This window comes from Dermacentor variabilis, chromosome 1, assembly GCF_050947875.1.
Source record: "Dermacentor variabilis isolate Ectoservices chromosome 1, ASM5094787v1, whole genome shotgun sequence".
Classification (NCBI taxonomy): domain Eukaryota; kingdom Metazoa; phylum Arthropoda; class Arachnida; order Ixodida; family Ixodidae; genus Dermacentor; species Dermacentor variabilis.
Window position 1 is genome coordinate 121,915,685 of NC_134568.1, and position 144,179 is coordinate 122,059,863.

A 144,179-nucleotide genomic window follows, 5' to 3' on the forward strand; every position below is an offset into this window, starting at 1 on the left:
ATTCTATAGTAAATCTGGCTTTTAAATGTGAAAGAGTGTCGACAAGTATTTTTTAGGAAGCGCCACAACGGATTCTAGAGCAAATTTTGTCGTGACAAACAGGAAAGGGAGGTGTGAAGCAAAGCGTGTTAAATTAGCTGCAAGAAGGAATGGATGACGTATGCTTTTAAGGTAAAATAATCGCATGATCAAATATCGCACAAACAAACGCACAAGACTGAGGACTCCCTTCTCAAATGCAAGAAATAGGTTGTCCCTTCTCATGGCTTCCCATGATGAATTCCAAATAAAATATGCAAATATACTATGAAATGACTGAACAAGGATGCGAGAGCAGCGCAATACCTGCCGAACATAAAGAAGCTTAGAAGCAAGAATTACATTGCATGCCTTAGCTCATCCAAAAATGGAAAGGTCACGTTCCTGCCAGGTTGTTACCGTTCCATGAATAATGGTTATCGTGGAAGTCCAATGAAGTCCACTATTAAGGAAGTTATCGAGAGACACACCAAAATATTGCAGCGAAGTCTGATTCATGGAATACCCAGTGGCCCAAGTTGGAGTGAAGGAGGTTATATACGGACTGACATATAAAAAATGTGTGAAGTTCCCAAAGAATGCTAATTGCGTTAAAAAAACTGGGATAGAAAAATTTTGTGTCAGTACCCCTTCAGTACTACTCTGCTCTGTCGGTGCCACTCTGCTGGCCACACGGCCTCAACTCAAGGCTCTAGCATGGTGTTAAGCGGGCTATGTGTGTTTGAGTAGAGGTCGTAAACACGCTTAGGTTAACATTCCATTGCCAAAAATGAATATGCTAAGTCCACCAAGCTCTGTCCGTATTGGATGGATAGAGAGAAACTGGCTAGGCTACAGCCTTGCTTTTGTGCCGAGTATCGGTCCTGGAGGAAACGAGGTAGCTGTCGTAACTCCTTCCAGTCTGCATAACTTTTGCAATGTCGAGTCCATCGACTCGGCGGACGGCGGACTAACCAGAGGGATCTGCTGAGAACGGTTCCTGGCCGGCTGAACTACGATTGCGCTTCACAGAGCACGCAGCTGTCGTGGCTTCGGGGATCAGGTAACTGTACCATATACAAGAAGCTCTCGTCCAGCAAGTACGTCGAGCAGCCATGGCCAGTGGAGTCCTGGAATGAGGACACCACCCACTCGACCTCAAGAGCAACCACCTCGATGGTCCGAATAAATGTTTTCTCTCTCTGTACCATATAAGGTTAAAAAAAGAATCCAAGAAAACCCAAGCAATTCTTATTAGTTATGAATGTGAAAGCCGTAATGTCCATTTGAACGCCGCTGATTTACGGACTCCTCGCGGGCAAGCGAGCGTGTTGAGAGGCTTGCCGCGTTTTGATTTGGCCATACCGAGGAGCAGTTAGAACGCAGCTGGCGATAGCTTGGGCAGGCAGAGAACGCTCGGATAACACAGGCTTGCGAGAGCGAGGGTGACGTGGCGTCGCGGCGACGCCCTCTTCCCTCACGCAATACCGCGGCCAGCAGGTGTTCCCTTTCGCCCGCTCTGCTCCGTCGAGGCCCGAGCCAGCATGCGCGAACCAGCGTCACGAGCGCGTCAGGCGCGCTCGCGACTTGGCGTTCCAGCCAATGCGAAGTTCGGTGTCCTTTCGCTGCTATAGACGTCGCCGGCTTTTTCGTTCAGTGTCGTTCTCTCAGAAGACTGAGAGAACGACATTCGATCTATTGAAAGCTGTCCTGTAGAAGGTTCTCCATATTGCGATAATTCCGCTATAATTAAAACGGAGAAGCTTCGCAGGACAACAAATCATGCATATCCCACGCACTGTGGGAATCGGTATACTAGCGGAGCTTTGATGAGCTGGCAAGATAAAACGGCGCATCGCGATACGAAACACGTAGCGCATTTCGGCGATAAACGCGTCCCCTACCCTACACGTAACGGTCATCAGCCGCGGTTAAAAAAAATTAAATTATGGGGTTTTACGTGCCAAAACCACTCTCTGATTATGAGACTCCGGAAACTTCGACAACCTGGGGTTCTTTAACGTGCACATAAATCGAAGTACACGGGTGTTTTCGCCCCCATCGAAATGCGGCCGCCGTGGCCGGAATTCAATCCTGCGACCTCGTGCTCAGCAGCCCAACACCACAGCCACTGAGCAACCACGGCGGGTTTCCAGTTATGTGCTGTCTTGTTTATGAGCTCATTATTTCGCTTACTATTCTTGTATTTTTTTGTATTTCTTTCTTGTATTTCTGTATTTTTTTGCTTCCTTTGTATTTAGTATTGTTTAGTATTTGTACTGGAGTGGCTACATCTTCTTTTACATTGTTTATTGAAAGAACTGTATCGTTTGTCTTTTTTCTAATATGTACATTACCGACCCTGGTATTTTTGCACAATGCTTTAGTGCTTGTATAAGATATGTATACATCTTTTCCACTGTCCATTAATAACGCATGCCTATTATGTTTTGTTATACGCCCTATATACTCTTTTAATCCTTCTGTAACGCTCCCCTTAGCCCATGTCTCATACGAGGCCTGTAAGGACATTTTAAATTATATATATATATATATATATATATATATATACTTGCCGCGTCAAGCTGAACACACACACACAGTTAACATTCATGTCGCATTATTGCATTGCATAATTCGTACCGTGTATGCGATTCAAGGCTGTCAAATAAACTTCGATTTCAGTGAAGTAGGTCACAGTCACAGAATTTCTGCCACGATACTTTCACTTAAAATGCCACACGCTGAGGGTATGCTGCTGCAGTGAAATTCCCGCAGCAGAACTACTGCTTCCTGTCGCCTTTGTAATTAAGAAGTAACACGCAGTTAAGAGGAAGCTTTAGCTCAGAGCCAACTCCGATGCCGCCAGTTCAAGTATATGTAAAACGCAGGAATGCTTTCATGAGAGGACCCCTCAACCAATTTCAATAAAACTTGTTGTATTGAATAAAGTAACATTCTACTGTCCGTTGGAAGCAGAATATTGATTTAGGGCCTGGAATGTTCTTTTTTATTGCAAAAAAGAATAACTAGTTTAAAGGACGGTAGGAGCTCGAACTTTACGAATCCGTAACTCTGCAACCGCTAACAGGGCGTATTGTCAAGGCAACGACATGCCAAATCATTAACTCCGTATATTGCCAGGACCAATACCTTTAAATTTTCCTTGTTTTCTCGCTCAACAATCGAATGGAATAACTTGCCCATATCGCTTCTTATTAGCACTAAAAGCATGGAACGTGTCGACAGCTGAACATGCGACAGTTGAAAGGTGTTTTTTTTATCTTGTTTTGGTGCAGTGGTTCTGAAATTGTTATTTATATATTTTCCAACAATAATTCTATTGCATTTATTCCTTTTTATTTTTGTTTTGTTTTTCACGTGTTTATGCATTTTCTTCCACTTCTTTCTGTACGTCTGCCCCTCCTGCAAGGCCCCTTGTAAGGCCTGCAGTATATTCTAAATAAATAGAAATGAACATAAATAAAACAAATATCGCAGTTCTGTAAAGTGAATCCGATTGAGCATCGAAACCGGACAAATATGGTATGCTAATTTACAGCGTAGGTGAATTTGTTACAAAGTTTACAAGGGCTATGCAAAAGTCCCTACTCAAATACTACTGGTGTACTTCAGAGCAGTGTATAATACATATATTTTGTCGCTTTATATGTATTATTAGGTGCATTTCATAGAATTGTGATATCGCTTTCCATTGCTGAGTTAGAATTGTGAACTTGATTGTTCCGTTTTTGAAATTTCGTGATTTTCAACAAGTATTGCAAAACACACACACACACACACACACACACACACACACACACACACACACACACACACACACACACACACACACACACACACACACACACACACACACACACACACACACACACACACACACACTATATATATATATATATATCGGCAGCATGAACCAAAAATCCGCTTCCTACGTTCACTAGATTTTAGCTTTTTTCTTTTAAGTGCAACAATCCTAATCAAATTTGGTGCAACGGTTGCCGAAAAAAACTATTTCTCCACTCCCATACATTTAGGAGACACCGAGCTAAAGCCTCCTCCTAATCAACCTTTATTCCTATTTGCGTTGAAATTGGATGGCTGCCACTCGCACAGACACGGTTGGTTGTATACCATAGTTTATCGCCGGCGGCGTTATTTGTATCAACCACCGAGTTTTCTACTAAATTTACTGCGTACAACTTCTGGTGTAGCGATCGTTCATCTACCACGGGAATGACAGGTAGTGCATGAATTTATCTAATCTTCGTCCTTGGGGCTACACACGGTATTGTGGATTGATTAAGTTTTATCTATCTTTATTTTTCAAAATTCCACGCAGCGATGTTTTTCTAAACGCATATGAAGGCAGTAAGACTCCGTACGTACGTTATCATTGCATTCGCAACGCATTGGTTTGCACTGAAAATTATCAGTTTGCAAAGACAGATAACCATTTGTAGCCATAAGGACGAAGTGTAGGTAAACCCATTAGGGGTGTGCGGATAGTAAATTTTGAGACTGGATCGAACAGTACCAAAAGCGAATCGAATTGGATCGAGTATTTTTCGAATAATTATAGCATTCGGGTTTATACCATTATTATAAAATGATATTTACATCCTAGTTTATACGCAGCTGTAGTAAGTTTGTCTTTACGCTGCAGGTTGTGAAGCCCTGTATATTACAAGCACCAATGGAGCGTTATGAGCAAATAAGCAGTTTATTCGCATTCTCGGGAATTGTTGGTGAGGGTGCATGACGACTGCTTCGCCAGAAAAACTGGCTTCTTGAACGACGTTGAGAAGCCTGCTACGAAACTTCCCGCGTTTTATTTCTACTGTGATCACCAATGAAATGTATCACTCTTTTACTCCAATTCCATGCCTGATCGTGTAAAGTTTGAGATTTTAAATATTCAAAAACTATTCGAAAAATATTCGTTTTTACGAATAGTGAATATTCTATTCAACCTTCGAATCGAATAGGGCAATATTAGATTTTATATACGAGGGCGAATCAGAAAGTATTTGCACCTATCTTTAATAGCCAAAATAAGGTACATTCAGGTAATTACAAATATACATGCTATTTTACGTACCTTACACTATTTTTCCACACACTCGATCCCCACACCGGTTCAGACATCAGGCCCATCGCAGCACTAAATTTGAGACGTCCATGTGCCATGTTGTCGTCAGTCAGCGACTCATGCGGCCTCCCCGAACGCTCATTGTGATGCAAGTCTTCACGGCCTTTTGCGAACTCGCAACACCACCACCTAACACGTCTCAAAGCAAGACACCTTCCCCATATGTGGGCTGCATTTCCCTGTGAATTTCGACGGGCGTTGGTCCCTCGCTCCACAGAAAACGAATCACACTTCGTTGCTCGTACGTCGTGGACATGTGAAGCACAACCGCCATCTTCTAAGAAGAAGACGAAGAAGAAGATGATGATGATGATTTAATGGCATCCCTCTTGAAATGGGGCGGTGAAAAATAGTCTCCTAGCTTGCTTGATTCAATCAGGTATGCTATATATGTTTTTTACCTAGCATTTTTTTGTATACAGTTACTTAATCTTCTTTTTTCCTTCAAAATCTACCTCGTACCGCTAGCCATGACTTTAAGAGATTCAATCGGTTCCCTGCTTTTTTTCCACCAATACTCTAAACGTCTCTTGCTTTCTCGACTGCTGACCGCTTGACGCTTCCGTCCATTTTAAACCCAAGTGCTTCTGGAAGGTGTTCTCATTGGGTGAATCTATTCGCATTCTATTAGGATGTGCTGAGTGGTCATCGGATTTGTGCTGCAGCATACACATGCCTCATCTGTTTCCAAATGTTTGCTCCAGTATGTTTTTGTCCTTAGGTAACCTGATCGAGCCTCAAATGGCAAGGCATTGCCCTTTGTGTTATCGTACACATTTTCCCTTCTAATTTCTTTCTTCTCATTCTTATAAATCTCCATGGTTCTTTTTGTTTCCATTCTTTGCATCCAATAACTGCCTCTGTTCCTCTCACTTTCTTTCTGATGATTCCTGGTTGTCTATTTAGTTTCAATTACATTGTACTTGGTTGCCACCTTTTAAGGCGAAGGCCTTTCTAGCTCATGGTGAAGTTTGTGTCAGCAGACCTGACCACCGGAGTGTCCGCCGAAGCGTCATCACGTGATATGAAGGCAGATTAAAGACAGATTAAAGAATGAAAAATGATTGATAGTGACAGTGAGTGAATGATAATGTTATAATAGAAATTGGTAGAGGTTAATAACGACTAGTAATGACTAATAATGACTTGTAATGACTACTAATGACTCCGAAATGACCCATACATCTAACGACGGCTTGTAATGACCACAATTGGTTAGAAATGACTAGAAATGCTTTGTGAGCAGTAATTACTAATAATGACTGGAATGACTTGTATTAAATAGTAATGACTACGAAATGACCAATATGTCTAACGACGTGTAACGACTACAATTCATTAGAAATTACTAAAAAGGCTTACTAATGACCAGTAATGACTAATAATGACTGAAGTGACTTGTAATGACTACTAATGACTATGATATCACCAACATGTCTAACGACGGCTTGTGATGACCACAATTGATTACAAATGACTAAAAATGCTTAGTAGTGAGCAGTAATGACTAAATGAAAGAAAGATAAAAAGAAGAGGCAAAGAGAAGGAGGCGAGTGATAAGAGGAGGAAGAGTACGCTTTCGCCGTCCACCCTGTAATTTTCTTACGTCTTCCTTCGTTCGGCGTCCGTGCTTTTCAAGTACAGATCACTTTAGCTGCCCATTTATTTTCATCCATGTTCCTGTGTCTTCCTTCAAAACTAATTTTGCTCTGTGCTTCTGATTTCAAAAGAGTTCCAGCCCATACCACCCTGCACTGCCTCATTTGTGGGTTTACCATGGGCTCCCAAAGCAAACCGGCCTACCGACCATTAACTTCCAACCTCCACAAGATATCCGATATCCGAGGCAGAGAATGACATTTGCGAACGTTAGCGCTGGCACCACTACTCCTTTCCAGATTCCATACATCACCTCATATTGTTGTCCCATAGTGCTCTGTGTTTCATTATTACAGCATTCCGCTTCCCCTTTATTTTCAGATTCTCTCGGTGGGTGCTTGAGTAAGTCCTTCCTTCGTTAATGTATACGCTGAGGTATTTATATTGATTGACTATGGGTATAACTTGCTGTTGAGTTGACACCACGTAATTGCTCGTATCTTCATTAACGATCATAATTCCCGATTTCTCTGCGCCAAACTTGAAGCCTAGATTTGCGCCTGCATTGCAACAAATGTTCACAAGTGTCTGTAGATCTATCTTATTGACCGCTATTAGCACCATGTCGTCCGCATACATCGGTCCAGGGAGCTTCTGTTGCATCATTTGTCTATCACGCATGTAGTTTAAGTCAAACGCTAATTCGCTGTTTTCCAGTAGTCTTTCTATGCCCTTAACATAAAGTGTGAACAACGAGACGGAGGACATCCTTATTTCAGTCCTTAGTGAATTCCCAGCTTTTCATTACCTTTTCGACCTTCTGCATAAACTTGTACTTGGTTGTCTCTATATATTGCCCTGCAGTGGGCGTAACCAGGCTGATGATGATGATGATGATGATGATATATTTCGCTCAGCAGGTCCACGAAATCGTCCTCTTTTCCTTCGTGCTTAAGAATATCCCGTATAACTTCCCTATATACGTAGTCATAGGCTCTTTTAATATCTGGAGATGCTATCGACAAAGGTCTATCCTGAGCTACTGAAATCTCTATGCGCCGAGTTAATATAAACATATCCTCGAAGCGCGTCTGCCTGGCCTGAACACATTCTGCAGTTGCCCTAATACATAATTTTTCTCCGTCCACTTCGGCAGTTCCAATCTGATGGCTTGCATTGCCATTCTATATAGCACCGACCATACTGTAAGTGGCCTGTGCGAGCTCGTCCCATCTTTATTACTTTTGTCTTTGTTGACGAGATTCGCCTTGCTTTCACGCCATGCAACTGGAATTTTCTTCGTTTTAATCACTTGCTTTAGGGCACTAGTCAGCAGTGGCTTGCTCTTTCGACCGAGTTTTTTTTGTTAGCTGTGCTGCGATTTCATCGGTCCTGCTTTTTCCTTCAATTGACAGCAGCGCCGTGCCGCGGAACTACCGGCAGATGAGGCCGGGCCGGTCCAAGAAAGGTCCACCGCTGGGAATGGATATGTTAACGTCGCATTTACTGCCATAATCTGGCCAAAAAAAAAAAGGGGGGGGGGGCAAGACTGATTCGCCCTCGTGCGAAAGTTTCGAATATTCGCACACCAATAAAATACGTGTGCTACCCATCATTCGCATGCTGGCCACAGCACCATGCTTGCAGTTTCTGTGTAAGCACTAGCGCCACATTTGCTTCTGTTATTTTTGTTGGAAACTATGCTTATCAACCACTGAATTCCTCTGTTTTGTGCTCACAGTGTCATCGAAACAGAACCCGACGCTCTAGGACACAACACACGCAAACAAGAGGGAAAAAGATTGTTTGGAATACTTTATTCGAACACAGCAGTGCGTAGGTGTACAAATACGACTTCAACAAGCGCGGCTGTGTACAAGCACGTTATTAAAATATGTCACGAAAATAACTCAGTTGCCCCGTAAAATTGTCGTTCACACTTGATCCGGAGAGTATGCTACATATTTACACGGTTCAGGCAACTTGGCGGCCAGAACTGGAAATGTACACACAGTGATCGCACGTCCGTGTCTCGGCGCGTTGACCCTCCTACGCATGGCGCACGTCACGTCAACGAGGGCTTCTGCTTGTAGAAGGACGACGAGAACCAGCTGGAGTGGCTGAAGGAATTGCAGGACCACGAGAAGGACCGCGGGATGAAGAAGTCCGCCAGGGCGCTCTGCGTCAGAGATTGCAGTAATGTCGATGCGCTCAGTGTTTCGGGTATATAAACACTTGTCCAGAGAAAGACGCAAACAAAACGCGCCCATAACGCTCACGAGCATGGACAATCAAAGCTAATAAATTTCTATGTTTGACGCGTTTATTTCGAAGGAAAGTATAAGGAGCTTTGTCTGCGTCGCATGGGGCCACATACGTACGCTACGTGGCCAAAACGCGGGCGTTCCAATGTAGTCCCGGCACGTGCAATTAAAATGGCTGCAAGCATTACTCGGTGCAAGTTCTCTCGCATACTCGAAGGAGGGCGCACTGATAGGAGGCGATGAGTAGCAATGGACTCGGTTGATCCAGTAAAGCGATCGACAACGCTGTGACGCAGTTTTAGACCAGGCGGTGGGCATCGTTCCGAAACATCGCAATGAAAAGCATTGCGTTTAGATGGCGGATTAGTGGCAAACGCCCTTTCCGCTAACCTGCCAACTAAACACAATGCCGTGTGTGCCCGAAGCGAGCACGAGAGAATATACAGCTGCATTTAGGTGACGGACCCACGAACTCAAATGTTGCGAGCGTGGACCACGCCAAGCTGCTTTCCTGTACCCGCTGGAGGCGCGACTGCACTGCTTACGCAAAGCTGGCAGCGTTTTAGGTCGGTAATACCATCTTTTCAGAGACATGCCGGCGAGTTATGTAACATAGTTGCTGGAGCAGTGCCTGGTCGGAGGTTTCTCGGACTTGTAGGGAAGCCACGTTGGTGAAACGGCAATTACTGCCAGCCAGACACCAAGGGCGAAAGACTGACGTATGCACAAGACGCTTGTGCTGTATAGACACCTTGTGTTTCCAGAAGGGTCCGCTATAGCCCTCAAGGAAGCGCTTCAATTATTGATTTCCTAGGACTAGGCGGTCGGCTGCTGTCCCCCGTGCAGGTGCTACTAGAACGTCGTCCCATAACTCGCCGGCCTGTGAGAACACCTTTGACTGCATGGCGCCCTCCGCGAACGTGCACGCATTCTCTTCGTCTCTTTTCTCTGATCTTTCTATTCACATTTTTCTTTCCACCAGCGTAAGGTGGCCAACCGGACAATTTTCTGGTTAACACCCGTGCCTTCTCCCTTTCTTTTCTTCTCTGCATTCCTACGAGACTGTTTACTGAATGTGTAGTCTTGTACCTGTTGCTACAGTACATCACCACACAAGAATTCAGTGTTATGGGGCCCACGTGCTTTCTACAGGAGGCGACCCGTGTAAGTATTTAGCCACATGGAAGTTCACAGTGCGTCGAACACGGGCTCGCCGGAATACCACCCTCATGAGCAGGAGCCTCGAACAAGCGCTTCGCTTCCGAGTGCAGCAGTGTCTGTTACAGTGAAAGTGCCTGATTACTACTACACGCACGCTGAATAGAAGGACAGACAGAAAAGGCGTCAGGATGAGTCCATGTAGCACCGTGTCTCAGACTTTTCCGCGCGCTTTGCACTCAAGTCGACCGGAATACAACTATCCCAAGTTGCTGTGCTCGTAGATTACACCCTATGCAGGTCCGCGCGCAAGCTGACTCAAGCGATCGCGCAGACACGACTTGTACGTACCTTGGATGTGGGGCAGTTGATCCTGGAGTAGAATTCGACTGTGTAGAAGATGAGTATCAGGCCCCATCCGGCAATCAGCGTGATCCACAGGAACACGTTCCAGAAGCGCGCCGTCTTCTTTTTCGTCGCAAACATAAGCGCCACTGGAAAGGAAAGCATGGGCAAACGATGGTCGTCATGGCTGAGCATCGGCAGACAGCGCGTCCACGCCATTCAGGGGCGTAGCCAGAGGGGGGGGGGGGGAGAGGGGTCTTATGGGCATCCAGCCCCCTCTCCAAAATTTTTTCGCGCTGTCATGCACCACCAACAAAACAACCCCCGGCGCCGGAAATCCTTCTGGATTTTGTCTAGAATGCCTTTTTCACGCTCGAAAAGACGTTTCGGTGCGAACATCGCGAACTCGGGCTGGATTTAGTGGCAACGCCCATGCACCTGGAGTCACATAACGCGAGGAGCCCCATCCGAGCACAAAGTTTCAAGGGCGTTTCGATGACGAGCGGGCTCGCCGCGGCATCTCGAGGAGGCCGCGGAATCTACGGAGCGCATGGATTTCAATTCCGAAACTTTATGGGTATAAGGTTCCCATAAACTATTGATGTGAAAGGTGCATTGGCATTTCGAAAGTTGTGCTTTAGATTTTCAATTGCGGAACTTTGGCGTCAAATGTTTATAAAAGCATTAATCCCACAAAGGTGCCTTGAATTTTCTAAAGTCGTACATCGGACCATACAACGAGACAAGCCAGATCAACACACTATCAGACAGTTGACAAAGCACGCATCGAGGTACGATGAGACGAAGCGTTGTGGTGGTTCATTTGTGCAGTCATGTCAGAGAAAAGAATATCGACACTTTTTTCGAGTGCGCCAAAGCATCCATGTAAAGACGATAAAGCCAGGAAAGGTAATTACGTTCTTATTTATTTTTTCTACTTTGACTTTTATTCGCGAGGACACATTGAGCCTGTTCAATTTTTTGTTCTCGCTACCCGCGGGTGGCCAGAACCAGCCAGAGAGCGCGCGTTTTTCTAGTGTTGCCCCGACCACCACGCGGCGCACTTCAATGCGCGTTCGCTTTTTTTTTATTTTTTTGCCGTGTGGATTTTGGTCTGGCAGAGCTTTGGACGCTTTTTGGCTAGCAGACGAGAAAAAGAAAACGGCCGCTCGCCGCCATCACTGCGGGGACTCGGCGGATTGCAACGCGCTCGCTTGAGGGCATCACCTTCACTTCGATGTTATCGAATCCTTCCCGGAAAGGATTGTCTCGCCGGTGTAGGATACCGAGCGGTATACGTATGACTCTCTGTGGATGAAGCATCTCACGTTTTCTTTGATATTCCTTCGGTAGCCACATTAGGCGCCCAAAGTAAGCATTCGATTATGGCTAATCCTTGGTGTGTGTGTTTTTTTTTTCATCTCGGTGCCCCCGCCCCACACACACACATACAAAAGACATTGTTGCGGAGCAGCGAATTGTCGCATGGTGAAAGTTCGATTTTGTTACTTCTTTTGCGAAAAGTAATGGGCCACGGGACTCTTCAGCTGCCGGATACTCTTATTATATTATTGCGATAGCAATTATACGGACACTCCAGGCGCATTCTTGCCGTAGCAGTCGCCGTAATGTTCCGTATGAAGTCCAAGGGCGATAACATCGTCGCCGCGCGCCGCATGTTGTATGTGCGAGTGAAAGCGTGGGGGGGGGGGGGAGGAAATGGGCGAGCCGACGATGGTGGCCCAGTCTTGTGTGCGCAAGGGAGAACAGCGGGGAGGAAGCGCGGGGGATTGAAGGGAACAGTGGGGCGGGCCTTAGGATTCTGTGATCTGTGAATCTGATTGTGCAACATATTTATTAGCCTTGTTTGACGCATTATATACAATGACTTTTGCTTAGATATTATTCAAGACTTATACGTATATTTAAATATCTTGTTGCGAGCTTTTGTGTATATACATGCAGTGAACTTTGTTTCCAGTTACACTTTCTTGTCCTTTATGAAGCTGTATCTTCGCAGCTTGTATATTCCATTTTATCTTCGCATCTTTAATGTATATTTGGCAGAACTCCTGCTTTTTCTATGTGCTGCCTGTTGTGCCTATCATTTCGGTAAAATTACTCAATACACGACCGGTGACAGCTGCGCCTGCGCAATACACTGGAACGAAGGACAGCGTCATTGAGATTTTTCCCTGGCCGTTGCATATGTACAAAAATGTAAACAAGGTTCTTGAATGACAAAGTTTAGTTAAAATATTTGTCCTCAACTAGTTCATTTCGTGGCCTTTATGTTTTGCACATCAGCGGCGTGCACTGCTTTGCTGGTTTTGAACTGATATACTTCTGAAAGTTCATGTGATATTTTCTTCACTTATTAAATAGACAAAAACATGGAAGCATTGATACGAGTTATTTCTGGCACAAATTTTGGGACATACGAGTATACTCTTATGAAAAAAAAAACATTTTACTTGCCTCGAGAGTGCGTAGCGTTCAAGAATTCGTTTGCAGCATCTTTGACAATGCAGTTACTATTCATGTATTTGATCCCTCGACAAATTCTATAAGGATGAGGCCGAGCTGCAACGTGCTCTTTATGCTATTTGCCAAAGGGCATAAAGCATATACAAAAGCAGCCATTCACCGTACCTCGCATAGTTAATTATTGATATTAAAGCTGATAAACTGATGTCACAATACCTCCCCCACCGGCCATTTTTTTTTTCAGATAGCATTTTTGTCGGATTACGGGCGGCTGGGAACTGCACTGTGTCCACACAGTCGTGAAATCACGGGAAAGGTCACCGACGAGAAAGGTCCCGTGCTCTCCAGCGTGGTAGGCACACTTTCTCGCATGGCAAGCGCGGCGAGTATATTTACCTCCGATGGTGCCGTACACGACCAGGACGACGGGAAAGAAGAATCGGTAGCTGAGTGCCAGAATGTATTCGTGAACCAGGGCGGACAGGAAGAAAACAACCAGCATGGCCAGTTTCTTGTTATAGTTGAAGGCCTGCGAACAGAAGAGGGCGCCCGGCCGTGAACTTCGATGTTCTTAAGGAGTGCACTTTAACGCTTCGTTGAGCACACCGTGCACACGGGCGATCAATATTCAGCGCCGTGTGTTGTTAAAACGAAGCAGGTCACTGGCCAAGGTCAAAATAGAAATAAAATGACACTTCGGGACCCGTACGGATCCCTTGTTCACAATGGATTGTCGGCTATGCACAAACTTCTTAAATAGCGTTGAGCACGTGACGCAAAGTTCGGGAGTATACACGTGGTTTAGAGGGCCAGATGATCTACTGATTTTGCCATTTGTCGTTTGAATTATTAACGATTCGAAATTGAGCCTCGTTGTCAAGTTCTGTGGCCACGATACGCATGTTGTCCCAGTCTATCTCGTGACCCGCCTTCTCGGCATGCTCTGCGAGGGCATTTGTCATTGTGCGGCCTTTGGCGACATCATTCTTGTGCGTCTTGAGACACCTGCAGCAATGCCCGCTTTCGCCAATATACACAGATTCGTAATCGGAGCATGGCATATTGTATACCACGCCAGGAAAACGTGCCCGAGGGAGAAAATCCCTCACGTTCAGCAAGTCGCCTTTAAGCCTGTTTGCTGGCACATGCGCGATTTGTACAGACTGAAGCGCGCTGCTGTCCCGTATATTCAAGGTGTGAGCGAAGCCCTAGCTCGTGTTTTTAAGAAACGCGGTGTACAAATCACGCATGTGGCGACGTCATCTCAGGTGGTGAGATGACGTTGATAAGCCGCCAGACCTTTAGTCAAACTCCTGGTTGATCCTCGATAAAACGCGCACCGTCACAGAGCCTGAGACATGTGCAACATGACGCAAGATACGGCGCGATTTCAGCATATGACAAAATGGTTGTGCACTACAGGCAGTCCATCTCCGCGCCAATCACCGATTGCCCCGGTATGAATATCCTGTCGGTTAAGAAAATTCACAGCCAAATATTTGACCACAGTAAGGGTTCATTCTGGCCAGATGCGAATCAAGTTAACGCTTTCCGTGCCAAGGACGAGTCCCGACTCTACCGAGTGCCACAGACTATAGTGGTGGTCATTTAATCGTTTTGGTGTGAATTCTGCTCTATTAAATGGCACCAGCTTCCTAGAAACATTTTTTTTAAGGGCGCTGTTGACAGAAACAAGGCGGAGGTTGAGAACTCCACAAGCAGTTCGTCGCGGCTATTCTCTCAACCCCCTCCATTTATTTTCGTGCAAATGGGAAACGAATAAAAGTTTGATTTGTTTTGATTTGAAGTCTGGCTCCCCTGCGTTTTAACAACTGCGCAGAATGAGGCGGCTACGGCGACGACGGTGACCTTTTTTTTCCTATGCCGAAATCTTGGTGGTTTTGGACGTTTCTTCGTTTCAAGTAAACAATTAAATATGCAAAACTCTGGCGAGGAGTGTTCGGAGCTTCAACTTAGCACTGACGATTGCGAGGAAGATTTAAAGCCTCTGGCCACTTCTCCCGCGTGGACGCAACAAAAACGATTTGGCGCCGACGCCTCAGCGATGTCTTTGCCCAGAAGTCAAGCATGCGACGCGTTAGTGCTGGTACGGTGTGGCAAAGAAATATCGCACTTCCTATAGACTTTCTGTGACTTTGCCTATCTGCAACTTATAAACATGAAAAAAGAATAGTTCACAAAATAGTGACAGAAAATAACTGAGCTGCTGATATTGCAATAACGAAATCTGTTCACAATAAATCAGTAAAAAAAAGATAAAAGAAAACTTTGGTTGCTTTCTGAAAGAAAAAAAGTTGGCATGTCTATGGTTAAGTTATCGGGTATAACGCCCAGAAGCAACTGTGAGAGACGCTGCAGTAGGCAAAAGGTCGGGGGTTCAGGATTCGCGACATACCGAATCCTCGTCGATTTTACATTAACGCACATAAATTACGGGTGGGTTTTTGGTCTGTGTTCTCCAAAGACGGCACGGCGCCTTCGACGAAAATTTTGGCTCGCCACTTCCGGGCAATAGCCTAAATGAGAAGGGAGTGCGCATCAAGACTACTATGCTGTAGTCGAGCACGCGTAATTTCTAGTTTTACCGTTGCTGTCTACTGGTATCGGAGACGAGACTGGTCGCAAAATTTTTCCTCGTTCCCGCGCACCTCAACATGTATTCTTACCACTATAAGACCTTCCAGGATTCGTTTTTAACAGCGGAATGCCTGGATTTTTCCCGACGCGACACCGGGCATTTGCGTCTTCTTTTGTACTCCCGCTGTTAGGTGGAAATAGACCCCAACGAGAAGTAAACAAATGTAACGGGGACATGATTTGGCAGCGCTGGTGAAATCAAGTGAGCAGACAGACCGTCGAGACCAGACGTCGTGACACTGGCGGTGCTTTGAATCCTCAGTTTCGTAGGTTCTGCGGAATGCAATGCCCACTCGCTGTATTTACTTTTGAGCGTGGGTGCAAGGCTTGGAGAAGGGTTTCAACTACTCTTGCAGGATGTTGTGCTCATTTCATATAGTGGACGCACGTTCTTGTTTAGCGATCAAGTTGGCTCAGAAGACGTTCTCCACCGGGAGACGACAATGATGACAGGTGTGTCAGCGACGAACACGACGAGGACTACGCATGCAGATTTCAAGACACGACGTCTCCAATAATCGGCACGACTAGCGAGGACAAGCAAGACGACGACTGCAGTCGCTTCGAACACGTGCCGTCGTCAGCAGGAAAAAAATGGAGTGAACTAAGACATCCCACATTAAGCATTGCGAGGCGCCGCAGGGGCAAGAATCTACCTGCGAGTGAGAGAGTGAAGACTCCGATCGAGCATTGCATACATTGTGAATCGGCACGGCGGTCTACAGCGTGTCCCAGCTAACTTTAGCCAGAGTTTTAAAAAATAGGCGAATGCCACGTAGCTGGACAGAACCAAGGCAATGTTGTTTGCCGTCGCTTGGAGATACTCAAACTATTTTGTTTCCCATTCCGCCGAATTAGGTCATTAGTCTTAGTCAACTTCTCAAATTATAGAGCCACAGGAAGAAGCTCCCGATACAGGTTTTTGTTGCTCAATACATGTTACATAATAGTATTTTTCCGAGCGCGAAAGAAGCCCGTGAATGCACGCAAAGTGCCTCGAGCGGCCGATCGCGTGGCAATTTTGCTTGCATTTGCGGGCTGCTCTCACGCTTGGAACAACACATTTATGTAGCACGTATTGAGCATCAAAAAGCTGCATCAATAGTTTTCCATGTCGCTCTACAATTTTCTCATCGACACTTTTCATCTAATTATAATATTTGAGAAGTTAATTAATTAGAACGAATGATCTAATTAGGCGGAATGCAAAATTAATTTGAGTATGTCCAAGCGACGGCTAACAACATTACCTTGGTTCTGTCCAGATACGTGGCATTTGCATATATTTAATGTTTGACTCAATTTACGTGGGACACCCTGTATAAGAGAAAAACAGCACTGCTCCAAAGCAGAGCGGCAGACTCATCGTCCATGAAAACGTTCCTAATGGCGAAGAAGGACCTCATGAAGTCAGTTCTAACTTGGGCGTAAGGCAGAGGTGCCAATTGCCTAATTTGTAGACAGCAAGCGGTTTTTATGTGCTCCAAGTGGCAATGTCCATTTCTGCCTCAATAAACACAACTCCAATTTCTAGCAGCACTTGAGCCAGCAAGACCGAATTCATGAGTTTTCTTAACGAATGCCCAGTGTCGCGAATTAGATGCGTACCAATTTTGAGAAACACAACAGCGCAATGAAGTTTTACCCCACAGCTTTTGTTCGAGTACAAAATAAATCGGGTACCAAGGAATTAACTTGCACGGAATGCTCGGTACAAGCGTTTTTGCATTTCGCTCCTATCGGAATGCGCTGCCGTCGGGTATTCGAACCCGTGACCCGTGTGTTGTGCAGCAGTCAATTAACAGTGGCCCTTCGTTTCAACGTGCTTTCACGAGAGTCAATGCCATAAACCGTGCGATATGCCGAGCGAAGCGACCCACGAGCCGTTAATGCATTTCACATAAAACACAACTACAACGACGATGAGCAATAATGCATGCGCAGGTGCCAACCGCACTCGAGTAATAAGCAAAACGAATTATTTGGAAGACGCTTAAGCTTCGCCTTTAAGAGTGGAATGCGATAGCATTCAAAGATCCCTGACTGCTTCTCACACTTCCCGGCAACTGGAGCATATGTAATGTTTACCGGGAAACGCTGGCCGCTAACGATATGCACGAATGCGGGCTTTGTGGTAGAAACACGGCCTTTTGCGTGGGCCGCGATGGAAGGAAGGATGGATGGATGCTATGAGCGTCCCCTTTGGAACGGGGTGGTGGGTTGCGACACCAAGCTCTTCTTAATATATTGCCTAATGGCCTACATATGTTAAAGAAAAAAAGGAAAAAAAAACCCACGATGAATTCCTATAACCAAGCTTTCTGAACCCCTATCGCGAACTTTGCTTTTTCATGCCTCTGTTATTTGTCGTTTCCCTACTTCCACCAATCTTCCAATCGCCGCTTACTAATCTCTACTGCGGACATGTTTACTTTCCCCCTGCTCTCGCTGAATCCAAGGGTTTCAAGAGTGCCAGTGATTCCTAAATCGACTGCTGGGCAGATATCTTCACATTCTAATAAAACACGCTCCATCGTTTCCCTAGCTTTACCGTAGCAAGTACATGCTTCTTCCTTCTCATATCTCGCTTTATAGGTTAAGGCATCCCAGATCTCACTTCGAAAAGTAATGAGCTTCCCTTTGAGCTATCATAAATTGTTTCTTTCCCGATTTCGTTTTTTTTCCTCTCAAGTAGTCCTCTTAAGTAGTAGAGCGCCAGCTGGAGGTATACATTGCAAGGAACCGGGCGCGCCGCTCCATGGCCCCCGAGACACCCACGCGCCGGCGTGCGCAAATGGCGGACGCCGAGGTCGGTCCGTGAATTGTGGAAACGCTGCAAAAGGGGTTTCTTTTAGCTTTCGCGTAACAGAATTATGTTTTTTCGTATGGTCAAATTACAATCCGAGAGCTATCTCATGTCTGTAGGTTGTGTGTATGTCGTAGTTTACGATGTTTCCACGTATTTTAGCTTGAGAAATTCAGTTTCGTAAATTCCTTGCGTCACGTGGATAGCCTGGGTATGGGTGGTTCGTAAATATTTTTGCCGAAACGACGTCCGACGCCGGATTTTCTGCGACACGAGCTCCTTAACTCTTTCGCGTTAAAAAAAAGCTTGTTTCAGGCGCGGACGCAAGAGTTGCTCATTTCTGGTTTCTGTGTGTGAGTGCGTCTTATACACTCGCATTACCGCATGGTTTGCCGTAGCCGAAACTTTGTTGTACTTGTACTCGAAGATACGATTGCTGAATACACGGTCCTGCCGATAGCAGAACGGCCTTTGCCATCAGGGCCTATAAGACAAACAAAATGCTCGTTGCCAATCGGATAACACAGAAAAGACTAAAGTGGCCAGACACAAACCTTGTAGGCATCACGGTAGACGTAATTGAAGAGCCAGTCGTGGACGACCAAGTTCCAAGACCGGTAGTAGTCCGCATAAGTAGTGCTATTCCACCAGTCCTGCGAACGTGACGAAAGAAAATACATAAGGCTTGCGCAGAAATAGAAAGAAACAACAATCACGTGACGACTTAATGCCGAACAGGAGTGAAGTAACCTGCAAGTATCCCAGCTTCTAGGTCAATTGTGCCATACCTGCCAACCCTCCCGAATTTTACGAACCTGGGCCCTTTCTACAATTTCACGAATGCTGCATCAAGTTTTACGACAAATAATTTCTGTTCACGAAAACGCTTAATTGGCCTTCGCACATTCCAATGGAAGTCTTCCGATGCTGAAAGGAGGCCAGGAGGCACTTGCTTTGAGCAAGTTTATACAAACAAGTCACCTAAAGCAGGCGAAATCAGCTACAAATTGGCAAAGTCACTTATCTAAAAACAACGTTTCCCTTGTCCGTCTCTGCTGTTCCAAGTCTGCTGCTTCTTTTCTGCGTCTAAAGATAACTGATCGTTAATAGAGTGCGTATGTATACCTCAAAAGGCGCGTCTTCAGAGCAAGCTTTGTTGAGAAAGAACGAAAAAAAAAATTGTGCAACCTTGAAAGTGCAAAACTTCAATGGGACACATGAGTCGCTGACGTCAGCGCAATTCTACAACGATGCATGACTACTGTAAGCAGAATACTAGCCATTATCTTATTTAACCCGTTGAGGAAATTTGACCTCAACTCGTCATGAGTGATGGTCACTTTCTAGCTTATGACGTAGGTGGTAAACATTCTATAATTCGACTTTTCATTTCATTACATTTACCACAATTTTTGCAGACATATTCCTATGTTCTAAGCACGTTAACCATATCACACCAAAAAAACATCACGATAGTCGTAAACACCACGCGAAAGCAGATGCCTGGGAAATACTACGTGATAATGAACTGTCACTGCGCGCTGAGCTGTTGTCTATATAAGCCGATGGACGAGGCTAGTTCAAGTTTCCGCCCTCGACACCAGCGACGATGCCTCCCCTAGCGGGCAGATTCAAAGGTCGAGGGTCGCCTGCGGCCCCGTCCGAGAGCAACTGCGCGCCCGTTTGTGTTGGAACGCGTGTCACTGGTGTCAGACATAAGTTGATGCCTTGATGGACAGCGCAACAAAAATTTGGCAGCCACAACTCCACCTGAGCGCTACGTAATGCGAAGCGTTGTTGTTTGGTATAGTGGAAGGGCACTCACTAACCATGGGGATTTGTGGAAGCGATATGTACACCGAAGCTTGTGAAGGTGAAATGTTTATATGGCATCGCATGGTTAGAGGCGGTAATGTACAATTTTGCATTGTTAGAGCATGTACAGTTATGTACATCACATGACATAATTACTCCGTGTCGATCAGTTCACTGGTTCACAAAACTAATAGCACGCAACCGCTGCCAAGACAAAGATCATTCCCAATTCTGTTCAATATATGCTGTGCCTCTATATTAAGCGATGCTATAGCCGCTTTTGAACTACGCAACAACCTAAGGTCAGGAATACGATCTACTTAAAGTTAGCTTTTTTTTTAAAAAAACGCGAACAACGTTGAAATTGCACAACAGAAATCTCGGTGACGTAATTACATTGTTTACCCTGTAAGGCTCAACGTATCATGTATGCTACGCTGACCTTGATGCCAATTTGAGCGCATGAAACTACACTCCGGGGCCATAGTTGCGTTTTTGAAAGTTTCTGGAAACTGCACTCCACACAGTGTTTCCCAACTAGTCCATCAACTGCGGTTCGAAACACAACGCAAGCATCACGAGCAACGATGTAATACACGGCCGCAATGGAAACGAATCGCGGACAGTGCGCCGCTGAGACCGCTGAGGCGAATCAATTTCACAGGGCTTTTCAGGAGGCGATATTTTTCACGTCATGGCACTCTTAGCGCGGCGGAGTAGCACTTAGTGTTCCTGTATACTAGGGCAGGTCATGCAATGTGTACGGTAGATAACCGGTGGACCATTAGAGTTACAGAATGGGTACCAAGAGAAGGGAAGCGCCGTCGAGGACGGCAGAAAATTGGTGGGGTATTGATGATGATGATGATGATGAATCAAAAAAAAAAAAAACTCAAACTTCAAAAACTTCAAATTAAAAAAAATATAGACTAGTAGCGCTGTGCCAAGAGCGCCCCCGAGCTGGCCGAGTTTGTGTATATACGTATAAGGCACGCACCAGGTAGAAGAGTCGGTCTCCAAAGCGCATAGCCTCCGCGAATATGTTGAGCCAGCAGTGAAGGAAGCCGTAGAAAACGAGGAACATGCTGATGCTGCCCAGCAGCAGAATGGCGCAGCCAGTGAGCGTGAAGCCCAACAGCTGGAAGCCATCCTTGCCGGCGTCACAGAAGAGGTCCTTGATGAAGTGGTTCAGCACCACGGAGTACAGGGCCACGCACGCGAAGAACTGGCCCGTGTACCACAGCACGGCGCCCCAGCGAACCTTGGGCGTTCTGCAATTTTCGCGATGCACTCATGTCAGTGGGCATGCCTTTACTACGCACCGAGCGACGTCCTAAAACATTGCTGGCTCGACAACAGAGTATGAGCATAACGCGCGTATGTGCTACACGCTGTGGCCATGAGCAAAACGAGAACAAGGTGAAAGCAGGAGCCAACGTTTCGACAAGTCCTCTTGTCGAAACGTTGGCTCCTGCTTTCACCTTGTTCTCGTTTTGCTCATCGTCTTGAATTTCCATCTCCCGCATTCCCACTGTTTACGCTGTGGCCAGTATTGCAAAGAACCAATCGAGAATTGAACAGTAAAAAAGTCACGTCAGTGTTGTTCCGAAGCTAGGTTATTCACAGCAGGCAACGCCGCAGCTACTGGAGTAGTGGTAAATACGCGTGCTGATGTTCTTTGTATCTATAACATGACTATTGAAAGCTGGTGTTCGAGCGGCTCGCTTAACATGCGAGGAAATAAATGGACTGCGCGGAATTCAAGACAAGGACGTAGTAAGGGACACAGACAAGCGCTAAGTTTCAACTAATCTTATACTCAGTCGCTCGGCAATATATATCTTTAACCGCACATGCGCTTAACATGCTGTTCGTTGGACAAGGAATGTCGCTTGAGCCAACGTCCGACGAAGCCAAATCCCCTCGCCGAAACGTTGGCAGCTGTTGTTTCACCACTGTTGCTCTCTTCAAGCCTTCATGTTCTTGTCAACTCCTGTCTTATTCTTTTGGATTAACATGCTGTAGGATTGTAATCTATGCTGACCGTACGGAAATTGCGCTGACAAATACAAGGAGGAACGGCTACTTTGCTTCACGTATTTTGTGTCCCGTTGACGGGTCATTTTTAGCAAAACGAGCGCACTGAAGCAAAAGATGAGAGAAGTGACAATTGTCAGTATTGACATCCAACTAGAAGATACGAAAGAATTGCCTTCTTCGAGCTGGTTTCGCGAAAGGAGCGTTAATCAACAAGCCCAAATTCGTTTAGAGGTTTATCGACACCTGGCCTGAACGTTAGCGGCGCGCGTGCGAAGTATGTATGTGCAGTTCAAGCGTTGCCACGGAAAAAAAAGTATTTGCTTGCCTTGGGTAGGTATCCCTGTAGATCAGAGTGGGCGCGAAGAGGAAGTAGAGGACGCAGGATACTCCCGGTAGCGTCAGCTCCACGTGGTTGTTTTCACTCTTCGCTAGATGGTCAAGTGACACGCGAAAAAAAAAAAAAACTTCAGATCAAGGCACACGCATTGCTTACACAAAAGTACAATCTAGCTGTGGGAAATATGAGATTACATTAAGAAACCGGGTATCATAATAAGCGTGGAAATAGCATGCTGTCTCCCGCAAGCAAGCAATAAAGGATTCCCGCATGGTTACGGTACTCACGGGTCCCGATTGCTTGCCACTTTATAATTCAGGAGGCGTCATGCGAGACTTTCGGTGCTTAACTTCCATGCAAGTATGCTTTCAGACCATATTTCTCAAATATGCGAAAGTAGAAACCATTCGGTAACGAGGTTACCGCTCGGAACCCTGTTTTTTTAAGCGATGGTTTTAAGTGAAAATTTATTGGACAACAGTGCATAAAAATACATTTGTCAGGAGCACAGACAAAAAGCACAAAAATAGGCATTACGGGGATCTATACCCCCTAAAAGTCGACTTCGTCACACAAAATGCCCGAAATTCGTAGTTAATGCGTCGTGGAGTATATATGTTTTTTGTGTGTCGAGTAAAACGGAAAGGATTGTCACACAAACACACACACACGCACGCACGCACACGTGCTTTTTTGCAATTTTAGGATTTGCAAAGGATAGTTTTTATTGCGTACTAGTTGTGAAAGGGACTGGCAACTGGCCAGAATGTGTTGTGAGACGTTGATAGAAATGAAATTACCATGATTTACATTGATAGAATCCAGCACTATGTTCGCGATTTAAGTAGGTATTATAATTTTAAATTGGCAAAAAAGTCTAACAAAACCGGTAAGAGTGGCGAGACCTGGCGGTGAAATCTTGGTACTTCGGATGTATTCTAAGAGATTACTGTACGTAAGTCGACTGTTATTGAGTACAGCATAATTATTGCTTAATATTGCAGTTGGTATATCATTAGACACTCGTGCATTATTCTATGCTTCGGAAACCAAAACGCACGCGTGGCTACGGAAACAAACTGAACTCCGCATCACGTGTAAAGGCGTTTCGTTTTCGATCCGATTGGTTTCGTTTTTAGTGGTTAAATACCAAAGCAGTTGGACAGGAAACCACGAAAACACGTAGCTATTATCACAGAAATCATTTAACAATTAGAGAAACATGAATCGCAGGAACATCGACATCATAAACAAAATCACTCTTTGTTACATCTACGGCCACACTTGTATGCCTCCCATTAATGCAGGCGTATAATCGCTATCGCGCTCACTTATCACCGCTTTCAGCATGCTTACTGTGAACGACTACACCCTCACTGCAGAACGAAAAATTCTGATAAAGAGTGTTCCACGGCGTTTTCCGCGTTAGCACTTCATGATTAGACACTGACTGGTAAGCTTTCCATTGCACTAAAAAAGAAAAAAATGGGTACCATGAAAATTGGTTGTCAGTCCCTTTTAACTCTTAAGAGCGACGTCAAAGAATAGATAGGTATAACGCTAAGTGACAGGGAAGCAGCGATACTGAATAATTCGCACAGAGCAAATGCGTATAGCCGATGTTTTAGGCGAGGTTAAGAGCAAGAAGTGACGTTCGGCAGGCCACGTATATAAGTAGTTTGATCTGCGAGAGTTGGTTCACCGTGACAAGCTTATGCAGCGCAGTAGAAAAGAACGAAGTGGAACACACACACACACACACACACACACGGACGCTGTACTTACAGCTTGGTTCATCACGAAAGATGCCGCACATTTTATACATACGTGGTACAGCAACCGAAGCAAGGAGATAAAGGATAATGCACTGGGTGTGCGCAATGTTGATAGTCGGGTCATGTGTACATAAAATGTGCGGCACCTTTTCTAATGAACTCAGTGAAATGTATAACGTCCGTGTGTGTGTTTCTGTCTCCATCCTTGTCTATACTGTGCTGCATATGCTGTGTGAACGGGTGATATAATACGCAGAGCAGATAACTGGCGGTCTGTTACAGCAACGGAATGGGTACCGAGGGAAGCGAAATGCAGTCGAGGTCCACAGTGGATTAGGTGGTGTGATGAGATTAGGAACTCCTCAGGCATAGAACGGAGTCAGATAACGCAAGACATAGGTAATTTGAGATCATTGGCAGAGGCCTTAGTCCTGAAGCGGGCACAAACAGAATGACGACGGTGGCAGTTACGCGGTCAGTGGCACCGCCATGCCACACAGTGCGGCTCTGACATTCAATCTCTTCCGCATTATTACTAGGGTTTCGCCCTTTAATTTACTGCTCTTGCAAAACTCGCGAACCTGATTGGGAGAGTTTTATGAACGTATTGCCATGCAACCCTTCCTGTAAAAATTGTAAAACCCAACGCTCGAATATACAACTAGTTTAACCGTTGTTTCATGCCCATTGCTGTGGCCACTATAGAATAAGCAATGTTGCGGACTCTGTCACCTTCCGTGCGACATGTGTACTTCGTCCTAGATACGCAAAGCGTTACCAAACCCTATGCACTGGGAAGTTGGAACAAGAGACGATGACTACGACGATGACTCACCTTTCAGCTCTGCATGCTTGAGCACTCGGCCAACGATCTCCCTCGTGTACGCGTACGCTTTCATCAGTAATCTTACCTGAAAAAGATAGTTGAAAAAAAAAAGGTATGACGACTATGGCTTTCGTGGGAGCTCACATTTCGAAGGCTTGGGAAACGTTCTGGTTTTCAACTCTATGGGCACGGTTTTCATCGCAGCTTTGTTAAGGGGCGGGGAATTTTACTGCACCGGCTTTTTTACTGAGCCAACCAAAACCGGGTGGTGAAACGGTCATGGATGAAGATGAAGCAGGCACACCAGTTGTTACCTTGACACACACTCCGCCTTCTGCATTGTAAACTAACTAGATCGACGAGAAGCAGCACAGCCGGGGTGGCGAGAAATGACCACGCTGTGATGATACTGCGCTGCTTACGAAAAAGGGGGGTGCGAAAAGGGGGGAAGCTGGAGTTTCGAAAGTCGAAGTGCTCTATAAACGTAACCACATTCAGGACAGTGTGTCAGAGAATCGCTTTGTGCTTACACTCGAACGTCATCGCGGCGCAGCATCATGCCGAGTGCACATACAAAAACAAAGCCATGTTTCAACACAACTCTCGAAGGAGCCTGCGTCGTTTTCTTTTTTTTTTTGTCATGTTACGCCAGTCCTTGCGACGATCAAAGTCGTCAGACGGGCAATTGGCCAACAACTAAATCACGTACAGGAGGGTGCTTTAAGCAAAGGCGAACCAATTTTGCCTTGTGGGCATAGGGCAATTGTACTGGCCTGCACACGTGCGTCGACTAACGGAAAAACAGTCATTGTACCTGCAGCTCTATACTGATCAAAGAAAAAGAAAGGAATAAGAGCCGCTTTCAGTCACATTGGCGCCGTAGGCTACAACGATGTGTGCCGTGGATCGGCCGAGAAGACTGGTTTCTCCGAGGTGCATTACAACCAGCCATCAGAAAGAGTTGCCAAATGCGCGCCGTTCGATGGCCTCTACAAGGGCACTTTAGATCTCATTGAAGGCACGCGACAAAAACGTATACAGTCGTCTTGCCGATTTTCCAGGCGAAACGGAAAGTTGCTCTTATAGTGGTGGACGTTACATAATCGAGCTCGCTATAGGCGGGAGTGAATGACGGCGCTTGCTTGGTCCTTCTCAAAGCCAAATTGGCACGAAATACGCGTAACACGGAGCAATCGGCGCTTCTAAGGAAGATTTGGCATTTGTTTCTTGTCAGAGAGAGAGATAGAGGAAAGGGGAAAGGCAGGGAGGTTAACCAGAGGGGTATATCCGGTTTGCTACCTTACGCTGGGGAAAGAGAGGAGGGGGAGGTAAAGTGATAGCAAAGTAGAGATAAAGAAAGAAAGGAGCACAGACATACAATCACAGTTGGTCACTGTCACCGCACACTGTCACCGCACAGCACAGTAGCACTTGCAGCACTATGAACATCTGTTCATGCTACAGCCGCTTGTCCAATTCTGTAGCCCTAAATACTGCAACAATGCTCTCGTCGCCCTCTGCTGCGATGGCTTGTGATGGCGGCCCATTTTAAAAATTGGAGGACGCTTAAGCTTCGCCTTCAAGAGTGGAACGCGACAGCGTTCCCGTCGACCCGCCAAGGGGTGTAAGACAATGGGCTACGGCGCAGGACTACGCGCCCCGCATCGGACGCGGTGAGCGTCGAGCAACGCAGCGTTCGGCGCGACAACGAAATGTGCGCCTGAGCAAGCGACGCACGCCTGAGCCTTAGAAACAGCTCGTTTCTAAGGCAACACCGCGTTCACTAGAGGCGTTTTTGTACCGCATTGAAGCATCGAACTCGTGGCTCAGTGGTAACGTCTCCGTCTCACACTCCGGAGACCCTGGTTCGATTCCCACCCAGCCCATCTTGGAAGTTGCTTTTTATTTATGAAGTGCCTGCCGTGATTTATCGCTCACAGCCAACGCCGCGGACGCCGACACCGACGCCGACGACACCGGCTTTTCTGCGACACGAGCTCCTTAACGCTATCGCGTTAATATAACTTCCTCTGTTAGAGGTCTTCGGTCAAAGCGCCCTTTTTGCGAGCGATCGTCTCTGTAAATTATAGCGAGGACAGTCACAGAGAAAGTGCTGAAGAGTCTCCTCGTTACCACAGTTATCACACGAGGCGTCGACCCACCGTGGTTGCTCAGTGGCTATGGTGTTGGGCTGCTGAGCACGAGGTCGCGGAATCGAATCCCGGCCACGGCGGCCGCATTTCGATGGGGGCGAAATGCGAAAACACCCGTGTGCTTAGATTTAGGTGCACGTTAAAAAACCCCAGGTGGTCAAAATTTCCGGAGTCCTCCACTACGGCGTGCCTCATAATCAGAAAGTGGTTTTGGCACGTAAAACCCCAAATATTATTATTTATCACACGAGGCGTCGTCGATGTACGTTGTAGTGTAGTGCACCTTTTCCAAGATGAGCTCACTGCACGTCGCCATAGCAAGCACTCACTATTGAGAGCACGTGTTTGCAAACGATATGAGAGCAGCTATGTGTTCCGAGTGTTTCGAAACACCCCGAAGAAGGCGTGCCTCGAGGCAGTTATATTAACCACGGTTAAAATGCATAATAATGTCGCTCGAAAGTTCGCCGCCTGAACTCCTGCGAAAGACTGCGCGCTGCGGGCGGGAGCCGTGGATTTCAGAAGGAAGCACGTGAACGACCTACATGTGCGCGCCGCCGCTGTCCTCGCGCGCTAGCAGTCACGTCAGCGTTCGCTGCCGTCTCAATATATCGCCCGGTGATCAGCGAGCGGACGTCGTCAAACGCCGATTGTGCTCTCTCTCGGTCGAGGTTGGCCGGGGAATCCCAACTTGCTGCCCTCGCACTAATGCTAATGCAAAACAACGTCATCACTATTGGCCTCGAAAAAAACTTCCTGCTTCTTTTGCTTCACTCGTGAACAGCTCACCTCGAGTCATCCTATACGGATCGAGGATGCGGTTCGTCAGGTTTTCTGCGGAGCATTATTCGCGCTATCTGCGCCGAAGCCATAACTATTTCGACTCTCGACCATCCCGCATCGGGCGTTTCGCCTTTTACGTACACGCCTCATGCCCTCTGTGCCTGAGGTGCGCCGGCGTTGCTAGTCGGCCGCTGGTAGTTGTAGATTTAAACAGCGAGTCGCTTTATAAACGCACGCCATTTCTCAATACTGCGAAATGTGGCCGCATTTGCGTTACGGTTCAGTCTACAGCACTGGTGCTCGATTGGGCCGTAATGACAATCTAGTAGTGAACCGTAACCGCAACCGTATACTAACATTCTCGATAAGATTTTTTTAAAATAACGGAAGGCTGTACCCCATTCGAATTAATCATTTTACTGCCTGTTGTATACCTATGGTCCTCAATACTTCTCTCAGAGCCCAAACATTCATTCAATGAATGATTAACCAACCTCGTCGTTAACTAATTAACCAACATTGTAGTTACCTGCCTGATGGTAGCTTTCAATTGAGACTGAACTGAATACAGCAACTAAGTTTTGCGAAAATCCACAAGGTGCAAGACGTTTCACAAGGAAAATAGGGATTTCCGCAAAACTCATTTGCCACATTTTTACTGTAACTGCGCCTCGAGTTGTCGATATTCGTCCTCGCCTTGCGATCTGCTAAGCCTCCTGGCTTAGCTCAAATAGTAGAGCGACCACCCCATAAAAGCATTGGTCCCGGGTTCGATCCGCCGACCAGGACGAAGTTATTTTCAACAGCGAAGCTTTCTATACAAGAAACCCGCATGGGTTTCCTCTCTGGGCTCGTGCCACTCTCGGGCGGATGACAATTTTCGCCTATGACCTTGATAAGCTATTTCTGACGATCTGCCTTATTCACAGTTTGTGGGCCTATAACAAATACGCGAGTAGAATATCAACATTTGACTCGGCTATTTCTCAACGTGCCAAACAGCTTCCTAGTTAACCACTTTGTGAAGTGGTGACACGAGAAATCGGCTGCTTATGACTGCCTAAGCGCAACAGAAGAAGATGAAGGTATACCGACCAGGTATACAAACTCGATTTGTGTATACAAACATCTCGAAACCTAGTTGAGTGTGGCCTGTCTATATGCGCATCAACTTCCACGACGTATCTATACACGCCCTATACACGCACAGGCGTTTTCATATTTACCTCGAACGAGAACGCGACCAGCGTGCAGACAATCTCCTCGGCCGCCGGAGAAGTGGAACGTCTTAGTCGTTAAGCTGTACCGTGGGCTTCTTTTCCTCTCGTTCGATCCGTAACGATTATTGAGGGACAAAGCTAGCTGGCCATTTAGAGCAATCAAGTCGTTACAAAGTTTCCGCACACATAGACGACCCGCCAAAGGCGGTAAGGCGGTTAGCAAAGGGATGTACACAGCGGGACAGCACCGATGCGTACCTGTTCGAAGGCGAGGATGCAGGAGGACAGAGGCGGCAGCTCGTTGGCGAAGATGTAGTGCACAGGAAACACGGTGACACAGCCCAGGAACAGCGCGAACAGGCTGCCGAAAACGGCGTCCACGGGACCTGACAAAGAGCGTGCCAAAGCGCAAGATTTAAACGTGAACGTTAGTCACCATGAATAGCATGCCAGGCAATCAGCCAAGGTAACATCTCCAGCGTATTCAAATCGATCTAGGCGACGAATGAAGCAATTAAGATTAGAATTATCTATTTGATTTCCGCAGGCGAGGCGCGGAAATGTTTTATATATATATATATATATATATATATATATATATATATATATATATATATATATTATAGTGGATGTTGCTATAGTCAAGGGGTGACCTTAGGAGTACTTGGAAAGTGCATTATAAAATACACTTTCCAAGCACGCTCAACGTCACCCCTTGACTATAGCGACATCCGCGTCGGCAGTCTCGATTCCCTGTGAAGTGAATGCAAGGTGCTGCTTACGCCCTGTAAGCAGTAAGCAAGGGCTCTCAAGATTGGAGAATGGGTATTGCAACGAAAACCCTGCTCGCCTCTATTCGGTCGCAGTGCTGAACAATATACTGAAGGACGGAAGTTGGCGGGAGGTATACCGCCTCGGCCCCTGAGCTCACCGCTTTTGCCGAGCGCTCGACAGCTAGCCCAGAGCTGCAGCGATGGATGCAGGAGGAATAGAATAGCCAGGTTGATGGCAATAAGATGGCCGAAGACACCCACGATGCCGGTAGAGTTGACCACGATGGTCGACATGTCGTCGTGTAGCCTGCGCGAGATTGTGGGATTGGCGATCACAAGTTCAAGGTGAAGCAGACATTGACAAGTCTCGAGAATTTATTAACTTTGCAGCCCCACCGACTTGTCCCAGCGCGCGTAAGACGGCTTGCCTTTATTATGCTTAAAGATCATACGCTTAAGCAGACACAGCTACTTACGGAATTATATCCGACGTATTTTAGGCGCGCTACCGTTGCTGCCTTTTGGCTCTGTGCATTACTCGTATGCTCGCCATAATGGCTTTTAAGCTCACGGCAAACAGCCTCGATTACAGCGTGGGCACTACGGGACGTGAAAAAAGGATGCCGCGACGTCTTATACACGTTGGAAATACGTCCTATGTGGGGCTATGCAGTTGAGGTGAGTGCGCGCCAAGCCTGCGTGCATGTGGGTAGCGCGCCAAGGACATTCTCCCGTTAAGGAAAACAAAAACAGCAACAACTTTAAATTCTAGATCTACCGTACACCCGGCATCACCCGCTTCGACCTCGCAAATTCAAGGAAATGTGTAGGACTCTCAGAGATGACACTTGCTTCATATAGAAGTTGAACCTTCAGTCTTCAGCAGTCAATACGCATGACCTTTGAAGATAAGCCATTTTTCTCTGAGTGCGTTTTGGTTTTCCCGCCCTTTATCATTTCACGAAGCAGCAGTGTGTATCGTGTGAGAGGTTTTCGGCTGGAGGCGCTTATCTTTCAGTAGGCAACTTGAACCAACGAGCACAAGATATCTTATCCTGCCGCACTCACGGCGCTATGTATCAGATCAAGAAGGCCCTTAAGCTCGCGTATCACAGTGGTATAGTTTATCAGTTCACTCAGCCTAAGAGGGGAAAAAATGTTTGAGGTCTTTTCCGCATTTCTGCATACATTGCCGACTACAGCTTTAGGTCTGGTGCTACAGATCAGCAGTTGGGGTCTGTGTACAATCATCGCTTGCGTTACAGCATACGCTCGACTGTGTAACGCGACTTTTGAGTCCCTTCTGAGCGAGCTTGAATTCGCAGCTCAAGACTAGAAGCAGCGTATCGCCCAGCGAATAAGTCGGGCAAGGTCATGCGCAGCGATGCCCATCTAATCAGAGCAGAGTTCTGTAAATAAAACGGGCTAAATGAACAATACACTTTTTTTTTCATATATATAAGTGAACTCGCTGCTGCGACTCGAGGTAAGCCTGGGCGTGAGGGAACTGCTCGCGCTACAGAATACATTGACTTTAGCCTGTCTTCACAACAGTGTTTGGTGAACGAACTTGAGACATTTGTAACCATTTCCCAACGATATAGTGAAACAGTGCATTTTGTGATCACCAGGCACCTCTAGCGCGGCTGCTCGTGTTTGTATTTTAAAATTCTTCAACCAAATGTTTCGATTTCTTCCTTGTTTTGACCGAGCAGCCGAGATCAGACGCCAACCTTCCAGGAATATTTATACACAAAATTAGGCACGCAAGAGCATGACATAAGCGATTGCTTGTACTGAACTAGCGGGCGAGGCTGCGCTAGCCCACAAACTTAAAAAAAAAAAAAACACTTGCCTTTGAGGATCGTAAAAGTAGGATGTGATCAGTATGACGGTAACGAGGAACAGAAAAGCCACGAAGATGTTGAACACTGTCCGGATGTGTTCGTTGGCCATAATGTCCCTGGAGAAAGACGACAGGAACAGTTTTAGAACGACGTGCTGCCACGTTCAGCAAGGAGAAATACTTGAGGTTTGTGCAAGAGAATCTTGACAGCACGTAGACTGCAGTCCTACCGATCCTTTGCAAAACTTAAAAGGTACAGCTTCCTCACATCACGCAAACCATATCCCCACTGAGGTATTGGGGCCATCCTGGAGTAAAAAAAAAAATCGGTGCAGCGTGGCGTATTATAGCGCGTGGTTCTTTCCTTGGATGCGCCTACCACTTCATAATTCGTGAGCGCTGACTGGTATCCTGCGGTGACAACGAATGCACCTGCCTTGGCGGCTGGTGCCTACGCTGCATCGTTGAACAAAATTTGAGCCTACCTCAGCAGTGCGGGGAAGTTGACCTTGAGGTTTTACAAACGTCCGCAGGGTCCTCATTTTCAACAAGGGTTTATAAGAGAGTTTAGGGTATGTAGCAAAAGCGAACGACCTTGCAGTACTCAACGCAAAGAAACTTAGGAGAGGGAGAGATGTACTAACGGAGCTTCAAGTAGCGCGAAGCTACCAAACTGCTGACTGATTGCTTGATTGATTGATGGGTTTAACGTCCCCAAGAACACTGGGGCTATGAGAGACGCTCTTGTGGAAGAGGCCTCTGGATCGATTTCGTCCACCTGTGGTCCTTTAACTAGCGAAACTACCTGTTCGAGTATTAGTTCCTCATTATAAAGCGGGGCTGAACACTAGCGCCTCCGTAGAAAACATACAGAAGTAGCAAGCTGTGCTGTTATTTTTTTGCACGTTTAGGATCAGCTGTCAGTTATCAGTATTAATATAGAAGAGACCATGCACATCATTGAAACGAGCATCAGTGACGCGCTGCCGAAGACGATAGGCGACCATCGGCATTGAAGCTGTTGTACTTGGCGCTTGAAAAAAAAATGACAGAATTATATATAATTGTTCTGAAATCTAATTAGCGGTGTACTAATAGCGATTTTATATTTATATATAAATATATATATATATATATATATATATATATATATATATATATATATATATATAGAGAGAGAGAGAGAGAGAGAGAGAGAGAGCGAAACTCACACAATACGACTCTCCCGAATGGCGAAGAACTTCTCTGGAAGGTCCTGTCCAGGTGAGCTGGTGAGGAAACATGGTGAAATTTGTTAAATTTTTCGAAGCACTTGTTGTGATAAGTTTGTACAGATGCCACAGAGGGAGAAACCAGTGGATTGGGCGAGAAAATACATCTGCGACATAACGACTTGCTGAAAATGTTTCAGTTTAGTAGTTACGGGCAACCAACGGAAACACTGGTACGTCAACAGTGAGGCTAAACGTGTAAGGAACCCGCTAGCTAGTGCTAAACGCGATATGTTTGACCAAATCTAACTTGAAAAGGGCGGTGCTTTGGCCCGCTGTTCGAAGGGCATAAGGAGCTTCGTTCATATCTTGGAAGAGACGAATTTACTTCCGCACCCCCATCAGACCCTTCCAACAGCAGTAAATCAAACTAAATGGTATACATGTACCTATAGGTTACTCTTTCGAACTCGACACCTCAGTACATTGTACAATGTTTTGGCATTATGTTCAATACGGCAACTGTGGCCAGGAATTGGAGCGGCCAACTCGTACTCAGCGCTATTGCCGAGTACCATTGTCCCAGAAACGTAAGTGCTTCTTTCGCGTACACATTTCCTACAACGGTGTTTTCCCTGTTTTGTGTTCACTGGCGCATTCTGACCTCACACAACTACGTCTGCGATCCTGGGCACTATATCACTTGCCTTGCCAAAATTTAGTGCGTCGATCCAAGCTCTCCTCTTAGTTTCAGCATGTTCTAGTCAGGATGTTATTGTATTATTTTTGCACGAAAAAAAAAACAATAAAGCGAAGAAAAACAGTGAAAGAGCGGACATCATCAACGCCCAACGAATTGAGCACACTACCCAAATAGGAGAAGACAGCGCTCAATTTTTCCGCCAATTTTACAGCGAAGCTGTATATGGCTACCCTATTCGTGCGTCCGTCCGTCTGTCAGTCGCCTGTAGGCCGAAAACTCCTCCGGCGCGACACCATGCGCATGCGCTAAAAAGAAAGACAGAGAGGCGCGCGGTTAGCCAGTTGGATTAGCTACAGCAGTAGTGACGTCGTTGCTCTCCGTCGCAGCCGAGCGCGTGCACAGCAGTTTCTCTCCGGCTTCAAAATGGGTAGGCCACGCGTCATACGTACTCCTTAGGAGCAGGCAGCTTTCAATCAGCAACGCCGTGAGCCGAACCGGGAATGAGCTTGTCTATGCCGTGCAAATGCTGCAGCTCGGGCACAAGAACAGGCTCGTGCAGCCGAGCGCAAGCAGCAACTGCGTACCCAGGATCCAACAGCCTACCAAGCTGTCGTTTAATGAACCATAGGGATTAATGCAGCGATAAACATTGGGGCCGCACGTTTCAGCTTCGCTGGTTAACTATCTGTACGGAGTGCTTGGGCGGTGATTTTTTAACACTGTTTCAAGCACAAGGATTGAAGATGAACGAAGTAGCCCAGATCAATATGTTAGCGGGATAGTTTCGTGGTTAAGAGGACAATCGCACACCTCTTCTTGCGAAGCTGGGATTCGGTAGTGTGGCTGCCATTCACCCGGTTGTTGCGGTCACTCTCCTTGTGGGCCAGTGTGTCCAGCACTGCGCTCAGGTTGTCCAGCTCAACGTTGACACTCCGGCGCAGCCTCTGCGAAAGAAGCATCGCTTTTTAACAAGTCGTTTAGTGTGGCACAGACAAACCTACACGCCGCTACTTAAGTTCAATGCTATTCCTACTGGGTTGCAACTGCATTTCATATACCTTTCTGACGGTGCAGAATGAACTATCTTCCATAGCAGCGTGAACCGAAAGTAAGAGTAGATGTGTAACCATGATAGCACTATAGAGCAAGTACTGCACAGCTATATGCGCCGGCCCCAAATCACCTGCCCTGTGAAATGAATTCGTTCGGACCTTTCCCTTATGAGTTCTCTCTTGAATATAAACAACTGGTTGCGTACACACGAACGCATTACCGCAACACTACTGCACCTTCAATGAACATATCATGACTGCTGGACAACGCTGGTTAATGAATTATACAGGAAGTTACAACAAGGATCAGGAAAATGCACACACAGTATAAAGCTGTACCACACATTTCACCTTAGGCGAGACATTCCGATTTAAAATGTATCCCACTCTCCCGGCAGCTACGTGGTTTGTCCCGCTTCAGTGCGAGCCAGGCGCCAAACTGGAGTGGCTCGATACGTCGCTACTAAATGCTAGAGCGAAACAGGCGATGTCACTCTGCTAAATCGCCAACGCGAGGTGTAAGCAAGATATAACATGGCGGGCTTGCCGTAGACTTCGATATTACTGTCGAAAGGCGCCAGGACGGTTTACACTCGACGACGAAAGTTCAATGCCCGCTCAACTAGCCAGTTGGCGGTCATGCAGACTTCCAAGGCAGCTTTAACGTAGGATCTTTGTACTTTTTCTTTGGGTCTTTGGACCACTGTGCTTCCGAAGGAACGGTGATCTTCGAAGGCAGACTCCGAAGCTTGCCGCACTCTCGAGCTGGGGAAATTAACGTTATAATTCTTCGTGCATGTGCAACCATCGTGCTTTCGATATGCTATTTGAGCCACCAAGTTCACTTCTCCAAACATGAATGAGCTCCGGCAGTGTTGCGTAAAAGAGAAAAATAAACTAGGCACTTCAATTCAAATTAGGATTCAGTGGCCACGTGATATGCACGTCGATAACTGTCGGCCTCTTTTCACATTTCTTCCTATATCTTCTACCTTCCTACTTCATGGTCCGGAAGATCATGGTCACTACAACAGAATCATGTGTAAGAGCTTAGGCCGCGAGAAAAATAAATGTGAGTTAAGCAAGAATGATGGCTGCAAACCAAGCAACATTTCACAAAGTCATACTCGAAAGCCTCCCGTGCCACTAAGCCTTTATCGTAGGTGGCGTAACCTCATTGATGGTTGTAATGGAGTAAGTTGCGGAGAGCCTTCGTGAGCAACGCGGGCGACGTCAACCTTGGCGTCCAGTGGAGAGGTTGACAGGCCTCTCGAATGCGCATGCAAAGTGGACACAGCAATTCACTGCCTCACCATTTGCAGCACGGTGTTGATAGCGTGAGGATAAATTCTAAACTGCGGCCGTCATCAGCCGTCAAGCATGGTTAAGTCGCAGTTTTACTCAAAGTGACACACACACACACACACACACACACACACACACACACACACACACACACACACACACACACACACACACACACACACACACACACACGATCATCACCTGCTGGTGCAGGCGCGGAACCACAAATAGAATAGATTCAACAACTAAAGAAACGGTAACTGACTTATGCACGAACAGCAGACATTAGATACGTTATAATTATATTTTAGAACATCGAAAAACGTATTGGTTTTACAGCTAAGCAGTACCGATATGGTGTTTATGGAGTTTTTGGTGCATGAAGCGCCGACATTACCGGCAATGCACCAAACATTGAGCAGATAAAAACATTTAATAAAGGGTAGGTCGGCGATCATTTGTGTCGCAAGTAATTAACCCCTTCGAGCAAGTTGCGCTCTTCGCGAGCACGAAGTTTCACTGCGACTTTTACCTCTATGCTGGTCTTGAGGCTCAGAAGCTGCTCGGCGCACCCGCTGGGCTCCATACCGGTCAGCAGCAGGATACGGGCAGAGTGCAGCCTGCAGAATAAACAGCGCACGCTCGGGGTCAGGTTTCGCAGTTCAGCAATTGCGAACGATTTAGTTTTCAGGAGAGCGATAGAATGTTTCTAGATCCTGCGGTGACTGAAATAAATAACAACAACATGGAACTGTGAAAGTGTGCGGTACGATTGTGCAAATGTGTCGCAAGCGTTTATATACCTGCGGTAATAAGCGTGGAAAGGTAACCCTACACTGAAAGCTGAAGCCAAACGCTAACTTGCTTAATTGCTACTCCGCAAGATAAAAGTTAAGAAGAACATTTAGTCAGCAGACCTCGTGGCGAGAACAATAATACCATTACGCCTGACTTCAGGAAAGAAGGTGGTCTGCGCAAGCAGGTACAGTATTGATAAGAGTGCGGTAAATGAAGAAACAGCGCAGTCTACGCGCTGAAGTTCAAAGCGGTGCCCGTGATTGGAAACAGTTCCACGGAGTCTGTGAAATCCTGAACTGCAGACACTGCACGGCAGCTGCGCCTGCGAGGGCTTACAACCCGGAAGCGAGCACTCACAAATTCGTTGGTACCCGTCGCGGCACAACGTTATACGTTTGCTTGTTTCGACTTCGATTATAAACGAACAGCTGCGCTTTAGTGGACTGCGTTTTCGCTCTCCCATTTCCACTGGAGACAAGAGGCAAACAAGAGAGCCGCATCGAAAAAAGACATGACTGCTTCCCCATCTACAAAAGACGCTCTAAATGCATAGGATTTCCTGGGTCACCTCGCAACCTAGCTTACCGAGGCACTTTAGAAGGAATGCCGAAGAACGTCTTGCGAAGCTTTCGTGGGCCTATGAAAATATTTCCTGCGAATACTTCAGAAAGCATGGCACTCAATGTGAGAGCTTCCGCCTCTGAGGGCAATCATCGTGCAGCGTTTCAAGCGGAGAGAAACAGTGGTTAACGCTGAGTGGTTTTAGCAAGGGAAAGCGCGAGGGGAGGTGAGGAGTGGAATAGCGCATTCGCGGTGCCGATCGCCTGTCACCCCTTATATCAGCTACACTGCTGCATATACCGGCACACTAAGCCGCGAGAGGAGACAGACATCCACTGACTTCGTTTACCGGTGCGTTCAGACTGGAGACACTTCGGACAAGATCTCTTTCTTTGATCCCCGGGTCGCAGCCCCCTTAACTAATTTCTACAGCTCGACCACTCCGCTAAGCTAGTCCTTGACATTTCCGTTTGCCATTCTACTCCGCGCGGTTTCCTAGGGGCTTTGCCGCTCTCAGCGCTAATTCCCGTGTGAAAAGACGATCGATCAAAGTTGCATTTTTGTTATCTCAGAGATCGAACGCAACGTTCTTCGGAGGGTGTTAAACCGATTAGATAGCAGACGATTTTCAGAGACGCAGACCATTTTCAGAGACCAAGATTCTCGGACCGTGGCCCCACGCGTCGCAGGCTTGCAAAGCGACGCGGGCACTGCTACGTTTCATGAAATCGACTGACCTCAGTGACCGATTATAGGCGTGAAGTTATGGACAACCGTACGTATTCACACAGATAGTACTCTCCTTTTCTTCCCTTAAACTCCTCCCCATGTGTAAGGTAGCAAACCGCATGTACGTCTGGTTGACCGCTCTACCCTTCCTTCCTTCTTTTCCTCCTCCTCCTCCTACTTCCCACGCATACATTTTCGCTTACAGCTAGATGCAATACCGCACACTTGATTGATAGATCGACAGGAGAGGTTGGAGGCAACCTGACTCGGGCTGCTCCATTTCACTTGTGCGGGCTCGCAGCTAAAATAGGGCGCAGTCTAGCAAGTTATGTACACTTACAGAGCGATCCAACCCCGGAAACATAACTGGTAACTAAGCTAACTATAACCTGCACTTCAACTTCATCTAAAAAGAAAGAAAATGTATGACATGGCTCGTCAGGTTAGAAAGAATAGTTTGTATATATATAGGACAACACATGGACAACACATGGGAAATTACGTGGATAAAAAATCACCTCGCCGCAGGTGTGGAACGATCCCACGTCATCGCATTACGCGTGCGATGCTCTACCAACTGAGCTTCCGCGGCGCCGCTTTCCCAACCACTTTCCGGGGTATTTATGTGTTACTAATAGAATTAACCTGGGAGTGTTAATCCCCTTTCCTCTCGTTCATATATGTTATTTTTCCCCCGAGGCTTGCGCACTGTAATAATGCGGAAGTTGTCTAAATGACCCTTGAAATTATGGCATTAAAATAAATTTTCGAACCCGCTCTTCATCTGAGCCTTCAGCAATGAAAGATCGAATTACACAAGCGCATAACTGCGCATGCACAACGCGTTTGACGAACTTAAATAAAAAGAGAAGCAGGTTCAATTTCAGTCGACATCTACATAATGCGTAGCATTCATGCTTTGATGTCCCATGAATGTACTTTGCCCCTGTGGGATTCGAACGTTTCCACCATGTGCCGTTTGCGTTCGTTGACTCAGGACATGCAGATGCACCTACCGCCTGGGTTGCCACGACGTGTACAGACCATGCCGTACCGCCTGTGGCTAGACGTAACATTTACAAACTCTTATGCCTTCCTTACTGAAATGGCCAACACCCCCACGTGTGACACATGCAGCTGTGATGAGACGCTCGCACGCATTATGTCTGTCTGCCCGCGCTATAGTGCCGACAGACAAGTGATGTTCAAAGTGCTGGACCAATTGGATAATCGTCCACCATAAGAACCAAAAGCTCCAAGCCACTGCTCCCAAAGAACATCCGCACAGAAGGCCTTATTCGCGCTACTAAGGTTCCTGCGTTATACGGGCCTTCACGATAGAGTTTAATAACGCCGCCCCCTACAGCTCTATAGTGCATGTACGCGGTTTGTGTGTGCTCCATCTCTGTCCCCGCTCCCGTTCTCCTAATCACCTGTAACTGTTGTCTTAATCATAACTGTTCTGCAGCGAACGGTTAATGCTTTTGCGACGTGTTGCGAAGTGCTGCGGAGTGCAGAGCACGGTGCTTGATGTTTTGTGATACCCAGTGAGCCAAGTTCGCGTCAACTGCTACCACCACCGGTACCGCAAAATATCGGCCCACATTGTTAGGCTTCATTATATCCGGGATAGGTCCACAGAAAAGGCTATAGACACAAATACCCGATACGGAAGAGTAGGAGTGATTCGCCAAGAAAAGCACTGTCCTAAAGAAAGCAAAGAAAGGAAGAAAAAAAAAGAGAAAAATGTCCCGATACCACACGCAGTCAAACAAAACTCTAGACAAGCGTGACCAGACAGCTAGTGCGCTCTAAGCTTCATTTTGGTGCATCGATGACGTGGTGAGGGAAGCGCCCGCCAAGAGCCGTAATCACCACGTCGAAATAAAATGGCTCGGTTTGCGATGCGCCGAGCGGGAGATGTCTGAAGAAGTCAACGGCTGACGTTTCTTGTGCACGTAGTTTTCTGCGCTCCTCGAGCTACCAGTTTGTTTCCCAGCGAAAGATGGAGAAATTTTCTCTTGCTGCAAGAACTACGAGAATGATTTTTCGCACAATTTGAAAACTGGTGGATCATCTCGTCAGTAGCTACAAGTGATTGTCAGTAGCCACGTAACAGTGTTAATATAATAATTGATACATACAAATAATTAAAACAAGAAAATTAGAACATAACCTATTTCCTGACCTCCACCGTTCCCAATAACCAGCGTTTTTTTTTAAACATCTTTATCTTGAGCGCTGTGCTTTCAGGAATTTTCGGTAGTCTTCGAAAAAAACACCCGATATGGCTGTAATAAGTGTTTCCCGTTAGTTTCTTTATTCATACACTTTCTTTTCATATCCCCGTTACTTTCTCCCTTTTATTTTGTTCCCCTCCCCTTCTGCCCCAACGTTGAGTTGCAGGCTAGAGCACAGTAGAACATCTTGAAGGGGCAGCGCAAAAAGACGATGACAGAAGACAGGAACACACAGGACAGCGCTGTCCTGTGTGTTCCTGCCTTCTGTCGTCTTTTTGCGCTGCCCCTTCAAGATGTTCAACCAGCACCAACTCGCCCAAATGTCGATCCTTCTAGAGCACAGTAGATTACCCCGACCTCCCAGCTTTTCTGTTACAATAAATCCCTCTCTCGCCCTTCGGAGCTTCGTTTGAGTCATATTGGTAGCACCAACTTTCATCTTCCGCAATGGTGCTTAACACAAACGTGGGGTCACTCCTAGCCCTTTACAAAAGCTCAGCAGCAGTGGTTCATCTGGTTTATTTCTGCGCGCGTTCGGGACAATTTTTTGCATTAATTCCGTTCCCTAAATGTTTGCGCAACATATGGTGGCACACATTCCTGTTGAATTTCAGCTCTTATGATATCATGCCCACAGCAATATGGCGAATTTTTATGCAGGAACCGCCTCACACGTTGCACATTTGCAGCGGTAATATGTGGCGTCGCGGGCCGGCAGCCGACTCTGGGATTAATTTGAAACGAGTCTCTGCCCTTCCAGAATCTTGGGTGCCATTCAAACACACGGCTTTTGGATAATGCTTCGTCACCATATGCTTGCTGAATCATGTTCCATGTCGAATTTCTCTCTAGCCTAAATAAGAACCAAATTTTAACACAATGCTAGCAAGTTGTACCCACCACCTCAATCATGTAACGTCCAAATAAAGGTGTCAAGCAACCGAACACTGCTTAACACAGCCTGCTAAACACCGCTATGCCGCCTAGCGAGTTTACATGTAAGTATGTAAGCCCTTCCAAGGCTTGTCTGCCCTGACCATTAACACGAATTCCTGAAGCTTTAGTATCATAGCAAAATGTTTCAATTCGGTGCTGGAGTTTTTCCTAGAAAGAGTATATCTTTACAGAAACTGTTGTTCATTAGTCTAGGGCAAAATTATATCTCTGCTAGCCATACCTACAGGCCGCGGTAAATAAAGGTTTTACTTCTTTCAAGAATATTTGCGGCTTGCGCACGTAGATATGTACGCGGTGCATGCAGCCGGCACTGCTGGGGCTGCCTTTGTTGCACAGATGTGTACGCTTGCCTGCGTTTTCAGCGCATATTTGTATAACTTGCTTTTACTGCAGTTAGTTATATCAGTGGCTCGTGTGATTAGGAAAATGTCCCGCTGGTGCAATCGGTGCAGCACAGATGTACTTAGACTACAGTTGACGTTTCCGCTCGGACTGAGCCCCCTTGCAGCATGATATCCCCCGTAAAATACTTCACCATTAGAGGTGCACCTTTGGCCTACAGTTGGAATCCTCGTTGTCGAGTGCAATTCTTTTTTCACGGTATGACTGCTTTTCTGTGTCTACTGCTTAGACTATAGATGCAGCTAGCATTTTTATCCCTTCACTAAGCGGCGTCATTTGCGACATCTCCCAATAGTACTTTCACATTCGGAGAGGGTGAACTATAGGATACCTTCACGTTTTCGAGAGGTTTGACGAAGTTTCCGTGCTAATACTATTTCTCTGTCAAGGGTCAACAAAATACGCTCTAGATGTTGAAGTAAGTTTACATACCCCATGCACTCGGCGGCCCACATCTCAGGACAAGTGTACAAAAGTCAGTAAACACTTCAACAAGCAGCCGTCGTCTCAAAAAAGGGCTCACGGCCCTCTGATACGCGGCGAACGTATACCCTATCTCGCGGTGCTATTTTCGCGCGCACAGTCTACAAGCTCAAGAGAGTTTACACGTATATATCATGAATACTGTATTTCCGTGATACGTGGGTAAACTCGCGAGATGCATCCATGCATGCTCAGCCGGTTATCATCCTGGACGAGGGCTCTAGAAAAAAAAATAAAGGCTTGTGACTGATAACCCCCTTGTACGTAGAGTTGACCGAGTTTGTAAGTAGTGTCGGCAAACGTGTTGTGTTGTTAAAAAATGGCTCAAATACCGAGAGACCTTTGACACCTACGAACAGGTGAAGTCTCGGTTTCGTTTTAACAGCGAAGCTGTTCAAGCTTGAGTTCCAGCCGTGCCCAGCAACCGCTCAAAGCTCTTTCATACTTAGGCCAGTCCCGAAGACAGTGCAATGCCGGGCCGACTCGCGGCGGAGGTTAAGCAGGCGTTAAGCGCCCCCATACGTGGGCCGATCCCGAAGATAGTGCAATACCGGGCCGACCCAGGGGGGAGATGCAGTTGGCCATTAAGGGGCCCACATTCACAGCTTCGCTGGTCATCCTTGTTCACAGAGTGGAAGGGCACCGAATTTGTTTTTCCAATTACTTTACACTGTTCCGCATATTGTTACAGACTGCACCAGCTGACCACATCTCAAGGGAAACGTGCCGGTTATACCCTTATCAACCATTACTCATTTCAGAGTGCGTGGCTGCAGCAGTTCAAGAGGCCACACGATTAGTCAAAGTGTCAGCTCATTGCGTTATTCTAAGCACATTTTCATACAGTTACTAGAGGGGACAGGGGTGCTAATGTCTACGGGAGCTGCAAGCAGGGCAGTTCAGCCAGCTTGAGAATGATGGGTTGTACATGGATTTGCCTTAACTTCGTCCTGCTGGCTTTAAATGGCTTCGCGACTTTGCAAAGTGATCATTTTGAAGCGCTGCATTAAAAATAATTTAATAAACATTATTAAAATTATCCGACGGCAGGATTCGAACAGATGACGTCTAGCATAGAAGTCTGATATTGAAACAATTACGCCACGGATGCATGAACAAGCGGAACCACAGCAATTATCAGCGTTTATGCATGCTTGCCCAGTTTTATTACCTTCTGCATTAAACAAGTATGAATTGCTTTGAAGTTTATTCCAGTTTAAGCATAGATCAAGCCTAATACACGAAGCCACGAGAACGTCTGAAGCCCCAAGCATGATCCGGGAAATCCATGCAGTACACATTATTCCCCTGGTGGCTGAACGATCGCAGCGCCGGAGTTCCCAGTATTGGTATTGTACGAAACTATGCAATATGGTATAGGGGGCGAGCTCCAGCACTGGAAAAGCTAGCGCCACCGTCGGCGTCACGTGGCATGAGGGATCACGTGGACACAGCGGCCGCGTCGGCTGCTTCGGAAGCGCCGAAGCGAGCTGAAAACGAAAGTTTAAAGTCCCACCTGTGCCGCGGTTCTGATTAAGTGGTGAGGCTTTACCGCCTTGGGTATCTGCTTGACAACATTATAAGTACTATAATAGGTAGTGGCTGCCTTTGGAGGCGTGCAGCATGATAGGCTACTGCTCGGTGCCGCAGTGCCGGGCGTATACGCAACGGAGCCCGGTGTCAGCCTTATTCACACGTAGCCGCAGGGCAAGGAGCTGCGTGAAGCTTGGCTGGCGAAACTTCGAACCGGCAGACTGCCATCGGCTACAACTCGGGTATGCAGCAAGCACAGACGCGAGGAAAATTTCTGCTACGGCGCCGGGACTGCGCGATGTTCGGTGAGTAGCAGAAAACGCGCACTGAGACGCTCGCCCGCGCACGCTGCCCGGCTAATGTCATGACGGTTTGGTCTATGAACTTGATGCTAGATACTGGCAAGTTCACTGGAACGGAGAGGAAGCGGTAAGACGCACATTAAAAAAAGGCACGGCATATGGTCATGTTTGTTATAAATTAGTACACTGGATTACGAAAAACAAGCAGAGGGAAATCGCACGCTGAGAAGACCGATAAACATACTGTGCGACGCAACTTGAGAAATAATATTGAAATGTCCAAGAATTTAGAAGACAAAAAAGATAGAACCGTCGCGACGGCACATCACAGTCGCCGTAGCTAGGCATCGAAGTCTGTATAACGGAATTATTTTTTAACAGTTCTGATAGGGTCCACGCAACAATGGTTGCTAGTGTACTGTCAAATGCTTATATGCTGCGGCCTAAAGCTCACGGCACGGTGCGAAAATGCGCTCACAGCGAAAGCAAAACATTGTGCACGGACATGCATGCAGACGCGCAGTCGGTCGCTGCGAACCTGTGCGATCGCTGGATTCAGGCTCAATTCTGTTATGCCCCATTTGGTTATACAGACAGCCCACTATAAGAACATATTTCGCATAGTTTACTCACAGCGTTTGCCTACCTTTCAGGCAAGAAGCCGGTTCGGGAGACTCCATCGCGGCGACCGCGCGCAGTGGCGTTCACTGCACGTATTCGGTAAAGAGATAGCGTCTAGCTGTAAATGATTCTGTGCTTTCAGTTTGCCCAAGATTACTATATCGACAGTCAAAAACTTCCCTCGTTTTGAGAGTACCTACATAAATGTCCAGGAGGGCTGCCGCTTGGTGTTTTTATTGAACGCCGCAAGCGAAACCTATGAGAAGCGCGCCGCGTGATCCCTCATACTACGTAAGGGAGGCGCTTCCGACAAATGGCGACTCCGTAACTCCTCCCCGCCGATACCCAAGGTTGGCCACCTACACAAGGTTAACCCTTGCTGCCTGGAAAATCGGAAGTAAACAGAAAGGAGGAAAAGACAGGAAATATTGAAAGTGAGAGGGAAAGACAGATTGGAAAGGAGGATAGGAAAAGGGAACTACTGATTTTTCCGGATGGGTCAATCCGGAAGGGCCATTCACGTGAAGCTGAGACCAAAGCGATGTGTTGCCTCCACCGAGGGGCCTTAACGGTACAAACACTCAGCATAGGCTCAACCCCAGGACCCCCTTTTCCTAAGGTGGAAGCTTGGGCGAGTTGGCGATTCAATATCGACATGTTTGCACAGCGCAAAAGACCAGGACTAAAGGAAAAACAACACAGGCGCTGACTTCAAATGATCTTTATTTGCGAAATCGCCAGAACTATATACATGAGCAAAAGTAATGAAAAACAACTTTTGCATTATGTTTTTCATTACTTTTGCTCATGTACATAGTTCTGGCGATTTCGCAAATAGAGTTGAAGTCAGCGCCTGTGTTGTGTTCTTCCTTCAATCCGTCTTTTGCGCTGTGCAGACATGTCGATATCCGCTTTTTCCCCGGACACGGCTAAGCCGCCCATGGCAATACGCGGGGGAGGGTCCAACGCCCATGTGCTGGGGTCCGTGGTGTCGCAAACCACCAAACGCCTGCTGACGCAGACGTCCCTGCGGGGTTCTCAACAGAGTCAATCACGAGCATTTCGCATTCGATGATGCCGGCCTGTACGTGTGTCCATCCACTTGAAGAAAACCACGTGACGTGACATGACTACGTCGTTAGCGGTTCCACAGAAAGTCAAAGTGATATAACAATGTTGCCACAATATACGCCAGCGGCCAATCGATGCGCCGCTGAGGTTTAATCTACCGTTTTCTGACCGTCTTGCAGTAACAGCACCTACACGTATCGCTGCTATCTGCTTTTCGACCGACGGCTATCGCTTGGCTTCGTTCATTGCAGCAATTGATGCGAAGAGACCTTGAAATTAAAGAACAAATCCGCTCTTATTCGTCTGATGCCTCTCCGCCTGGTGCGCGCATTCCCGCTCTTTTGTTTAGTTTCGCATTTTTCTTTCACTGTTCGTTTCTTGAGGAACAAAATGCTCATTAATTGATAAAAGCTTTAATGCACTACACTGGCTATGAGATGACGTTGGCTGAGGGAAAGTTTTGAGCAGCTGGCGTTCGTTTCTTTGAGGTGTACACAAAGTTCGGCACGCAAGCGCTTCCGCATTTCACCCCCATCGGGAAGCGGCCGCCGCGGACTGGTATCGAACCTGCGATATCCAGCAGAACGACATAGATAGTGAACCACCATGGTAGGCAATAAAACATGGATGCGGAATGGTATCTGCAAGGGAAGCTCGCCCAAGATCGTTGTTTGGGGTCTACCCTCATCCACAGTACCAAACAAATGTTGCGAGCGAAAGGTATTAACGCAAATCGGGCTCGTGCTTATGAGGAACCGTTAGCTCGGGCGCAACTCCGATGTCGCCTATTCAAATACATGTAAAACGCAGAAACGGTTTTCTGAAATAACCACTGTGCTGATCCTAGCCAAAATTGGTACATTTGAAAGATTTAAATTTTAGTGACTGTTGGAAGCGGAATTTCGACTTGGGACCTGAATTTTTTTTAAGTTGGTAAGTTTGAAAAAAATAGAAGCAAAATGTTTACTAATTGGTAGCTCTGCACTATATAAGAACAGGTATCGCCGTTCTGTAAACTTCATCCATTGGAGCATCCAGAGTAATCTCTAAGATAGTGCTGCCAAAAAAATTAGGCAGCCCGACGCTGCTGGTCCCTTCAAGCAAGGGGTGACGCAACAGAGTGACGTGCGCAGTGAATCCACCCCTTTCTCACCCCCAACTCGCTCAAGAAGAGCGTCTGACAGCCGTGAACTGCAGCTTGAACAGCCGTTCAACTTTTTACCAAAAACATACAGGATGCCTCCGGTTCTGGCAACCAGAAAAGGATGAAATCAGCCAAATTTATCGGAAATTTATTTACACCTAATGTCCACCGTTGTCGCACGCAGACAGCCCAATCCATCGCTGTCTGAACTAACTGCGACATGTCGGCGTTCGTGCGTTACACTGTCTGTTTGATGTTCTGCACGTATATAGAACGACTCCGCAATAATCGCAAACGGAATGGAGGCCCACGCCCAGACTAACCGCAACGCTTGTTCGTCCCTGCAATGCATTCAATTCTCCTGAACGCCGAAAACGCGTGACGTGACTTTGTTGCCGCTATAAATTAGCATGTAAAATAACGCATCTTTGAAAAAGCTTTCGTAACGAACGAAAGCAGATCGTCGTCGTCGCCATTTATCACGCAAGAACTGGCTCTGTCGTCATCTGGTGCTAACGCCGGCTCTGACGGCATATGTTACGCCGGCGTCGCGGATACGGTTTGGTTTGTATCCGATGGCACTGCGCAATAAATTTTCGGCGCAATTTGCTTAAAAAGAAAAGCACACGTTAGAACCTATTAAATATGGTAATCATTCATTGTGAGCCGTCATCCTCGCTTGGTAATCTTCCTATAGCGCAGGTGAAAAGTAAGAGTTTTCGGTGGGTGATATCGTGTATTCGATGTACTTATTCACTGACCCCCTAGCGCCACCAGGACAGTCGGTGCAGCCATTGCGGTCACGACTGGTGTCAGCCGCATTCGTGCCGACCAGTCAAGTTCCACTTATCCGGAGAAGAACAATTTCAGGGTCGGAATAACGCAAATTCGAGCCCATAGAAATGTACGGGGACATACATATGTCGAATCCACCGCGAGAGGGTGGCCGTACTCAGTGGTGGCACAGTAGTTTCCTGCCAGAAAGTTACTCGAGGAAACTCTGGCGCTGCAATCATCTACCGCGAAAGTTATGGTTACTACAGTCGGCCGCAAGAGTTCACGGACCACGTGAGCGCGTGCGAAACGGCTTGTCTGGGGCACTTACGCAGCGCTATACAGGCTGGAAACGTGTCCTGCTCGCCGGCGTGTCATTTTTTTTTTTTTTTTTGCTGCGCTCGGCTCGAAGCTTCCCTCTTTCTCACGCAACGCGCTCTTCGACAGCCGTGGCCACGCACGCATGTTTCGAGAGCAGTGTCATTGGAACGCAATGTCGCCGATACCTGCCGCGTGCCGCTTAGCTGCGCGAGAGAGCGACCAAATAGAAGAACGGGGTGCAACACGAGAAAATTTGCACGCCAGGCGAAAAAAGGAAAGGACTCACTTCTGGTCCAATGCTGCCCCAGACCGCTGGGTGGCGCGGAAACACAGTTTGGCACGGGCTTGCGCGGTCCGTAAACTTTTGCGGTCAACTTTAAAAGATTTATCCAACTTTCGTGCTTGTGGCTTCAGACCTTCACCTGGCTTTATCTGCCTTTATTGGCCTATACTTCCAAAGCAATCTACGCTTTTATAAATGCAGAAGGCACTAAGACTCTGCCAACATGCATACCTGCTACTAATTGCAGCGGTTCTGCCTGTCGAAGCGGGAAAATCGAAACGCGCCAAGCGTCTCAACGCGCTGGCTCGCCGCGGGAAACTCGTACTGGTGTTTCATGCCGCTTGTCGCCACATGCGTCCGGGGCGTGGCGGTTTCAATATGGGCCTTCTGTACTATAGAAGTACTCTGTTCGAATCCAGCCTTCGGACAATTTTAATAATTTATAACGCAGTATTTTTGTTGGAAATGACCCGTTTGCAAAATCGCGAAGCCGATTACAGCGAGATGGACGAAGTTTGTGCAAAGTCATGTACTAACCGTAATTTCCACACTGGCAGCCCCCGTAGACTCTGTAGCGCTAGAGTTTCCTCGAGTAATTATTGCAGGTAACTATGCTTGGCGGAAGGAGTTGTGAGACTCCGTTTGCCAGCTGCCCCTGAAAGGACACTTTTGTACGAACTTTGCTTTCGCCTTCGTTCATTCATAGAATCGACGAGCGTCAGACGATATGATTATGCAAAGCAGTGGGAGGTTACACTTGGTTACACTTAGAATGTTTACCAGGAGCTGGCTTGTCCGGAATAATAAAAGCGTGTAGGTCCCTTAAAGAGACACTAAATAGAAACAAATCAGTTTAGGCTGATGACGTATTCTTGCAATAGCACATTTGCGTTACTTTCATGGTGAGATGTCGATTAGTCGATTAATATTATTAGATGAGGAAATGACCAACAAAGTTTCGCTTTTCTATCTTTTTTTTAATTTCGCGCCCGAAACACCAGTGCACGAATGTCAGTGCGACGTACGTCAACGCGGATTTCACAATTTTTTCGTATATAGGCGGTGGCGGCTCAGCAAACGTTCTCGAAACTTGGCAACCTAACTATTAGGCTCTCTCCAAATACGACGTAGTCCATCTTCACAGATGAAGGATTAACCGAGCCCGAAGACGACGTCAAAATGCATGACGCCACGAGAACTGAAGAGCGCTAGCACTTTTTTTTTTGGGGGGGGGGGGGGGAAGGCGTTATATATCTTCAATTAAGATGTGGGGTTTACGTGCCAGAACCAGGATATTGGGAGGTATGCCGTTGTGGAGGAATCCTGATTAATTTTTACCACCTGGGGTTCGTTAACGTACTACCAGTGCACGGCACACGGGCGCTCCTTGCATTTCGCCCCCATCGAAATGCAGCCGCCGTGGCCGGGATTTGATCCCGCTACCCGGGCTCAGCAGCGCAACGCCAAAGCCACTAAGCAACCACGGCGGGGGTAGAACAAGGAACGTTGCTGAAGCAAATAAATAAATAAACGGCGCGCTTCACTCAAAGTGCGAAACTGTAGTTCACGCACGCCAGGAAAACCGCACCCACTTCTGCTTAATTACACCGTTGATTGAGTGACACTGTTGAAACTGTGCACCCCCGTGCGGGAGCTTCGCCACATTTTTCTTCAGAATTGTTCATTGCTGAAGTCTTAATTCCTCGCCTAGAAAGAGCTCCGCACGACCGGTGCAACGTTTGCGAAGAGGCACTTGTAGGCTGCAACAACATTACACTTGAAGAGACAATTCTACCGCTGTTATCAGGCGACATGCGAAAACCTGTACTTGTCGGCCCGAGTTACGCCGGCTCTATAGAGGTAAGCGCACTCTGCTAGCACGCAACATATATATACTGAGAACGACATCCCAAGGTGGAGTGCGATTCTTAGTTCTTTTCAGCCTGCAGCTAACCTCAGCTACCATCAACGCAGTGCTACATCAATGTAAGCCATGGAAGAACAACAGCTATAGGTGCAGAGGGGAAAAAGGAAGAACTATTTTGGCCTACTTTGCGCATTCAAATACCCGTAACAGAAGGCGAACGGTGGGTGTCTCCGACGCACCGCTGTAGCGGCGAGTTTAGTATCCCCCTTCGGCCATTTAGGATGCCGGTAAAATACTCGATTGAAAGCATATGCAGAACGAGCTGCAACAAGGCTAGTAGGGTATAAGGTAAGCGTCGCTTACCTTACAGAGCTGTGAGCCCCGGCTGCCGTCAAGTCGTCCGCGCGCAGGGAGGGCACAGACAGCGTGTCCGAAGGGTTTCGCCAGTCTCCGCTGCTCAAGCGTACGACGCGTCCTGCATCGCCTTATCAGCTGGGCGGGTTTAACACATACCGCTTCGTCTGTGTCGCTTATCTCGGAATTCGCCCTGGGAAGTTTTCGAATTGTGCTATACTGCGGCATATATACACTCGCGAATGACAGACCACGCATGCTACGTGATTCCTTCGCCAGGGCTACTGCGAGAAGAAATTAACCGCCTCCCCAGTGTTCCTTTCCACTGTATTTTGTCAAGAGAAGAGAAACAAGAACATAAGTTACTTGGCACACCAGGTACAACAATTAGAGTCGCATTTAGAAGCTACTTGTCGACTGTGAAATGCATTTTCCGAAAGGCAGGAAGCGGAATTCCTGGCATTATGAGGAGCACGTGAGAAGACCCCTCCCTTCCTCTGACGTCGTCCACCAGTGGCCTGCGACGCCGCGTTCACGGAAGCGTCACGACACACCCCTGGCTGCTTCGCTGTTTCCGGTTACTTCATAAAAAAAAAAACGAATTCAACGACCAGGTGATTTGCTTTAGTGCTAAGAAGAAGTGAGTTCTACAAAGCGCACCGCAAGATAAAAAGAAGGAAAAATAAATACGGGAGAGAGGGAGAACGGGAGCAGGAAATTAGCGAATCAAGTGGAGAAGCATGTACAGTCGACCGATTCTTTAACAGTACCGCGCGGGCGTCAAATGGCCGCCTGGTAAACGCCTTCTAACGGCGCGAAGCAACGCAGTCAGTAAGAGCGACCAGCAAGAGATCAACAAGCTCTTGATGATCTGGTAGCTTCGCGCCCTTAGAATGCGCTCACCGAGGCCGGCTAATCAACGCTCGCGTGGTGCTGTTAAAGAATCGGGCGACTGTACGTATTGCATTTGCCAGCCGGTCACTAACTGAACACCACGACGACTGCAGACACAGTACAGTGTTTAGTTCAGACGCGCAGTCCTTCTCCGTCCTCGTATTCAGTTACGGCATGATCCCATGCGCGCGTCTTTGCCACCACGGGAAGCACTGGGAGTGTGTGCGCTGTGATCAGCGATGCTGAGAGAAGGTGGTCGCTTTTGACGCATTTGCCCACGTGAATGAATTGACCGCTCCACATTGGTCGCCTCGATCGGCGACGAGCAGCATGCCGGAAAAAAAGAAAGAAAGAAGAGGACCCTATGACCCAGCTCCGAGAACTATTCGTTCCACAGCAGGAGGACGTTACTGCTCGCGAGCGGAGCGCTCGGTCAGCTGTGGCATGCCGCGCGTGTCTTTCTGCCAGTGTGGACGTGCCTTTACAGCGTACGAAGCGCGACTCGCTAGCAGTTAGCTTCGTTCATGGCACTGGTGGACGACAATGCAATAAAGATCCCTCACTAAGGTTGCATGTCGCAACGTTAGTGAGGGAACCCCCAAAGAGAGAGAGAGAGAGAGAGCGAAATGAAGAAAACGGTATTACAAGGAAAGGAAGAAGGTAATCGAATGTTCTGGCTATCCGAAAATGTGCGTCCTGTTACTGTGTGTTGGGTGCGATAAAAGCGATTGAGCGTGCAAGGTGCCCTATCTGCCAAACCAAGCAACGAGCTGAATTCATGCAAATGCGCTGTGACGTGCGCTTATGCCGCTGGCGCCGCACATTGCTCAGTCGTGAGTGCGGAGCTCATTTGCCCGTAGTGAGTGAGTGAGTGAAGAGCAGATACAGTCGAACGTCTCTATAACGAACGCCTCTACAACAAAATATCGTCTATAAGGAAGGAATAATTCTGTCCCGGTTCTATTGTGAGCTGTCCAGTGCGCGACATTCGCAACTAAGTGATCTGTGCACTCAGTTATAAAGGCGTTCTACCATAGACTGAACAAAGATCAAGGCCTTTGGTATATAGTGCAGTTCAGATCGTCCGAGTCGACGTCGCGAAACTGATACAAAATCAGTGACAAATATATACCTAACCGGAACGCTGATCTTTGTTAAATGTATCACTCGGCCCCGCCAATGTATTTATAGCGCTACATTCCGCATTAACAGACAAAAAGAAAACAGAAGCAAAAACAGTGCTGCAGCTACAATACTGAGACGGGGCCCTTCAATAAGAGAGAGAGAACGGAATTCGAAACATGAAAGGGTTGCCACAAAAAGAGCTTCTGCTCGTTTTCTCGGTCTGTTTTGCGTACATTCGCTTGTTTTCGGGACTGCGTGTGCGCGTCGTTATATTCGCATATTTGCCTTCCTTTACTCGAGCGGAATTTCGCAAACATCCTTGATATTTGACTGCATTTAGCGTGTGTGTTTTTTTCGGTGCATTTAGGAGTTTCAATTCTTTTCGCCGCACGGGGCCTCCAAGATCACACCGGCACCGGCGCGACTTCGGAGGCCACGTTAAAGGTCAGTGAGATAGTCTCAGCTCATCATGACCGAGGAGGGTATCGCGCCTCTTCGCACAATCAGTTCGCAATATTTCTTCTATCTACGCTATTACTACACTCTTATTAAAGAACCTTATGGTAGGAGCTCCCTCGACGGCAATTTAGAACTTGCAGTGTATGACAAAAGCAAGCAACGGAACCTGGCGAGAAAGCTCTTACCGATTACAGTAAAAAACGCCGTGACGCGTCAAAGTTCTTTCCACCACTATAAATACGTGCAAAACAGTCGCGATACTACGCCTGAGGGCGATGTAGCAAGTATGTATCTCGCAAGATTTTTTTTTTTTTTACTCTAGAGACTCGCTTAGCAACATCGGAAACAATGGCGCTCACACATTGTTTCATCTGCCGATATAAACGAGATCCCCGAAGAATGCGACAAGCACGCGTGCGTCCCTTCTTTGTATCACGCCACTGCGTGGTCTGACAGAGCACTTGCTGTAGGTCAAATCACGTCACAAGTGTCAATGAGAATATTATCGCGCACCAAAGATCAGCGGAAGCAGCAGCAATGCACAGAATAGCGGACATCTAATGATCTGGCAAAACGCCTGCTAGGAGAAACAAAAAAATGGGGTATAAGCTCACACACGCTGAAATCATTCCTATGCTAGTCGATCTGCGGGGTATACGCATACGCGCAGTTGAAAATATTGCTGTGGTGGCGGCAGGACCACCTGCGAACGCATGACGATGAAGGGTTTTTCGTGGTTCACTTGCTCCCTCTACTCAGTCCGGTTAAATAATATTTCCGCTCAGACGCATAGAAAAAACGAAAGAAAAATTACCGCGTCCAGTTTTGAGGGATTCACTCATAGGGCTTAACGTCCCAAAGCGACATTGTGGCTATGGGAGATGCCGTATAGTGCAAAGCGGCTATGTATTAATTACGACGCCTGGGGTTCCTTAATGTGCGCCTAAACCTAAGTCGAAAAGCACTTTCTTGCATTTCGCCTCAGTCATCGCGTCCAGGGGACAAAAGGCTGGCGATTTTGCAGTAATATACCGGAGCCATTTAAGAGTGCACTTGGGCGTCAATGCAAGGGTATGAGTTCCTCTCCCTTCCACGGGGCCTGGGCTTCCTCGAGGTTTCTCATTTCGGCTTTCCGCAAAGAGTGAGCCTCGTCCTCGATTTTCCTCAAGCACCGCAAATGGCCGAGTAGAACCACCCGATCCCTTTCCACTGTTGCGTCACGTTTTACGCATTGTGTCAATCACGCGTTCGTTCGGTTCCCCCGCGCCGCGTTGAGACATACGCGAGCGCGGCCGTTTTCCACGCTGTGCGCAGCGATAGCGAAGGCCACCGAGTCCCACTTTTATCGGAAGAGGGGGAGACTCGAAACACGAGGGCTACTCTCCCCCTCCTCCCTCAACCCCCCCCCCCCATGGAAGGACGCGGGTCTAGGACGAAGAAAGAAGGTTTGCGCGCGGCACGTCAAGCCGATTTGTAATTCGGTGAGCGTGGCCAAGGCAGGATTTCGGGGCAATACGATGAAAATGCAACGGCGGTCGCATCAGGTGCCACGAAGCAAATATACAAGATTTCCAAGGACAGTTTTCATTTATAAGGAAGGGCGCAGACATTGCCCGCCTCTTACGCTGGCTGCGTATTTTTTTCTTTCACGCATTGATAATCGGTGACGTCGATGCCTCAGAGGGAATTCTTTGTCTGAACCACCCGAAAGAATAAACTGGGCTGCGAGGATAGGTGGCTTCCGATTAAATTTGATTACCTGGGGTTCCTAAAGGTGAACCTATCGAACACGAGCATTTTCTAGTAACTCAATGAGCCCCTGCTCACCATCTAGAAAGTTGCATAAATTATAACATTACATTAAATTACATTACGTTACATTAGCTCAGTGGAATTCATCCCATTTCACAAGTGCACGCCTTCATACCCTGGACCCTAATTTACAGCTCCGTATTTCGCCCGAGCTTCCACGACGCGACTGCACCCTTCTAGTTCGTTTATGGCTTGGAGTAGTATTTTCAAATGCGTACTCTTTTCTTATCGGAATGTCCAACAGCCCACTTTGTGACTTCTGCGGGTGCAATGAAACAGTCGAGCATCTTCTTTGTCAGCGCTCTCGTTTCAACCCGCAAAGAGCAGTCCTCTCAGCCACCATAGACAAAGTGGACAAGCGCCCAATGACAGAAAAGAAGATCCTTGGAAACTGGCCTACGCGAACATCAGCGCGATCGGCTATGAAGGCGCTGTTGCAGTATTTAAAAGACACTGGACTTTCTGACAGATTGTGACTTCACTGTGTGACGCAGGATTGTACGGTGGCACAGCATAACACTTGGAACGCCTTTGTGGGCTGCGTGACAGTGCCCACAGAAACAGTTTGTGTGCACGTGCGTGTGTGTGTAGTTTTTCTTTTTTCTTAACTTTTTTAAAAATCCTTCTCTCTCTCACCTATCGCACCCCCTTGACCCTCCCCCAGTACAGGGTAGCCAACCGGAGATAATTTCTGGTAAACTTCCCTGTCTTTCCTTTGCTTCTCTCTCTCTCTCTCTACATAAATTATGCACAAGCGTTTTTGTTGTCCGTTCCCAATGGAATGCAGCGACTTGGAACGCCGACAAAGAGGGTAGTGCGAACGTAGACATGGTCGACGCGGGCGGCACAGCGGAAAATCTTTGAGAGAGAGAGAGAGTAAACTTTTATTCTGAGCAAGCGCAGTCTGAGGCCTAGGTGGGCGGCCTCCTTATTCCAGGAAGCCGCAGGCCATGGCCATCTCCCGTGCCCGTTCGATGATGTTGCGCTGTCTCTTCGAGTCCGGTTCTGATAGCTTGGCATCCTACTGCTATTCGGTTAGCGTTTACCTGTCTACGGTGCCATTTTTCCCGACATATCACCATGCCGTATGGCATATAGGGTGTGTGAGACATTACGTGCAGAAGTATGGACGCTGATTAGGTGCAATTCGGCGCAATGGGATACCGTTGACGTAGCTGTTGATTTGTGATTTCCTGAGGGTTACTGCCTCTTCCCTATAGTTAGGCTGCAGTGAGGTGGCGGGCAAGTGATGGCGAGAAGAAAATTGATTAAATTCTGGGGTTTTACGTACCGAAACCACGATCTGATTATGAGGCACGCCGTAGTGTGGTACTTCGGATTAATTTTGACGTCTTGGGCTTCATTTAGCGTGCACCCACGGCACGGTACACGAGCGATATTTCATTCCGCCCCCACCGGAATGCGGCCGCCGCGGCCTGGATCGAACCCGCGACCTCGAACTCAGCAGCACGACGTCAAAGTCACTGAGCCACCGTAGCGGGTGATGAGGGGAAGAACGGAGACACAAAGTCTTTGAGAATCATGCTGAGCAAGGCATGTTGTTGGGCTAGTCGGTTCACAGATTCAACATGTTCCTATGGGTGGGCAACGCAACCCGGAAGAAGGACGAGAGGAAGTACACAACACGAGCGCAGTGTGCAAGTGTGCGAGACGCTTAGGGGTTTCTCGTTCCGAAAACGTTGATGGGCTGTACGCATATATACAGATGTCAACTGAGAAAACCAGACAAATGCCCGTGCAGATTGGGAAGCAACACTCGTCGATTGTAGCAAACGAAGTCGAGTTGTGAACAATCTGTTCTCGCATCCAGGCAAACGCTGTACTTCTATCGACGTCGGGCGAGGTGAACATGCTGCTGAGCGACTTTGCTGTTTATAAACCAGGCCGTGCCCGGTCGAAATTGCCCTCCGATCGCCACTTTGCGCCCACGCGTCGTCCTTACGGACACTGCAAGCGTTGCTCGTTTTCAGAGCTGCGAGACAGCGCTAACACCGAGAAAGAAGTATTCGCTTTTGCTTTCGTCTCGCGACATGTATACGAGTGCGTCGCCGAGGCATCTTGGCTCAGTTTACAATTCGATCCGCTTTCAAGCATTGTCGACCTTGCGCCACTCCTTCGAAACTGAAGGGACAGCGAGGAGTTTCGTATGGGAGAATTTGAGGTTTGGGGACGCAAGGGGCTTGCGCACGCAAGCTGCTTGCGTGCCCAAATCTAAAGCTATCTATTATCTTTTCATGCATTTCTTGCCCGAATCTAGCAGACTGGCAGGGGGGGGGGGGGACGCACGACACTCGCATTGCGCGCGGCTCGGCGTCGTGCACGTGTCGACAACCACCGCCCGCCGGCCAAGTTGGCATCAGTGCCAACGAGAGAGGGACGATGTCGGGACCCCCCCATCGAAAGTAGCGATGCGATGCGGTTGTGATGGGGACAATGCGGGCCGTACGTAGCTAGCTTCGCGCGCTTTCCACCATTCTTTATCTTGCTATAGTTGGAGACCTCGCAATGTCGGCCTGCATTTAGCCTCAACGTGGCATTAAGCAGTGTCACTCTGATTGGAACGCCACGATGACTTCTAGCGTGGAAAACGTAATAATTCGTGAAGTTACGAGGTAAACCCGTGCCGCAGCCTCGAATATTTAAATATTTTTGAGTGATCCGGGCTTTAACGGTGATTTACACCGACTCACGCCAGCATGACCTGTAACGTGTTTTGTGTGCTAATATACTGTAAAAATAAACAAAATAAAAATAAATAAAAACAAGAGCTCTGGATGAAATCGACTTATTTAATGATTAATCATTAAAATGGTTACGAATGATTAATCATTAAATCATTCAACCTTATCTAGAGTAGTTCACTGGGCTCAACGGGTCGGGAAAGTGGTATACCGAAGTCAGTCACTCCGCATGTGCACATACACCTGAACACACCAGCATCAAGTGTGCTATAAATAAGTCAGGGTATTCTATGTTCCATGTAGCGTTTCTGAGTTAAACGTACACCATAAAAGAAAATGTTCGCTCACAACATCAGTGCTTCAGATTAGCTCCTTGCATAGCTTGATCGCGTTCCGCTGAGAAGCCAACGGTTAACTGGAGGTTATGGTACCCATTCGCGCATTCGCCTAAAGGCTATAGCATATCCGCCGCTGTATAGCGGTGTAGTGCTTTACCGCACTGTATTCGGCATCTCGCCGAAACAAGATCACCGCGAGTTCTTGGCCAGGAAATAAAAAGAGACCTCGTAATCGTAACAGCTAACAGAGCGTGGAATCCATCACGCCAGCTTACTGCTCTGCGTATTCGCACGAAGTACCCGTAGTAGGCCCGCAGCTTAAGAATTCAAAGCACCGAGAAGGGTATAACTTTGCTCGAAACTTTTGATCGCCGGGAATGCCACGCGCAGAAACTCGACCATATGAGCATGCCCGCTATATGAACAGGAGCCGTAATTCACAGCGATCCAGTTCATTTTTCATTCTTTTCGCCCTTCTTCATCGGCTCAGGCGTGATTCGAACGCCACCGTGCCGTGCCTAATGACGCGACGCATCATTAAAAAAATGTAGGAACAAAAGAAAAATGTAAAAATGAAATTGAAGGTTACAAATTAAGGACCTTGAACAACGAACTATAATGTGACCTGTGTCACTTTTGACAAAGGGAGTAGGTACAAAACGCGGTACCCGTGTAATCGGCTCAAAGAGTTCTCCACGCGTGATCCTTCTCGTCGCTTGAAGGACATCGCCCTTTGGTAAGGCGCGCGCCCTGTTACTGTAATAAGGGCGAGCATGCACAGGAAAGCCTGCCGAACGCATTCGCGATAAGGTGTATCGTCAAGGGCCGCCTCCTTCGTAGTGCAATGACCGGACGCTTGTTACGATGGGAGCTTGTTTCAGAAATCAAGCGCCTACGAAGTCGAATGCGCAGATGCCTTCATGCCGCCTGTCTATAGAGAAGGGATTACGAATGGCAGAGCCCCTGATTTGGCCCACCGACATCATCCTTATAGAGTACGGCTCGCGTCGCAACTCATTGCTCCAACGAATTGTTGTCTCGTCGCCTTTATTTCGTGACACAGGACCACCGCGAAGGAAAAAAAAAAAAAGAGGCGTCTGCAAAGGCACGTAAGCTCACAAGTAGCGCAGCTGCACAAGAACAACACACAGGAGCAGCACAGTTATTGCGATAAGTTCCAAGCTGAGGAACTGTTAAGCGATGAACTTTAGCAGAACTTTGAAAGTATATACAGTTGCGAGGCACTATAGTTATTCGCCTGCACGGGCTTCCCCATGCATATGTGTACAGTCAGTGCAAGCCGTTATACCCATCAGCTTTATGTTGTTTTTTGTTCCTGGAGGGCACCTCACTCCTGTGAAAGCTACAATACGAAGTAAGATTTAGCAAGTGCAGCTGTGTCTGTACAATGCTCCGTGTGTTGCACAAGCACTCAAACCGAATACGCTTGATACTCCCAACGATAAGCAAGCAGATCAAACAGGCGCTGATCATATAGAGTTTTTGCACATTTGCATTGCAGGCCTGCAATACTTCGCGTATAACTATGGTTCGATGTTCTCGGTCTAAGACCCCCCCCCCTCCCACCTGAGAGAAAAGAAGCCACGCCCACTCCGCATTCTGGGAAAATGAAAGCCGATAACGCAGAAGCATGAAGCCCATAACAAAGGAGCGCCATGAAGCGGCATATATATGCGAAGAACAAGAAAAGTGTAAACTGCGTTTGTGCGAACACGCGCACTGGTCGTTTCATAAGGGCTCCATTTCGCCTACAACAACTGTGCATGCCAGCTCACGGAACAGCAATTTCTCGCATTTCTCAAGATTGCTGAACTGCAGATGGCAAATGGCGTCGCGTCGGAGGAGCCACTTCAAAACTTCGCAGCGGCCCGTTCTGCCGAAACCGTCGAAACGCAGCTGCCGCGTTCCCCGAGCTCGGCCTTGCACTTTGTAGGCCAGAGAGAGAGGAGGAAACGAAGCGAGGGAGTTTAACCGGGTCACAACATTAGCTCTATGGCATAAGACGTGTGCTACAAAGACGTACTTTTGTAACCGGTTGAAACTCAACTCGCGTTAATATATATATATATATATATATATATATATATATATATATATATATATATATATATATATATATATATATATATATATATATATATATACATATATAGACGAGAAGAAAGGGGGTTAACCGAGGGGCCCGATTTTTATTAGTCATATCATAAGAAGCCAACAAACACTGACACCAAGGACAACATAGAGGAAATTACTTGTGCTTAATAAATGAAATAAAGAAACGATAAATTAATGGAAATTAAAGTGGATGAAAAAACAACTTGCCGCAGGTTGGAACCGAACCCATAACCTTCGCATTTCGCGTGCGATGCTCTAAGGCATATGACGTGTGCATCGCTACCCTAGTACATGACCGGGGTAGTTGGAGAAGTATGGGAGAGGCCTTTGCCCTGCAGTGGGCGTAACCAGGCTGATGATGATGATGATGAATATTTAATGGCAGAAAGGTGGAGAGGTCGGCCTGAGTGAAATACCTCTAGCCTGCTACTCCACGCTGGGGAAGGGGTTTCGGGAATAAGAGAGTTAGGATGTGAAGAGGAAGGAAGGTGGTGGTATGGTGAATATGATGAGGGCTGCACAGCGTTATTCTGTGTGTTCGAGAAGATAGGGGGTTAAACGAGGGGCCCGATTTTTATTAAGCATATCATAAGAAGCCAACAAACACTGACACGTAGGACAACATAAAGGAAATTACTTGTGCTTGCTAAATGAATGAAAGAAATGATAAATTAATGGAAATTAATTACCTGCGGAATGGAAATTACCTGCAGCAAGTTGTTTTTTTTTTCATCCACTTTCATATCCGTTAATTTATCATTTCTTTAATTCATTTAGTAAGTACAAGTAATCTTCTCTATGTCGTACTTGGTGTCAATGTTGGTTGGCTTCTTATGATATATATATATATATATATATATATATATATATATATATATATATATATATATATATATATGTGTGTGTGTGTGTGTGTGTGTGTGTGTGTGTCATTTACTCGCCGTAGGGCACCCCTGTCAGCGCATGCGGCTGAACATGCTCGTAGACCAGACGCCATTTGATAGCCGGATGTTACGTGTATGCAACCACGGAATGCATGCAGCAGGCAATGCAAACGTGTGTAGGTTCTGACTTGCGAATCGTGGAACATAAGAGAAAGAGGAGCACGCCTGCCGATAGTGTGCACACTCGTCTGAATGAGAAGGCGACGAGAGGGCGACGCCTTCCTGTCCCCCTTCCTTTGTTGTGAGCTCTCTTCCCGAACATGCGCTGTCTCCGCGCAGCGTTCGACACACAAGCGGGCGCGATTCGGAGCGCATGCGCAACTTCGACGAAGCGTAGTAGCATATCTGTTGTCGTTGTGCGCTGTCGAAATCGCCGCGAGGGGCGTCCTTCAGCCACGTGGAGGCTTTATCGAAGCGCGATACGTATGATAGGCGGCTGTCACCGAGCGATGTGGTGCAGACGCACTCGCGAGGGCTCGCTGGGTGTCACGACAGCCATACCGGTCACTCGTCTTTCAGTTTACAACGCGGCACGCTACATCCGCCGTGGTTGCTCAGTGGCTGTGGTGTTGGGCTGCTGAGCACGAGGTCTCGGGATCGAATCCCGGCCGCGGCGGCCGCATTTCGATGGGGGCGAAATGCGAAAACACCCGTGTACTTAGATTTAGGTGCACATTGAAGAACCCCAGGTAGTCGAAATTTCCGGAGCCCTCCACTACGGCGTGCCTCATAATCAGAAAGTGGTTTTCGCACGTAAAACCCCACAATTTATTTAACGCGGCACGCTACTCTAGAGAAGGCAAACTGAAAATTATAAAACGTGTGCACATCCAAACCGCGTGCTGTGAATCGGAACTATCGCGATGCGGGTAATTATATGCAACTAGATGCCGACGCGTACAATTGTATTTATTTCAATCTTGTGCAACGCGTAATTTCATGCAATGTTTATGCGCTGCACAGGTCACAAGTGCGATGTCATGCTATGCTTATACACTGTTCACAAGATATACGCCGATAAGTAACCACCAGTTTAGGTAGCTGCGCACTGAGACGTCCACAATGTTTGATCTTGTCGGGGGAAGAATGGTGAGGAGAGGTGCAGACAGAAAAACGGCACATGTGTAATATATACCACAGTACAGGTGTAAGTACACTCGGTCACAAAATTTTACGGAACACAAAATCTGAGAAAAAGCTGAATGTCTGCGCAGCCTCACAACGCAGCCTAGTATTCGCATTTACAGCCTCTACCAGTGTATGTGAAAAACATTTTGATGTTCTGTTTTACTGACTACTGTTACTGGCTGCTCGGAAATTGTGAACACTTTCTGAGATCCCGTGGTCCGTAAACTTTTGCGGTTGGCTGTACATTTCAAGGCTTCTACAACCACTGCGTCACAATGGCACATACCCATTCTGCGGGATTCTGAGAACCACGCAGATCCAACGCTATGCTGGAAGTCTTAATGACGGCACGCTCGTTTGAGCCAGCGAAGTAGCAGCGGCAGCGATTGACACGCGCCCGGTCTCGTTGCCTATAGCTGTTGGCTCACCGCGTCCCGAAAGCGATGGTGCTTGTCAAGGGAAGAATGGTGATGAGATGCGTGCGGCACAGAGGAGCACAGGACGTGTCTAAGTACATTTAAGACTTCTATGCCCATTGCGCCCCATTGGAGAATACCCATTCTGGAGACTGTCCAAGAATGGGCACAAACCCAGTGGCGTAACAATGGTTTATAAACTGAATGTACCAAAAATCAAGGAAGCCGTTGAATATGCAGCGCTATTTCAATAACAAGCCCGCGCGCTTTAGGTACCTACGCGACCACATTATATTTACAGGCTTTATGTCGCGATTTATTGTTTGATTACGCAGAACGGAGGCGCGCTCACTCGCGCTACGCTAGTCGAGGACCGGCGGAGAGGGGTGTAAGAAAAGAAAGCGTCGCTTGAGAAAAATCTCTGTTGCTATTAGACGAGGTTCGCAAGTGAAGACATACATTTACGAAGTCGTGAGGAGCAGCAGTGGAACAAGGCATAATGTTGGTACAGCCAACGATTCGACAAAGCGACTTGCCTCGTTCAGGGCCATAATGGAGACAAGCATACCTTGTGAAAACGTCCTTGTTCCACTACTGGTCCTCACGTCAAGCCTCCTTCTTACTGTGAACTTCTCGGTCTTGTTTTGGGCTATGTATAGACAAGAAGGGCGCCTCCTGTCTACTTCGTCTGCCTTAATTTGTGCCCCTCGACTATGAGTCGCCACAACAAGAAGTGCTCCCAAGATCTTTATTGTGCAAAGGAGGGGCGGAGGCCCACGGGCCTCCACGATGACAACTTAGCTAGTAAGACCAGTGCGGTGCAACACGGAACAAGGACAGACTGACAAACTTCAGTAGTTCAGAACTTGTCTCGTATTCGTCCTTCGACTTATGTGCGCGCCGTCTTCGCTTATGCACTTTCGTTCCAATCATTCTCGTTATGACTTTTGCAGCTGTGTCGGCGGGAAATTTCCGCATAATTGCAAGGCTTCACACTCGGTCACTTGAGCGTGTGAACCGTACATCACTCCCAAGCCCAGTAACGACCATAATCATAGAAGCAGAGGTACCTGAAGAATCTCAAGAGGAGCCAGGAGTTGAGTCTCCGCCTTGCTCTGTCTAGCTACAGCAATGTTTGGGTAGCGTTTGCCGTTGTGCTGAAAACAGTATTTTAGTTCGAGCAAGCCAGGTGAATAAACTAGTGTTTCTTGACAACGGGTCAATTGATGAAACCAGAGAGATCGATATATATAAAAAGGAACAAGTTGCTCTTCGCACGTTAAGGTGCAAGGAGGTACACGTAAGCGGTAGCTGTGCTTCAAGGAACAATTGACGCACTGCCATCCTCCTTTGCATCCTTAGTGCATGCACCTTCCCTAATATCTTCAGTGCTGCGGCTTCAGTTTGCTTACAGGGGCAGATTCTGACAAACTTAACGGCTCTAAAGTAACGATGAATGAATAGACAAATAAAGCGCTCGTGTACCTAAGTGTGGGAATTTTCGCGCAGTCATCCCACACACACACACACACACACAAAAAGAATTGCGGGAACAGAAGATCACCGCCTTATCGGGCAACAATCACTCTTCTAATAGAAGGTGAAAAAACAGCTAAAGAACGCAACGTACACAGGAACAGAAGACGACGGGAGGAAGCTGGACTAACAACTGAACTTTTTATGTATTATGTATTTGTTACTTCCTCAATAAATTTCAGTTGTTAGTCTAGCTTCGTCCCGTCGTCGTCTATTCCTTTGTACGTTGTGTTTTTAGTTGGTTTTTCACCTTGAATCATTACCAATTGGACGACATTTCGACCTTGTCGAATCGCTGTTCTTTTCGCACAGGGAGATGCTTTGCCACATAGTGGTAAGTCACTGATCACGACGAGCTTTTTCCCGTGACCAGATAGGCTGAAAATCTCTTTTTTTTTTACACTAGGTTTTTCCGGGTGAGTGTGCTGTATTTAAACTCGATTCCCGCTGCCCTTGGGGAATCTACATTGTGCATACGAGTGGGCTCGAGTCGTTCGGAGTGTCCGGGGCAAAGCGAACATCTCAGCGGCTCAAGAACACTCACACCATCTTCGACTGGCCATCTCGGAGCGTTCAGGAAGAGCTACGGTGGACAAGCATTGGTGAGACAGCATTCACGAGGTAAGAGAGTTGTAGTATAGCGATAGCCACACTTCCTTATCGCCGTTAGTGCCCACTAAGTGACATTAGAAACTTTCTTCGCGTCTGAGCGCTGCCTCCAACAAGAAGGGACTATTTGCAATCAAGTCCTAGTGTGTTGTCTGTGACGTGCACTGTGCGTATCGTATCATTTCTCATCAGCCCAAGCTGGAGTAGCAAGCCAGACAAACCGCTTCAGGATACGTTTAAAAGCCTATCTCTATCACTCACTCTCGTGTGAAGCCCTGCGCACCGTGGCAAATCTAATCGTTTGTTTTTAAACATGCGTGAGACAGTTTCTTGCAAGAGTGAGAAGATGAAATTGGCGAACGTGAACATCTTCAAAAGGCCGCCAGGACACAGTCTCTCTCCCCCAACCCCTCTCTTTTCAGAAGTTTTGCACTAAGTACAATGTCTCACGCACTGGCAGAAAAACATTGTAAGGTTTAAATATTGGTCCATCGCTCAAGACGGGCAGTTTATGCTATTTTTTAGCAATGCATGCGACGATGCTCGTGCCGTGTTTCCGGTGTAGTGTTGCTTTAGTTGATATTAAAGGACTTAACACGTTAATTGGGCCAGTTTCTACTTACTCAACCTTGCTAACCGCCGACAAGCATTATCTGATATATTTTTTTCGACCATCAGAGCCTTGGCGCTTAGATCCAGTCAGATATTTGTGCCTAGTTTGATAAACACCGGGGGGCTTGATTTTACTATGGTAAAGATGAAGTGATGATATCTGTATGAACAGCTACCTGCGTTTTTTTTTTTCGTTTCGCTTTTTCGACAACCGGCGTTCATATAAAATGCAGGGCTATGGAAAATATGATCAACGATAATTTTCGCTCTATTAACACTCTCCGAAGAGTGCTAGAATGTATTCAGAATAATAAAGAAAAGAAACAGGTAGGGTGTTCTCCCCGACCGCAAGTTTCAACAATGATTCATTTCTCTCGGACCCGGCGCCGAAGGACGGAGTAAACCGAGAACAAGCCACATAAGTGCGAGCGATTGGCCTTTACGAAGCTCGAAATTCACTGCTAATGAGCACGAAAGATAGCCTGCGAAGCCACTGGAACAAGGAAGAAAAGCGACAAGAATTTTCTCGAATGCTGGCTGTGCCGTTCCTTTTTCGGCGCCGGGTCCGAGAGAAATGAATCATTGTTGCAACCTGCAGTCGATGGCGACCAGCCTACCTTTTTCTTTGAATGGCAGTCGCGAACTGTTTGTTTGGCGCGTGAGAGCCAGTCTGACGCAACGGTTGCGCGAAGGACGCCGTCGTTGCATGCGAACCTACCTGGCACGAAACTTTTGCCGCCTCGCTCGAGACCGCCGGCGTTGACTCGGGGGTCCCTCGGCGAGTTCGCGCTGAAGGCAACAGAACTGACACTCGCTGTTTGCTGGCCGACTCGTGCGTCCGGTTACTTGGCCTCTCTTCCTCGGGAGCGTCCGCGTGCTGGTGCGCTTTGCGGAGCGAGAGCGCGCGCTGCGTCTCCGGCAGCAGTCGGCGTTGAAGTGCCGGCACGGCGCAGCCGGCGTACCGCGGGTGCTCCCCTTCGGTACGGACGGGCGGAACTGACGCGCTCCCCTTCGGCGTACGACAGATGACTAGGCGGCCACCAGTGCACGTGCACTCAGCGGAGACACAACTAACACCCTCCCCTTCTCCTCACCCCCTCCGACCGGGGCAACCCTCCCTCAACACCGATTGCCGATCAAAGGCAAAGCGCCGGAGGGTCGACAACGGCTTCCCCCGCCCCCTCTTCCAGCGCAGTCGGTCGACTACCTTCCGCCCCCCCCTGGAAAGACCAGCGACCCTCCTCAAACCGAAGGATGTCCCCGGCACTAGCCGGCGCGCAGGAGAGCGAGCAGAGGAAATTTGGCAGCAGCCACTGATCGCGCTCCTCGATTCCTTTTTTCCATGGGTGACACAACTTTCTACTTTTGTTTCCCTTACGCAGCGCGAGGACACTCGGTGACATGAGAGGCGGTCTGGCTGTTGCCAGAAAGGCGTTGCATGGTCGAAGGCTGTATATAATAGGGTAACCGTCGAATGCTTGTTATTGTATAAGCTTCTGTAACCGGTCGCCGAGGCGGCCTCATACAAGGAAGTCTGCGTCTCAAGAGTGTCTGCGTGATGCATTAGCACAGACATACCGCCGTACGGTGAGAACGATCTTATGACAAACTGAGCCTTTAAGACTGATCGGAACTGGGTCCAGTCCGCGAGAGCTACAATAAGCTTTATTTAAACGACCAAAACTCAGCGTCCAGGCTTTTATTATTATTTTTATTTTATTACAGAGAGAGAGAGAGAAAGAGAGAGAGACGTTTTCTTTAGGGTAGAGTGCATTAGCCAAACATATTTCTGCACTTACATTTCGAAGCGCCGAGAATGAACGAAGCCGGCCTGCGATCTGATGTAACACGAAGACTGCTATAACGTTGCCGGTGGGCTCGTGGCAACATTTCTGCTTTCAATATATCTTCAAGGTCTCTGAGTAGTAAACACAGTGAGATATTACGCCTTGGTACCTGCACAACCGATGTGACGTGCTTACTGAACTGCAGCTAAAATGAGTGTAAGCCGATACACGTGGACCAATTTTTTTTTTTCTCTCACATCAGGGAGAAGCTACACGGGACTGCGTTATCAAAAGCAAATGGCTCATGAAAAAGAAGAAAAGAAGGAACAAGAAGAAAGTAGAACTTAAGTTTGGCTCCGCGGGGCGACGTTTTTAGTTTCAATTCCCGCCTTCGAAGACTGTTTGTGCAGCTTATAGGCCAAGACACGTGCACTCTAGACGTGCTGCAGATATGCGGAGGCAGCGCAGCCGTTTGCTTTATGCTTGCCAGGCAGTGCACGCTACACATAGCAAGCTGCGTCTGGAAATTACTTGATATGGGCTCCGAGTCCTGCAGACCGACGCAATGTGTGCGAGAAAATAGGGATTCGTTACCTTAGATGTTGTGTCTGTCTAGTTCTTTAACGCGCCAATACGGTGTTTTAGCATAGAACTGTCCGGTATCGCGATTCGCGCCAGCGCAAAGTCGTCTGCACATGCGCAGCCACTCCCGGCCACATGTGCTGATCGACCGGCGTATTGCAGTGGCAGACGGATCTATGCGAAATCGTCCCGAATAAAGTTTCGTTTGCGCGAACGTTTCGATTTCGCTTGTCAGCGAAGCCAGCGGCAGAGCGGTAACGCTGTGCGAGAACGTTCTAAAACAACCGATTCCGCTTACAAGGAACTACAAAATGACCGTGCATGTTCTCAGTGTGCGCCAGGCTGTCCGCATGCAGTAAGTGCGCCAAACTCGGTGCCAAGCGCACACAGTTTCATACTATAACTATTTTTAGTACGAAACTCTACGGATGGATGGCTGGATGGATGCTATGAGTGTCCCCTTTGAAATTGGTTTGTCCCCACCAAGCTCTTGCTCTTATTTTACCTAATGCCCTACCTACATTAACAAAAAAGAAGAAAAAAAAACATATACACACAAACAATTCTCAGCATCAAACTTCCTGAACCACTATTGGGAACTTTGTTTCGGTATGCCTCCGTTGTTCGTGGTCTCCCTACTTTTCTGCCACCAAACGTCCAATCGCATATTACTAATCTCTATTGCCGACATGTTTACTTTCCCCCTGCTATCCCTGATTGCAAGGGCTCAAAGGAAGCCAGAGGAGCCTAAACCTCCGGTTAGATATCTTCACATTCTAATAAAACACGTTCATCGTTTCCCTAGCTTTACTGCAGCAAGCACATGCTTCTTCCTTGGTGTACCTCGCTTTATCTACGCACGAGTTCGCAGGATCAAATCCTGTCCGCGGCGGCCGCATTTCAGTGGGGGTGTAATACAAAAACACCCGTGTACTTAGATTTAGAGAGAGAGAGAGAGAGAGCATATGATAAATGAAAGGTAGGGTGGTTAACCAGGACTGGGCCCGGTTGGCTGCCCTACACTGGGGAAAGGGAAAAGGGGACGGAACTAGATTTAGGTGCATGTTAAGGAACCCCACGTGACGAAAATGATTCCGGAATCCCCCACTACGGCGTGTCTCATAATCAGATCGTGGTTTGGCACGTAAAACCCCATAATTTATTTTAATTTTATCTCGAATTATAACTACGCGTTCTAAGGAGTCCTGATCTCGCTTCGAAAAGTAAAGAGCTTCCCTTTGAGTTTTCATAAATTGTTTCTTTCCTCATTTTGTTGTTACCACTTCGGTAGTCACTCGTAGCAGGTTTCTTTTCTATTGCCGCCACCCATGAGATTGTCTCAACCTCTCTGACGTTGCGTTTGACTTTCATTGTTGCCATGTTGCTTACTATACCGGTCGCATACTTGTTGGGAAGCTTCCTATTTCTTTTCCTCCACTGTGAATCAATCTCTTTTTCCTATCCAAATACCTGAACACTCTCGCAACCATTTACATTCTTTAATATTCCTCAGTCGTTCTTCTAAATCAATTTTACTCTGAGCTTCCCTGACTTCAAAACTTGTCCAGCCCATATCACCCTGCGCAGGTTCATTTGTAGTCTTCCCGTGAGCGTCCAATGAGAGGTGTCACACTGACCTTTGGTTGCCATCAAGTCCTGATTGTACCCCTAAATTAAAGCGAACAACCGACTTTCCAAATGTAAGTCCTGGAGCCATTACCCCTTTCCACATATCACGGAGCACCTCGTATCTATTGTATCCCCATAGCGCATTGCCGAGTTTCTCTTCCCCTTTGCTATTACTGTTTTTTCCTGTGTTTCCGTGTATCTTTTGCCTTCGTTTATCCATATACCAAGGTATTTCCTGGCCTTGTATTGACACTTTCTGTTCACTGCTTTCGTTACCATAAGACCAGATTTTTAACGCTAAATTTGAATCCTAAATTCTCACATTCCCGTTCACAGATATGAGCCAGACGTTGCATATCACTTTGCTTGTTAACAAGCAACACAATGTCGTCCGCATAAAACAAACCTGGAAGCTGCTGCTCTACTATTGAATTCTGGGGATTTAGGTGCCAAAACCATTATTATGAGGCATGGCGTAGTGGGGGACTCCGGAGTAATTTGGCAACCAGGGGATCTTTAACGGAATCCTTGGTCCATGGGTCCGGTGCCACTGCACCGGACCCATGGGCGTTTTTGCATTTCGCCCCTATCGAAATGCTGCCGCCGCCGCCGGGATTTGATCCCGCGACCTTATGCTTTGCAGCACAACACCATATCCGTTAAGCCACCAACTGTTGTACCCGCCTCTTTGTATGAGAAATTAAACCCGATATTGATTCCTTCTAGCGCCCTCAAGTCGGTCACGATGTCATCCGCATAAAACAAACCGGAAGCTACTGCTGTACTACTGTACCCGCCTGTTTGCATGAGAGATTAAACCCGATATTACTTTCCTCTAGCGCCCTTTTCATTCTCACCATGTACATCATAAACAGCAGTGGGGATAAAGGGCACCCCTGACACAGTCCTTTGTTGATATCAGCTTTCTCCTCGCTCCTCATCCCTTCCCATTCAACGCAAAGTGTATTTTCTAGGTAAACATCTCTCAAAAGCTGTATACAGTCGCTGCCTAAGCCCTCGTCTCCCAGAATCTCCCCAGATATGCTGCGGTCTACGTTGTCATACGTTCCGGTAGTGCCTAAACAAGTCATTTATAGCAGTTTCCTTTCTTCTCTGGATATTTCAATACACTGAGTGAGGACAAATAAGTTAGCATCTAGACGCCTAGCGATTTTGAAACCATTCTAATGTTCTCCCTATATGGCCATTATTTTTAATTTAATTATTTTAATTTAATCGCCTGCATGGCTAACCTGTATATTACCGGTGTGACGGTCAATGGTCTATACGAGTGAATTGTGCTTCTTCCCCCTTGCGTTTATACCCGCAAATTAAATTCATTTTACTTTGTCGACAACTTTCTGGTATTCACCTATGTTTTAAGATTTTTTTTTACTGCTGTCAACAGAGCTTCCTTACTTTTTGGTCCTAGTTCATTAATCAGCCTAACGGGATCGAGCCTCGTCTAACCCTGTGGCTGTGGGCTTAAGAATTTGCTTTTCGGCTTTCTTCCAGTTGAAATTTCTCAGCACCAGCTCCTTTTCCATGTGGTTATCTTTTACGCTCTTTTTTTCCTCAAGTACAACCTCGTCATTTCCTTGGAAAGATTCGGGGACCATTTTCGGGATGTAATTTAATACCGCGTCCCCTTCCAGTTTGTTTCCGTCTTCGTCTAGGATACGTCGTTGTATTGTTCCAGACTTTTTGCCTAATAAATTAATGTGGTTCAAAGATATTCCAGGTGTGACCTTCTTTTTCTAACGTATTTCTGACAACCAACGTTCACTTTCACTTTTAATCGTTGCTTGAACCAGTATTTGAGCCATAGATATTTTTCTCCCGGTATATTTCCCATTTTCTGTCTGCTTCATTATGCGACAACTGCGCTTTTTTTGCCTGCCTGTGCTCTCGGGATGCTTTCTGTCGCTCGGCGACCGCTTCTTGTATCTCCCTGTTACACCAGCTTCTCGATTTTCCTTTTCCTTTCCAACAAACGTGTTGCTCCTCTTTCCTGAATTCTCTCGTTATTAAGCTTAGAAGCTCACTATATTCCCACTCTTTATTTGGCCATTTGCCAAATTCTTTCTCGACGCTTGTGACCATATTTTTTATTGGTTCAGCGTTCAAATTTAGCGGACATTCTTCGCTCATTGCTCTATCTCCCAACTACATGTCCCATTTTCAAAATGATGCGCTTATGGTTACTCCCCACGCTGCTATACCCTTCCTCATCAATGACCATTTCTCTCTACTTACCATGAATTCCTTCTGCCATCAGACAGTAATCAATGGCCACGCATTATCTGGACTGCACCAGTTTCGAGATATTAATTTTCAAATTGTCCGACGAAATGCATTAGCGTTCCAGTTACTTCTTTTAAGAAAACGCTGTTTTATGCATGAAAGTACAAATCTAACTGGAACACCAATGCATTTTGTGGGACACTGAACATTAATACCTCGAAATTGGTGCAGTCCAGAGAATTCGTTCCAAGTGGATACGCCGTGCGAACTCACCGGCTATAATTCGTAGATTGATATATGTGCCGTAAAATAATTAAATAATATGTTAGGGTATAATTATGTTAATTAGTGAATGAGACATTTTGATTTCTCGTAGATGTAATGGCCGCTCATCGAGTAATTTAGATCAAGGGTTAGAAATGTGCTAGCTACCACAGGCAATTTTTAAAAATTTGGATAATCAAAAAAAAAAAACGAAGAAATAAAGACAGACGGTATATGGCTAATATAGCCGCCTCTCTATATGTAGTCAATGGGCTCGCCCATTCACTTCAAGATTAATTTTTGCTTGCGTCCCCCTATTGGGCTGCTGTTCTGACAATCGTCTCTATTTATTTATTTGTTCATTTATTTATTCATTTGTTTATTCATCTATTTATTTCTGTTGTGACATTTATTGGAAATTTTCGCAACAAGCGCTCTTAATTATATATGTCGCCGGCTTCTTCGCAATTATAAATGAACCGTCACATTATCTGCCTGTACATATGCAATTCCTGTACATTAGTAGGGTGCAGCAGGCGTCTTCATTAAGTTCCTTTGTCGGTCGTTCAATCTGTGCATCCCAGCTTTTGACGCGTGCACTCGCACTACGTGCACTCGCAATACGTCACTGCATCAGAATGCCGCACGCAGCCCATACGCACCTTTCATTTTGGCTTATTTCATCTATATCTTATCGTAATGCCATTGAGCGCTGCGTCGTACGCTATCCTTAAGTGGTCTCGCTATCTCTCTATTTCTCTCTCGCTTTTGCTCATGTTGAAGACATACGACATAGCTGCATGTTAATTGCACCAGTAAGGCCGGGGTCATCGCGCAGTATTGTATCATTGTGTTGCTTTATCTTTCTCGTCCATTTATTGCCTACATTGTGTTTCGACAGTCACCTCGAACACTCTGCGCACTCAGCACTCAACGACTACGTGGTTTGCTGGGGTATTTCAACGCTATGTATAGGAATAAAAAAAAATTTTGGCTACTTGCTGCTGACAGCGTATCGTATCCCGCGCGATATAACCTTTTTACAGAGTACGCAGGCGCAGTAGTGTCCCATCCAGTGAATGCCTGCTCGCTGAGCAGATAGAGATTCAGGTTACGCGATGCAGTCCAAGAGCCCCGTAGTTCTCAGCTCCGAGTGGCGGGCAGGACAAGTCACGAAGACGGTTATACCATTTTCATTGCATACATATTGTTACGAAGAGTTGCGAAGAAATGGTTTTATTTACAGGCGATGGATGATGATCGTAGCGTGATAGTAGCGCAGCTCGGCCTCTCCAACGCTTCGTCCTCTTCGTCTTTCCTTCTTTTCCCTTGTCCGTGCCTTTCGTATCTGTTACATTTCCCCGCAAGCAGACGAAGCCCGTGGGGCGAGTCAGGATGGACAAGGAGGGTAGAAAGGCTTCAGGCGAGCAATGTGAGTCAGCTGAGTTCTGCTTGATCGCCGACCGTTGCACAGTAGGCGACCTATGACGTAAGTGAGTTCGCTCAGGCGGTCCACAACTACAAATGGTCCTGAATATTGTGACAATAACTTTTGGCACAATCCACGCTTGCGTTGCGGTGTCCAAAGAAGGACCAAGTCACCTTTTTCCAACGATACTTGTACGTGACGTTTGTCGTATCGCTCTTTCGAACGACTTTGCGAGGCCAGAGTACGAAGACGAGCTATTCGACGCGCTTCTTCGGCGAGACACAAAGTCTTCGATACAGAATCGTCACTGTGCAGAACGAATGGTAAGAAAGTGTCCAGAGGGCTTCGCGGTAACCTGGCATAGAGGAGATAAAATGGGCTATAGTTCGTGGTTTCGTGTTTCGCCGTGTTGTATGCGTAAGTGATGAAGGGCAGCACGTCGTCCCAGTTCTTATGATTGGAGGAGACGTACATGGCAAGCATGTTGGTCAGCGTTCTGTTCGTCCTTTCAACGAGGCCATTGGTCTGTGGATGATACGGCGTGGAATGACGGAACTGGGAAGTGCACAAACGAAGTAGCTCTTCAATGGCATCAGCAGTGAACTGGCGACCACGGTCGCTGATGATGACACGTGGTGGGCCATGACGAAGGACCACGGAACGCAACAGGAAGACCGCCACGCAAGCGGCGGTGGAAGACGGTATGGCTGCAGTTTCTGCATACCGTGTAAGATGGTCTACGCAGACAATTATCCAACGGTTCTTGTTGCTAGATAACGGGAATGGACCCAAAAGGTCAATGCCTACTTGCTCGAATGGCGTGTTGGGTGGTGTCAATGGCCGAAGGGGACCCGGGGCTGCGGTGGTCGGTCGCTTGTGACGTTGGCACGTTTCACAACTAGCGACATAGCGCTTGGTTGTTTCGTACATCTTGGGCCAGTAAAAGCGCTCCTGCGTGCGGTGTAGCGTTCGTACGAAACCGAAATGGCCGGATGTCACATCGTCATGCATGGCGCGTAGAACATCGGAGCGAAGGCTCTCCGGGACAACAAGCAGAAAACGCGCTCCATGCCCGGAATAATTAGTTTTGTAAAGTAATTTATCACGGACGGTAAAGCGACCGCTGCCTTGAGAAGTACGGGCGGCGACAAAAAGCGGATCGAGGGTAACATCACTCCGTTGTTCTCGCTGAAAGTCTGCCGCGTCAGGGAACGTAGAAGTAACAGCAGCGAGACAGTCGTCAAAATTCTCAGCATCGCAGTCGGTAGCCGCAAGAGGAATCCGAGAGAGGCAGTCTGCGTCAGCGTGACGACGGCCACTCTTGTACGACACCACAAAGTCGTATTCCTGGAGGCGCAGTGCCCAACGTGCGAGGCGACCAGACGGATCACGCAAACCGACCAGCCAGCATAAAGAATGATGGTCGGTGATAATCGTGAATGGTCTACCGTAAAGATAACACCGAAACTTCTGTATGGCGAAAATAGCTGCCAGGCATTCCTGTTCCGTAACCGTATAATTCCGTTCAGATTTGCTCAGGCAACGGCTGGCATATGCGACTACATGTTCTGCGCCACTGTGACGTTGTACAAGCACCGCTCCTATCCCAATTCCACTAGCATCAGTGTGAACTTCAGTTGGGCAAGACGGATCGAAGTGACGCAAGAGCGGTGCTGACGTTAGTATAAACTTCAGTTGAGAAAATGATGCGTAACACTCTGGTGTCCAATTGAAGGATGCATTTTGTCGCAAAATACTTGTCAACGGGTAAACGATGTCGGCAAACCTGGGAACAAAACGACGAAAATATGAGCATAGGCCAATGAATGATCGAAGTTCTCGTGCTGATTGTGGTGGCTTGAAGGAGCTCACCGCTTCAATCTTACGAGGATCGGGTCTGACGCCATCCTTGTCAACTAAGTGTCCCAGGACCAGTGTTTGACGTTCGCCAAAGCGACATTTCTTTGAGTTTAGAACCAGTCCAGCTTTCTCGATGCAGTCGAGAACAAGGCTGAGGCGTTCATTATGTTCTTCAAACGTGCGGCCAAAGATTACAACATCATCGAGGTAACACATGCATATCTCCCACTTCAGACCACGTAGTACTGTGTCCATGAATCTTTCGAAGGTGGCAGGAGCATTGCAAAGGCCAAAAGGCATAACATTAAATTCGAATAGGCCATCTGGAGTCACGAAAGCGGTCTTTTCCTTGTCGGCAGGGTCCATAGGTATTTGCCAATACCCCGATCGCAAATCAAGTGTTGAGAAGTAAGAAGCAGCGTGTAAGCAATCAATGACGTCATCTATTCGCGGTAGTGGATAGACATCCTTCTTCGTCACTGCGTTTAGATGTCTGTAATCCACGCAGAATCTCCAGGAGCCATCTTTTTTTCTGACCAGGATTACTGGGGCTGCCCATGGACTAGACGACTCTTGAACGACACCTTTGTCCATCATCTCCTTGACTTGTTGTGCCATAACTTTTCGCTCGGAGGATGACACTCGGTAGGGCTTCTGGCGGATGGGGTGTGCGGAGCCGGTATCTATTCTGTGACGAGCGCGGGACGACGGCAAATGAAGGGGTGCATCTCCATGCGTGAAGTCGAATGCAGCCTCATGCCTGGCAAGGACATGTACCAGTGCTTGCCGTTCCGACGTACCGAGAGCCTTGCTGATCATGCCAAGCATTAGCTCTTCAAAATGGCTATTATCGCAACGAGAGCAAGCTGTAGAGACGTCCGTAGTTAGGGCCGCCATTGAGTTACATGCGGCTTCATCGAAGAGAGCAATTTTCATACCGCGAGGAAGGACAACCGGCGTGGCGGAACAGTTCAGCGCCCACAATGTGGCGACTCCTTTCGTCATGCACACGACAGAGCAGGGCACAAGTATATCTTTTTTAGCACAGTTTATGCGAAGAGGCCTAACTACAAGATCAACACAATCAGCGTCAACAGTAGTTGCAGAAACACGAACGGGCGTCAGGCACCACGATGGTGCAATCACTTCATCAAGAACACTGAGTGTGTCTGTGTCCCTGTGTTCGCCACGCGAGCTTTGTTCGGAATCTGTTGATATAATTAACTTGTTCAATGATATTTCGCCACAACCACAGTCCACGGAAGCGCCGCACTGTTCGAGAAAATCAATACCAAGAATAACATCGTGCGAACAACGAGCAAGAACAACGAATTCCGACACAAAAACTTTCCCAGCCAACAAAACACTCACAGCACAAACACCAAGGGGATGAAGCCACTCGCCGCCCACTCCACGAAAAGTAATACCGTCGTTCCAAGAAAACATAACTTTGTGGCCTAGACGGTTCTTGAAAGCGAGGCTCATCACAGACACAGTCGCCCCAGTATCAACTAAGGCCATGGTCGGTATTCCGTCAATCGAGACATTCACTTTGTTTTTGAGCATCACAACAGGCAGAGGAATTTCTGGCAAAGACCGTCCGGCGACCTCACCTCCATTGGCCGCGGATGCTAGTTTCTCGGCGGCGGTGACGAAGAACGGCGCCGAGGGGACGGAGAGCGACGGGGACGATTATTTGGCGGCGTCAAACTCCGCTCAGAAGTTGGCGAATCGCTGCGTCTGGTCTCGTGTGGGAAGTGGTCCATTGGAAGGGAATCGTTCGTCCGCAAGTCATATGAAGTACGGGTTCTGGGTGGCGAGAACATTGGTGGTGTCCTTCGTGATTGACGGCCTTGGCGACAATACCGTGCTATATGGCCTGTGGAACCGCAGTTGTAGCACACGGGAGGGTCGCGGTGCACAGCATCTTCCTCGAAACGGATGCTAGGCTGCTGCGGGCGGCGAGAAAGTTCGTTGTCATGTGGATAACGTGTCTCTGCGCCTCGCTGAAATCCGTCATATCGTTCATAAGTCACGTCGTGGTAGTAGGGTCGGTGCCCTTCTTGTCGCTGCCTGATAGAAGTCACAGGACCTCGGGGGTAAAAACGCGGCTGCTCTCGTTGTGGCCGAGCGTCATAAGTAGCGCCTCTGTCGTAGAGACGTGGTTGCTGTCGGGGCGCGAGTTCATAATCCTCGGTGCCCCTCGCCGCAGGATACGGGGCGATGGATGCCACGTTTGACTCGAAATCTGGTGGTAGGCGGAAGCTGTGAGTGCCTGAATGTGTCGCTTGTGCGTGCAGGCTGAGCTCTTCCCGAACTATTTGTCTGATCGTTGATGCAAGATCGAGGGGCTGCTTGCTGTCCACGCTTGCAACTGTTGTCACATTGGCTAGCCTGCCAAACTTCGGCGTGATGCGCCTCGTTTTCAGCTGCTCGAAAGTACGACAATGCCGAATGATGTCAGTGACGGAAGCCAGGTTGTCCTTTGCGATGAGGAAATTATAGACGTCTTCGGCAATTCCTTTCAGGATGTGCCCGACTTTATGTTCCTCAGACATTCCAGAGTCCACCATCCGACACAGTTTTATTACCGCCTCAATATAGGTCGTGCAGGTTTCGCCTGGCACTTGCGCACGTTGCAGTAGCGTCTGTTCCGCCCTTTTCTTTTTCGTCGCGGAGTCGCCGAATCTCTCTTTGATTTCGGAAACAAATCTTCCCCATGTTGTGAACGTTTCCTCGTTATTGTCGAACCACAGCAACGCAGTATCCGTTAGGAAGAACACGACGTTCGAAAGCTGAGAAGCGCTGTTCCACTTGTTGGCGGCACTCACCCGGTGATAATGGATGAGCCATTCCTCGACGTCTTCGTCCGATCTTCCGGCGAAGGGACGCGCATCTCTCAGTTGCAGAACGGAACTTGTCGGCGCAGCTGTTGGAATGGGCCGTTGTTCGTCTGCGTCGTGGGACATATTCAGCTCCGGTAGATACGGTGGGAGTCCAGCAATGCGACGGCTCCGTCGAAGAATTTCTGGTTCAGCCTCCGTCTTCGGGTGTCGATTACCCCGCACCTTCCACCACAACTGTTACGAAGAGTTGCGAAGAAATGGTTTTATTTACAGGCGATGGATGATGATCGTAGCGTGATAGTAGCGCAGCTCGGTCTCTCCAACGCTTCGTCCTCTTCGTCTTTCCTTCTTTTCCCTTGTCCGTGCCTTTCGTATACCTGTTACAATATATAGCTGGCTGCGCTTGCACGACGACGACATTGACATCCGGTGCTACGTCATGACTTATTGCTTCCGCCACGCTCGTTCACAGTTATTAAAGGCAAACGCGTGATGGGTGACAAGTAAATCACTTAAAAAATTTAATGCCGCGCGCGCTTGTGTATATAGCCCGCTGTTACAGGCGAACGCGGCAGCTGCCAAGGCGTTTTCCTCGTCGATGTGGCTGGCGAATGCCCAGGTATTAATGGTCAGTCACGTGAGCAAACAGCGCACGTTTCGCAACGTCGATGACGCGGCGAGATAAGCAAGCAAGCCCGTTTTCAAGAACCGTCACCTCGACAAAGCTCACGCGTGCTTTGCACAGATCGCATGTAAGTTCAAGAAGCTCAGTGTACGAAGCTACGTTAATGCATTATACGCGTCCCAGTCGAAGTTACGGACGCTGCTGGGCGATGTCCAGGCAGTGGTGCCCCGTTTGTTCCCTTTTATGCCTATGGTGAGGCAAGGGTTTTCCCTGTGCAATCGAGCGAGTGCGAGTAGATGAGCACCCGCGCTAAGGCGGAGTGCTTGCGTCAGCTCAGTTACGACTATAATTAGAATGCAATTATAATACAAAAGCTCTAACTATATTGTAATCATAGCCCTTGCATTTCACCATTCTGGGCGCTCTCTACAAGAGATATACAAGGAGAGAGAGGAAGAGAGGAAAGACAAGGATATTAACCTGCAGATGCAAGTATCTGGTCTGGTATACCCTGCACTCGGTTGGAAGGATAATGAGGTTAAAAAGAAAGGGAAGAGGAGAGAACAAATCCATTATGGAGTGCTACAGGCGTTCACTGAGTCCCGTGGATAGCAAGGAAAGCTCAATAATGATTTCGCAGTCTTCTGATGAGGTGTACTGTGTCACGCCTACGTTGCAGGATTATCTCTTCCGACAGAGGTCGGCCGTCCAACTTTTTATTCCCTTCTTCTACATGTTAGTACAAGTTACAATGACATTTTCGTCATTATTATCTCATTATTATTTCATTATTATTTCATTGTATTCACTATATTTCATTTCATTGTTTAAAAAATTCATATTTTCTCCTGTATGTGAAATGGCGTAGCCGGAGGAGTGCGGCTTTCAGCTTCTCCGGTTGGACCTATAGTTAACCACAGCATACCAGAATTTCGTGTTAATTTGAGTACCGCATACATAGCGAGCGCCAAGTGTTATCGTGAGAGGGGTCGCCGTCACGTGTAATCACTTTTTGCACATAGCAACACTTACCATTGAATGTCGCGCCTGCAGGACGCGCAGCTTTCACTGTTCGAAGTGTCTGAGGTGATTTACGCGCATTAAGGAGGCCATGGGCCAAATAAGCCTAACGGCTGGATGAAAGGCTCAAAGACTGGCGGGGGCAGGGCGAAGGCGAAAAAATCATGAGCCATTTCACTCTCTGACGGTGGTTGACCAGAGAAGCTGTTTAGCACACGACACGAAGGTGACACATAATTTTGAACAAAGGTACCAACTCTTTTATTGTCTCGATGGGTGGTCATCGTGACGAAAGGTACGCACACTCATTTATTGTCTTGATCGGTGGTCATTATTTAATTCGCAACTGCAATCACATTCTTTCATAATGTCAAATCAATGCACGTACGCCGCTGGGTGGTCGGTTGGGCCGGATCGGTGTGGCATCGCAAGGGATATGTTTGCAACATGGAACGCTTAAACTGCTCCCTTTTCGGTACCGACACATCCACATTGAAATAACCGAAAACGACAACAGGGGTAGTGTCACCGCAGCTGATTCACACAAAGTAAGTAGCCATGAACCTTACAGGAGTACTAAGTGCGTCAGTTGGGCCGGATCGGTGTGGTATCACAAGGGATATGTCTGCAACACGGAACGCGTAAACCGCTCCCTTTTCGGTACCGACACATACACATTGAAATTAACGACAACAGGGATAGTTTCATCGCAGCTAATTCACGCAAAGTGAGTAGCCATGAACCTTACGGGACTATGAGCCATTGCATTTTTTTTACTTGCTTACGGAGGTATGAGCCATTGCTCACGGGGGTATGAGCGATTGATGATGACTGCTTTCGACATGCTATTCTGTATGTTGTATGCGTGTTTATAAACAATTTCGCCACTGTCCGTTGCACTTTGCTGAGTGCTTATAGCCTCTGCCTTACGGGGCTATGAGCTATTGCATTTTTCGCTTGCTTACGGGAACATGAATGCTTACGGGGGTATGAGCCATTGATTATGATAGTTTTTGTTCACGGAGAACAAAAATGCATGGAACCTTAGCCCCATATACAGCTTCGCTGTAAAGCTGATAAAGACTTGTAAGAATTACTCTTGCACGTTTCGGAACTCACGGATGCCGCGGCAGGAAGCCCGTTTATTCTCGAACCGGAAACGGGCCAACAGGAAGTTCGATCAGTGACTTCTAGGGGAACCTAAACAACATGCACTGCGCTGCATGCCCGTCTAACGTTGCGCGCGTGTTGAAAAAGCGTCTACCATCCGGCAGCGCGAAAAATGTTAGGAATTCAATTTAAAACACGTGCGCAGTGACCTTTATTGGCGCCACAAAAAGTGTCTTTGGTGTTTTGCGCCAGCCAACAAGGCAAACTCGACTCGTGATGGTAGTGTTATCCTCAAAATTAGACGGCAGAAAAAAAAACTTGTGCCGTTTAATCGCGCACGTATTGGAATCTATGTAAAACGAACCTTGCGTGGAGCGGTCAATTACTGGTGCACTGACATAACATTTTCGAGTTTTCATTTTCTTGCGTTATATCACGGTCCTATATACTTGGGAATCCTGGAGGAAGAAAGTGCTGGAAATACACAGAGCGCCCCAAATAATTTATTGCAATAACTTTTCTACGATAAGAAACAGCTTCGGTTTAGGTACGTAGGTAGGAGTAAAGGAAGACAACTGGAGAGGTTAGAAGCAGAACACCCATGGCTATCCCATTTCACTTCTATGCGAACAAATAAAGATGTAAAATAAATAAATAAATAAATAAATAAATAAATAAATAAATAAATAAATAAACTGACGATTGAATATAACACTTCAGGAAACCGAAGCACAATACAATTATGGGGTTTTACGTGCCAAAACCACTTTCTGATTAAGAGGCACGCCGTAGTGGAGGACTCCCGAAATTTCGACCCCCTGTGGTTCTTTAACGGGCACCTAAATCTAAGCACACGGGTGTTTTCGCCCCCATCGAAATGCGGCCGCCGTGGCCGGGATCCGATCCCGCGACCTCGTGCTCAGCAGCCCAACACCATAGCCACTGAGCAACCACGGCGGGTAAACCGAAGCACACGTACAAACGCAAAAAAAAAAATAATAACAGACGACACATGACAACGAAGGTGGTCACTGCACAATATCGCCCCTATACTACTTCGAGCCCTAACGTGGCCTTTACGTCGAATATCAACCCAGGTTTTACGGCACACAAAATTGATCTTATGGATTTTTCATCGAACCATGCTTTCATCGAACCATCTTCTCACTGAAAGTTTTCGTAAGGTGTTTGTAAACCCCTGGTTTCATTTTTTTTTTTGGTTAACAAACATTTGAAACGACAAATTCGTTGCTGAAGAGCGGAATTTTGTATTCTTCTCCATGTTCGTGCGCACGTTCACTTCCAATTATGCCTGTATGACTGGGATCTTACTAAAATGCAATTTCATTAGTTTGTATTCGAGTTTTTCTTGGACTTCCTAAGTCGACGTCAAGCACATTGGTCATCGCTGAAGCACGAGAGCCTCTAGTCACTATGTTGATAGAGAGGAAGACATTATGGCATTTTTTTCGTGTACTTACCCAGCTTAGGTTTGGTTTTCCAGAAGGTGTAAACGTTGTGACGTCATGACGCAGAAGGTGACCGCGTCGGAGCGGAGCACGGGGACACTCGGACACTGGATCCGTCTCTCTGAGTTGTCTACTTCAAACCGGAGTGACTGCCAAAACGTCACGATATTCCGCTCCCACACATTCCGCGTCCTGACGTGATGACACATGATGTTCGTCCTTTTTTGCTTCAAAAATAAAAGCTGCCTAGTGATTAAAGATTAGCGCACTCAAGTGCGCGCGCGCTGTGTGGCGCTCTTACAAGTTATCCTCTGTTGACACTGCTGCGCTGTATCCATTCTTTTATCCTGTCTTTTCCAGTTCGCTGACGGAGGGGGTTAACTTATAAATATCACTGCACTACCGAAAAGGTTTAGGTGGTTTTGAAGACAAGTTTTTCTTTGGTGGACTTTACACAGGTACGTGACATCTCTGTATCTGTCTGGCCTCTTTGTCAAAAAATCGTCTCATTCGCCCCTCTAGAGCGTAGTAGCGAGTGACAGAAGGTGTCGAAATGTAGGTCTCAACGAGACGATCAGCTAGAATTAGTCGCATAGTAAATAAAATACCACTACGGGCGTAATTAGCGCCACTATAGGAAATAATTAACGACATTGCACCATAGACAGCTCTATCTCCGGAATTTGTCCCCCTGGACTGTTGATCAATATATATATATATATATATATATATATATATATATATATATATATATATATATATATATAGAGAGAGAGAGAGAGAGAGAGAGAAATAAGCTTTATTGATTGACCAGGCTTCTTCGCTTTGACCCCAAAGCTGGGTGGCCTCAGTGCAGGTAGCCATGGCTCGCTGCCGCCGCACGAGCCCCGTTCACCAACCGCAGCTGCATGGTTTTCAGGGCCTTGCGTCACCACTAGAGCCTCCTACTGGTCTTCCGATTTTGCCTCTGGTTCCGCTTCTTTCTGTTCGTTATCGCCTAGTGGTGGTGAAAACGGTGGCACGTCTGGGTTATTCCTGCACCCCAGCACCATGTGGTGCAGGGTGTTGGGCGCGTCCGGCGGGCAGAATTTGCATTCCCGCCCGTAGGTATCCGGATACATGGCGTGCAGCAATCTTCCATGCGGGTAGCTTCCAGCCTGCAGTCTCCTCCAGATCACCGCTTGTTCCCTACTCAGCCTCTTGTGTGCCGGGGGTAGCGACTCCTCTGCTTGCTGTAGTGCGCCAAAAATCTCCAAGTACTTCTTGGGTATCCGTTCATCCTCTTCGTGACAGCCGTGGGTCCGTGTTCTCAGCGTGTCGGAGATGGCTTGGCGCACGTGATCTTGAGCTGCGGCGTGCGCCGCCTGGTTCCCCGCGAAAGACTCATGTCCCGGCGTCCAGAGGCCTTTCCGATCCTTCCGTTCATGTATCTGCATGCTTCTTGCGAGTCCATCATCGCGGTCACAAGGGTCTTCTTGCATGTTGCGATGAGCAGGGCTATCCCCAGCTCTACCACTGTTCTCGCGTCCTTGGCACCCATGGATGCGGTTGTCACTTCTTCGCCCTTCTCGTCGACCACACTGACTGCAAATCGGTCGTTCGTTCTCTACGCCGCTGCGTCCGTGTACCTCACGTTTTCTTCTTTGTTGTTGGTGCGTTCGACTACTTACTTAAGAGCTTGTATTCTCACCTGTCTCCTTCCTTTGTGGTACTCGGTATGCATGTTTCTTGAAATGTTACTTATGTGTAGCTTGCCTCCGATCTCGCGCAGGATACACTGAGCTAGATCCTCAACTTGGTAGCCCAGATCTTGGAGCAGGGCCCTTCTCGTTTCTGCCAACTTTAGCATCTCCAGCTGGTTGACATTGTGCGCTTCCACGAGCTCTTACCAAGTGTTGTGCACTCCCATTTTGAGTAGTATCGCTCTGGACGTGGAGGGTGACAGCCCAACGGCAATTTTGTAGTCTTTTCTTGTGAAAGTGTTGATTTTCTCTCGTTGACTGTTCTTCATGTTAACGTATGAGGTGCCGTACGTGACGATGCTTGTGATCAGCGCTTGCATCTACCTTGTACAGTCTCCTTCCTTGAGTCCGTGACTTTTGCTCGTCACCTTTTCAATCAGGTGGGTTACTTGTTGCACTGTTCTCTGAATCTTTTCCAACTCTGCTACTCCGGCCCCGTCCTTTTGAATCAAAAGTCCGAGTGTGCGAAACGTCATAGCCTGCGGAATCATAACGTATCCTATCTTTACTTCCGTGTCTAATATCTGCTGATATTGTCGCCCTCTTGTGCGCTTTCTTAGCACCAAGAGCTTCGACTTCTCTATTGCGCACGTCAGTCCACGTGCTTCCAGGTACTTTTCCGTTTTGTCAACCGCTTCTTGCACAGCGTCTTTCTGTCTGTCTGTCGATCCAACCGTAGTCCTGATGGTGAGGTCGTCAGCATATATTGCGTGGCCAATCCCTTCTATTTGTTTCACTTCTTTGGGTAGCGAGCTCATCGCCAGTTTGAACAGCATCGGAGAAATGAAGGAGCCTTGTGGCGTTCCCTTCCGTGGTATTTCGAACTTCTCGGAGCGTAAGTTGCCTGTTCCCACTGTGGCTGTTTTTTCTTTCAGAAACACTTTGATGTAATTATATACATTTTCTCCGCAGTTATAGACGTTGAGTTCTTGCAATATTACTTCGTATGACACGTTGTCGAAAGCCCCTTTCATGTCTAGTGCGAGGATGGCTCTCTTGATGCGCGTGTCAAGTTTGTCTATCACTTTATTCTTGTTCTGTAGTAACACGTCTTGCGTGGTCAGGTGAGCTCTAAATCCAAACATGGGGTTTTGGACGTGTCTGCTGACTTCGATATGTTCGATCACGTGGTTGAGTGAGTGAGTGAGTGAGTGAGTGAGTGAGTGAGTGAGTGAGTGAGTGAGTGAGTGAGTGAGTGAGTGAGTGAGTGAGTGAGTGAGTGAGTGAGTGAGTGAGTGAGTGAGTGAGTGAGTGAGCGAAGAAACTATATTGCAGGTCCGCCGAGGACCGTAGAGAAGAGGGGAGTCAGCGCTCCTTATAGACGAAGCGTGGTCGGTGAGGTCACGCGCAGCCTCGTGAACAGACTCAATGAGGTTCGGGGGAGCACCCTCGACCGACTCTACGTAGGCGGGAAACCAGTGAATTGAATGGTTTGTGAGAGCATATGGACTCGAGCCGCTAAGATGACGAACAGCTTGCTTAGCGATGCAACCCTTCTGAAAAGCCGTAACTGCCGTTTTGGGATCACTATAGATCTCGGACCCACGACTGTCTAGCAGGGCGAGGGTGATGGCGGCTTGCTCGCCGAGTCCGAGGTCTGAAGTGCGAATCGAGCCGCTATTGGAAATCTTATCGCTGGAGTCGACCACAACGACGGCAAAGATCTTCCTGAAGCTGTACTCCGCGGCGTCGACGAAGCTTGCTCCAATGTCGTGTTGCTTGATTTGTTTGAGGATGGCTGCTACTCTGGCCTTGCGTCTGCCCTCGTTGTGGACGGGGTGGACGTTTCGGGGCACAGGGGCCACTACGAACTTGTCTCGAATGTACCTAGAGATCGGGGTACTGACCATCGGGAATCCCGCAGGGTGGTAACCCAGCTCTTTGAGGATGCGTTTACCTGCCGCTGTGGTGGTCAGGCGAGTGAGTTGCGCGGGTTCTTGGGCTTCGGCAATCTCCTCGGCGGTGTTATGTACCCCCAACTTCAAGATATCCTCGTTATGGGTCCTGATGGGTAGCCCGAGAGCCCTCTTGACTACTTTGCGAATGAGAGCGTTGAGCTTGTCTCGCTCCGCTCTGAGCCAGTTGTGCATAGAAATCGTGTGCGTGAGGTGGCATAGTACGAAGGCATTGATCAGCCTATCAGCCTTAGGAGATTGTTTTCCTTCATGCCTCGGTGCCGTTTTGCGATTCTGCGAACGAGGCGGAAGGCGTTGTCCGTCTTTGCGATGATCTTGCGGAGAGCCGTTCCGTTACCGCCGTTGAATTCGACAAACATACACAGGACCCGAATAACGTCGACCCTGGGTATCACCCCCCCCCCCCCGGCACAAGTGCCAAGACTGATGCTGCTTTCGGAGACTGCCTTCCAATCTTTCGGTCTGCCTCCCTTCTCTTTTCTGTAAAGCAGAAGCTCCGACTTGACCGGGGAGCATCGAAGTCCAGTGGCGCGGAGATACTCCTCGATCACGTCGATCGCCGCCTGCATGGCTTCTTCGACTCTGCCCTCGCAGCCGCCGGAGCACCATATGGTGATGTCGTCAGCGTATATGGTATGCCTGACGTCCTCGACGCGCGCCAACCTCTCGGAAAGACCAATCATACAGATGTTAAACAGTGTTGGGGAGATGACGGCGCCCTGAGGAGTGCCACACCCTCCGAGGGGCACATCTTCGGAGCGAAAGTCCCCAATGCGAAGCTTGCATGGCTTTCCTGTCAGTTAGAAAAGAGCTGACGTAGTTGTGGAATCTGGAACCGAGACCCAGGTCTGAAATGGTCTTGACGATGAAGGTGTGGAGCACGTTGTCAAAAGCTTTCTCGAAGTCCAGACCGAGTAGGGCTTTGACGTCTCTGGAACGGCCATCCACAGTCTGATGCTTGATTAGTTTCATGGCATCCTGCGTCGAGAGTCCAGCGCGGAAGCCGATCATGTTGTACGTGTAAACCTCGTTGTCTTCGAGGTACCCGTTAAGCCTGTTAAGGACGGCGCGCTCCATGACCTTGCCGACGCAGGAGGTTGGAGAAATCGGCCTCGGGTTCTCGATGTTTGGGGCCTTGCCGGGCTTGGGAATGAGCACCGTGCAGGCCGTCTTCCATTCTGAAGGAACAACGCCACTCTTACAGGACTCATTGATCTTGTCGGTCAGAAAGACAATCGACGTGTCGTCGAGGTTTCTCAACATTCTGTTGGTGACTCCGTCCGGACCCGGCGTAGTCTTGCAGTTGAGCGCGAAGATGGCCTGTCTAACCTCGGCAACGGAGAAGTCTTCGTCCAGCTCGGGGCGCGGAGGGCCTCGGTAGTCCGGGAGTTGGGTCGACGGATCCCCATCGCGACGGACAGGCAGGTACCTCTGTATGAGTTTTGAGACGAGTTAATCGACCGTGTGAGACCTGGTGGCTTCGTGAAGGGCCCGGGCCAACGTATGCATTTGATTTGACTTCGAGCCACTTTCGTCGAGAAGGTGCTTCAGCATACCCCAGGATTGGCCGTTGCGCATCTGTCCGCCGATGGATTCGCAGAGCTCGTCCCACTGCTGCTGGCATAGCGCCTTGCAGTGGTAATCGATGACCTTGTTGAGCTCCGAGATCTTCTTTTGGAGCCTGCGATTGAGCCTTTGGCCTTTCCATCGGCGGAGCCGATGGAAAGGCCAAAGGCTCAATCGTTTTTGGCCTCTATCAGGTGGGCGAGTCTGTTGTCCATCTGCTCGACGTCGAGATCGGTTTCCATTTTCTTGGTGGCCACGGAAGCCTCGTTCCGGATGCCTTCACAGCATTCTTCAAGAGTGGCTATTGGGACCGGGAGAGCCAGGGCAACCATCACGTGGTTGTTCACCATGTGCTCATAGAGTTTTCTAGCACACAAGGTGAGGGATATGGGTCGCAGGTTCTGAACGCTCATGGGCTTCTTGGGTTTAGGAATCATGGTTACTTCGGCATATTTCCATTCCGGTGGTAGTTTAACCTTTTCCCATTTAAGAGTGTGTTTATAGAGGGTCTGTCTAGGTTCCGGAGTGTCTTGTTGTATTCGGACGTAGCCCGGCACCGTGTTGCAGGTGAGCTTGCTCAGGGCCTTCTCCGTTTCTGCTACTGTGAGTGGTCGATCCATTCCTATATGTGCATTGCCTCGACACTTGTCAAAGTGCGAATGTACAGCTATGTTCCGCTCCGTACCGAGGAACTTCTCCTACACTTCTTTGATAATGTCTTCGTCTTTCCCCTGGTGGTTTCGTATGAGTCTCTGTACTTTCTTCCTTGCGGCGCTCTTGTTCGCCTTCTTGGTAGGAGAGGCTCGAGTAGCGCACAGGTGCTCTTGGTACTTAGGGTCCTCTGAAGCTTGTTACATGTTTCGTACCAGTTCTTTCTTTCGAGTTGTTCAAAGTACTCTTTCGCCTACTTGACTAGCTTGGAGATTTGAATTTTCAATTTGCGGCTGCGCTTCTTGCGTTACTAACGTTTCGCGAGTCCCTTCCGCGCCTCCCACAGGTGGAGTACGTGGGAGTCGACGCGGGCGTGTCTTGCAAAAGTTCGATTGTCCTCCTTTCCACGACTCTTCTGATTCACATATCTATGTCGTCTATTGTCGCACCAACGGCACTTTCGCCTTTGCGAAAGGCCTTCCAGTCCGTGATCTTGGCTTTTCCAATCTTCGTCGCCACCTTATGGTGTGGGATGATCGTTCGCACTGTATAATGGTCGCTGCCCAGATTCTCGTCCCTGCAGCTCTACTCATAGTGTTCGAGTCCTTGTACGAACGTGAGGTCGGGGCTGATATTCCTGGACACACTGTTGCCGATGTGTATGCGTGTCTGGAGGTCACTGAGTAGAGTGAGGTGTTTTGGGCCGCGCTATGCACATCTCCTCTTTATTTGAGAGCGCGTAACCCCAGGCCACATGGGGAGCGCTAAAACCACCAACGACTACCAGCCCGTTGCCCTTGCTGAGTTTCTTCTCGCACACGAATGCAAACACTACTTTGATTTGAATGACCCGCAGTGCTGCGTGCGACGTCTGTGGCGGCGAAGAGAACATCGAACAGCCACTGTCATCTACATCAGTCGGAAAAACAAACATTATCTATCTCATTGCGACGGCTGGACGATCAGCCGTTGTCCGTGCAGGTGCTACTTGAAGACCGTCCCCATCGCTTGTCAGCCCACAAAGCTGCGAAGGCACTTTTGTGTTTCTTGAGGGCGAGATTTCGGCAGGATTTCGTAAAAGCTACTCAACAACAGACCATATTCACACTATCAATCAGGTTATAGAGAAATGTGCGGAATATAACCAACCCTTATATATAGCTTTCATTGATTACGAAAAAGCGTTTGATTCAGTCGAAACCTCAGCAGTCATAGAGGCATTACGGAATCAGGGTGTAGACGAGCCGTATGCAAAAATACTGAAAGATATCTATAGCGGCTCCACAGCCACCGTAGTCCTCCATAAATAAAGCAACAAACTCCTAATAAAGAAAGGCGTCAGGCAGGGAGATACGATCTCTCCAATGCTATTCACAGCGTGTTTACAGGAGGTATTCAGAGACAAGGATTGGGAAGAATTGGGGATAAGAGTTAATGGAGAATAGCTTAGTAACTTGCGATTCGCTGATGATATTGCCTTGCTTAGTAACTCACTGGCTAACCTCCCTGTCTTTCCTCCCCTTTGTCTCCTTCTACAGGGGACCAATTGCAATGCATGCTCACTGACCTGAAGAGGCAAAGCAGAAGGGTGGGTCTAAAAATTAATCTGCAGAAAACTAAAGTAATGTTTAACAGTCTCGGAAGAGAACAACAGCTTACGATAGGTATCGAGGAATTGGAAGTGATAAGGGAATACATCTACTTAGGGCAGGTAGTGACCACGGATCCGGATCATGAGATTGAAATAATGAGAAGAGTAAGAATGGGCTGGGGTGCGTTTGACAGGCATTCTCACATCATGAACAGCAGGTTGTCATTATCCCTCAAGAGAAAAGTGTATAACAGATGTTACCAGTACTCACCTACGGGGCAGAAACCTGGACGCTTACGAAAAGGGTTCTACTTAAATTGAGGACGACGCAACGAGCCATGGAAAGAAGAATGATGGGTGTACCGTTAAGGGGGATAAGAAAAGAGCAGATTGGGTGAGGGAACAAACGCGAGTTAATGACATCTTAGTTGAAATCAAGAAAAAGAAATGGGGGGCATGGGCAGGACATGTAATGAGGAGGGAAGATAACCGATGGTCATTAAGGGTTACGGATTGGATTCCAAGAGAATGGAAGTGTAGCAGGGGACGGCAGAAAGTTAGGTGGGCGGATGAGATTAAGAAGTTTGCAGGGACAACATGGCCACAATTAGTACATGACCGGGGCAGTTGGAGAAGTATGGGAGAGGCCTTTGCCCTGCAGTGGGCGTAACCAGGCTGCTGCTGCTGCTGATGCTGCTGCTGCTGCTGCTGATGAAAAATAACCCTGACCAAAAGCGGCCCCCGGCCGAAACTGCGGGACAAAATGAACATTTCGCACGTTCGTCTGTTCATTTCAGATGCTTTTAATATATATATATATATATATATATATATATATATATATATAATGTGTGTGTGTGTGTGTGTGCAACGATCCTATTACAATTCTTCACCTTGCCGTTGCTCGCTCAGTAATCCGATCTGCGCTCCGTCTACGCTATCACCAGGATCGGCCGGTCGTGAGAAGTGCATGAGAAGAAAGGAACAGAATCGAGGCGAAAGAATTCGTTGCACAATACTGGTCCGAGTTTAGTTCTGTTCTGCCATTATTCGCAGTCACTCGACTGTGCTTTACTCACCTTTTTAACCACCTCTCCCCAGTAACGTTTGGGTGGAGGCTCTTTTCTTCGTTTCATAATTTCTCTGTAAAGACAACTCGCCTCCTTAGTTCGTTGCTTAGCTCTACGTGTTGCTTTCATTGCACTGCGCAAATTCTTTGCGTGTTGGTGGCAAGCTTGTGCTTCTTTCAGAGCCCGAGGTGATTTTTGCTCATTGACATCAACACTCAACTTTAACTGCCGCATTCTTTACACTGGAAGGAGGAGAGTAAAATTATCAGTTTAAATTACTTGATGTTTTACTCTGGACGGCTCCTGTTATTCGTATATGGATGATCCTAAAGGAGCCGGGTTGCAATTAATCAGAAACGCATCGTTTCTGGGGTATCGTAAAAATTGATACTAAAAATAGGGCATTCAGCGCTTACTTTGTTTTATTACACTTTACTGTGCTTTTTTTTTTTTTGCCATGTGACCCATGGTCATGTTCATTCTAGTTCTTCAGCTCTGTGATGATGGATAAATGTTAATGCAGTCTGCAAGCAAAGCGCTGCCTTTTCCCTGTTTCACATAAAAACACGTCCTTTCATTTTCTGTTATTATGATTATTTTCAGGTCACGGCAGCTTCGAATTTTCGAAGTTGTCTTATTCCCGCTTGAACACGCAGCGGGCACGAAACTTTGAAAACAATTATTGTTGTAGAGAGAGACAGAGTGGGTAATACATAATAACACTGAAAATACAAACAACAGCAGAGAACAATAAATTACCAAGACAGATAAGGTAGAATAAGGGATCTCCCCAACACAATATATAATTCAATAGAAGCGGTAACAGCAGTCCGAAACAATACAGGGTCAGGAATTGTGGCAATTGAGGAAGGAAGGTGGTTCCAGTCATATGACGTGCACGGAATAGAAGAATCCGAGAATGTTTTAGTTTTGCATTTAGAAATGCCTACCTTATGTATGCGATCTGTACGGCGTGAAATATATGAAGGGGGAAGAAGTAACTCGTAGCAAATAGACTGATGATGAAATATTTTGTGAAAAAGGCACATGTGTGCAATTTTGCGTCGTGATGCAAGTGAAGTTAGGCCCAGGGTAGTCTTCATAGTGGTTACGCTTGGTGTACGCCGAAAGTCAGAAAGAATAAACCGCGCTGATTTGTGTTGTACCATCTCCAGTAGGTCGATCAACCTCTTAACACCAGGGTTCCCGATTGATGAAGCATATTCTAGTTGTGAACGTACGAGTGTGGTATAGAGTAGCAGTTTGATGCTAGTTGGGGCTGCGTGAAAGTTACGTCTGAGATATTCGAGCATGCGATCAGCTTTGTTAGTGATGTGCTCAATGTGCGCATGCCAGCGAAGGTTAGACGTAATATGAATTCCGAGGTACTTATATCTTGTAACAGGATCAAGTAACACACCTTTAAGAGTATATACTGGCAATTCACTATTAACACGAGAGATGCGCAAAGAGTTGCAAGCAGTGTACAAACACAACATTGCTATGGAGATGCTTTGATGTTGAATCTTGAACAAGCGAAATTATTTACCTAGCAGTCTTTTGAAGAGTTACGCTGCCTGCTACCCGCCGTTGTTGCTCAGTGGCTATGGTGTTGGACTGCTGAGCAGAAGGTCGCGGGATCGAATCCCGGCCACGGCGGCCGTATTTCGATGGGAGCGAAATGCGATAACACCCGTGTACTTAGATTTAGGTGCACGTTAAAGAACCCCAGGTGGTCGAAATTTCCGGAGTCCTCCACTACGGCATGCCTCATAATCAGAAAGTGGTTTTGGCACGTAAAACTCCATAATTTAATTTTAATACATACATACATACATACATACATACATACATACATACATACATACATACATACATACACACACACACACATACATACATACATACCCAGCGACGCATACCGAGCGACCAAAGTTGCCTTCTAGGCCGTAGAGCAGCCAGCAGCAAGTTGTCATACATACATACATACATACATACATACATACATACATACATACATACATACATACATACATACATACATACATACATACATACATACCCAGCGACGCATACCGAGCGGCCAAAGTTGCCTTCTAGGCCGTAGAGCAGCCAGCAGCAAGTTGTCTATTCGGGCACCCGTGCAGTCTGCTCGGCAGGACAGCAGCCACACATACCTAATGGCCCAAGCTAGAAGACAACTTGGGTCACTGGGGAGGCGAAGGAGGTTATACACGGACAAACAAACACACCGCAATATGTTTATTCTGTGTTTCGCGCAGTCCGAACGTAGGAATGGAGCGCAAGCGGAAATGACGGTAGAGAGACGGGGCTGTGACAGTCGTTTGCGACTCATCGCCATCCGCCGCGCCGCACCTCTTCAATCTTTGCGCAATCTGCAGACCGCAAGAAAGTTGACAGAGTTTCAAGAGTTGTCATGCGCTACTTATCGCCATACACATGGCTCGAATCGCGCTCCATTGCTTCAGCGGACAAGACATCTTGTCAAAAGGGGTAGCCACGATCGTTGTCTTCGATTCATCTTCGGCCTATTCATTTATCTTGTCTGCTTGCAGCATCGATCATTCGATCGGGGCATGTTGAAGGGCCCCTAGCCACGTAGTATCTTTCAGGTCTCGCGCGCTTTCTTTGAGGCCGGAAAAAAAGGAAAACCACATCAGCAGCCTTCGTGAAAAAAAAAAAAACAGCCAAATATTTATTAGTAGTAGCTACAACTTCTTCACTGAAAGTTCTGCATTTATATCGATAGCTTAAAAGTTGGTTAATAATTTTTTTAATTATTACAAATGCTCATAACAAAATGTACCTTGAGTTGCTCGAGAGAACTGTGAGCTTTACTGAGTTGGTTGCACCCGAGCAGTGCACGCCTGGTTCTTTTAAGACTTGGTACCAGTTACCTGAAAGACCCTGAATATTTTCAATGGGCTGATAAAGTGACTATGGAACCCAGAAGAGTTTCTGGAATAAGGCCATACTTGGCACATAGTGAGAGACTCACCTATAAGGGTTGAGATATTCTCTAAGAAACTCGTCAATATCAGTACTGCTTTTAATTGCGTGTAAATAACTATTTGCGCAGTCTATATAGAGCAGCTGGGAAACTCATTTTGACACTTGCGCCGTGATAATTGCCACACGTTGACATAAAGTATCACAAATACTTTATTAAAAATCCGTTTAATGTTTTGTTGGTGTATAATACTATTATGTGTAAGGCAAGAATGAAAAGCTTTCTTTCAATTAATCAATCCATCCTCTCTCTCTCTCTCTCTCTCTATATATATATATATATATATATATATATATATATATACATACACATATCGGCGGTCAGGCTCGTCGTTAAGGCGTGTGCATGGCACATATGGGCACGCACAACACTCCTCGAAGTAACTTTCTTACAACTGATAAGCCTTTTCATTGCTTGCGAAGCGCATTCTCAGACAGAAAGAAGCGTCTTGATAGTCAGACATGTATTCGACTGTGCTGCAAAACGCGGTGCAGAACATGTACAGTTACGTGCGCGTTACCGCGAAAACAAACTGCAATACGCTACCCATAAGAGAAGAACCTAAAATAAAATAAGATTGCGCGCATCATGTATCTCTTAGCATAGCATTTTATTGAAACGTTTGAACAAAGCTTCGCTTAACAACACCAACAACAAAAAATCCCAACAAGCACTTTTGATCGGCCCTAATTCCTTCAAAGCGAAGCTTTCTGTGCCTATTTCCACACGTTTGTTTCGTCGGTGCGTGGTCATTAGTAGGTTGTATATATCATGTAGAACAAATCTTGAACGACTATCCAGTGCCAGTTAGCGCAAAGGTTAAACCACGACATAAGACCTATATATATATATATATAATGCCAGCTCATAAGTATATCTTTAGCACACGCACACGTCATAATGCAGTAGCGCGTGATATTGCTCCTTTGATTTCCTTAATTTTCTTTCTCTTTCTTTTTGTATTTCGGCTACCTCATTATTGGGCTCTGGGTGTACGCGTCATTGGCTATGTACCCATTTTTGGCCGATCTTCCAAAATGGCTATGCGCCACTGTGACGCAAGGGACATAGAAGCCTTAAATGTATTTAGATGCGTGTCTATCTCCTCTGTGCATACACCCCTTCGTCGATACTGTTCCCTGGGCAAGCACCGACTTCTTTCTCGCGACATCGCTACGCCGGCGTCACGTGACTGTGCGTCCGCTTGATTTGGTGTTGGAATTCAGCATAGCTTGCGAACGTTGTAGTGCATAAACATAAACATTACATAGAATTGCACGTTGCGTAGGATGAAAATTTAAAAAAGAAAAAAACATTGTATGCATCGCATCTAGGCTTATGGAATTTAATCAAGCGCTTCACTGAAGCTTCACTTCACATAGATTCCAACGTGCGCGTTTGATCCGCATAGTTTTTGAGAACATTACTTTTTACCCGCTGGAGCAAACTGAGGCTTATATACGGGCTTGTGCATACCATACTGCTTGCTCGGTTGGCTCGCTGTCCTTTATTAGATGCGATTTTTCACGTTATCTCCGTATACTCCCTCAATAACTTTCTCGTCATAGCCTATATATCCATCGCAGCAGCCGAAGCGCCAGTGCTACGTAAATGTAGGCGTCGGCCGAAGTTCAACCGACAGTCGACGTGCAGTCGACTTTCTTCCACCAGTTACCATTCCAAAGAAATCAGCAAAAAAACACCGCAAACAGAGAGCTGAGACGCGAGATACATTGTAGCATCTCCAATACATCCAGCGTTTGCGTCGCGTTCATTACCTGGTGCCATATATGCGATCTTCGTCCACCGGCCGCTTATCGCGCATGTACACAGAAGATATTTTCGAATGAACCTATAGTGTTTAGCAGATTGACGCTACATGTGTGGCGATTGAGACATGCGTACTAATTGAAGTGTGGTTCTTATTCACGTGTAGTCGGTCGTTGGTGTTGCACATAAGATTTATATACGTTTACGCACCCCCTTACGCGTCGTATGCTCTTGCAAGGGCAATTGGAATGTAACGTGTTTTGCAGGGCACTAGACATTTGCATTTCACTTCTACGAAACAATGTAACTTGAAGAAGGCCGAGAAGCAGGGACGTGGTGGTTCTCTTATTTTTCTCTCTCCCTTACTCACGACCACAGGGCTGCGCGTCAACAATTCTCCACACACGGATGCAGTCATTTCTTCGCGCTCCATGAGTGTGTTGGAACCACAGAATTCTACGATCCTATCCGTGCTACAAAGGCATAGTATTGCAGCTATCCAGGGCCAGGAATTCGCCAGGAGACTCGGAAGACGATCACGCAATCATAGGCAGTAGAACAGAAGAGAAGATTAGCATAGAAATCTGAACAAGTTGGCAGCGCTTCATAAGTAAAAGCCAGCGCAACGGGACGCAGACAGGTGAAAGGTAAAGGAAAGGAGCATTGACGCGCGCCGCTAGCGTTGGCTTACAACTGCTGTTGCGCTGCTAAGCACGAGGTCGCGGGATCGAAACCCGGCCGCGGCGGCCGCATCTCGATGGGGGTGAAATGTAGAAGAAAAACGCCCGTGCATTGGGTGAGCGTTAAAGAACCCCAGGTGGTCAAAATTAATCCGGAGCCACCCACTGCGGTGTGCCTCATAATCAGATCGCGGTTTTTGTTAATTAATTTAATTTTGCTGCGCTAACAAAAAACAGGCACCTGCATGCCCACTTCGAAATTGAAACCCGTCCCGGCAACCGCGTCACGTCCTGTATTGAGTCACGGGTTTATGTATACGTTATCTCTCTTCTTCGTACAATATGTTACCGAAGGTGACACGTGCAGTGTGTAGCTTTAATATCTTAAATGCTTCTATCAATAAAAGCTTTCTCTTTTCTTTTCTTTTTTTTTTGGGGGGGGAGCGGGGGGAGGTCCGAGCTTGAACAAAATATTGCAGCAGTCAAACTCCGGAGTGCAACCGCACCCGCGGCAGTGCAAGGACAGATTCGAAAGGGTTTCCGCCAGATAAGGACCTTTCATATTGTTTGAAGCGCATATTAGCTGCCTCGTGCCGTCTGTCCCACATGTGAACGCCCACAGGTCAACGGAACCTTATACGCGATATCCGGGCGGCAATTAATCTTGTTACTGCGTGCACATGGACCGTGTCAGGGCTCCTTATATCTATGAGCCGATATTTACCACACCGCTGTAGAGCGGAACAGGCTTCCGTAGCTCGTATTCTGTTGTGAATATATACATCAGCGCCATATATATAACAACTGATTTTCTTCACTTTGTGAGACAAAGAATGCATGAATGACGACTACCTTCCCCACCTTACAAGCCCTGCGGTCGGTAACCTTGTACTTGCTCCCTGGCTTAACCAACCGCGAGAGGCGTTCAAAAAACCGGGGATATAGTGGTAAGAGGGAAACCAGCTCAATTCAGATGAATGACGTGACGAATGAAGCTGGAGTTAATTAAGCGATGACACGCCTTGCGATGGGAAGAGCTCAGGCACAACCACAGTAACGTAATTTTTTGAAATATTGGAGTGTTTGAAACTGATATTTAGAAAGGGTTCTGATTGCTTAGGAGCCTATTGCCAGCGCACATGCTAATCGCGAAAAAGAAAAAAAGAGTATGGTGATATCCAGGAACGGAATTTCAGCTTCACTTGGTCTTTCAAGCATTGAGTTCAGTCCAGCTGCTTCCATTTCGAAAATATAAGTTTAGAAATCATACTGGCACCACCGTGCTTAGATGTAGAAACCAAATTATTATCGGCAGATCGAAATATCTTAATCCCGGAGGTTTCCAAAACGCGTTGCACCCGACGACCAAGTTCACTCAGGAACAGATCACTTAGGAGAGGTGCAACCGTAGATCCTATACAGATCCCTGATTTCTATATGAACACGCCATCTTCCCAACATGAAAGAGTGGACTTCGAAATTTGTACAGGATTTCAAGGAAACGCCCACCACACGTCTAAGAGACAGCTCATTCCCTAGCCTGCGCTTCTACACACTATTTCACGGACCTGAGCAAGCCATCATGATGTAGTGAACTACTTAATTCGTCAACCACAATGCTGGCCGCTGAGCGAACTGCCAGTATTACTTTCTTTAAGAAACTCGGCGAGTGCCCCAGAATTCCCGATACGAAAGGGATCGCCCAATGTTAGCAAAGATAGGCACTTCTGCTACGGTGAGACCACGCGTTCAGGTCCCCTTTTCGGAGACTGGGGATTAAAAAAAGAAGAATCCCTTCCTTATGAGACTTGGCTGAGAGAGGAAAAGCGATTAAGTGAGCGGCTTGGCATCATTTTCAAACTTCATTTCATTTTTCACATTACCTGAGAGTGTGAGAAAAAAATAAAAAGAAGCTGCCATATAGGCAGCTTGACGGGCTCTCAGACCCCGTACAGAACGGGCACTTTAACAAGTTACAGATGACCGAGAAACGAAACACTGCTATAAAATTATTGTAAAAAATGTACCGATATATGTTTATACGAAATAAAAAAAATATATTTACCAAAGCAGAACTTTTGAAATCTATAATTATACACTATCGTTATATAACACATACGACACATCAAGTATTTGCAGTTATTTAGACATACGAGTACATGTATGTAAATAGAAACACGTAAAAGGGTAAAAAAAAGACATCATACTTGGAACACTAGTTTATCATTTGGCGTGCAAAGCTTTGATTATTCGAATGGACTCATGTAAAGTGTAATTGGTAGGCAGGTTGTTTAGGAATCAGAGAATTATATTACGTAACTGATTCATGTCCACCGGCTGCTTTTTTTTTCTTTTTTTTTTGAATAGGGTACTGTCCAGTACTGTCCAGTGTTCCATGTTTCGGGTAGGGTAAAAATGATTGTTTACAGCTAGTTCAACCAAACTTGTCAAAAAGTTAGTCTTTAAACTATTTTCAGCAATATCTTGTGTAAGCAAAACCCATTATATTCCTCCATGCTAATTAAGCCAAACTTTGTAACGAGAGGTCCTACTGAAAATCATGGAGGACAGCTCTAAATAATTATCAAAACCCTGTTTTGAACCCGAGTGATCCTGCCGATATGTGTACATGTTCTAGTATCACACACGAGGAAATGGTAACTCACGCAAGAATTATAAGTGACTGGTATAGAAGTAAAAAAAAACCAGTAATTTGCGGCGTCGGAACAGTATTTAAGAAGTGTTGGTAGCGGGATTCCCAATGTTTGCCTCTCTCTGAAAAAAACGGAGTTCTTTTTTTCACATTAATAACCAAGCATTTGCTAGAAGAGCAAACAGATAACTTGGATAGAACTTTCTTTCCTGGATATATGATAGTTCTGTAGTTATTACCTTCAAGGAATAAACTCGTATCATCTGCGTAAATTATATACTTTACAGATTAGGCTATTTCTACGACGTCGCTTATAAACATAAGTAGACACGGTTACAATATGTTGCCCCATGGAACATTAAAGGGGTGTTTTTAGGCAAATAAGAGTAATCCCAAATTAAATATTCATATTATGACTTTACGATTTCAAGAACCAGAATACGTATGCCGTAGGCTTCCAAATTCCACAGGAGTAAAGGGTGGTCAATAGAATCGAAGACCATTCGAGTAATCAATAAATATTCCCAATAAAAGATTCTTTCGCTCAGAGTCCTGCAAAATAACTTCGTTTTGAGCGAAGCAAGCTCGATAGAGCGATAATTTCTGAAATAAAACTGCGAATCTGTCATATATTTGTATTTATTTGTGAAAGACATTGGGGGGGGGGGGGGGGAGCGAGAAAGAATAACGCTTGCGAGCAGTTTCTGAAATACAGGCAAAATGAAGACTCGAATGAATGAAGACTTGAAGAAATGAATGAAAATGAACAATGTAATTATCCAAATTATTTGTGTAATAATAATAATAATATTTGGGGTTTTACGTGCCAAAACCACTTTCTGATTATGAGGCACGCCGTAGTGGAGGACTCCGGAAATTTTGACCACCTGGCGTTCTTTAACGTGCACCTAAATCTAAGCACACGGGTGTTTTCGCATTTCGCCCCCATCGAAACGCGGCCGCCGTGGCCGGGATTCGATCCCGCGACCTCGTGCTCAGCTGCCCAACACCATAGCCACTGAGCAACCACGGCAAAAATTATTTGTGTACCTTTTCTGAAAACTGATGCTGACATTGGAAACTTGTAATTGGGAAGGAAAGCACCCGTTGTAAAACCAACGTTAAATATGTAAGTTTGTCGACCGGCAGTAATGTTTGCTACAATCGTATTGGCCGAGCTTGCGTGCGAAACCAATTGCAAGAGCTACTGTCTTTTAAATTGATAATGATCGCTAGAACTTCTCATTCGGACCCGTCGCGAATCCGTTAGTGGCTATGGTATTTCGGAGCTCGAGATCGCAGATTCAATCCCGGCCGCATTTTGATGAGGAGCGAAATGCATAAAAGAAAAAAAAAACCGCTCGTCTACTTAGATTTAGGCGCACATTAAAGAAACCGAAGTCGTCAAAATTATTCCGGAGCACCCTGCTACGGCGTGCCTCGTAACTAGGCACGTAAAACATCAGCATTATACTGTTATAACCTCTGATTTAGATACGGAACTCGAAAAAGATTTAGCCCGCACGTATTTCACGTACCGCCTTGCAGTCCTCGGTTGCTGTAGGAAAAGAAAGATTCCCGAGATAATCATTAAATGCGTTTGCCAGTTCGCTTCTTGTTACAGTCCTGCCACCAATGTTCAATTTTACACTTCAGTAAGGTTATGTCACAGCAGTACATGTCCTTTACTAGTAATGACAACCCACCACCATGTCTTCCGCAATGATTGATGAAAATACGTTATAACCGGATGAAGACTTGATCATCCTACGTTTTAAAAATAGTGATCACAACAAACTGAAAGCTAACCTGGTTGAAAATCATGTCTAGCGCTGCGTGTTCATTTTTTCACACACACACATATATATATATATATATATATATATATATATATATATATATATATATATATATATATATATATTGTGGCTGATAAGTACTTTTACCGATATACTCGCGTAATTTATTAGGTGCGATGTACTTTGTGAAAAGGAAGCTATCTACACTGTCTTATGACACTTAATGAATTGGGGCCAGACCATCTTTTGATTTTAAAACTATCATTAGCTCACCTTTACGTCTTACAAGGATGCGTCGTCCTATGATGTGCCATAGAAATCGGAAGATATTTTCATGTGCCTTCTATTTCGTTACCCAGAGTCGAGATCGCACGTGCTTTGTTAGAGTTTCTTGCATGTATATTTCAGACTTCATTTCCACCAGCTGCTTGCTCTTTTCGAGCCATATATCCCTTGCTGACTGCTAGGCAAAGCGAACGCTCACTCCTGATGTTTTCTCATGTTCGGCCAGTAGAAGATAAATGGCAAGAACGTCGGTATCCTTAAACCATTATGCCAATTAAGTGCATATCTCAGCAGCTCAACAGCAGGCTCTTTCACCTCAGACGTCTTTGCATGAACAGGCTTGAAATACATGATCTCGAGCATGATTACGACGTGAATTTCATTATGCTGCATTCCCAGTCTAAGGTCATTACCATTAAGTAATTAACTAGGGCATCAAAAGTTGCAGACGACGCAAGGTACATGACGTGGTAGAGCAGACGGCAGTAAACAGTCAACGGTAAACTAAACATTTCTTCTTCATCCACTGCAACGTGGACTGCAGTTTTAAGAACTGACAAGAATACTAGCTGCACACGCTGATATGCTGATTCTACGCTTCTTTTTCGTTAGTCGCACCTCTGCGTGATAATCGTCAGCTGAAAACTTTTTTACTGTGCAAAGCGTTCTTTGCCTCATTCTAGGAACTCTGCGGCTGGTGGTAGGCAGGCAGGCAGGCAGGCAGTTCTTTCCTGTCTCGCCACCACTTCAGACCTCTGTGATAAAAAAATCCAAGGACACCTAAGTACTTCTTACGAGTTGTGAATGCGAAACCATGAATGTCCAATTGGACGACACTGAATGGTCCTTCAAGTTTTGTGCTGCAAGTAATGTACCATCGGTACGTGATGCCCGAGCTAGCAAGCAGCAGCAGCCCGCGGTGCCAACGCCGCATGCCACCGACGCGGCGATGCCCTCTCCCCTCACGCAACATCTGGCGCGCTAAAGCAGCAGCAGATGTTCCCTTTTGCCAGCTCTGCCATATGTGCTGGCTCTGCTCCGTCGAGGAGCGCTGCCAGCAAGAGCCAGGGTGACGTGGCGTCGCGGCGATGCCCTCTCCCCTCACGCAACATCTGGCGCGATAACGTCCAGCATGTGGTCTCTTTCGCCCGCTCTTGCTCCGTCGAAGCGCAATTCTCGACTTGGCGTAACAGTCAACGGGAATTCCGTCGAGGCGCGCTCGCGACGTGGCGTCGCAGCCACTGGCAAGGTGAGTTTAGTTGCCGTTTCGCTGCTACGGATGAGAGACGCCGACTTTTTTCTCTCAGTGGATCATTCGAAGCTTTCGCATCAAAACTATGCAAAACCCATCGACGATGATTGTCAATGTAAGCGAACAGCCCGAACGAATGGACAACCCCGCGCTGCTTGCAAAGTCTGCCGGGTGATTTAACCGATAGCTGCGAGAACCCCAGAGCACCGCCAGTGGCAAAAATCCTGCATCATTTCGCAAACAAGAACACCGTCCAAAACACACGCCATTTTTCGCCGACTACAGGCGCCGCTTATGAGGAGCTAGTCAAGGAACCGCCATAGTTAAAGCGTCAACAGATGAGAGCGTTTTATGGAAAAGGTGCTTTCGTTCTGAAGAAATGCGGATAGGGTAGCGATGCCGTCGCCACGCTTATGGAGACGTATAACTCGGAATGTTGGCGCGTGTTTGTGCCGCTCCTCCACTGCAGTAGTTTCGCAGGCGAAGCAAGGATTCATAGGAATCATTACCGAGAGCTAGAGTACAGGTTCCAGATACAAAAATTCTAGTGGCCTCAGATTGCAGGTTTTACTAGAACAGGAAGCAAAGCAATAAAATATGGTAGCTGGAATGAAGAGCTACTGAGCTGTTCCCCGTAAATAAATAAACATTGGAGGTGGGCGAAGATCAACGTTTTTCGAATGCGAGTCGAATACCAATAGCAAGTATCGAGTATCTAATCGCATAGCGAATAGTCAAACGCTGGCGAATATATCTACAGCAGGACTATTCATTTCAGTTTATAAAGGTACCCTGTCTCTACTGACTAGCGCAAGAGAGACATAACTATCAATGACAAAGGATCAGCTTTAAACACAAGATCACCAATTGTCATTAAAAGCTGCACGAACAGCCTCTCAACAACAGCAGAGTGTGGTTGCAAAAAAGCTTTTCAAGAAAGGATTGCTGCTGTACGACAACAGCTTTCCAAAAACGCTAAATAAGTAGTTGCCGAAAAAAGATGAAAGCTAGGTTGTGGAAAAAAAGCTACTGAAGGACTTGTGTGCCGTAGACAGATGTAAAAGGGGCCGTTGCAAGGAAAACATCACTGACTGTGGCCTGAAAGACATGACTGCTACACGACTAGCCTGCCAAAAACACTACATGACAGACTAGAAACAAAAATCAGAATTTGCCATGCAGGCTTCCACCGGACAACCAAAAAGAGACCTTGCATTATCCAGTTTGTCCCGGCATTGCTTCGATAAATTTTGTCGTCTGATTTCTGATTGTTTGCGATATTTTGTTCAGCCGACAGAGAACAGTAACCATACTTTAACATTCAATTGCTGCGAAAGATTTAGTAAGTTTCGAGTATTCTAAAATGCCAAATTCTTATTCGTATTCTAAATTCGTTTTCGAATACGAATACCAATAGTCGTCTATTATTCGATTCGCATTATAAACTTCGAATATTCACCCACCCCTGGTAAATATCCAAGTAAAAGAAAGCTACTGCTTCGCATATAACTCTCCAAAGCAGCCCAATCCTCGTAAATATCTTGTTCGTTCCGCATAGAATATAAGCAACGCTGTTTCATCTGGAACGTATGTGGAACAAGAATTAAAGTGTACGAAGCAATTTGTCATCAGCCGACAACGTTCGCTATCATGACTGGCCGTATCATATTCCTTTACTACCAACCACAGTGTATACGAACTGCTTCGGGGATACGGATCCAGTTCACGCAGTCACAAGCACATCTGAAGAGGCTGTATGACAGGACGGACCCGTGAGCCTCATGCGGGCCACCAACTTCGTACACGCGGTCTGCGTGGCCTTCCTCAGCGTATAGTCACGCTATCATTCTTATGTTCTCTTGCGCCTCAAAGACACGGTGCGGCAATGCAGCTCGACGCCTGCCAGGGGCTTGAGGCCCCTGGTCCGTGGTGTCCCTGGCCCGTGGCGTCGCTGCACGATAGCCCAGTGGTCTCAAACTGCGTGAGTGGTTATAACTCGGAAAATTACCTCTAGGAGTCTGTTTCGTTCACAGTGTGTTTACGAAAGACTCGTGTAATGTGTTTGTGTGGCGTACTCTTGACCATTTCATTGAAATTGTGCTAAAGTCCCATGCGCGCTGTTAACTTATGATCCATAAATAAAGAGAGGGGAAAAAGATGCCGGCTCTCCCCTAATCAAGAGCAGATATAAGCACGGAATGGCTACCGGCAAAGCAGATTGGTTGGAGTAATTACGACGATTACTCAATACCATCTCGCAACCATCCAGTCCGGCAGCGCCGGACGCTGCCCGCCTGGTCACGTAGCGAGGCGCCATCTCTCGAAGCAGACGGCGCAAAACCCGCGCCGCGGAACTCACGGATCGCTGGCTTTGAAAAGAGCACAGGCAACCCTGTGTCAGCGCCAAAAGATTACAATCAAGTGTATGGTGCACTGTATCTGCCTTTTGAATGCCGCTATTGGAAATGACTAAACTTGAGCGTACTAGAATTTACAGCTTGAAGTGATATTATGAACAAACATTAGGAAGAAGGAGCCTTCAACCATGTCGTCTGCTACGGCAGCGCGCTGGCCGCGTTGTCGGGAAGCGTGCTACTTTAAGGAGCAGTGCCCGAATTTCATCGTTACTGCGGGAACTGAGCCAATATTCTTTACTAAGCGGTGTGCGACGCGAACCTCTAAGCCTTCATTGGCGATGCGGGCAACGCAGATGACGATTATTGTTGTGTGGCAAATATACACTCTAAAGGGTGTAAACTTTTCTTAGAGTGCACTCTAAGAAAAGTTTGCACCCTTTGGAGTGTGTCTCTGCCACACAACAATAATCGTCGTCTGCCTTGATGCGTTTCGTTTCTTGAAAATGCTGCGCCCGCTACTTTCCTGTCGGAAATGCTATGTGATGCTGACAACGCGCATGCCGTTCGGTACTAGAAAGTACCGGGCTCGCAGCGTTAAAGAAAGGAAACGCGTCAAGGTAGACGACGATTATTGTTGTTTACACCCCAAAGGGTGCACCCAAAAGTGTGCACCCATATACACCCCAAAGGGTGCAAACCTTTTTTAGAGTGTGCACTCTAAAAAACGTTTGCGCCCTTTTGGGTGTATATCTGCCACACAACAGTAATCGTCATCTGTCTTGCTTGCGATTCCTTTCTTGAAAACGCCGCGCCCTCTACTTTCCTGTCGGCAATGCTATGTCATGCTGATAACACGCATGCCGTTCGTTACTGCGGGAAGTACCGGGCTCGCAGCGTTAAAGGAAGGAAATGTGGACAAGGCAGATGACGTTTATTGTTGTGTGGCTAGATACGACTCAAAGGGTGTAAACTTTTCTTATGGTATCTTCGACGGTCGCTTCCATCTCCCGAAGCAGAGTCGGGCAGATCCGGCGTTCCCCGAGTTCAGAGGTAAAGAACAAGCGCGCAAGCCGAACGTGCGACTCGCTCTCGGAGCAGGAAATGGCACATGCGAAACCACGCGACTGCTGCCAACGTCCGATGTTTAGTCTATCCAAAGCTCCCGGGGCTGCCGGTAAGACCGGCGGACACACCGGTGGGACGAGCGTTCGTCGAGACGCCCGCATGCAGTGGCCTAGGTTGACTAGGTTATACGGTGGGCCGTCGCCAACAGCAGCGACGCGACGCTGTGATGACGTTCCCATTTCGACGACTACTTCGACGACAGGGCTCGGAGCGCCTCAGAGCGCTCGAAGAAGTGAGGAGAGCAATCGAGAAGAACCAGCCGAACGCAGGGCGCGCACCCTGTTTCAACCAGCCGAAAACAACACCGCTCGCGAGAGCGCTCCAGAGCGCTCAGAAACGACCAGCCGAAGATGACATCAGAGTGTAGAGTGCACGCTGATAACGCGCGTGCCGTTCGTGACTTGGAAGTACCGGGCTGGCAGCGTTAAAGAAAGGAAATGCGGACAAGACAGATGACGATTATCGTTGTGTGGCAAGATACGACTTAAAGGGTGTAATTTTGCTTAGGAGCGCGGGAGGTGCGGTAACCGTGGCGGCACTTGTGTCGGCTTTGTGTGCTGCCGTATATAAAATAAAATATGATATCATAATGTATGCAATCCCTGTATGCAGCCTAAAAAAGCTTCGCTGGTAATCCATCCCCGTATGAACGTTGCGACACCACGAATTTTTTAAACGCTTCTGTTGCTTTGATTCGCAGATTCGCAGCAACGAAAATACCTTTTCTTTTTGCTTTTCTTTTTTCAGGGCTTTGTTGTCCTGACAATCAGTACTTGGTTAGATTCTGGCTATGCTTAAATTGGAGAAAATACATTACACGGTATTTCTGCCGAAGTAGCAATTTTTGCAACTTAGCAGGTTATTTCGAGCTGCCCGCATGCGATGCATGTACTACGTGCAGCGACTGCACAGGTAGTACGTGAAGGTATTTTGCTTGCCTTAATATGCGAGCCCAATCGCTCTTGTTTACGGCAACTCAACGTCTCGCGCTGATCTGCGTAATTGCGTCGGCCTTTGGACTTGTGTATGCGAAAAAAGAAAAGAAGAAGGTCGAAGCAAAGGAAACTAGCGGCTCGGGCCTCGCTTGCTTACGCATTCAGAACGCGCAGTCCGTAGCGCAGCTCGCGCCGGCTTAGAGCAAACTCGTGATGGGAAGCGCGCTTATGCAAGCAGAAGCCGAGCGCATATTTATAGGAACCGGCCGCAGCCAGCGCGGAAGATACAGAACGGGTTTTAGTAGATCTCTTTTTTATCTCTCTCTCTCTCTCTTTTCTTTTCTATGCAAGCGCTTCGACAGACCGCTGGGAAGAGGGAAGACGACGTAAAGTTGTGTTTTTCTTTTGTAGTCTTCAAAAATTAAGGGCATGTCACCGGCGCACTCGCGAACGTGCGCGCGAACAAATCGATTATTGGAGATAGCTTCGTGAGGAACAGGACGGCTTTAATGCATTGTAGCTGTATAAAAAATGCCACGACTGAGTCAATACAATCGATCAATTAGTCAATGTTTATGGCTTAATTAACCTACCCAGGAATAACTGCGAGGTCTGAATAATAATAATAATAATAATAATAATAATAATAATAATAATAATAATAATAATAATAATAATAATAATAATAATAATAATAATAATAATAAAACCATACAAATGCTAAACAAGAGAGAGAGGGAGGGCAGGGAGGTTAACCAGAGTTAGAGCCTCTGGTTTGCTACCCTGCCCTAAGGGAAGGGAAAGGGGAAGTAAAGACGGAAAGAAGAGCCGGGACAAAAAGAAAGGCGTGAAAAAGAAAGAAGGACGGGATCATTATAGTCTTTCTAATAGGCCAATGTCACGTAAAAAGGTCAACAAAGACTTGACCAATTTTCGGTGCGACGACAGTTCATATCGGCGTTCCAAGACTGTCTGTTCTGAAAGTGGCCTGTCGTCAAGGCGTGCCAACGCGGCCGTTAGCGACAGCCGGTGCGCGCTGTATCGAGGGCAGTGGGAAAATACATGTTCAATAGTCTCCTCGCCGCCACAGCGACTGCAAGCCGCACTATCGTCCATACCGACTCGGAAGGCGAGAGATCTTGTGTAAGCGACACCAAGCGACAAATAACCAATTATACTAATAAACCAAAAAGCGGAGTGACCTAAACCTGAGCATTTTAATGTCATTATTGGCCTTCATCAAGCCAGCCTTTAAATGCGCGCTTGAAATTATCTAGAACCGTGCCTCTAAATTCGTTGTCTCTAATTACTCTAATGGCATGTTGAGGTTTCCGCTTGACCTTCCTACTGTTGGCTCTCGTCGTACAGTATACAGCGCGCCTATCCTGTGCCTTTGTCATCAATTTTCCTATTCCTCGACACCAGGCAATAAATTCATGGGACAACGTGGAATGGCATAAAGTGTAGCGCAGCAAGAACAACGACACGAGAAGAAACGAAACACAAACCCAATTATCCTTGCTGCGCCACACTTCATGCCATTCCATGATGATAAGCCAACAAGCCCACGTCTTTTTTTGCAAAGGGGAGCGCAGAAACGTTGCGGAGAAAAGGAGACCTGGAACGGATAGACGGATAGAGGGACAGGATAGATATCCTAAAGCCCACATCGCCACTCTCGTTTACATCAGACAAGCCCGTCGGGCATTTCGCCACAGCCATCCAAACACCGCATACCCTGAACGCACTCGTAAAAAGTCCTTCTACAAAGCTTTTTTCCCCACGTGAACGGCACAACACTGGGACGACCTTCCCGCCCACCACATAGCGCTGATAGCAGAGCATAGCCAGTTTAGAACAGCCATCGAGAGACACCAAACATATGTTAACCGAAACCGCAGTGTTTAATTAAATTCAATTTCACTTCAATTGAATCTTTTATTTCGCGTAGCTACTGTCCCGGAGCCTGGGACTAAAGGCATTCTATACAGGCCCGACGTGGTCCTGGGCACCTGTCGACACCCGTGTGATACAGAGCAAGAAATTGTCAAAGTGACCTGAGGGGCGCTGGCTATCACGACCAGGGTTACACATATATAAGTACCCAAGAATGTGGACGTTGAAACAGCCGCCGCCGTAGCACAATTTGTAGGGCATCACACGCGTAATGCAAATTTCTTGTGTTCGGCTACCATTTCACACCTTTGCAAATTCCTTGGAGGTAAAATGTGGGGTACGTCAGTACACGCGATGTTACAACTGTACAGGACGCTGTGTTTCGGGTATCTGAGGTACAGCTTACCTGTACTGAGCAATACCCGCAGAAGTAACATCCGCACAATCGAGAGTGCACAGGCGCAGGCACTCAGGGTTTGTCTTGGATTGCCGCGCTGCACATCAACAACGGAGACAATTGTGATAGCTCAAGATTACCCAGTCACAACTCATATGACATTGGAAGCGCCCAGAGCACACATCAGGCGCGGTGCCCGCGCCCCTAACAACCACCTCCTCGCGCTGCCGAAAGACCGGCCCAGGGCATCTTTTTGCCAGGAGATATCGGCGTGCCGTGACTACCTCCCTGGAGATTATATGCCTGCCGACAGGCTCCTTGCACCTCCTTGGTGATTGGCTCGCCCACAAGTTCGATTCTCAGTACCGGGAATTTGAACGAAAGCAGGACTTTCGTCGCCAACTCTTAAGCAGCTATCTCTATTCATGCTACACGAGACATACAAGGATCATCTCCAGATTTACACTGGTGGCACAACAACTGTGGGCGGATCTACATGAGCTGTGATCTTTCCCGAAAAATCCGTGCCCATTCACTTTAAAACAACTCACCGCACAACGTCGACTGCTGTGGAGCTTGCTGCACTTCGCAGTGCACTTCGCATGATCCATGAAGATCTACCTCGAAGATGGAGCATATTCACCGACTCGAAGGCGGCCCTCCCTTATTTGCTCTCCGCTCTACGCCGTGGACCACAAGACCAACTTGTGCTAGAAATATGGCAGTTATCTCACCAGCTAGCAGAGAAAGGACACTTTTCAGTGGCTCCCGGGCCACTGCGGCATCAAGGGAAACGAAAAAGCCGATGAAGCTGCTAGGAAGGTTCACGAAGATGCCGTGAAAGAACCCATCCCCTTATCAAGAACTGACACAGCAGCAAATATTCGCATACTACCGCGTGATGTCACACGACCCACGTGAAACACGCCAGCTTTCCGACATACTCTACTGCAGCGCCTGGACCCATCCCTCCGACTACACATTCTATCTCGACTATCCCGAATCGAGACAACTGTTCTCTGCCGACTATGGCTAGGAGTGTCTTTCAGAAATGCATTTGCTTGCCGCATCGGAATGACTGACAGTGCTACCTGTAATAGTTGCGGCAGCGAGGAAACAATCGAACATATTGACGCGTATACTTGTTTATTTTTTTTTCTGGTGACCGCTTTTCACCGTCTAACAAATGCTATCGCTCAGCGCGAGACGCGCCCGCATGTATCGGAAGTTTCTTGAATGTTATCGATGTTTCTACCCATTCTCTTTTGTCACCCAAGCTTGTGTAATGTGGTTGCATGTGCGACGCGAATTGTGTAGAATTTTCTGGAATACACGCGGGCACCATCGATTACTCTGGAACCTTCGATGACCCATGTATAAAAGCCGACACGCTTGACCGGCAGATCAGATTTCGACGGTCGCCGACCGTGTTCGCCACTATCGCTGTGCTTTGAGTGTAACTTGCTTTTCTAGGCACAAGTTCGCCCAACAGAAAGTTAGTTTCGTCATTCACAGTTTTGCCGCTGTATTATTCACCGTCACCACTACGTGACAATATCCTCTGTCATTGTCCTCGCTACAGCTCCCAGAGACAGTCGCTAGCTCGTAAAGGCGTTGACACGCCTCACTGACCTGCCGCTTTCTGAGCAGACGATCTTGGAGTGCCGGCTGATGCAACTTTCACACCAGAAGGCGGTGAAGGCGCTACGGAGGTTTCTCAGGTCAAGCGACCCGAGAAGCATTGGGACACTCCTGCGTTCGTATGTGTGCGTGTGTTTTTCTGTTTTTCCCTCTCCCACTCTTGTCATGTGTGTGCACTTTTTTTCTTCTTTTTTTAAATATCTTTCTGTCTCCCGTTATCCCTTCCCCAGTGCAGGGTAGCCAACTGGATATCTATATTTCGGTTAACCTGCCTTTCTCATCTCTTTTATTTCTCTCCCTCTCCCTTTCTCTCTCTCTCTCTCTTTGGGTAGGGCTCCCAACAGCGGCAAGTTGTTCTTTCACCCAACTTAAGTTACTTTTAATTTAGCATCTCTACACTTCAATTAAAACTACAGATAACTTCCCTTGTGCTTTTCTTGGCATCATTGTCTGTTGACTTCATGTGGTGTTGATTAACAAAAATAGGGCCCCTCAGTTCCCCTTCATCCTCTCGTTCATACACCAGCAGGGACAAACGCTGCAATCCCGTAGCTATACAAGAGAACAACATGGTTTTGCTAAGAGCCACGCAAATACAGAGGTAAAGACACATAAATGCGAGCATAAGAACGGGTAACAACAGAAAACATTTTTAAGTTGGCATACATAGCGGTATCTACATATTCGCAATTTATTCACACACTTGGACTGTCTTGACATCAAGGACTAGGTGAAAAATAAAGAACAACTTGTTCAGAAAGGATGTGATTGCATACTGTGTAGCTGTGATCCATACAGCGATCTATAACACGAGGAGTAATAAAATGTAAAGCTCTAAAGTTGTAGACGTCTTCTTTTACAAACCGATTGTGGAATGCTACAGGGTCAGAACGAACTTGTTTATGAACAGGCAATGCAAGTTTAAGTTTTGTAAAATTGATTAGGGGTAGTACTTCAGCTGCAGTAAATCTAGGCAAAATGTGATCAGTTCGTTGCATGTAGCCCATAAATGTTTCGAATTCCACGTTTCTGCAGCCTATGCAGTATATATGAACGTTACCTGTGAAGTAAAATACTACATAAGGAGGCAATACACAGCGGCGAGGACTGTATAAGAGTATAGCGCTATTTTAAGCCGTAGCAGATAATCTTTATATTTGTACGAGAGGCCTAAGGATTCTGAGATGAATAGACGTAAGGCCGCCACGTGTGCATTCCAGCTAACGTTTTCGTCAACAACTATATACAAGAATCTTCTGCGATGAAACCCGCTTGAGAGCACTGGCGTTGTAATGCAGGTTGAATGATGTATCATTTCTTTTTGCTAGAAAAAGAATATACTTTGTATTACGAAAGTTCAAATGCATTTTGTTTGTGTTTATCCATCCAAATAGTAACGTGAGCCAGGCGCTGGATTTTAGCAAGACAGAACCCTTTAATGAAAGGCAGATATTTTAGATGGCGTACAGACATCGCTCACATGCTACTCTGCGTGGGGAAGGGAATTGGGGAGATAAAGAGAGAAGGAGAGAGGCGCAAAAAAAGGAATAAGTTAAAAAAATGGGCACTGAGTTTTCTGACTCATGGGCAGTGGCGTGCTATGGTAGAGTCCTTCAGTGTATGCACCGTCCTACAATGAGGTGACAGAATTCGCTGCGTGAAAGGTACATGGGGGTGACAGAGTAGAACTAAAGTTCGTCGAGTTGACCAACGTTTTCTAAGTATGTAAATAAAAAGTTCATCGCACGCCTCTGTTGAGTGAGGCAGGCTAAACGACCTAAGACACAGTCAAATGACAAAGGTATCTGTGTAAGCGAATGCATGCAATGTTCATAGAACGCACGCTCCTCGGCATACGCTCCAGACTCAAACAGGATATGCTCCAGGGCTTCAATTGAGCCTCAGTTGTTCAGTGTGGACTTGTCACTTGACCAAAGCGGTACCGTAGGGCGTTTCCATAGGCGGTGTTCAGCCGAATACGATGATATAGAGTTTCCAAATGGCGAGGAATGTTGGATGGGAGTCTGTATCTGAGATTTGGGTCGATTGAGTAAAGGAAAGGGTAATGTTGGGTGGCAAGCTCCGCAGCCGGTCCTTTTCTTCAGAAGCAAATCTTTTAGCTAGTTGGGAAGCATCAGATCTAGTGAAATTATTCCGCTTATAGTTTTGGTGTTGAAGGCCTTTGCGTGCCGCTTCATCTGCCTTTTCGTTGGGGAGAATAGCACAGTGAGCAGGTATCCACTGCAATTTGATACAGTGGCCTGATGCAATGACCAAATGATGTAAGTACTCAACGTTGAAAAAAACAGGCTGATGATTGTTTTTTTAACAGGCTGTACAATATTTGTAGTGCTCCTTTAGTGTCAGTAAAAATCGCCCATTGATCAGGCGCTTGGCGCAGTATATAGAGGACAGCTTCTTTGATGCCGTGAAGCTCTGCTGTCGTTGAGGATGTCCTCCACTGCAGCCGATAAGAAAGCATTTGTCTTGTTGAGGGCACACAAGGACTACAGGAGGAAATCTCCCGAGCGGTTGAAGCATCAGTGTAGATGTGGGTGTGCTGAGTATATTTCTCGGCTAAGTAGATGAGAGTGGTCTGCAGCAGCGCGGCCTGTGGCATGCGACTCTTTGTCCCGTTTACACCGGGTACAAACTGGTTTATATCTAGAGGCGAAAGTGCCCAGTCAGGAAAAGTCGGAGGCAGTAATTTCTGTGGCTGGATAATCGGAGGAAGGTGCAAGATTTGCACAGCTTGGCCAAAGCCAGACTTACTGTGGGTTACGTTGACGCGGTACATGAAGTGCTTCTTCCCTTGGCGCACATGCCGAAGATGGGTACTCATTGTTTCTTGGGAAGCGACGGCATCTAGCGGTAGACATCCTGCTTCCGCTACTGTTCCCGAGGCTGAAGAGCCCTTCGGGAGGTCCAGACATTTCCGCAGGCAGTTGTTCCGCGCGGCTTCCAGAGTCCTCTTGTTTTCTAGTGATAATCCCTGAAGCACCGGTAGGCAATAGCGCAATGTGCCTTCAATATAGGTTTTTTTAAGTAGTACCAGTGAGCGGCAATTGCAGCCCAATCGTGTTCCGGCCGCAAATTTGAAAACTTGCGATGCTGCAGCAATCCTCGCACTTAGCTTTTTTACCAGAGGTGGTCAAGATAGATTTCTCTCTGTCGCAATTCCAAGGAATCGCTGAGACCGTACGTACGGCAGCGGTCGCCCACCGAGTAAAAGAGAATATTTGGTCGTAATCTTTCTTGTGAAAGCCATGGCTGTGATTTTTTTCTGGCGAGAGGTGAAGATCTCGGGGAGCCAAATACATGGACAGCTTCAGTAATGCTTTCTGAAGTCGTTGTTGGGCGATATAGCACGAACTTGATGCGCTACAGATGCAGATATCATCGGCATAGATTGTGATGTGTCCTCTTCGCGGCAGGTTTTTTGTTATGTGTATAAGGGCGAGATTGAATAGGAGCGGGCTGAGCACCGCACCCTGGGGTACGCCCTTCTTCACTGCGTAAGACTGTGTAGGTCCGTTCGGAGTACTTATAAATATTTTCCGCTCTGTTAAATAGTTTTCTATCCACTTGTATAGCTTTCCTCCGAGGCCAAGGCTAGCCAAAGCTCTGAGAATGGCGTGGTGAAAAACAGAGTCAAAAGCTGCCTTGATGTCAAGGAAAACGGCCGTCAGGATGCACCCAGCGTGAACGTCCTCTTCAAGTGAAGAGACGTGGGCGATGACATTATCAATAGCAGACCTGTTTTGGCGGAAGCCGTTAATTTCTTGGGGAAGCTTATTGTGGCTTTAAAGGAACCATGTAATAAGCTTGCCTACACAGCTCACTAGGGTGATGGGCCGGAAAGACGCGTAGCTTGTTGGCTGCTTTAAAGGCTTCAGAATCGGCATGATTTTCGCCAGCTTCCATTCCGTTGGGACCACACCAGACATCCACGAAGAATTATAATATTCCGGGAGCCGTAAGCGGGAGGCGCGGGGCAGCTTTGCGATGGCTTCATAGCTTATTTCGTCATAGCCCGGAAATGTGTGCCTGTTTGATTCATCGATAGCAGTGGTGAGCTCTTCAATTGTGAAAGGCAGATCCAACGCTGGGACTGCCGCTTGTGGGATGCCAGGCTCACTATCTGTGGAGGAAATCGAAGTCCTTGAATCCGCTGATAGTAGTCTGCACTATTCATCTGAGATTTCTTTGACGGAATTTCGTTCATGCAGAGAGAGTGCAGCAAAGGGGTGAAGCTGTTGGGACGGCGTGCGTAAACCTCTAAGGATCCGCCAAATTTCGGCTACAGGTTGACGCACATCCAACGTGGAACAGAAGTCACGCCATCTTTGCCGACTACGATAATCCAGGTATCGCCGTATATGACGTTGTGTCCGTCGGAGGTCTTCAAGGCATTTCGTGCGTAAAACTTTCCTTTCAGCTCGCCTGCGAATGGCACACAATCTTTCAAATTCCTCGTCATTTGGCAGTAAGCTAACTTTTTTAGTGGAAATTTGTGTGCATTTCCTCAGACAATGAGCCATTGTCGTGAGTAATTCCTCGTCCTGGGTTGAAGCAGTGCGGCGTCCTTGTATGCATCCCAATCTGTACATTTTGTAAGCAGTTTTCCAGGTGACAACTGCATACAGACAGCTGATATAAAAATGGGGCAATGGTCACTCCCGCGTGTTTCCAAATCGGTACACCAGGTAAAGTTTCGGGCAACTGACCTTGTTACGAAGGTCACGTCAATGCTGCTGGTAGTCGTCGGACTTCTGAGGTAGGTTATACTGCCGTCATTTAGAGGTTCAATTGAATAGTTTGAGAGAAGCTCTGCGAGCTTGGCTCCTCTTGCACATGTGTTTGAGCTGCCCCAAATTTAATTGGGAGCATTAAAGTCTACACAAATATGTGGAGAAGGTGTCGTTGCAATCAAATTTTCAAATGTTGAAGCGTCGAATGGTCTGCCTGGCTCCAGGTATACTCCAATGAGGGTGCATTCTTGTTGGCCTATTAATGTCATGGCACACACATATTCATCGTCACTGTGAGGCGGAATTTCAACCACGGAGGCCGGAATATCCTTGCGAAAGCCCATGAGTAATCTGCTGATGTCATCCGGTCGCTGTGAATGATGAAAAAAGTACCCTTGCACTCGAAAATGTTCCTCGACGCACGATTCAGAGATGACTATGAAAGGGAAGTGATACGCTCGCACCAGCTGCCAGAAATCTGAAAGTTTCGAGCTAAGACCGCGAGCGTTCCACTGAAATATAGTGCATGTGCGAAAAATATTGTGGGTGGTCAGCTTATAGGTGAGGCTGTCCTTGCCAAAGCCATAATTTTTACTGTGCGGTAGTACGCCCCTGTGGAGCGTAAGATGCCGACACCAACGCCTCCATTGTAAGGACGGCTTCTACCTCTGGGAGACACCTTGACGAAGGGTTGGCGCGGACAAGAGCTTTGGGGGCTGTAAACAACATCGGAATAGGTAAGCGTGTAATGTCTTGTTCGGTGCTTCCATGTTGCTGCCTTTCGCAGGTCATCCTGTCATGTTGTGGTGCCTGAGGCTGATGGCGGCAGTGGTCGTTTGGTGGGTCTTGTGCGACACGCTGCGGTATCTTCGAAGGAGGCGATGAGGCCGCGGGTTTCCCACGTTTATTTCTGGCCGCATCAGCGTATGTGTTGCCAGATGTCTTTTGGCTTTGTGGGGATTGTTCCTGGGAGTGGTTTGTCGTATTCGTGAAAATCCCGTCGAGGTTAGGCGGTGGTTCGTTACGCTTGGGTGGTTTTCCTTTGTACTTGCTCCACCGCGCAAGCAAGTGTAGCAGCCTTCTTTTTAACGCACCCTCCATATGAAGCAGGGTGGGGGCCACCGCAGTTGGCGCATTTAGTTTGCGCTCTCGAGGTGCATTCCTTGTACGAATGGGGGACACTATACACTTTGCAGCGCACTGGGCCGGTATAATGTCACTATATGTGGCCATGCCTCTGGCATTCGTAACACTGCGTTGCTGCCCCGACGTATTCGGTGACAGGGTAACTGCAGAATCCAAGCGTAACTCGTTGAGGTGAAGGAGAATCTTTAGCGAATTCCAATATCACAAATCGACGACGTGTCTCTTTGACCTTGACGCCATCTTCAAGCGCGTAAATGGTGAGCCTCCTTGCTGTAACGACACCTTGGTCGCGTAGATACTCTTGTAGGTCTTCATTTGAGTAACTGAGAAGTACGTCGTGTATTTTGCCATAGCTGGCCGTGTATGAATATGGTACTCGGGCTTCTACAGCCACGCCAGCTAGCTCAGTTACCATGAGCAAACGGTTGGCGGCGGACAGTGTTGACACTGTAACCACTTGGATGCCGTCCTTGTTAAGGCGATGGCTGAGAAATTTCTCTTGAGCCGACGTTACAACCGCCGATGCCACGATGTTAGGGTTAACATTCTATAGATTTCCTCCTTGTAGGGTAGGTCTGAAGATAACAGGGACACCAGCACCTTGTTGTTTTTTCTTTTAGGATATGACCGTGAAGGATGCCTGGTCAATCTCCTCTGCATTTTCGCCCGAAGGCTCTTCTTCGCGTAGTCTCTTGTTCGCAGTACCCTGGTCTGTAGCTGGTACTGCAGGGGCTGCAGGACTAGTAGTTGCCACCCCTGCCATGGATGCAGCGTGGAGTGCATCTGGCTGTCATGTTCCATGTCGCGGTGAATACGGCGCAGAGCGCCTATGGAGGGCCGCTTGATGTGCTTCTCCGGGTGGGCGGGGACCTCCAGGTCGTCCCACGGCCAGTACAGAGCACACAAAAAGTTTTAAAGGCTATCAGACGGAGAGAAAAACTGAAAATTAGGGACTGGTCTCAGACAACCAATTCTCTAAGGCATCTTCGTCGTCGTCCACTGCATTTTGTTTCCACGCTGACTGTTCTTTCCAGCGAAAAATATGTTTGTGTCGTCTGCATATTGAATGGTTGGCTGTGTTCAGAGAATATAATTGAAGTCTGCGTAAACAAAACATCAGATAGGTCCCGGAATCAAACCCTGCTGCACGCGGTATATTATGGCACTTGTTTATGAGCGCATTTTGTCTAGTTCAGTATACTGGCAACGAATGGTCTAGTAAGTGTGTATAAGTTGCAGAGCTATCCCTTGAACACAATACTTTGCTATTTCATATAATAAAATGTCGTGCTAAATAGGATCAAATGCTTTCTTGAAATCAAGAAATATACCTACAGTGGAGTCTTTCAACTATGTTGTTCGCAGTGATCTCTTTTGCGTGCTTGAGCGCGTCTTTTGCTGTGTCTTCTTTTTGAAAGCCATTCTGCTGGTCGGTAATTAGAAGAAACTTTGAGAATGTCGTGTTAATTACGTGTTCTGCGACTTTGTATAAGAGAGGCAAGAGGCAAATAGCGCGGCATTAAATGAGGCCGTTAATGTCTCCTCATCTATGAATTATAATTGCTCTCGTGGTTTTCATAGCGTCGGGAAAGACGCCTGTTCTCCGTATAAAGTTGCATATATGCACTAAAGGAATGCTAGTGATTAAACCTACGGCTTGTATTGGAATGCATTTATGTTGTCAACACCATTTGAGAGTTGTAATGGTCTTCCAGACCTCACTAGTGTAAGAGTCGGGGTCGGGCATGTCAAAAGGGGTAGCTGGCCCATGCGGTCGTCCGACTCATCCATGCTAAGGACGTTGTTGAACGGAGGAACGTGTTCTCATCAAAAATGAGAAGTACTGGGTTTATTTACAATTCCGACATACTCGACTGCACCGCCTGGACCCATTCTTCCGACTACGCGTTCCCTCTGGACTATCCTGTATCGAGACAACCGTTCTCTGCCGACTATGGCTAGGAGTGTCTTTCACGAATACATTTGCTTGCCGCATCGGAATGACTGACAGCGCTACCAGTGATAGCTGCGGCAGCGAGGAAATAATCGAACATATCCTCTCTCTTTGTCTTTGCTACAGCTCCCAGAGACAGTCGCTCGCGAAGGCGTTGGCACGCCTCGATGACTGGCCGCTTTCTGAGCAGACGATCTTGGAGTGCCGGCTGGTGCGACCTTCACACCAGAAGGCGGTGAAGGCACTACTGAGGTTTCTCCGGTCAAGCGACCTGCTTGAACGACTGTGACACTCCTGCGTTCCTTTGTGTGTGTGTGTGTTCCTAACTTTTTTCTTTCCCCTCTCCCACTCTTTTCAAGTGTGTGCACTTTTTTTAAGATCTTTCTGTCTCCCCTTACCCCTTCCCCAGTGCAGGGTAGCCAATTGGATATATATCATCGGTGGTTAACCTCCCTGCCTTTCTCGTCTCTTTTATCTCTCTCTCTCTTTCCATGAAGAGCTGAGAACGTTACGTCTCATCAATCTAGCGTGGCTGAAAATTAAGCACACCGAGGAGCCGAAAACGGCTGCTTAATACCCTCTCTGTCCTCCTTAGCTCCCTAGGCTAGGGAGACTGCAGTGCAACCTTCGTCCAATCGGAGCGTCCAAAGTTGTCACAGGACCCGCAATGAGGGCGAGGGCTCACACACTTACTCCCGCACCTTTGTTTCACTGAACACACAGAAAGGAGGGTGGCTAGTAGACAGGGCTTGTCATGCTTGACTCAAGCTGGCACGTCTTGGTTACTGAGATGACCCCACAGTTAGCTGCAGCGTCTGTCAAACGACCGTGGCGATTACCGGGGTCCGTGAGAAGACGCCTTAGAACACGCTTTTCCAGAAGTTTGCTTCCTCCTATTGGTCCGTGAAGGCGACAGCGAACCAGCTAACAATACTCGGTTCACCAAACGTGCCTCGCCTTGGTGGCGCCGCAAGTCTGTCCGAGGGGTGCGCATTGTTGGCTTCACAAAGCGATCCGTCGCAGTGGGCTAAGAGAGGTTAGAAGGTCACTACCCCCGCTGGCCGATCGTAACACTAGCAAGCTAGCATCAATAAGTTCGAAGGAAATCGTAGGCACCACGCTTTTAGTTGCGTAGACCTCAAAAGAAGTACTACATTCATAATTATAGGAGTTGTCTGAGAAAACGCTCGCCAAATAAGCTGACCATTGCTAGATGTTTCTTTATATTACAGTGCAAGGTCAGTTGAGTCAGCGGATCATGTAAGTTAGATTTATTATGACTTCGGAACGTTTTCTAGAACTTTGATTTGCCATTTCCTGCATCTGCGAACATCGCTGCAAAATATTCTATTTTTTATTTACACAGGTATGATTTCTTGATGCCTCGTTTTCAGAACGTTGTGAAATAGTGCATTCTTTTCTTCGATCCTCTTATACAGCTTTCTAGATGCTCATGACTTCGTAACATTTTTTTTTTTCGTAGGTTCATTTAACAAAAGCAGGCATATCGTATTATGCAGCCGCAATTTTAGAAAGGAAGATATTGTAACCTGGGTTGGGATCCTCGCTTTCGAGCACATCCTCAAAGCCTGTGTTCTCTCTTAATTCCCAAAATGTAGAAATGTTGCAGTCACTAACTCTGCGAGATTGAACTGAAGGGTTGTGCGTTTTACTTTTCGATAAGGTTCCTGGCAAAAAAACACATGGTGGGTATCCATTGCGCGCACCTTTCTCACCGGGAACCTTGAGGTATAAATTAATTAATTAATTAATTAATTAATTAATTGATGTATCCAGGAACAACGGTCCGGGTGCCGACGCACAGAAAAACAAAAACAAAAAAAAATAAACACGTAAAACAACTACGGCTAAAATTATGCGATAAGGAATGGAATACATACCAGGGTTCATCCAGAAGTAAGGTTCCCAAAGAGCTCCAGCCACACGGGGAGGTGAGAGGCGAAATCCGGCAACACTGCTGCACGCAGCTGTTCCCCTACTCTCGATTCGCCCCGGCCGCGCTTCGCTGCGCAGCTCATTCTGGGCTCAGCAGCCGTCCGATATGGAGAGAGAGAGAGTAAAACATCTTTATTAATAATATTTGAATGGCGAGAGCAGTGTGGAAGCAACCCTCAGTCCAGGGTCCCTAAGATGATTCCGGCGATGTTTCGAGCCCGTTGTATCACCGCTTGGAGGACCGGTTCCCATTGTTGATCCAGCCAAGTGCGAGCTTAGTTCTGTAGTTCGCTTTTTGCACGCCAAAGGGACTCCACCCGTGCATATTCATCGGCAGTTGACAGAAGTGTATGGCGACAAGTGTATGTCCGTTCAACACGTTCGAAAGCGGTGCAGGGAGTTTAGTGCCGGTCGGAAGGAAGTCCACGACGAAGAACGGAGTGGAAGACCGTCAGTTTCGCAGGCGGTTATCGAGATGGTCCAACGCGAAGTGCTTCAAAACAGGAGGATCACCGTCTGTGAACTTGTTGCTCAGATTCCTGGGAGTTCTTACAGTACAGTGGAAAGAGCTTTGACTGAAAAATTGGGGTACCACAAGTGTTGTGCTCGATGGGTACCGCGGCTATTGACATCAGACCACAAGGAGAAACGCCTTGACTGTGCTCGCCAGTTTCTTCAAAAGTGTAAAGAAGATAAAGAAGGATTTTTGGACTCCATTGTTACGGGAGACGAAACGTGGGTGTTTCATTTCACTCCCGAGACGGAACAAAAATCCAAACAGTGGCGTCAGCCAGAGTCAGCGGTCGCAAAGAAGTTCAAACAAACTCCTTCTACTGGCAATGTCATGGCCAGTGTTTTGGGGGATCGTAAGGGGATACTGCTGATCGATTTCATGGAACGTGGCACAACAATCAACTCGGACAGTTATTGTGCAACACTAAGAAAACTCAGGCGAGCTATCCAGATCCGCCGGCGAGGACAACTGGCAGCCGGTGTAACGCTGCTTCACGACAACGCCTGACCTCACGTCTACCGTCAAGCCCAGGAACTTTTGACAAACTTTGGGTGGGCTGTCATGCCTCACCCACCGTACAGTCCAGACCTCGCGTCTAGTGATTATCACTTGTTCTCCAAGTTAACGGAACACTTGAGTAGCTAATTAACGCTTCCGGGGAGACGATGAAGTCAAAGAACAGATGAAACGCTTCCTCAACGGGTTGGCGGCGGAGTTCGACGAAATTGGGATACAGAAATTTGAGCACCGTCTACAAAAATGCACAGAAAAAGATAGCGATTATGTAGAAAAATAGAGCAAAGTTTCATCTTTCCAATGATGTAAATTTCTATGAGAATAAACAATGTTGTCTATTTCTAAAATTGATGGAAACCTTATTTCTGGATAGACCTAAAGCGAACTGGATAAACAGCTAAATAATGAAGAACAATACAGCAGTAACACACATTTTAGAAACGGGGAACATGTACGAAAGGAGAGAATTTATTGGAAGAAAGGAGCGCAACTAGAAAGTAGGCTCAAGAGAAAGTACGAAGCTCCCAACAGATAGAAGACAACATGCTTTGAAAGATAATAAGATGGAGAAAATGACAGTTGTAAAGATCTTACATTCTGTGTAGAGGCGAGTGTCCGCTGAAAGAGGCAGGCACGTGGAAGGGCCTGTGTTTCCTGGCATAGTCGTCTGTGGAACCCGTAACGAAACAGAAGTCAGCGGATCTGAATATGTACTAATTTCATGAGTGAGTTTGCATGAAAATACGACGACAGCACGGCTACGTACGTCTGCAGCTAAGTGGTGGTAGTGTAGAATGATTGTTCAGACTAATTCATTGGCGCGCGAGGTCAGAAAACGATGTTTATATATACTCATTAACCTTTTCTGCACACGCTCAGATAATATGCTACTTGAATTCATTGTGTCATTCCACACCATTGAGGCATGTTCAAGTGATGGAAGACATGCGGATGTGAGCAATTTGAGGAAGGGAAGTGGGGAACGGAATTTTCTTGTATGTCTGCGGACAACCAAGCGTGGGCAGGCCTCGTGTTGCTACACGCTTAACGTACTATCAAATTATTTAGACAAGAAAAAAAATCCTTTTTAGTGCACAAATCGGAGGAAGGAAGGAAGGCGGTGACAGGACAGAGCGCTCTGACCTGTCGCCTTCTTCCTTCCTTCCTACGATTTCAGCACTAAAAAGGATTTTTTTTCTTGTCTAAATAATGTTTCGCCAACCAGCCGAAGCAGCCACCCTTTTGCTGTACTATGAAAAAGCACACCGAGATGGTTTATTTCAGCAAGACTGGTCAACACTCAACGGTAAACATAATAAGGGCAGATAATATTAGGAGCGTTACGCGAATATAATTCTAGCTTTAGTTCTATTTAGAGTGAGCCCGTTCAACTGGCATCCTTCATAAAATGAGGATAGGTCGGACTGCAGAGCGCGGCAGTCTTCAATATTGTGTATCTCCTTAAATATTTCGATGTCGTCACAGTCAAGAAGAAATGAAGACTTTTGAATTGTTGAGGAAACGTCCTTGATTAAAATTAAGACGACGAGAAGCGGACCTTGGGGTACCTCACTGGATACGGTATATATATCTACAAAAGAAGATTGATCATTGACGCTCACGAAGCAGGACCTATCGAGAAGACAGCTGCGCAGCAGAGCTTGAATTGCAGCTTCAACACCGTAGTCTGCAAGCTTCTCGACCAATAGGGGATGATAGACTACGTCAAAGGCTTTGCTTCGCAGTACACAGCATCAACTTGCTACCGTCGCGTTAGGGGCGTTGAAACTTACATCATAAAGCTGACAAGGTTGGTGGTCGTTAAGCAGCCAGAAAGTAATTCACGCTGATTTGTAGCAAGAACAGTTTTTTGCACTGCATGAACAATGATATACTATTAATAGCCAATTTGAAAAGCTTGGAAACGGCGGAGAGAAGAGGAATTGGCCGATAGTTTGCGACATCCTCTTTGGCGCCAGATTTAAGGACACCAGAAACACGAGCCGTTGTCCAACACGCGTAAAATTGGAATTATTCAGACAGTTGTGAAATATTGATGTCAGCACTGCTACAAACATATTGCCGTAAACTTTGATAATGGCGGCCGGGATGCCACCTGGGCTGCAGGACAAAGCCCCCAGACACCTGGGGCATTCGCTGACAAGATTCTCGTCACAGAGTACCGAGTTGGAAGTTCCGGCAGAATAGCGAAGATGGTGGACAGTGCTGTCATGTGGCGGTTTATATATAGAGGTGAAATGGACAACGAAAAAATCACCAATCATTTTCACTTCTACAGCTCAGGAGTCGAGCAGATGGATAAGATCTCCGCGTTTGCTGGATTGCACACGAACGTGTCTCCAAAATCAATGGAGACTTGTGATCCGGTTTATAATAATAATAATAATAATAATAATAATAATAATAATAATAATAATTGTTTATTATAGTGCCCAGGAGCTGCTACGGAGCCTTCGTACTGGTGCACTTAAAAAGTAATGCGCGAAACAAAATGTACAGAGAAGACAAATGTAGATAATAAGAAATAGGGAAACAGAGACAAATAGGGGAACCTGAAACCTAGGAGGTGGGCGTGAAACGAAGTTAACCATACAGCATGATTATCTACATATATACAAAACACAGGAAATAAACTCTGAAATATTTCGATACAAGCAAAATGCGTATTAGGTGTTTTTTTTTTTTTTTGAGTCGAGCCATAGGACAGTCTCTAATGCAACAACGCGGAAACGCGGAATGCTGCCTGGTATACTTTTGCAGCACGGAAAATTGCCCGTGATCAAGAAGCTTTGGGCTATGTTTAATAACCATGAATAACCTTATAGACAAACAGAAGGTCAGATTTGATGCTTCTTGATTTTATAGGTATGAGTTGAAGTACCCGTGAGAAAGCTGCAGGGTGGTCGCTCAGTCTGGAAAAGCGGTGCTTGAAAGAAGATATCAATTTATTCTTGATGCGAACGAGGCCAGAATTAGATTTGCACGTTCCACCGCAGACTAAAGAAGGATACTATGGTAGTCGAAGGCACGCAGTAAAAAAAAAAAAATCAGAAAGGCAGCAGGGGAGTGGGAGTCATGGGTATACGACATAGAATTCCAAGAGCGCGAAGGGCACGTTGTTTCGCATATTCGGCATGTCAAGAGAAGATTAGCGCTTTGTCGAAGTACCCACCTTGGTCTTTTGTTTCATCGACACTGGACAATGGAGCATCCCTAAAGGTGTATGAAAACTGCACGTGGTGTGTGTTCCGCGTACGTATAACTTAATGTCATAGTTTTTGAAGCATTTAAGAGTAGCTTCTTGTCTCTGCACCAGTTTAAGAGTGAAAAAAAATGCCTTTTTGGAGATCAATGCAGTCGTGAACACTGACAGTCTTAAATGGCTTTAAGTCGTCAGCATATAGAAGGAATGAGGAGTGTTGAATTGCTGACGAAATGCCATTTATGTACATTAGGAATAATAATAAATATGATGATGATGAACACTGCGGGATCAATATTTCACATTATTGCTGACACGGAAAAGGCCTCAAATTGAAGAAGGGCTGGTATCACTAGCACTGAGCATTTTGCTGAATCCCGGAAGCATGAAGGCCGCAGCAGCTGGCGGTGCATCCGAGTGCGGGCGATATCGGCCGCGCGCCCTCTATCTTATCCCGCCTAGCCGAACGTGCCTGCACCCAAAGCTGGACGCCGGTGCAAGCTGAGGTCACTCCTCGACTGCGGGAGCGCGCGCACGTAGTGCGTTTAGCACTCGGCAAGCAGCTGCGTACATAACGATACACCCAGCGAGTGCGGTGCAGCTCCCTGTGCTTTGCCCTATCCGCGAATGCTCATACAAACATTTCATCGCCGATAACAACAGGCAAACAAAAAAAAAACACACAAAGAATCTCCTCTGGGGGTTATTTAAATGATGCGCAAGCATTTGCTACTAATCACCTGCTGTTTCGTAGTCGTTTCCATGAAACACGCAAGCTGCTATTTGATGTCTAAAAGATGTCTTGAACGGCTAATTCAAAAGCCTAGTAGCTGTCTTGATCAAGACATTTTGTAGCCATGGACGTCTAGAAGTACTTCAGTAAGCCCTGCTAACGTTACGCTAAAAGTTGGCTAATGGACAGCTTGACAAGAACGACTGAAGACTTTTATTAGACATTCCCTCAAATTTTTGCGGCAGCTGTTACAGTAACACGACGTTTGCCCACAGTTACAATTTATTTTAAACGAGGCATGGACATCAGAAAAAAAAAGTTTATATTGTCGGATAGAGTGATGCAGAGGTAGTTTTTCCAGATGTGCCATGGGAATAGTGTAGTACAGCCTCATTGGTTAATTTGCGCTTTTAATTAGACCAATCAATTGAATGCCACCTGTCAGAATTATTTTGCAAATAAAACGGGATCTGTATTGTATGCTGATATAATTCCAATGTTCACTCATTGACCTAAACAAGAACATCTCTGCATGAAACACGTCATTATTGACAAAACTTCGCCCTGCTGGGTCTCCACCAAATTGAAATAGTTTCTAGCAAAGAAAAATTTTGTCAGTGATGCTGCAGTTCAGGCAAAAATTACATCCTTGTTTCAGCTACAGGGGGCACAATAGCCTTACACCAGTATACGAAACAGAACACTGTGCTGCAATGAGTTAAGAAATAAAGGATAGTACACATCTAGAAAAACACTCTGCGAACCACTCTAACTAGCAATATAAATATATTTTTTCTGATGTCCATGCTTCATTTAAAAGCAAATTGTAACTTACTTTCTGGGTGCCTCTTGTAAAGTAGCGCCGCATGCTTGCACAGCATCACGCAGAAATAATGGCAAGTTCTTCAGCATACCATCCATTATTGAATTCCTTGTATGTTGCATGTTACAAGAACTGAAAGATAAATCATAATATGCTGTTATTTTTTTTTTCATAAACTGTATGATGAGCTTTTCATGCATAAAAGGTGATTGCAAGCGAAAATGCAGCAAGGTATCAACTTCACACCATGTCACATACTCATACTTTATTACCTAATAAATTAGAAAAGATGCAGAAAGTGTAATTAATGAGAGTGACAAATAGCAGCAAAGGTGATCATGGATAAATCTTGAAGATGATTGCCGCCGCTGCCAGAGTAGGCCAGCCTTCGTAGGAGAGCACTTGCTGCACACAAAAGCTTGCTGTCATAGGCCACGCGTGACGGTTCTTGTAGACATAGGAAAGCAATACCTGCACAGAACAGGAAAAAAAGGCAAGGGAAGAAATGGGAATGTTGAAATTGGAACTTCAATTAGCAATATGTGCTAAGTAAGAAGTTTGGCTCACATTAAAAATAAATTTAAGCACTCCCATTTCTCTTAAATTACGGGTATCTTAAGGTATGTATGCGATGATGTTTAAAATGACTAGTATATTTCCTATCATAAGAAGCCAACAAACACTGACACCAAGGACAACATAGGGGAAATTACTTGTGCTTAATAAATTAAATAAAGAAACGATAAATTAATGGAAATTAAAGTGGATGAAAAAAACACCTTGCCGCAGGTGGGAACTGAACCCACAACCTTCGCATTTTGCGTGCTATGCTCTACCAATTGAGCTACAGCGGCGTCATTTTCCCATCCACTTTCTTGGGTATTTATGTGTCCTAGTCGAACGCTGGGAGTGTTAGCCAGCGCCACAACTCAGAGACCTTGTTCCTGGCATATAGTCATTAAGTTGCATAGCAGAGTCAAAGTCAGCCTTTAATTTATTGTATGGTGTTTTGTGGCTAAAAAGCCACTTATCAACCTGTCAAACAAGTCTGAGAAGCTTCCTGCAAAATATAATCAGTTTAAAACTATAATTCACTCTGCAGGTAAATGATGTACTAACTTAATTAAAAAGTTAAATAGCGTTTTATATTGTTGAACTAAAAGCAAGTTTGGCATTTTGCACTGCCTAGCTGTTGCCTTTCTTTCAAACTTAAACATGACACAGTACAGAGTAAGCAGGTGTAGCATGCAAAGGAGGACTGGTAATAAAGTAGTGTTCCAAAGCAACAATCCTAGCTGGATCAATCACTTTGTTGATATATTTTCATGTGACCCTAATTGGCTTCGGGCAATACCTCACACAAATGACGCAACACCTTGGATGATGCGTCATACAAAGTTGAATGTATCTCATGATGTGATAAAACAATAACATTGCCCACTGACTTGGAAGTGTTAGCATTCTGTTTGCGTGAGAAAGTGCAAAGTGATTCGTATAGGTGGCAAATTCATCAGTGTATCTATAGCCTCAGATAATTCTGAGCATCTATGCTGACTTGCAACTGAGAAGCCACTGCACACAAAAAGGTGTATTCAAGGAATGGTCCATGCAGAATAATTGCCCACCTAGTGAAAAGGCAAATGTGGCAGGCTAATGGGCCAGGGCAAATAGATTGACAAATTCTGATAACACCTCCAATGATATTATTGAAATAGGTGATAAAAAACAGCACAGGTAAAATTGCAGTTATGACAATGTTTTAAAAGCACCTCTGCAAACTGCTGGAACCCTCGGCATCATGCCTGTTATACACGCACATATGTTGCAGCGCAATCTATATCTCAGACGCAGGCACCTCCACAGATCACTTTGTGATCTCCTCACAATAAGGTTAAAAACAGTCTGGCACAAGCTACTTGATGTGATACATTTTGCTAGCGCCAGCCAAGTGCTGATGGTGGTAGAGCGAAATTGAAGTTTGTCCTTGTATGGAAGCCTTGGCCCATGTTTTATCAATTCTAGCGGCAAAGCACACCTTTTACAGCACACATAAATTTTTAATTAGACTGCTTGCTGATGCTGTACAGTAAATTCCTGTAAAGAAACTAAATCACACAGAAAACATTTAGAATACCAAACTAATCAAATACTGGCTTGAATACATTTGTGCATTAGGGAAGCAAGGTGTAATGTACACTGTTGTAGAAAATTTTTACTCATGTATGGAATACTTCTATGACACAGCAGAGTTAATTTGTGAGTTCTTACATAGCAATGACTACCTACAGGTAAATTTTGTAAGGCTTAGGGAAACTAATTATTAGTAGAACTGTGTATGTACACTGGCACTGAGAAATTGGTTTTAATAGTGGCAGCTTATAATGGACCATTGCAAAAAAATGGCCATTTGTGAGACACCAACTAGCTATTTTACCACGAAGCGCTCCCTGGCCTTAACCCATATAAAAAGCACTGGGAGGACCAGAGAGGGTGCAGTACATTGGCTTACACTGATCATGATGAGGTCCCGTCATCCAGCTAGTGCCAAGGTACAAGGAAGATGTCCAGCCGTCTATAGAGTGAAAGGGACAAAATAAGATAGCATCAAGTCAGTTGAAAGGCAAATTTGCAATTACAAATAAGGCGACCCGGTCACAGTCATTCATTAATAAATGCCAAGCTGTCGTGATTTCACTCCCAGATGAAGCACCTACTAGGTTAAAGGTTTTGCTGCTTATTTAGAACAAAACACAAGTGAAATTTGTACATCAGCAGACGATTTAATTTGGAATTGTATAGATGAAGTGAACACTGCAGTTACATTTTTTGTTTTGCTATAAAGTGGGAACGCTACAAACTGCATAGTCACTGACACACACGCGCGCACACGCAAGAACAAAAGGACACAAAATAGGGCGAGTTCAGTCTGGTTCAGCATTACAGCCAGCGCGTCGTCTTCGAATGCACTCCTTTCGGTTGGCTCGTGCTACGTTAACCACAGGCTAACAAGCAGGGCAAAGTTCTGACTGTTGTTGCGCAAGTCGTGGAGCGCGGTAGTGCTGAACGGCTGAACACAAGACGAGAACCCTCGTATATACCCTCGTTTTATACGAGAACCCTCGTATAAAAGTAATGACGAAAACTCGCAGGGCAGAAGAGCCCATATATCAAGAATTGACGCGGGTAACACCTAAATATATTCACATTGTTGACGAAAAACGAAGTGCAATGTATTTACCTTACCGGAAAAAGTGTTATCCGAACGTGCGACGTACAAAGACGCACCGAGACACGAAGGCGGCGAACGCAGATCCCGCCATTGTGGTAGTAAGCCGTCAGCGAAAACACGCAATACAGCTGATGTCACGAAGCACTGATGCAAAACACACGGCACACAGCATCAGCACAGCTAAATGACTCCAGTTAATATCCAGTATAAATGTACAGAACGGCTTAGAATGACGCACAACTGGATAACGAACCCACGACCGAGACATAGCGGGCGGCAATGGCCGTTTCATGGCCGTTTTTTCAAACTTCCTGCCTCCCAGTGTCTCCAGCACAGAATGAGATGTCCGACGAATTTGGATTGTGCCGCCGAAGTGATCGCAGCGCGGTGGCTCTGTGACACCGCTGTGCAACAACGGCGTTTCGCTCCTGCTGCTGTAAATACCTGCTGTGCGAGCATAGAATGGTTTCCAGGCGTCGTGTGCGCGCCCCGTATGGAAAACAATAACACGCCCTTGATTGTTGAAGTTCTGGTGTGAAATTATTTAATATTAAAGCCAATTAACTTATGTTGCTTCCAACAAGTTCGATTTGTCTGTGGCGTCTTTTATTCGCTAACGCCGACGGCCGACGGTAACCGCACATTTATCACGTCGTTTGGCATTTTATGCACTTTTAGACAAAAAGATCTAGAAAAGTTCTTGAGTTAGACATTCTGAATGCGTTTACCAAAACAGACTCTAGTGACACCAGTAGTGGGTTTTGCCGCAGATAGAATATATACTAGCATATTCCAAGTGCTGAGGTTATGTTTAGAAGAAATTCTATTTTCAGTCTTATCATAGACCAAGACGTCTATAGCCGTTTGTAGCCGTTTCAAGAAGTTTTTTAGAGGTTCTGTGTTTCGTGGGTTGTTGTGCCTGGTGGTCCTTCAGAGCGGGGAATGCCCCACCAGCGACACGCAGCTGTCACGGGTGTTGTGTTTTGCTTGGCGATTTCCCAGTACAAAGGATGCCTCACCAGCGACACGCAGTTGTCACGGTTGATGCTCACTCCTCATCATTCACTTCAAGGCAGCTCGCTTCAAGACAGCAACGTCGCCCCTCCTGATCGTCACGAAGAGGCCACCGGTCGACGGCACGTTCAGTATGCCACGTGGTTGCCTCGCATTGTGGCACGTTGGAGACACGAGCACCACGTTGGAGACATGTGAGGGGGCGATAGAGGTGGTGAACGATTCGGCGTTTGTTATTGGCCAGTGAATTCCCTCAACGAGGGAAAGAGGGAAGAAAAGGGCATAAAAAGCGGATCCGGACGGCTGTGAGAGAAAAAGGAGAAACGCTCGGACATGCAAAGACGCTAGCGTGAAGTGCGTTCCGATAGTTGGAGCCGTGTTGTAAAACTTTACCATGTACCTTTTTTTTAATATAATCCTTTTTTTTATTCTCTTCAACGTCGCTCGGAACCCTTTTTTCTCCCGGCACCTGGCACGGCCCCACCCAGGGAACCTTCGTGTCCGCACGGACCCCCCCCCCCCCGCCTTTCGCAACATCGTATGCTGCGGTGTTTTGCATAACTGCGAGGAACACCACGAAAGTATCGTGAAACGGAGAAGCGCGGTTGCAACCCCGAAATGTTAGCTAAGACCACCAGCATGAGACAACGAAGAAGAGGCGAGTAGTAGCAATGTTCACTCCTGCTGTAGATAACTCTCAGAGGATGTGGACGTGGGAAGAAATGATGAGCGAGATTTTTTGTAAATGAAGCAAATATATACAACATTTATTATATATGCGCTGTATCTTGTTTGGTTCTTCTCGTTGTGTATCTTCTTTATCTTCAAATTGGATGATGGTGCGTTTGGATGACGCCGCTGCTTCGTGGAAGATGAGCAATGGCCGATGTGTGCCGTAGTAAGCGACGTAATTAATTGAACAGTGTCACGTTTGGTAGATCTCGTACGTAGACTCGGTCGATAACGCTGTTGCCTCTCGATGCGAACCAATATCAACTGTACTCCGGCGGCGGCTCCGTATGGCACGGCAGCACGGGCCGTATCTTGAAAGCGATCTGCGATGTGGACACAGTGCGCCGAGCGCTGATAGCTTCGTGAGCGTTGTGTTCTCTCCGCGTAGTTGGCGTTGAAGCGAGAGATAGCACGTAGGTCAATTCGCTCGCTACAGCGGGCCCTATCTTGAAAGCGATCGTCTTACCTGACGGACGAACGGAGGGACGGACAGACGGACGGACCGACGAACGGGTTTCCTCGTTGGGTAGGCAAAGAAATGCTTACGCATTTAAAAGATGTTGCAAATGGATTGAAACATTATATCTAGGGTCAAATATGTGGCGCGAAGCCCGATAACGTAATGACAGAGTGACTGTGGAGAGGAAGATGCGTTATTTCCTGTAGCCCTCTAGGGGGCATGGCTCAGCGTCTATATAAACGTAATAGCGGAGAGGCGTTAGGCCTGTAGCAAACAAGAAGAGAGAGATAAAGATTACAAAGAGTGCGCGAAGAACCTTCGATCAATTGAGGCATTTGCGCCGCACTACGCTGAGAATCATGTTCGGATTCGTTCGCTCGTGTTACGTTTCGCCTACAACGCGCGGTATAGCCGGCGCGGATGCAGCGGACGCCGGGGCTTCGTTCAAAGCGGCGGACATTTTGGCCCGTTCGGCGCCGCCGCTACGCCTCCCCGCCAAGCGCGTCCAGGCATGTTCCAATGCCACGTGCCTTCGTGTGCGTGTGTGTGTGTGTGTGCATGTTGGTGCCCACGCTTGTCGAAGCGCGGCAGCCGGGGAGAGGAGCTCCCCCAACTGTGAAGCGAGGAGGTCTGAGCGGCGCCGGCCCGGCGGATGCGTCACCTACTCGTCTCAATGTTGCCGAGCGGCGCCGTCACGTGCGCGTCTATAGAGGCGTTCCTTCTTGCCCTCAACTGCGAGAGTATAAAAGCAGCTGCCCCCGGACGCCGAGAGAGGCTCCGATTTCTTCTGTTGAGTTACGTGCTCTCCCGTCTCTCCACTTCGGCCGACCTGACCGCCCGCTCTTATGCGATGATAGAATAAACAAGTTGTTCTGTTAGCAGTCGACTCATGCTTTGCTCGGACCTTCGGATGCTTCCAGTTGTGCCCCAGGCCGCCAGGCCAACGCTACCCTTGGGGCTTGCGACCCATTTGCAATAACGGGCGTCAGCGCTGAGGTTCCAACAACTGTCTGCTAGCGGTGGGATCGCGACAACGGAGGCCAGCAGCGAAGATATGCGGTTGACTGTATGCTGAGCAGCAAAACGACCATCCGGGAGCAGTGCAACGAGCCCTGTGTGATGACTGGTTGCCTGCAGCGGAACGACTGCGCTTAATTCTTGGCTGCGAGGTTTGGTGAGTGCGGGACTTTCTTCTTCTGAGTTTTGCCAGGCTTTTGTTAGTGTCAGAAACAGAGCTGGTAATTGTGGTTGTCGTTGCTGCCGGGTTAGTTTGCGGCAAGACAATAGTAGGCAGTAGAGAAAGCAGCATTCAGAGCAGCCATGGATTTGAAGTCCTTGCGCAAACCGATATTGCTGGAGCTTGCAAGAGAGTTGGGTCTGGATGTCTCAGACAAACTCAGAAAACCAGAACTGCTAAGAGCTATTCTTGAGTTAGAAGCTGAGTATGACGAGCTGTCGGAATGCCTTGAGACCATTGAGGAGAGAAAGACGCAAAAAGAGCTAAAAGAGAAAGAAAAAGAGGAGCGCGACCGTCAACACGCTTTGGAAATGAAGCGTCTCGAGATAGAGATGGAACGCGCTCGTAATGGAAGTCAGGCACACGGTGCAGGAGAACGAGTATCGTTCAAAATGACTGACCTGATGCGGCCGTTTAAGCTTGGAGAGGACATTGGTTTGTTCCTGGTTAACTTTGAGCGAACGTGCGAGAAGCAGGGGTTCTCTCGGGAAACGTGGCCACAGCGCTTGCTCACTTTGTTACCCGGCGAGGCGGCCGACGTAGTCGCTCGCTTGAATAGAGAGGAGGCAGAGGATTTCGACAAAGTGAAATCGAGTCTGCTAAAAAAGTACAGGCTGTCAGCGGAGGCGTTCCGTCGGAAGTTTCGGGAAAATGAGAAAGGCAAAAGTGAGTCATATACAGAGTTTGCCTACAGGCTTATGTCAAACATGCAGGAGTGGCTCAAAGAAGAGAAAGCGTTTGGTGACCACGAGAAAGTTCTGCAGTGTTTCGGGCTGGAACAGTTTTATAGTCGGTTACCTGAGAACGTGCGGTACTGGGTCTTGGATAGGCCAGACGTTAGTACGGTGGCTAGAGCCGCTGAGCTAGCCGAGGAGTTTGTGACGCGTCGGGCTCGCGGAGCTAAGGACGGTCAAAAGGGTGAATTTGGCTCCGAGTTTGAGAGGCCGAAGTTCACACCCATGAGAGCAAGGGGGGACACACGTAGTGCGGATGCGAGTGAAAGTCCGACCGAACGTAAGGAGACGGCGGCAGCCGAAGCCGAACGCAGAAAGCGGTTCGAGACGAGGCAAGCGCGCGTGTGTTATACGTGCCAGAAGCCGGGTCACTTTTCGGCGCAGTGTCCAGAAACAAAAACAAAAGTCGTGTTTTTGTCATTATGCAGCACTGACGAGGACATGAAGCTTCTCGAGCCTTACATGCGAGACCTCCTCGTGAACGGGAAAGAGTGCCGAGTGCTTCGCGATTCCGCAGCTACAATGGATGTAGTTCACCCCTCTTACGTAGAACCCGATATGTTCACGGGCGAGTGCGCATGGATCAAGCAAGCCGTGGAAGCTCATAGCGTGTGTCTGCCCGTAGCAAAAGTGCTTATTGAAGGACCTTTCGGAGCGCTTGAGACGGAGGCCGCAGTGTCATCTATGCTGCCCCCCCAGTACCCGTACCTATTTTCGAACAGGTCCGATCACCTCCTGCGCGAGAAGGGGCTTTTGTTTGGTGAGGCTAGCGTTCAGGCCTTAACCAGATCGAAGGTTCGGGAGCTCGCTGCAAAGGCGGTAGTTGCGGGGCCGACGTTGTCGAACAATGAAAAAGGGTCAGAGGTGCAGCAAGCTGATATTCAGAGCACGCCCGAACTGAATAAAATTGAGCCTGTAACGTTAAAGGCACCAGATACTGGAGAGGAAATTACCGATGCGGGAAAGTTAGAAGAGCTATCTGCAGATTTGCTCATCGCGCCTACGTCAGACGGACTTAATAGGTTGCTAAAAGTCAGCAGGGCGGCTTTGATAGCCGAGCAAAAAAAGGATGGCAGCCTAGAAAACATACGCTGCATTGTCAAGGAAGGTATCGCCAAGAAAAATGCTCGCTTTGTGGAAAGAGGTGGGGTCCTGTACCGGAAGTATCTAGACCGCAGGGGAGTGGAGTTCGATCAGCTGATCGTGCCTCAATGCTATCGTCAGGATCTGTTGCGCTTGTCGCACGGGGGTTCGTGGTCCGGACACCTAGGAGTTAAGAAAACTAAGGACCGTCTCTTGCAAGAGTACTATTGGCCAGGGTGTTTTCGGGACGCAGACCACTTTGTGAAGACATGTGACACCTGTCAGCGGGTGGGCAAACCAGGGGACAAATCGAGGGCGCCGTTGAAGTTGGTACCTATCATTACGGAGCCTTTTAGACGGCTCGTTATTGGTACAGTGGGACCTCTGCCGGTAACAGCCACGGGGTACAGACACATTTTGACTGTGATCTGCCCAGCGACAAAGTTCCCTGAAGCAGTGCCGCTTAAAGAACTCGGCTCAGTTGAGATAGTCAATGCACTACTGTCTATATTTGCGCGAGTTGGTTTTCCTGCGGAAATCCAATCAGATCAGGGCACAGTGTTTACTAGCGCTTTGACAACTTTTCTCGAAAGGTGTGGGTTAAAGCTGTTACACAGCTCAGTGTACCACCCACAGTCGAATTCCGTTGAGAAGCTCCACTCCGTCATGAAGCGCGTGTTGAGAGCATTGTGTTTTGAACAACAAACTGACTGGGAGCTGTGTCTGCCTGGAGTGATGTTTACATTAAAGACCGCGCCGCATGCGGCTACGGGGTTTTCGCCGGTTGAGCTAGTGTACGGTCGCTCGTTGCGATCTCCGCTTCGCATGCTTCGAGACGGATCACTGCCCTCTCCAATGGCTGCAGACCATCTCTTTCACAAATGGCCGCCTCCTGCGCTGGAGCCTCGCTTTGCAACAATATTCCTTTGAGGTGCGTTACAAAAAGGGGAGTCTCAACGGTAACGCCGATGGCTTAAGTCGAAGCCCCTAACGTAGGAATCAGCCTCAAAGTTAGTTGTTTGTTACTGATGTTTTTCTTCCTGGGGCAGGATTTTTAACATATTGCTTTTGTTTAGTGTTTCAAAGTGATGACGTGCTTTCTAGTGCAATTTTCCAATTTGTGGACGCGTTCTGAGTGCTGCTAGACTACTGTCAGGAACTAGGCAGTGGTATAAAAGGGGAAAGAGCCTGGCAGGACTCGGTGAGGGTTGTTTCGTGCTTGCTGACTGAGCGGTTCAGTTTCGGCGTAGTTCTAACGCTTGCCGGGAACGAGAACAAAAATGTCAACTCTCCCGAAGTCACTTTGCAGTGTCCTGTGTGAACCTGAACGAGAGAACGAGGCCTTCTCTGTGCGCTGCGCTCAAGAAACGCCGAAGGACGCCCGACTTCGGTTATGAGCATCATCGAGCGATATCCCTCCGGACAGCGGATGCAGTCCCCTGACCATCGGGATCTCCTTCCCCCGGCGGGGCGGTCTGTTACGTTTCGCCTACAACGCGCGGTATAGCCGGCGCGGATGCAGCGGACGCCGGGGCTTCGTTCAAAGCGGCGGACATTTTGGCCCGTTCGGCGCCGCCGCTACGCCTCCCCGCCAAGCGCGTCCAGGCATGTTCCAATGCCACGTGTCTTCGTGTGCGTGTGTGTGTGTGTGTGCATGTTGGTGCCCACGCTTGTCGAAGCGCGGCAGCCGGGGAGAGGAGCTCCCCCAACTGTGAAGCGAGGAGGTCTGAGCGGCGCCGGCCCGGCGGATGCGTCACCTACTCGTCTCAATGTTGCCGAGCGGCGCCGTCACGTGCGCGTCTATAGAGGCGTTCCTTCTTGCCCTCAACTGCGAGAGTATAAAAGCAGCTGCCCCCGGACGCCGAGAGAGGCTCCGATTTCTTCTGTTGAGTTACGTGCTCTCCCGTCTCTCCACTTCGGCCGACCTGACCGCCCGCTCTTATGCGATGATAGAATAAACAAGTTGTTCTGTTAGCAGTCGACTCATGCTTTGCTCGGACCTTCGGATGCTTCCAGTTGTGCCCCAGGCCGCCAGGCCAACGCTACCCTTGGGGCTTGCGACCCATTTGCAATAACGGGCGTCAGCGCTGAGATTACAACACTCGGCACATCCACGAGTGCTTCGCAGCTCTGTGTTCATTATGAGACCAGCGCATCGCTGAATGTTTATTGTTTCTCTTCTCTCGCAAAGTTGCCTCTAATATTGCAGGGGGGTCATTCGGTAAGTTTCCATCTAGTGGAGAAGTCTATTTTGTCTGCTGCTGAAGTACCCCACGCGTACCCCAGCACAGCCAGTGAGAGCTTAAGCAAACAAACTAAATGGACATGCCCGCTAGGTGGACACTTACAAAATACCCCCCCCCCCCACCACCACCACCACGTCAACCGTGGCGCAAAGTAAAGACATCATAGTGGAAGACTGAACAAAAACAAACGGCTTGCCAAAGTCGTTTGTTACAGCACGACATGGCATATTTGCATGCGATTGAAAGAATCGTTTAACGATTCTTTAAAGCAAAACTGATGGTCCGTCGTGTTTCTCAACACAAGACACACGATCAAGCGAAAACCACTCAGCCCCCTTCCCCCCCCCACCCCCCACCCCTTTAGGGGCTCACTACACGTACTGTCCTCTAACGGTCGTTGTATTACAATATAGAAGCTGGTTTGGGTTAGACCGTATAACAAATATGCACAAGCTGTGCACGAACCGGCGCAGCTGCGACGATCACATCTGCTGCGCGCCTTGAGAGCATCTGCGACATCGGCGGGTCTTGACACGCACACGCGCATTCGCACACCGCTTAAAGCCCTAACACCGCTCGCCTAAGCCTGTCATCTAGTATCACAGAGCTGAAGCGAATAAAGAATAGAAAATTGTTGCGCACACACGATCACGGTGCCTTCCGCGTCGGTTCGCTGCAGCGTCGCTTGCGACATCCCGTAACGTCACAGCTAGGCCGACGTGTGAGGTCGCAACCGATGACGCAAGCATGGAGGAAGGAAAAATGTACGCAAGCAATAAACGGTGCTTGCGTGCAAGACGGGAAGAATAGCGCCACTCGAATTTGCAGTGCAGCGCAGAGCCAGAAAACGACCTCCTCCTACCCGTGTTGTCTCAACTTCATTATTGCTTTCTTTGTGTTCTCTTTCAATTCTGTTTCTGCTATCCAGGGGTCGGGGGGCGTGACTTTTTGCATTAATTGTTTTGCGAAAAAGTCTCTGCACTGCAGATAGTAGTCTGAAGAAATAGACATAAGCTCTCGACTGCCTCACGCGTATGGCGATACTATATGGGCACACACACACACAAATGGAGGGTGAAGGAGCGGCTGTTGGATGTGTTGTGGGTGCGTTGAAACGTGGAAATATTCATTTCTGTCGCCGTAAATGTGCGCACTTAACCGAAATAGGCAGATTGGTCAAGTAGCCGAACTTGCGATTTCAGTTCGTTTTGGTTAATTTTTGTGACCAGCGATAAAGAGCCAAAGACCCGCCGTGGTTGCTCAGTGGCTATGGGGTTCGGCTGCTGAACATGAGGTCGCGGGATCGAATCCCGGCCACGGCGGCCGCATTCCGATGGGGGCGAAATGCGAAAACACCCGTGTACTTAGATTTTAGGTGCACGTTAAAGAACCCCAGGTGGTCGAAATTTCCGGAGTCCTCCACTACGGCGTGCCTCATAATCGGAAAGTGGTTTTGGCACGTAAAATCCCATAATTTATTTTTTTTTAATAAGGAGCCAAAAAATCTCTGGCTGACACAACATTTCATATCTCGTGACTGTAGCCTGCTTTTTAAAAGAAAAGAAAAAAAAACGGGGGGGGGGGGGGGAAATGCCGCCATTGGCTTCCACAAGTAGGAGCTCCCTTGCGCTAACGCGATATGTATGGCATCTTTCAGTTGGACGAGTCAGAGGTCGCATTTTCCTCCCTTTGTTCCACGTCTTTTTGTCGCTGTGTCACTTATCTCACAAATACTACCAAGAGAAGAAATAGCGCCGGATCATATCGTAAATGTCAGGAGAGAGGCTGATACCTGAGCGTCGGCAGGAGAAAGAAAATGCAGAGATAGGACGGAAGAAAGAAAGAATAGATGGTATTTTGAGAAGGAGGAGGGAAGATTAGGCAGCTTCGGAAACGGCGCTCAGTTTGGGTCTGCTGCTGAGCGGCACTGCACGTGTTCCGGCGTGGTCTAGTGGCTAGGATATCTGGCTTTCACCCAGAAGGCCCGGGTTCGATTCCCGGCGTCGGAAGTATGTGTGGTCTCATGGTGTAATGGTTAGCACTCTGGACTTTGAATCCAGCGATCCGAGTTCAAATCTCGGTGAGACCTTTCTTTTTTTTTTTTCCTGCCGATTTTACAGCCCATTGCTTTCATATGTTTGTGTTGCCTGTGGGCTGATACATATTTCTGTTTTACGTTCTCCTACGCTGAAGCAAGCCACCATCGACAAAACAATCGAACTGATCTAGGCTTTCCATGCGAAGCCCCGTAGTGGTCGTTATTCGTTTATTTTCTGTTTAATAAACGTCTTTGTCTCGTTCACTTCTGCGTTTATTCGTTTGCGTTCGCGCTCTGTTATCCAACGTTTTTCTCGGCACTCAAAAGTAGTGAAGAAGAAGTGTTGGTGCTAGATCGCGGTATGTTTAAAAGCCCAAAACGTGTGGCTTTATTTTATTATTTATCATTTTATTGTTATTTCTTATATTTATTATTTATTTCTTATTATTTATTTATTATATGTATTATTTTAATAATCTCATTCCATTGTGCGATACTGTACATGCCTATGCAGACGACATAAAATTCTTTGCATCTGCGAGTGATATTCACTTATTACAACCCGCCGTGGTTGCTCAGTGGCGATGGTGTTGGGCTGCTGAGCACGAGGTCGCAGGATCGAATCTCGGCCACGGCGGCCGCATTTCGATGGGGGCGAAATGCGAAAACACCCGTGTACTTAGATTTTAGGTGCATGTTAAAGAACCCCAGGAGGTCGAAATTTCCGGAGTCCTCCACTACGGCGTGCCTCATAATCAGAAAGTGGTTTTGGCACGTGAAACCCCATAATTTCTATTCACTCATTACAGAGAGCACTGCAGTCATACTTAGGAACGCTTCAAGCTTGGTTTGCTGATGCTCGAATGTCGCTTAATGTCAACAAAAGTTTCTTGATTGTGTTTCCATAGAATGTACCCTTTAATATCTCTCTCCAATGCCGTCAGGAAACAATTCCGCAAGTTGACTTCATCAAATAATTATGAGTAATATACGACGCAAAACTGAGCTGGCGAAATCATTGATCATGCTAAATCTAGGGCAGCACGCGCTGCTGGGATGATAAGCAAACTTGGCCGTCATCGCTCTGGGCTACTCAGGGAAACTCTAATAATGATTTATCGCACGCATGTTCGACCGATGCTGGAATTTGGGTGCGTGCTATTCTCTGGTGGGCCAGCATACAAGATAAACCCCTTGGTTCTTCTAGAGCCGGAAGCTCTTCGTAAGTGCCTTGGTTTACCAAAATTTGTAGCCAACAATGTTTTATATTGTCGCCAGCATAACGACAACGAAAAGACGCTTGCTGCATCCCAACTGTGTCCCAAGGAACCCCCCACAACACAAGCGTCAAGCAGGACACCGCAAGGTAGCGCTGCGCCCTATACGTTCCCACACCCCGTGCTGACAGACCGCTGGCTCGTGAACGAGAATCGAATGGATGACGAGCGACAGGAGCTGAAAAAGAAGAGGGCGACGTTCAAAGAATCGAAGCTCGAGGGTTATTTTCTCGTTTTGTTGGGTGTTGAGTCTCTTGAGTTGACGGGCACAGGTTCGCTCAGATTAAATGAGTTTTTCTTAGAAACGGCTGGCGTAACTGTTGGTTACATTTCAGGTGGAGGTGCGGGGTATGATTCCAAGCCCCGCAGACATAGAGGAGAGTAGCCCGGATCCCCGAGGGTTGGAGCTAACGGAATTAACTCCTGTCCGCCAATGCACAAGTCGCCGCAAACCAAGATGTATGCAACATAACAAACCAAGATGTATGCACTGAGCGATAAGCAGGGTAATATCATCAGCAATCTCGAAGGTGTAATAAAAGCAGCGGAAGAATTCTATACTTACCTGTACAGTACCCAGAGGACTCGGGAGTACTACATTCGAAACAATAATGAACATCATACAGAAGCTCCCCCTATAACTAGAGATGAGGTCAGAAGAGCCTTAAAGACATGAAACGGGGAAAAGCGGCAGGAGAAGATGGAATAACAGTCTATTTAATCAAAGATGGAGGAGACATAATGCTAGAAGAACTGGCGGCTCTCTATACGAAGTGTCTATCGACTGCAAGGGTCCCAGAAAACTGGAAGTATGCAAACGTTATACAAATCCACAAAAATGGAGACGTTAAAGAACTGAAAAATTATAGGCCCATTAGCTTACTCGTATTATTTAAGATATTTACCAAAATAATCTCCTATAGAATAAGGGCAACACTGGCGTTTAGTCAACCAAGGGAAGAGGCTGGCTGCAGGAAGGGATACTCTATAATGGATCACATCCATGTCATTAAGCAGGTTATCGAGAAATCCGCAGATTGCAATAAGCTTCATTATGGCATTCATAGATTAAGAAAAAGCATTTGATTCAGTAGAGATACCAGCAGTCATAGATGCATTATGTAATCAAGGAGTACAGGCCGCTTACGTAAATATCTTGGAAAATATCTACAGAAATTCTACAGCCACCTTAATTCTACACAAGCAAAGTAGGAAGATACCTATAAAGAAAGGGGTCAGAGAAGGAGACACAATCTCTCCAATGCTACTCACTGCGTGCTTGGAAGAAGTATTCAAGCTATTAAACTGGGAAGGTTTAGGAGTAAGGATCGACGGCGAATGCCTCAGCAATCTTCGGTTTGCCGATGATATTGTTCTACTTAGCAACACTGCAGACGAGTTACAACAAATGATTGAAGAACTTAACAGGGAGAGTGTAAGAGTGGGGTTGAAGATCAATATGCAGAAGACAAAGATAATGATGAATAACCGGGCAAGAGAACAAGAGTTCAGGATCGCAAGTCAGCCTGTAGAGCCTGTGAAGGAGTAGATTTACGTAGGTCAACTAATCAGAGGGAACTCTGACCATGGGAAGCAAATTCAGAGAAGAATAAAAATAGCTTGGATCGCACACGGCAGACATCGTGAGCTCTTGACTGGAAGCTTACCGTTATCATTGAAAAGGAAGGTATACAATCACTGCATTTTACCGGTGCTGCCATATGGGGCAGAGACTTGGGGACTGACAAAGAAGCTTGAGAACAAGTTAAGGATCGCGCAAAGAGCGATGAAACGAAGAACGCTATAGGCATAACTTTAAGAGACAGAAAGAGAGCGGTTTGAATCAGAGAGCAAACTGGTATAGACGATATTCTCATTGACATTAAGAAAAATAATGGCGCTGGGCAGGTAATGCAATGCGCAGATTAAATAACCGTTAGACCATTAGGGTGACAGAATGGGTATCAAGAGAAGGGGAAGCGCAGTGGAGGACGGCAGAAGACTAGGTGGTGCGACGCAATTAGGAAATTTGCAGGTGCTAGTTGGAATTGGTTGGCGCAGGACAGGGGTAACTGGAGATCTCAGGGAGAGGCCTTCGTCCTGCAGTGGACATAGAAGATTATTATTATGATGATGATGATGATGATGATGACGACGACGACGACGACGAGGACGCCGACGATGATGATGATGATGTCAAAGCGTCAAAGCATTCCGAACCACCAGCAACAGGAAGCTCGACCGGCAGCGCCTATGCGTGATCAGTCGCCGAATCCGCATCCATCCTACATTTCACCGAGGCGCCGCTCACGAAGTCCGCGACAGGAAAACTAGAGCCAGCGACCTGTGGAGGCAAGACCGCTGACGCCCGGAAAACCAAAGGCCCTCCATCGCTAATCCGACGAGACGACGAATGTGACGCAGCGACGAACAAACGCAGTGACGGCGACGTTACTTTTTAGTTGTGTGTCATTGTGGACGACTTCGAAGTGACTGCGTTGATAGACACTGGTGTGGACTATTCAGTTACTAGCAGTGTACTTGCCAGAAAATCGAAGAAGGTATTGACCCATTGGACCGCATCTCCGGTACGTAAAGCCGGGGGCACTTAGTCGAGCCCGTAGGAATGTGCACAGCAAGAATTGAAGTTAGAAGCCTTATGAACGTCAGCAGCTTTAGTGTTCTTCCCGAGTGTTCGCGTGATTTTATCCTGGGCATGAACCTTTTAAAAGCAAATGGCGCAATCATGGATTTGCAAGAATGCCGCGTGTTGTTTTCTGCGGAAAATGCTGTTGCCATTTCTGATGTGGAACAACCATATATTTCCTCTCTGCGTATTGTCGATGGACACTTGATGGTGCCGGCAAGGTGCAATATGACTGTCGTTGTAAGGAGTGACGCGTTTCGCAACTATAAGGGACTTGTAGACGGAAATATCGGGCTGCTACTGGGAACGCAAATCTGCGTGGCAAGAGGCCTTGTTCACCTCCGTAACGGATGTGCGGATGTCCTCTTGACCAACTTTGACAATGAGGCACAACACGTGGCGAAGGGAACAGCCATAGCATCTCTTCGTGAATATGTACAAGTTACGGATGTATCAACTCTCGATACACCATCACTAGCCTCTGTGGCTGTGTCCTTGCATTATCGATATTGACCGAGAGCTGTCATCACCACAAAGACATGCGATTATGAGCATAGTGAATTAGTTCGCTGGGTGCTTCTCTACTTCGTCGAAGGTCCAGCGTACACCGGTTGCAAAACACCGCATTGTGGACGAAGAATCTGTAAGACCAGTGCTCCAACACCCGTACCGAGTGGCTCCAAAAGAACGGGAAGCGATACGAAGTCAAGTGCAGGAAATGCTCAAGGACGACGTAATGCAGCCATCCAATAGCCTGTGGGAATCCCCGGTAGTTCTGGTGAAAAAAAAAGGGTAACACCCCATGCTTTTGTGTTGATCACAGGAAACTCAACATCGTCACGAAGCGGGATGTTTATCCACTCCCACGCCTAGACGAAACCTTGGACAAACTACGCGATGCTCACTTATTCTGTCTAGATCTTAAAAGCGTGCACTGCTATATGGAAGTGGACGAGCGAGATTGCGAAAAAACGGAATTTGTGACACTGGATGGTCTATACGAGTTTAAGGTGGTTCCATTTGGTCTGTGTTCTGCGGCCGCCACCTTTCAGCGGAGGATGGACACTGTTCTCCCAGGACTGAAATGGCAGTGGTGCCTCGCCTACCTTGATGATGTGGTGGTCTTTTCCGGTATATTCGAGCAGT

General features: G+C 47.1%; 1 protein-coding gene and 3 non-coding genes across 5 annotated transcripts; 2 read left to right on the forward strand and 2 right to left on the reverse strand.

Moving 5' to 3' along the window:
* Positions 1–8,590: 8,590 nt before the first annotated feature.
* Positions 8,591–66,507, reverse strand: LOC142584041 (sterol O-acyltransferase 1). Of its 2 annotated transcripts, none has more exons than XM_075694261.1 (14): positions 66,217–66,507; positions 36,880–36,967; positions 34,801–34,934; positions 33,288–33,344; positions 32,086–32,193; positions 30,389–30,537; positions 29,716–29,843; positions 25,311–25,386; positions 22,689–22,791; positions 21,321–21,594; positions 19,063–19,161; positions 13,441–13,573; positions 10,564–10,706; positions 8,591–8,969 (listed from the first exon to the last, which is right to left on the reverse strand). In XM_075694261.1, the coding sequence occupies exons 2-14, from the start codon at positions 36,931–36,933 to the stop codon at positions 8,856–8,858; spliced, it is 1,572 nt and encodes a 523-aa protein (XP_075550376.1). In that variant the 5' UTR covers positions 36,934–36,967; positions 66,217–66,507; the 3' UTR covers positions 8,591–8,855. The 2 variants fall into 2 exon arrangements, with proteins under 2 accessions (XP_075550376.1, XP_075550375.1); XM_075694260.1 differs by lacking the exon at positions 66,217–66,507 and adding an exon at positions 50,797–51,013.
* Positions 66,508–127,117: 60,610 nt separating this feature from the next.
* Positions 127,118–127,190, reverse strand: TRNAL-CAA (transfer RNA leucine (anticodon CAA)). Its single transcript has one exon. It is a non-coding gene; the product is annotated as a tRNA-Leu (tRNA).
* Positions 127,191–139,008: 11,818 nt separating this feature from the next.
* Positions 139,009–139,080, forward strand: TRNAE-UUC (transfer RNA glutamic acid (anticodon UUC)). Its single transcript has one exon. It is a non-coding gene; the product is annotated as a tRNA-Glu (tRNA).
* Positions 139,081–139,088: 8 nt separating this feature from the next.
* TRNAQ-UUG (transfer RNA glutamine (anticodon UUG)) lies at positions 139,089–139,160 on the forward strand. The gene has a single exon. It is a non-coding gene; the product is annotated as a tRNA-Gln (tRNA).
* Positions 139,161–144,179: the final 5,019 nt, after the last annotated feature.

Excerpts from the sequence above, each read along its gene's own strand:
- LOC142584041 (XM_075694261.1), bottom strand. The coding sequence starts at position 36,933 with ATGGAGCCCAGCGGGTGCGCCGAGCAGCTTCTGAGCCTCAAGACCAGC. Across the intron at positions 25,387-29,715 it reads GCATCCTCGCCTTCGAACAG|GTAAGATTACTGATGAAAGC; the intron begins GTACGCATCGGT and ends TATCTTTTTCAG. Across the intron at positions 8,970-10,563 it reads TCAACTGCCCCACATCCAAG|AGCGCCCTGGCGGACTTCTT; the intron begins GTACGTACAAGT and ends TCTCTGACGCAG.